This window comes from Symphodus melops, assembly GCF_947650265.1.
Source record: "Symphodus melops genome assembly, chromosome: 4".
In the NCBI taxonomy this organism is placed as follows: domain Eukaryota; kingdom Metazoa; phylum Chordata; class Actinopteri; order Labriformes; family Labridae; genus Symphodus; species Symphodus melops.
Genome location: NC_136694.1, coordinates 25332511 through 25475397, shown reverse-complemented (window position 1 = coordinate 25475397; position 142887 = coordinate 25332511). Strand labels below are relative to the sequence as shown.

Below are 142887 nucleotides of genomic sequence, written 5' to 3'. Positions count from 1 at the left end.
ATAAAACTAAGAATAAAACAATATAAAACACAGACGAAGCAGCAGGAGCAATAAGGGGTTCAGGACACGTCAACATGTGGCTGCAGGAGCTTGGGATCTAACCCCCAACCTTCCACTTGAGATAAAACTGTTCTACCACCTACACTCAGCATCCCCTGACTCCAACTAGAGATGAGGAGAAAAGTAAATTATAAATTAATAACTATATTAAATGAAAAAATCTGAGCTCATCATTTACGTTTGATCACAGATGTGACACACTGGCTTCTTTTGACAGTTTGAAACTTTACGACAACTTCCCTCTGACAAAACTGCTAAAGGAGATGTCATCTGTCAGTGGTCAGTCCTCAAGGTGCAACACAACCTCCCTCCACACACACACACACACACACACACACACACACCAAACACATTTACAACAACACACACACACACACACACACACACTGACTCCTCTGTCAACAAACACAAACAACAGAGAACAGATCCCTCCACCGGCCTCCCACAGTTGTAAACACAGATGTGTTGGGAATCGTGTCATTTAATAGAAACAGATGATGCTAAACAGGAAGTACAGTAGGGTCCATACAAACAATCGTCACTTCAGGGCTGTCGTTAAACCAGAAGTTAAACTTGCATACAACACTAGTGATGATACTATATAAAAAGTCCTACGCACCCGTCGGGAGTTTCTTAGTATTTGATGAACAAAAACTATCAGCAAAGTCCTTCACAGTGTCTAAATTACACAACTCCATCTGTAGCGTTATAATAGCTGTCTCCAAAAACAGGGTCAAGACCCATAATGTTTTAAATATTCCATTTTAATTATCACTCATAATCTAGCTGAGGCATGCAGTATGTAGCTCACAGCCAACAATGAAATCACAGCAACCAGGTGACACTGCCGTCACCTCCTCTGCTCTCTCTCTCTCTGCTTGTAAGAGAGATAAACATAACTTTTGCATCTTTGCATAACATTTTTAACTAGACAATTCCTGCAGAAATTGTGAGGGTGGTTGCCGTGTGTGCGTGAGAGTCTGTGTGTGCGTGCATGTGTGGGACAGCAGTAAGAACGGTGCCATCTATCAGCTGAGACAGAACTCTGTCACACTGAAACAATGATGTCATCACTCTTAACTCTGAACACCTGCTGCTCACTTGACATTCAGCTTTGATCTGCCAGAACATTCCATCAATGTATTTGAATGGGCGTACCACTGCTCGCAAAACCTCAAATATCTTGAAAACTAAACATGGTATCACCGATCCGTTTGGACTGTGAGCGACATAACAAATAGGCGCACGTTTTGATGTATTGTATTTTCATCTAGCATTCAGACTGTGACCACAGTGGCAATTTCAAAACATGAGTGAATACTGGGAAATTGTGGACATCACTTAGAGTGAGAGCCCAATGTGTGTGTATGTGGTGCGTGACTGTCAAACAAATGTCTCTCCTGGGAGACTGGAACATTTTATGTTTTTATTTTTTGCTTTATGAGTGAGAGGACACTCAGAGCTTTCTTTTGATGTATTTTGTTTATATATGCGAGCAACAATGACTTCAGGATGGCGATTTACAAATATGTTTCCAAAACTGAAGTTTTTGGCCGTTACACTCTAGGATTTCAAATTTTGCCATCTGCTTTGAATGGGGCAAATTTTGGCCATTTTTTTGTCACTTAAACTCGATTTGTGTCCAAACCGTGTGCCCGAGGTTTCCACAAAGTAATAGCACACTTTTTGGGGCCGAGACGCTCGTTTTGATACCTTTCTTGTGTGTGTGGTGCAAACGCTGTGGGAGGAGTAGCGCGGCCCGTTTTGAGGATATAATAAGAAGAATAACTAGACAATTCCAGCAGAAATTGTGAGGGTGGTTGCCGTCTGTGTATGTGTTTCTGAGTTATACTGCAGTAAAACTGTTTAACTGTAGTCAGCTAACAGCTAAGACAGAACTCTGTCCCACTGCTATGGTCCCACTCAAATGATGATGTCATCACTCTCTGAATACCTGCTGCTCACTGATTGATAGAATGTTCTGGCAGTTTGGCAGATCAAAGCTGAATGTCAACCAAAGTCTTTGAATGGGCTTACCACTGCTCGCAAAACCTCAAATATCTTGAAAACTAAACATGGTATCACAGATCCGTTTGGACTGTGAGCGACAGAACAAATAGGCGCACGTTTTGATATATTTTATGTGTATTTAACATTCAGATTGGGACCACAGTGGCAATTTTAAAACATGAGTGAAAACTATGAAATTCTGGACATCAGCTAGAGTGAGAGCCCAATGTGTGTGTATGTGGTGCGTGACTGTCAAACAAATTCCTCCCCTGAGAGACTGAAACATTTTATGTTTTTACTTTTTGCTTTATGAGTGAGAGGACACTCAGAGCTTTATTTTGATGTATTTTGTTTATATATGTGAGCAACAATGACTTCAGGATGGCGATTTACAAATATGTCTCCAAAACTTAAGTTTTTGGCCGTTACACTCTAGGATTTGAATTTTTGCCATTCATTTTCAATGGGGCAAATTTTTGTCGTTTAAACTCGATTTGTGTCCACATCGTGTGACCGAAGTTTCCACAAAGTAATAGCACCCATGTCATGACCGAGCCGGTCGTTTTGATACCTTTTTTGTGTGTGTGGCGCAAACGCTGTGGGAGGAGTAGCGCGCGTAAATTTGAGGATATAATAATAATAATAAGAATATTTACAATAGTAGTAGTGTGGTTTGCCTTTCAGGCAACCACCCTAATAATATTAACAATTGTAGTAGTGTGGTTTGCCTTTCAGGCAACCACCCTAATAATGGTGGTTGTATCATAAAAAAAAAATAATTGGATCGTAAAGCGTTTAAGTATTGAACATTTTGACAACCTTACTGCACACATTCAAGAAAAGGCACCTCCAGGAAAAAAACAACAACAACATAAAACCAAAAAAATTGCAACCACAAAACAAAGAAGCAGAGGGAGCAGCAAAGGATGAACAGTGATTGGAGAAACTCAACAAATTGACAAATAAGTTTAAATTGTTTGAATTCTTCTGTATTATAACGACACTGAACCCAAAGCAGAAATGTTCCTCTTTGTCAAGGACAACACGACCATTGTCCTCCAGAGCTGGGGAACCTTTTCCTGAAAGGCTATCTGCCTGGTGGCCCTGGACTAATCCAGACTGTGTGGAGTGGAGGTCAGAGGTCATATGCTCAGCCTGGTGTTTGCTGGTGGTCTGACAGAAAATCCTTAAAATCACTACCTCAGGTGCAGGAACGCAATTTGCTTGAGCTAATCTGACATGAGGTGGACAAATTCACACTGAACATTTAACCTATTCTAAAACATTGTTTGGCTACAGTCATATTTCAATCAATGTTTATTTTCAACATGACTTTAGTTCATTTCCACCTAAAAAAAAGGTGGATGCCGATTTGCTGCACTGAGTGGAAGGATGTTGACAGACGCCAATAAACTTTGACATTGAGTTTAATTCCATCAGTGCCCACTTTTAAGTGTGAACAGTGGCTATTTCAGTAGTTTATGTGTAACATTATTCTGTGACCAAGCAGAGGAGAATAAAGGTCCCCATAATCTACCAATCTGATTTGACGTTGGATCCTTATTGATGTGCAACATGTTTACCAAAGGTAAATCTGACAAAGAAAGAGGAGCTGCATATAGCTCCGCTGTGTCTATGCTGATCAAATCTGAATGTTTCATAGAATCGAGATTAAGCCCTTACTTCCTGCTCAGTTCCACGAAGTCAGCTGTCTCTTCAAACGCGGGTCCGGGTTGATGTGGCTGATGAGGGCCAGATGTGGATCTTTACAGCGGCGCGACGCACACGTTTTCTTTCTTCAGAGAATCTGAGAGTTACAGTGTTTCCTTACAAGAGGAACAGATCTGATATAGCATTCATGTCAGTGGTAGTTCAGATTGTAATAAGCAACACCTCCATTACGGTTTGGAAGGGAGGTGAAGGTTTTAATACCGCACAGACAACTTTTATTCCACTTCTGGTTTTAATTTTGTAACATGAGCTTAACTATCAAGTAAAGTAATCGTAAAGGCATGAGGGATGTTGTTACATCTTCTTCCAGCCCATTCTCATTTCCAAGCCATAAATACAGCATGTAGTATAAAGAGCACTAAAGATTGCTTGGGACGAGGCTCAGTGGCGAAGGATGGGTCCAACAAACATTCACTCAGAAGATTTGGTCTCAATAAGCATGTAACAAAAAATAAAGGCAGACTTCACTGAAGAAGAAGACTTTCACAGAAGTTTGGTGAAATACTGTACATGTTGCACATGTTAGTTAGGTAATGTTAGAAAGGGCAATGTAAAGAGGCAGAGTGCGGCACACTGATAAATGCCGCGGTGACATGATTTGGATATTTTACTTCTCAAGTGTTTTGCCACATTGATTCTATTCTTGCCCGTTATCTTTTCACTCCGTACCTGTTTTCAAACATGAAAGTGAATTCTCAATCAGCAAAATCTTCACTTGTCCCGTCATTCTGCAGGTACAGTCGCCAGGGCACTTCCCAAATACTGCCAAGGTGCCCTTGAGCAAGGCAACTGTAGCAGTGTATAGCTGCTCCACTCTGACATCTCTCCACGAATGCTTGTCCATAGGTCCTGTTTGTGCATGTCTCTCAATAACAGAGTGTAAAACTACTTGCAGTGAATTAATGGATACCTCCTGCACTTTACGTTTTTAGGGGCTTTTTTTCTGCACCAATATCAATTGTTTTTGAAACGCTGTTTTAAGTTATTGACATCATGGGCATCACATCACATATCGTATCATATAGAGTTACCCCGCAGCTCCCAGCATTAGCATAGTTACATTCCTATTACATTTTTTCACAATGCTGCAATCAAATCAGGCAAGTCAGACATTTTTGTATGAACAAATAAAAGATAGACATAAACATAATAGTGCTGAGGTTTGTTAAGATATTGTATTCTCACGGTCTCCTCAACTTCAATTTTACGATCAGCCTAGAGGTTCACTTCCTTTCACTTGGGAATCCATCATCTTCCCTTTGGAGGTACTGTAAACGTAAGCCGTGTAAGTGCACACATTGAATAAGTTATCCCTACTATCAAACACGGATTTTTTGCAGGGGTTCCCAACCATTTTTTTCCATTGAAGCCCCTCTCCTGTATCTTAGAAAATCTGAGGTGCAGCAGAAGAGGATTTTATTGGATTTTTTGAGGGTCAGCAGTGCGCTCTTCATGATAGAATATATCCCTTAGAAATACATGTACATTTGTTTCTTAGTCCTGCATTCATTTTATCATGAGCAGAGTTAATTGTTTTTCCCTATACAACCCTGTTAAATGACCTTAGTTGTTGTTTCCCACTAGCTGTAAGGAAGCAGCTTTTAGTTATCATCTGTTTTTCATATTTACATTCCTTCTTCTCTGCTGTTTGTCCATTAATGTCCGTTAACTTATTTGTCCGTTATTTTCAGCTGTCTATTTGTTCGTAGATAATTAGTCACGAGAGGGAACACTAGAGAAAAAAGCTTTTCACTGATTGGACTGACAAAGTCCAAATATCATTTCTGGGGCTATATTTTGGTCAGTTTTGACAACACACTCCAGGGGTTACGATAAAACGATCTGTGACACAACTTGAGTCACGGGTACTATCAGAAATCACACACTATACTCACTATAAAGTGCACGAAATAGTGAATATGTATTGTTTTGTATTGTTGTCCAATTTTTGAGTGAGCAATATCTAGCCCTTTTTTAATGTGCTCATTGTGTGCCACGATGCTTTGAGGAAAAAAAATAGTCCACCACTGATGGTCACAACCACGCTATATCAACCATCATGCATTGCAGTTCAAAGCTTTGCACAAGTGGAAAGTAACGTGATTAATCTCAGATGGATGAGGAGTGTGACAAGTGTAAATAGAGACACAAAAAAGGAATATTTTGTTAGAATTTTTACTGAAATCGAGAAGCTGTTTTGATAAATCATTTCTTAATTTTTTTTTTATTTTTTTATTTATTTATGTACAGTATATGTAATTTTTGTGTGAATATCTGAGCAGAACTACATTAGTTATTACTGAAACCCATGACATCATTGACTGCTTATTGATCCTCATTGGATTAAGTTACTTGTTTTAGTTTACTGAGCTGGAGAGCCAGATGTATCCGATTGAAAACTACTGTTTGATATTTGCAGTCTCTGCAGAGAACTTCCTGTAGGTTGTTCAAATGGACAGTAGATGGACTTTACAACCAAACTGTTCTTTTAAATACAGTAGCTGCTGCAGCAGGCGACAGATATGTATTCGCACATTACACTGATGATAAAGTAAAAATAAACAATATATTATTCTTTCTGACCTACAGAACAATCAGAAGCATGGTTACTGGAAAATGTAAGGTTCACTAATAGTTTTGGGTGAAGCGGGAATGTCCGTGTGCTACTGCCAAATTATATTTCAACACTGTTTTTGTTTACACAAGATGCAGCAATACCAAAACACACATTAAAATGGCATTCTCTGTCTTCCCCTCTATGCGCCTGTCATGTTGAGTATAAAAAGAGTCTTGAGTCTACAAGTCTAAACCCTGGAAACAAAAGCACTCTGTCTCCAAGAACAACCCTGTGTGACTTATGTTTCCACCTCAGATATTCCCGGTCATGTTTCCTCCCTTGTTACGTTAATTCCCGGCCATCGCTAAAGATGTCCAAAGTGTGTGATGAACAGCAGAGGAGTCTGGTCCAGCCTGAGAAGCTAAATGGGATCCTGCAAACAAGTTTTACAGGAGGTGAGCGGGAGGCCAGGTTTCAAATCCCAAAAGCCCTGCAGTGCCAAAGAAGGAAACATCCGACACTAACTTAGTGTCTGGTTTTTTCAGATTCTCCGGACAACTACACCAACCATTAATGGGTGGCACAGAGTTTAACCCATGATGTAGCATTGAACTGCTCCAAACAAGCTCAAAACTAGCAGGCAGCTTTTCAAAACACAGCAGAGAGCCACTCTTAAAAATACCAGCCGTGCCACGAAGAGTTCAGAGCAATAATCAAAGCCATGAGTGCAATCCTCGTGTAATATGGTAAGAACATTTTGCTTCCATGTGTTCTTATCAGGATCCAGATGTGTGAAACTGGTAGTGACATTACACAAACACATTGAAGTCCTTATTTAAAAAAATATTTCAGCTATTATCTAATTTATAAGGAAAGGTAAAAAAATAAAAAAAAAGCAGACTATCCAGTGACCTTGTGTTAGAGATGAGATGAGAGAGAAAGAACGCACACATCCATACGCCAAACACTTTTCCACACCTGGATTAGTTTATGCTGTCTCACCTTAAAGCTCCAATCTCTTCCTGAACCATTAACACGATTCACCCTCAGTGCTTCAAATACCAACACACTCTACTCTGTAACTCTATCCTGAGTACCAGTGTCGACAATTACGTAAGTTCAAATACAAAAGCTGGACAATTCCAGCAATTTTGGGGGAATACAAACATCTGGAATAACTCTGAGGGAAAATGTCAGTGAATGTTGTCTTGCAAAAACAAATGAAAACAGAAGTTTTCGAGCACTTACTTGAATACTTTTGTATTGAAAAATCATTGGAAAATTCTCATCTGCAAAATTAATTGGTAAAAAAAGATGACCTCATAAACATCTGTCTCTGTGGAACATCTGCTTCTGCTTTTGACAAGAAAAAAAAACAACATTTGAATGAAATCAGGCAGGCTAATCACTTGAAATAAAAACACTTACGGGAAATTGAACAGTAAAAGAGACAACCATTTGCTTTCAGGGTGTTTTTTTAACTTATTAAGACAGAGGCCGCATGTGTTCCAGAGTTGGATAATAGCACACAAACATTTTAAATTATCTTTAGTTCAGTTCTAAGCGTCTTCAACTTGAAAAAAAATGTGTTCCTTCTTTAAACACAAAAAGTTTAAACTTTTGTGCAAAAGCTTCTCAGCATGGTGAAACAATTGAATAATCTACTATATAATTAATTTAGTATTCCGAGACAGTATAGTAAAAAAAAACAAAAAACTGTGGAGAAGGGAAAATAATAATAGTTTGATGGTACTGTGAGCAAACTGTTCACAGAGCTGCAGCATAGTGAGGCGTCGGCGGCCTCGCTCTGTGTGCGACCCGTGTGTGGTCCTCTGAGCGTGCAGCCGGGTTTGAATCCTACTCTCTCTCTATCTGATGGTATGTTGCTTGATGAGTGACACTACTTTTCACAAAACAGTGGGATATAATTAATCCACTACAAAGGGTATGATGATGCTCACTCAGAATTTGTATAGTTGTGAACTTCATAGTGGGGAGTGTGGGAATTTGGACAGAGCCGACTGTCTACATCCATCCTTGAAGCTTTGTGAGCTCTGAGGTGTTTTTAGCTAAATGCACATGTTAGCATTTATGATGCTGGAAGACAACACATTCTCGTACTAATAATTAGAATGCTTTGAACAATACTTGATACATTAAATACTTGTTCAGCACTAAAATAGTGGATCAACTCACAAATTGCTATTCCTTTAGCCAAAGAGCTATAGCATTAATTAAAATGGTAAAAATGTGAGTTCCCAGAAGTGAATGATCTTAAATTGGGAGAAAAAATTGGGCGGGCATTCCATCAAAGAAATACTTGGAGGCAAAGTTACAGTAGCATAGTTGCTAGTGCACGTAACCCATGTAGCCTATGGAGGCTCTAGTTCTCCAAGCAGGCAACCCAGGTTCAGATCTGTGGCTTCGCATCATTGCCCACTCTCGCTCTGATTTCTGACTCTATCCACTGCCCAATCTGTACATAACAGCATAAAAAAGCCTCAAAATAATAATAAAAAAAAAACAAATCTTTTTCATAGAAAACACATCTGTGAGCACTCACACAGCTGCAGCAGCATGGAAACTTATCTGAACACGAACTGTACTTGGAGAAGTTACCATGTAACTTATCCAAGTTTGCCGTGGAGTTGTAGTGCGACAGGCACTAGGACCTGCAGCCCTCTGCAGTCTGAAAGTGTCTGCAGCCTCTGGGACGCTTCTCTCTTACTTTCTGAACAGTTTTCAAACAAGTGCAAGACTCAGTAAGGACTGTTTGGGATAATTTACAAAGAATTTGTTTTCCTCCTCCCTGGCATCTTGTGGAATTGGAGTATTTATCACTGATCCTCAGGAGTCTTACGTCAGTGGAGAAAAGAGAGAGCTTGTGTATAGAGGTTTGTCTTCACTTCACTAACACTGCATGAATCTAATCTATATTAACTGACCGATTGTATAAAAAGCTAAGCAAAAAAGTAGAGAAACATTGTTTGCAATGCATTCAACTCATTTCTGTATAAAGGGAACATGCTGTAGTTTTAGTTACAGTTTAAACTGCTGTTCATGTTAATTGTCACATGCAGCCCTTTAACATTTTAACATCTTCAGTCTGTGTATGTCATAAAAGTTAGCTGCTGATTTGATGGCAACTTCTGTGGTTTGAAAACAGATCATTAGAGGGGTTCAGGGTCGAAGATAAGCCACAACAGTGAACTGATCATCTCTTCCATCCACTCACAAACTGTCGAAGCTTGGCCTCAGGGCTCATCAGGTTACAATAGCACCCATCAGACCTGCACCCGTCTCCCTGGGCTAGCTTATATTCTCAAAGCATTCCTGCAGAGTTGGGGTTTTTTTGTATTCATATGTATGGCATGTTGGGTTGGCAACAAGGAGCTCGCTGCAGGGAAACTCTCTCAAATGATGTGTGCCAAACAGTAAAAACAAATTATTGCATTCTTGACATAATGGCAGGCGATTACACTCAAGAACACTCACTGAGTTCTTTTAATAAAGAGGTGCTTTATGTTGGTTATTTAGGAACAGGAAGTAAAACACACCTTTAAAATATATGAATTTTCATTTGGACACTTGATTTTGTCTGAGTGTAATTGGCACACTTTTACGTTCTCACTTTTTTACATTTCACATTTCCAAGTATGAAGAGAATTTGCAGACAGAACGCGGGTCTGCATTTGAGCTACATGGTCTCATTTATAAACTGGACCATATGGCTGTTATCACCTGGCATGAAAAATGCTGCACTATCAATAGAGAGGCTTCTCTGCACTCAAACAAAAGAGGCAGTGGTCGGTTTACAATGACAAAGAGAGTGATGAAGTCAAAGTGATGAAATCGGCTGGGGGTGGGCTCAAGGTCGGATGTTGGTCTTCATGTTTAAATAAAGCTACTTTTAAGCAAGAAAAGGAAATACTGGTTTAACTTCTTTCCGCCATCTGTGGTTGGTCAAAAGTTCTTCCACATCCAGAGAAGCTTTAGTTCAAGAATGTTTCGTCCTCTGCAATGAGGCACAGACTTTGTCATAGATAGTTAATATAGATGTACCTTATTTCTCCCAAAGTAAGGAACTGGGAAATTGTTGGAAAATTGTCCTCCAGCGTTTTGAGGCATCTTTGAAGTGGCCCTTCTTCTGAGTGGATGACTCTCTACGCTGCCTTCAAAGTGAACACAGCACAGTTTGGCAGTCGTGGTTTGACTCTCACTACTGGCAGCTGAAAAACTAAACCCTGACTTCATCATGTGTTTTTGAATTTCTCATTATTTTTACATTAAAAGGGAAATTACTATCAAGAAAGCTCATTGCCCTGCAGACTGCTTTGGGAAAACAGTGTCTCCAAAACATGTTGCAAAGCAAACGGGTGAGTGAAGCAAGTTTGCAGCATAAGGATTGTATTTCTAAACAGAGTAAACAAAAGAACAGATAATGAAATAAAATACTAACTCCAGGAGTTTAAGTTTTGCGAAGGGCCAGATTTGAAACATGATATTCAGAACACTATGTTAAGTATGTCAAGCATGTGAATTTTGAAAATAAGACTTTTTTTTTTTTTCATTTCAGCTGTACACTTTACTTCATGCTTGATTTATGCACGACGGCTACTGAGCCACACATGCATGCTTCTGTATGATTAGACTGTGATATTGAATTTGAGTATATAGTTGTTATAAGTATATCTGAAGCTCCCAAGCTAAGGCGCTCATTAAAGAGGTGGATGCTGTTGTTTGAAGGTGTTTTCCCAACACTCGTCCTCAGCTGTCTTACTGAAACTTCGACCGTTTGAAAACAAAGTCATAAAGTTGAGTGATTTCACGCAGCCTATAAATATAAGGACAACAGCTCGCCAATTTGATTCACATTATATCCACTTTTTCTCCCACAGTTCCTATCATATCTAATGAAGAGTCATCCCAAAACAACCAAAATCTTTAAAAAAAAAAAACAGGATAATGATACATCATCCCTGTTTTAATTAAATCTGTATCTCAAATGAATATCTACCTGATCAGAATGGTTATCTGCTCTTCATTAATTTGTCCTGCTATCACGCATTCATTCTTTAGTCGTAAAGAGCAGCTAAGTGATATAAAAAGCCATGCGTCCACCTGTCAGCTTCAACCCAGCAGGACGAGGAGTCACGGTATGTCAGTTTCAGTTGCAGTAGAGTTTGAATGTTGTTTTCTTTTTGTCAACAAAGGATAATAAGAACAGTGTGCGTATGTTGTAACCTTCAAATCCCTTTTTATTTCATCATTGGTTACTTAAGATTACCTTTTGGAAAGCATGAGACAGCAACTTCATTTCCAGACAACAAGGGGCAAGGGGTTTATACATTGCTACCGAGTAGTACTTTTTTTAAATCACCATGAGCCAAAGAGAGAGAGAGAAAGTACTTTCTAAATTGCACAAATATGTTGGCAATGTTTTGTCATCAAACATTTGACACCGCTTATTCGAACATCAGTAATTAAGTAAGTAATTTCCCCATATGGTGTGCCCAGGACTTGTATTGTTGTTGCTGTGGTTTCAAAACAAAAGTATTGTACTAATGTACAACATGTTGGTCTCTTGACAACCCTAATTTTTATATAGTTGGTCCAACTAACATTTTACATAACAGAGGTGAAGTTTTAGTGATCTAAACAAAGAAAAAAAACCATTATGTATCGCCATTTTCTACTTCATCTAGTTTCTAAGAACAAAGACAAACAATGAATTCAACCCTGTGTGCAGCCTTTTGTGCACTGCATAATACAGTCTACTTTACATACATTTTACTTTCATGTTTGTTCCATGCATTTAAAAATCTTAATACTGGGATCTGACAGAAATCCTAAAGACATCCAAATGCGGGAAAGTGTCCAGAGGAAATCATGCTTCACTGCCAGTTCTCTGTCCACAAAATGTGACATTTCTGTCTTACTCGACTCGAACATCGTTGTTGTTTTTTTTCATGAACAAATGATTTTGTATTCAATAATAGACTCTGTTAGAAGGCCTTTAGGGGGAAAACTTTCTTCTGTCCCTCTGGTCATTCTCTATGTTTCCTCTGGTAGGCAGAGCAGAAATGCACACAAGGGGAGCTTCCCTATAGCCGTAGCATTCCTCACTGTTGAACAATCTGTTCCACAGGTGGATGAACTGAGTCTGCAGACCAGGAACATTAGACAGGTTACAGATGCTCTACGGTCAATCTGATAAGAAGCAGAGTGTGCCCACATCATCCCTCACTGCACCTTGCTCTAACCAAGCAGAGCAAAATGAAGTAAGGTGTCAAATATAGAGGCATGATGCTTTCTCTCCCCAATTTCCTAACCTGTTCACTATCCTAAACAAATGTAGACAAGAAGACCAAAAATAAAATTTGAAAAAAAGAAAGCAATCAAGGAACTAATATCTAGTGAACATTGTGCAGTGTGGTTTTTTTTTTGCTCGCTGTTTTTGTCCATCAAGCCCGAACGCCAATTTTTATATCAAATTCATAAGTTTTATCAATTACATCTTGCACCTGTTATGTGGACATTTTCCAATCTGTTCTCACCCTCCTTACCAGCTGGACATACCCTGTACAAGCTCAGCATATTTAGAATATAAGCTTTTCTCTGCATCTTCAAGGTGTAAGCCAGGGGATTGTTAGACGGCTCAAGAAATGAACACATGGGCTGAATTTTTTTTTTAATGAAGTTGAACGTGGGCCAAATCCTGCAGGAAATTCTGATTTGTCATGTAGTCTGGCCCTCTCTGTTGGAAAAGATAGTTTTGCTCTGTTCAATGTCAAACTTGAGCTGTTGGTGTTGAAATCCTTTAATAGATCATTTAATCCTTTTGATCTTTGTATTAAATTCTATTTCTTGCCTGATTCCCAGAAATCATTAACACACAAAAAAGTGTGTGTCTAAATTGAGCCGTTGCTGAGCTGTTGCTCAGCTTACATGAAAGCATGAACAAGTGAAGAACATCAGAAAACAGCAGGGGTGTTACCTCAGGGATTTAGCCACAGTTTTGTTAGAGCACAAAAATGGTTCAATGACAGTACAGTAATTCCAAGAAGGAGCTAGTATGACTAGTATGACTAGCTCCTCCTTGTATCTTCCCCCTGACACATTTACAGTAAGCAGCTGATGAGAACAGCGGCACAAGTAGTTGCATGAGTGGAAGGCTGAAAAGACTAACCTACGTTCTGTCTGGATATCTTCCCTCTTCTCCTGCAGCCTGCGAAAACACAAGACTGTAACTGCCTTCATTTAAACAAGTTTGTTAATCCCTCCCTCACTGACATCAGACCGGATTAGACACCCTTCATATATAATTGCATCAGCATCTATCTTTCCACACAGACATGCAGACATGTCCCATCATCTCTTGCAGCCTCAGGCACAGTTCAAGGAACATGGTACCCACTTACAAATCATAGAGAGGAAAACAACGTTAAGAGGACGAGTCTGAAAAGATTACAAACTGTACACACACTCTCTCAATACCTCCCTCTCATATCGCAGTGGACATCAGTAAAGGCCATTAGGAGAAGATCAGAAAATACAGCTGACGAGAGTAGATTCAAACGGTGATTAGAAAGTGTAAGCAGCAGAGATACAACAAGCCTGTGCCTGCGATTGAGCTGTACTTTCTCTCCACTGAAGTGCAAGTAAGAGTACCTCATCATCTCCAGAGTGGGACAATCAGGCCACACACAAAGTGAACTGAGACTCAATCTCCTCCTCAAGCACGCCAACGACAACTCGACCCTGTTAACCTTCCCATCCCTTTGTAACTTCTCTCCTCAGATACAAGTCCCACACTACATTGACGCCATCACGAGAAGGCTTTTAAATCATGTAAATGACTGACTTTATTTCAGAATAGCTTTTCCTTTAAATATGTTTTTAAACCAGAAGCTAGTTTGACGGGTATAGTCAAACTAACTTGTCCAACATCCAAATGTGTCATCTAACCCAGCTTCTTCTAGCTTGTAATTAGACCGAGTCATCGCAATTTTAGAGCATAGACTATTGTTGTTTAAAGGAAACTTTGTTTTGATGCTGTAAACACAAATAAGGCAATGACCGCTTACTGTGACAGCATTCAAACAGCCAAGTCTTCTTGGAACAGAAGTGCACCACGTATGCATCTTGACGTACACAACAACACTTCTATGGCCTTTCATATAACAGCAGGGGTGACTTTATTTGGAGAAGGTGTAACCATAATGAGAGAAATGCCAGCGACAAAAACAAAAGCTGCTGTGAAAAAGAGCCGCAAAGGATGTCCAGGGGTACGTGAGCTGCTGTTTGATTGGTCATTAAAGTGATGATGTAATCACATGCTCAGAGCAACCAAAACCTTTAAAATAATCAATTTGGAAAGAGTTTGCCACAAAGTGTCAAAGCATAGATCAAAACAAAAAGCCAAAACATCGTCAAAGTTAAGACCAACTTTAGTCTGTATCGTAGTTACAGATGCCACTCAGCTATTTTGTTTAACAAGGAGGAAACACATTCATGTCTAAAGGTTGTACGCCAACTAATCAAGTTCCTGGTACATGTTTGTTTTCCACTATCTCTATTTCTCTTCAGAGTATGTTGTTGTCTGTTGAGCATTCTTACAAATGAAAACAAGAGGATGGTGATCATACACAATGTATGTAGTTCTCTCATTCAGATGAGAAGAGTGAAAAATAAATGGTATTTAATACAATTTCCACCAGTTACTGTTGAGAAATCTCCTTCACATGAATATGTGACGTCACATACTGTAGACCTGGATATTGAAAATCAAATCAGTTCATTGTTGTGTCCAGCAGGACGTGTGTGGAGAATTGAAGGATAGTCCCTCCAGGCAATCATGAGACATGACTTTGAAAAGACTGAGACAATGACTGAATGGAAGACTTTTAACTGTGGACTAACGCTTTGAAATCATGAGTTTTGGTTTAGGATGTGACGCTCAATAGGAGAAGACTCGTAGTATGGGAAGGAACTGTGTGGTCAAAGAGGGCCAACAGAATACTGATGGAGAAAGAGTTAATGTTGGCCATCTTGCCTCAGTTAATGTAAAACCTCAAAAGAGATTCTTGGTATAAGCCATAGACCAGAACATTTTTTAACATAGTTTGTGGACTACTGCTGTATTTTTTTGTTTCAAACAAAGACTCTTTTTATGAAAGATTTGATACCCACAGCATCTACTCTGTTTTGGTTTACTGGTTTCTATGGTGACGAGCTGTCAATCACAGGTAGGCACGCCCTAAAGCCAACCCTATTTTATCAAAAGATTTATTTTAAATGGGAATATTATTTGTAAAATAAACATTATGTAAACTCATCATCCAATCCTAAAGAACAAAGACAAACAATGAATTCCACCATGTGTGCGTTGTGTTTTTTTCCCATGCATTTAAACATCACAATGTTAAGATCTGAAAGAAATTCTGAAGACATCAAAACGCAGGAAAGTGTCCAGAGGAAATCATGTCTGACTGCCAGTTCTGTGTCGACAAAATGTGACATTTCTGTCTGGCTCAACTCGTAACTCGTTTTTTTTTTTTCATGAACAAATTATTTTGTATTCACGTTCTCTCCTCTCAGCGTTGGATGTCAGCAAGTAACAGCGACTTTAAGTGGGTGTGCTCGCTTACAGTGCGTCTCTGTTGGTCTGCCTGGGATTTAACATTATGAGTTATGTGCTGAAAGGTTTCTTTTAACTGATGACTCGCTTGTCTGCGTCCAGGATGATTACTCAAGAAGCTGGATACGGTTGTGACTTGTGATCAAGGGAGCGCCTGTAAATTCTGTAACTCCCTACATTGTTGAAGTGTTTAATGGTAATCATATTTTAAAACGTGCAGATTCTTTACAATAGAAGTCGAGTTATGATGTGGAAAAGCTCTGCAGAAATAGTTTACTGAAGTAACAAAAAAAGACAATAATTGAGAATTAGGGTCATTTATCATGTTGCTGAATCTAAACAGACTTCGTTTAGCAACTAGTCAAGTCGCCCTTTTTCTTGCCTTTAAAAAGAGTGCCAGTTTAAGGTGTTTCTGTATCGTATATTGTCTATTAAAGGGATGATACTGATTCTCTTCTTACATATGTGCTACTTTCACTCCCATAACCCGCTCAGACTGTTTTTCATTTATTGATTCTAAAAAAAAAAAGGAAAGCAGCATTAGAGACATCAACACAAAGAAGAGCCACCACAAACAAAACAGACCACAACTCAAATTACTGTGGATCTTTTTTTCAGTCTGGCGCCCTTCAGGACAGACACATCCAGCAGTAAAGTGCAAAGCCCAATTGTTCACTGAACTGGCTGAAGACTTTTAAACAGAGTGCCTATCTTAGATGTGACTGCTACTTATTTTTAAAGGATCTGCCGCATGATTTTGCACATGACAACAAAAGAGTAAGCACAGGCAAAGTCTGGAGACTCAAGGATTTAAAAAATAAGTCTGGCCAAATAATTTCCTGCCGACAAATCGAAGCAAATATTCTGTCCAGTTGTTGAAAGCCGTATCTGATCTGGAATCTGCTGCTGTAATGTCCTCCAATAGTTGAACTGGCTGTAATTCTCAAAAACAAACACCATTATCATCAGGAGGGTTTGAAACAGCTACAGTTCACAGAGGCTGCTCTTGAGCTCAACTCTGAAGTCGGCCAAATTTAATTCACATGTAGCCTTGAACCATTATAAAGAGTTCATCTCAGGAGACGGAGCTCTGCCAAGGTTTGATCACAACCTACACTTCCGCTATGTATTTGAGCATGTTGCACCGGATGATGAAAACAGAAAACATCACATACGCTTGAGCCCCTGGAGTCAGTGGTGGAAGAGTGTATTTAAGTGAAGGAGTACCCCAGCAGGGCCCGTTTCTCTGTTGTCTTTGGTTACAGTGTGTGCTGAGACTCAGGTCAGCTGTGTTTCCTCAGCGCTTTGAGACCAAACACAGGCATCAGTCAGTAATGAAACTGTCCTTGTAAAATATGCCGTTTACCATCCTCGTGTGGTTGTTTCTGTCACAGTCAGTGATTGTGTTTTGTGTCTCCGGGTTCGGGTAATATAAAGAAAGATGTCGAACGCTTTATGACACATTCCTTCTCTTGCTGCTTTCACTTATCCCTAAAATCGAACAGATTTTGTCTCATGTGTCAGGAAAGATGCGTGTAATCTTAGTGGTCAACAGGAATTGTTTTCTAAGTCCTCCGTTGGGAAATGTTTGGCTTGTAAACACTAAATCTCAACGACATGATATAAATTCTACATATCACAGTGCAGGAAACAAACAAAGGCTGCTATTGTCATCCAGATGTTGCAATCAAATTCTCTCCTTAGTGTGATATCTCTTAAGTTTCTAGCCATTACATCACTAAAAGCTTTCAAATTAAAAGTGTGGGTGTCTAGCACTGACAGACTGGACGTCCCTGATCTTCACTTTGGTTTCACTGAGTTTGGACCTGTTGTATACGCCAGGCAGACTTTCACACATCTGCGTTGAATCACAACTAGCTGCCAACAGAGGCCCCTTCTCAAATCCAAAGGTCATACTTTGTTGGGAAGACTGTTTCCCACATAGCTGTCTGATAACAGTCAAATAGAAAATTGCCTCAACTGGATGCCACAGGACAGCAGTCTGGAAAAAAGGGAAATTATCTACCATTATCCTTTTGAACGTGTTTCCTTTGACGAGATGCCAAAAGACAAAACAAAACATTTCACCTCCACCTGACTCTCTGACAAGCTGAGGCAGGTTGAGGCAAAGGCTAAAATCCTTTAAATGCAATCTTAAATGTGTTGCATGCTATGCCTTAAATATTGCAATATTTAATGTTTCCATCGACACGCTATTAGCACATGTTAAGGGTAAAAGTGTGTTTATCTACTGTAGGTTCGTTGTGTTACATAATGTCAGGGTGGTTTTGATTGTATCCATAGCAACATTCAAATACTGGCTCCCAAAGATAATCTCAATAATGATGTCTTTATTCATTCTGAATGATGAAAAACTAAAATCAGCTCCATTACTCCAGGATTGGCTGACAGTCAAGTGCCAATCAAAATGTTGAGGACATGACTTACAAAATGGACCACAACTGACACTTATTGACCACATCCAGTACCAAAACTGCAGTCTGTCACTGATACACTTCTGTTTTTTGGCTCACATTTCTCAGTTATATTTCTCAGTGGATGAAATTAACACATTCTTATTTACAATGTCTACAATGACTACTTATTTCACTCTAACTTACGTGTCATAACTTAAAAAGAAGTCCACCACCTAAAAGGTCAACATTTTTATTTATAAAACCAGCTTCCTTTTGTCGACTGTCAGACTTTAACACAACGTGGTAATCGTAACTGTGGGAACACCAGATGTTATGTCGAAGAAATGCAACATATGGAAGCAGGTAATGCAAACTAAATGTTGCTGTATGCTGCTGTGATAAAAATGAAAGGAGAAGGATTTTCCAGTCAGCCTATCTAAATGTCAAAGTAGTAAAGTTCTGTCAAGGTTTTTGCTGTTTCTAGGAATTGAAGTTTGTGCTGCATTAAGGTTACAGTAGGCTTGAACGATATGAGTAACCGCAGACATTGCGATCTTTTCTTTCTGTAATATATATTGTTGTGTGAAAAATATTGAAAATCCAATCAGATAAACACTGTGTTTTCGTTGTACATATTAGGCCTGCTTGACACGATATGTTTTGGGGAGCACAGATCTTTGTCAAACAGACTCTTATCTGAACAAAAAGGACTGCCTGACGCTAGATCAGAGTTCAGCCAGAACAGCATTCCTCCAATGGGAGTATGAAGGAGAACTGATCATTTTACACGTTTACTTCCTGTCTATCTCTCCTCTGCGGTACTCCTAAAAACAAAAAGGCTCAGGGAGGAACATATCTCTACAGTTGCTATGGCAACAAAATAATGCCTTTCGACTGAAAACAGTTTTGAAGTTGGAGATGTTTTAGGTCTGTCATTCACACATCTGTCTGCTTGTCTGTGTGCATCTACAAAATCATCACAGCAGAGGAGAGCTGTCCCATTATCCGAGTTCATGGTACGTTACTGATGTGTATGTCATTGAAAGCAGATTACAAAGAGGAGAACAAAAATATGAGGTTATTATCATCATCAGTGTAAGGATGATGATATATTGCAGCCTCTACGCGTGGCTGCTACTGCAGGAACCTAAATTGGAAGGGCTCAAATTCAGCACAAAGCTAAACTTCAGTTTTGCACCAATGACCTCCGCAGTGTAATGAGCAGCATGTCATTCAAAGCGCATTGGTGGCTTTCAGATAAAGTCACCTGCACCTCCCTTTCTCTCTGAATGAGAGCCAGGCCTGTCGGTGGATCAGGTTACCAGAGCAGCCTGAGTGACTTTTACCATATCAATGAACAAGCTGCCAGTTTGTTTGTGGTCTGCAGACTGGATGGTGTGCCAGCACAGGCTGCTTGTCAGTCATCCCAGACAGGGCTCATTAAACTGACTCCATTACAGCTAATGAGTTGTAGGTCAGGTACTGGGTGGCCTCTCCTTTCAGGACTAACAGACCACATAACTGGATTGTGTGCAGATTTATTTAATCCACAACGACAAGGGAACAACTATTTTGTCTACGTTCAATGCACCTTGCGAACCTCAAACACAACAGGTCAAACAACTTTCAAGAGCTGTAAAATCCTTTATCTTCATATTTTGAATTTACGCCCTGAGCTCAACACAACTTAGACTGGTAGAGTGACAATGTAAAAAAACTGCCTAATGGATGCTGCACGTGGAGCTGAAATGCATACGAGCAGCAGTAACAAGGAGCAGAGTTTTCAAACGAGCAGACACACAGAAGGATACAGTATCAGATAAAAAGAGAAGTGAAGTCTTTTTAATTCAATCAAAATATTGAGGTCTGATATTATTGTTTGTATCAGAGAACAAAAAGATAAAACAATTCAGTTGCATTTCAGAGAATGTAAAAAAAGTTGGCCAATCCATATGTGCATGTCTGGCCAAACCACCAGTTTACTTGGAAACCATAAATCTTTACACATGAGAAGCTGGGGCCAAGAATTTTCTGGCATGAGAACGTGAAAACAAAAAAAAAATGCTGCTTAATTTTCTGACAATCAATTGTTGGCAGCTCGAGTACTTGTTTCAGACTACTTGTTAGTGTTTGTTAAGTAAACACAATATGGCCAGAATTGCAATAGGAACATAGAAGGAACAACAAGAACAATACATTTAGAGATATTTATTATTCAATTATACAACCCCTGATGAATATATCTTTAGGTTAGCTTCAGTCTGCTAGCTTCAAGGCCGATAATAACAAATATGAGCAAACATCAAAACAGCCTTGTAATAGACTGTAAATATCTCATCAAAGCACACCAACAACGACTAGAAATACATCAAGTGACCATAAAGCTGTTAGCAACAGCAGCACAGACGCACCTATCTTATTGGCGTTTAGTAGTTGTCATGGCAATAAGTTCTCCAGGAAGTCCAAAATAAACAATACCCTGTGGCGATGTTTGAACGATATGATCCCAGAAGATGTTGGCAGGTGAACTGGTTTGTTGATGCGTTATATTGAAGCCTGTAGATGTATTGTTTGTGAATGAGTAAATCAGTGAGCAGGACAGAGACTGTTTGAATAAACCGCTGAACCGAACACGGCTGCATTCAAGAAGTAACTTGTTTCGAAGTGTGCTGTAGTTCGAAATAGCAAATTTCTTCATTTCTTGAACAAAGAAAAAAACCTTTTTACGGTCCACGACAGTCTGCTACTAAAAGTTTACTTGGCTTCCGGTTTTACTCACTTTTAATTGGTCTTTGAAAAATTCATAGTAGGACGTCTGCAGGTTTTAAAGATACTACAGCACCCATGAGCCTTCGCTGTCGTTGCTATGGAAATTGAGCCTATATCACAGTATTAGCTAATTTTGTGCACTTTATCTGTAAAAAGAGTGTGAGAGAAGAGTGATATAATAATTTTCTTATGTAAAAATAATGGTGTTATAGCCTACACTCTGAAATATTGCATTTAAAGTTTTGACATGAAGGTCTAACCAAAGTCATATCAAGAAATGCAAGCTGACTTAAAGTGTGTAAAAGTTTGCGATAGGCCCATTATTTTGTCAGACTAGATCCTGTAAGTGTCGTGCAGCATAATTATTGATATTTAAATTTGAGAGGTCACTGCTTTAATAGGCACAGCTGGTAAAGGTGGTGATTTTAAGTTAAGTTAATACAGGCTTCTTTTTATTGGTCAAACAGCAGCATTATATTTTTAATAAAGATCTCAGCAGGATTACCAGAATTGTATAAAAACAATAGAATAATAGACTTTTCAAACTATGTGATGCATAAACATGTTAAATAATAGATTGGTCCATTTAAGCTGAACATAAATAATTAAGACCCAATACATGTGTCCGTGTGCAGAGAATGGGATACAAAAATACAGATGGACATATCAAGGAGCAAAGGCTGGAACAACCGGAGTCCTTCTTGTTGTTGGGTTTTCACCAGGCTCTTGTTCATGCTTTGTAATTTGTCAGTGCTGTTAGTTAACATGTTTTGCTTCACATTCCCTGTTCAACATCTTCCCAGTGTTTTTTTTTTAAATTGGGCTCAGTATAGGTACGAGGCTAAAAGCATCAATATAGAGAGACATTTAAGGTGTGCACTTTCCTCACTGTTTCACCATCCATCCCCGTTATCTAACCTAGCCATTTCCACCACTCTGTCATCAGGTGGTCGTGTGCTGCTGCAGCCCATCTGCTTCAAGGCTCAATGAGTAGTAGGCTCTATGTGAGATGCCTCGGTGCACACTAATGTTGTACAGCGCTGTTATGTGCATATTTGTAGCCCACCTAGTAGCTTGAATGAATGATGCTATTTTCCCCTCACCGCAGGACGAGACTGCTGACTGCACGTGTCTAAACCACTGAGTGTGCAAGTTTATGTACAGCTGTGTTAAGGGAAAAAAAAACTGGATCTCGGATATAACTAAGACATTTGTTGTAAAATAACCAGTTATAATTGGTATTACTCATTGTGCTACTGTAATGTAATCCATCTCTGATGTAATTACTTTTTTAAGGATCATTTTAATTTAGTTTGGTTAACCTCAGCTGCTCTAGGTAACTAGCAGGTCTGGCAGTCTAAATGACTGAGTTATTTTCAGACGGTAAAGGTGCACAGTTTAGATAAAGTTTAGGTTTACAATGGAAAGTTAACACTAAAAGCAGGTATTTTTTTGCTAATTGTTTATTCATGTCTGATATTTACTGAAACTGTAGATTCTTTGTTTTTCTTGCACATTTTGTGTTAAAACAAAGAAAAAAAAATCTCAGAGGTAACAGTAATACCAAAAGACCGAGGACTCACAAATCCTTACATTTTCCTAACTGATGCACACAAAACCAATATCGAGCCTGACACTTTTTAAAATGCCCTTGAGCATGTTAGACCGGTATAATGATTGAAATGAGGCAATGAATGTGAATAGAAAATGTGTGAATTGTCAGCCCAGGTTTGATTTAATAAATACATTGCCTCTGGCTAGGGCGACATATTGTAAAAGCCAATGAGAGGAGACTGTTCAAGGTCCACTTGAATGCTTCACTCAGCTTTCAACCACTTCAAAGAGTGCAAAGAGTTAGCTCACTTGTTGTGTAGAAGTGTCTGTTGACATGCATGCTGAGGAGCTGTTACAATTTCATCCATCACACTTTAAGGACTCCTCCTGCGGGACAGATGACCTTAAATTGCTTCTGATGTTGCATGTCAACAAGTCCATCTCCATGACAACAGTGAAAGCTCCATCACTGAGGAAGATATAGTTCGCATTTTTTTTTGAAAAGCCAGAAAGTTAACTTTAGGTTGTTAATGTGTTGTCAGAAAAGATTGTAAAGTTGAAAAAAAGGAAAATGTTTATTTTGACTTACTGACTGTACAGTAATGAATATATTTAGCCCTAAATGTACATATTTTTCAAACATCCTTGTTGTTGTTGTTGTTTTTTTCATGGAGCCTCTGAGCAAAAATATTTAACTTAATTGACATGAATTACAAATAACAGTTTCAAGGCTGAATGTTTGAATGCATTTCGACACATTTTCACCAAAACTTTAGACAGATCTTTTTTTCTGCCATCCCAAATAAAACATGCTGTGTTGAGTTGCAATGAGCCAATTTGTGAACCTGTATGTTAGATTCAAGAACATTTACAGAAGGAAAGTAAGGGAGTGGTAACATTTGGATGACAGGACCGGTGTACTTGTCATACACATAATCAGGCCACTGCACCAACAGCATGTTGTTCTAGGCTCTTTAGTTTAGACAGGATATTTGACCAACAACTGTCATTATAGTGTCTTAAATGCTTCGCTCACCATCTTGGGTAAACATTTTATAACATGTCCTGTCTCCTAAGACAGAAATGAAGCACCCTGTACAACTTCACGCTGTGAGGGACCAGTGTGTATAACAACCTTGGAAGAGGGACCACCACTGTTGAGGTGCCATAAAGCAAGGATCTCTTCCTGTGCCATGAGCCTTTACAGGAGAAGTCTGGGCTTGTGTAGATTTACAGCCCATTTACTTCTATTTATATCCTACATTCCTTTCATTATTTAAGCAAACTATGACCTACTCATTCACTTTCTGATACTTTATCGACCAGGCTGCAAAGTCACAACATTCAAAGATATATTAGATTTAAAAATATATATATCATAAAATATTATTACATTTTCTCAGACAAGATGTGTTGGGGGATCATTTCTCAGCTTGAGAAGACTTTGTGCATCTGTGTAGATGTCAGGAGATTGACACTACAATAGGTGCACCGTAACACGTTGTCTGCTGACTCTCAACTCAAGCACACTTGAGGTCAGTGACAGATTGATGAAACAAAACGACAAAACAAAATCACCGCTTCTGCTTTACTGTGATGGATTATCGCTCTCAAATGTCGGCCGTGTTTCATCACTGAAAGAATCATGTGTACTCTGGATATAGAAAATCAATATAGGAAAATGTGACAAAGACAGACAAAACAGATCCACTGCCATATCCTGATAAGAAAATGTTACTACGTTGACATATTCTAACTGTGTTAATGAGGCATGTCACACAAAATTCCTGAATAATCGTTTAAGTCTAAATGTCTAGATCTGTCTTTAAAGATACTAGAGTGTTTGGTCTCAAAGACTTTCCACTCTAGATAATCTACATTATGCAGGTCTGCTTTTTTGTTTCGGTATGTTCAGTATGTGCGGATGTGGGAATAACACATTAACTCTCTCTTCCAGTATTGGCCTCACAAAGAATGTGTTTACAGCAGGTTTACGAGCCGGGTGAGACACTTTCTCTGCTTGTCTCTCAGCAGGATACGCAGCGGAGGCAGAGCAGGGCAGAGGGGTGCTGGATGGGAGCCACAGCCGGGCCTGATGGCAGGAGCCCAGACCTCAGAGAGCTCTAATCACGTCCTCTAATAGGAGCCGACGTGCTACAGTTCTCGTGGAGACACTGAAAAGGTAACAAGTTACTGTAGTTAGTAGGATTCAGTTACTAATAAACCAAAGCAAGAGCATATCGACCAGTCTTACAAACACTACAATGATAGCAGAAACAAAATCCACTGACCGGCTCAAAACATAAAGTCTCTGCTACAATCACCTGATTGATGATGGTATTCTTAAATAAACTAATATTAAGAATTGTGACTTGCATTGGAATAAATGCTAATTAAATACATTTATCAATCAATCAAACTTTATTTGTATAGCACTTTTCATACAAAGTGGCATCACAAAGTGCTTTACATCATAGTAAATCAAACAGCAACAACTCCACCCCACAATTCAAAAACTAAGGTAAAATGACTAGATTAAAAGAGGTACTGATGGACTGAGGAAACACTATCATTAATTCTTCAATGAGGAAACACTGGAGATTAAAAATGTAATACAACTAGTTGAGGTAAAATGAGATTCAGTTCAAAGCTTGACTAAAACGGTTGGTCTTGAGTTTGCTTTTAAAAGTGTTTCCATCGTGTTGTGCCCTCAGGTCTCCAGGTAAACTGTTCCACAGACGGGGACCGTTATAATAAAAAGATGCCTCATCGTAGGTTTTAGTTGAACATGTGGAACAACTAAAAGACCACTTCCAGAAGACCTGAGGGCTCTAGTGGGGTTATACGTTCAAAGCAGATGGGATAAATAAGTGGTAGACAGACCATTAAGAGCATTAAAACTTAAAACATATATCTTTTAATCAAATCCCATTTAGTGCCAAATAAAGGAATATGGCACAAATGAATGAAGGACGTGGAGGCAGCTAGTCTTTGTCTTAATCGAAATGGACTCTGTTTAACAAGCCGACCCAAAGAGAGAGAAGAGTTTTGACATGAAGTCAAATGTTCAGATTAAAGCTGTTTATTAAAAAAAACAGGGGCTGACCTTTCACCTGCTTAGGTTCGTCTTTTTATCACAGTCAACAAGTATAAGAGCAAACAGGAAACACACGTGTTTATGTTACCAAAACATGAAGAGTCTATTACATTAAGGTGTCACAGAGAGACATATTAGTCATGCAGCATTTGATTCATAACTCTAAATTAAAAGCCTTTACCTCCTTTTTCAAAATAGGAAGAGTCATCGGGGAGGTGCTGGGCTCGTGAACAGTCCTCTTCTTTTTCATCGTCTTTGTCTTACCCCTCTCATTTTTTTGCCCCTGCATCATTGTTTCCTGCCTCCCGCTGCACAGCAACCTTCCTGTGTGTCCTGAAGCGATACAAATTGGCACACACTGTAAATGAAAAGAAATACTTCAGTCTTCTATACTGTGGTCTTCTTATCTGTTTATAGCAATTAACATAATCATGTTGAAGTTCATCCAGTAGTGATTGTTTATTCTTGTTTAAATGTTTCAAGGAAAGTGTGTGAGCAGATGAGCAGGGTGTGAGGAGAGACGCTAATCAGAGTTGGACTGACCTCACAGGTGTTTTATTGCTGATGTTCTCTTGTATAGGCTATGATTTCACTGTTGATTTGTTGTGCCAACAGTTTGGATACACGAGCATTTTCCCTGCAACCTGAGGCCATCACAGCGTATAATAAAGTTACCTGACAGAGCATGCAAGCGGAGGGATCACAGGCGTTAACACGTCTGTGATTCCTGCTCTCCTCTGATAAACACAGAACGCAGCCTGTCGGTCTGCGAACGCCGCTGAGGACAGATGTTGTGTTGTGGTGTATAATGTGATTCGTGTTTTTTTCCAAGGATCAATGCAAAGATCTGTTCATGTATTTGATGTGCTTTAATGTTCCACAAAGATAACTCTGCTGTTTCTACAGAATTGCACCTTTTTCCCCTTCTCACAGAGAGACAGGATTCCCTTTTCATGTCTTCGAATAAAGTTTGAGGATTATATAAAGCTGTGTGCTTCGAGGAGCGCCTCTCAAATCTTTGAAATCAATCAGAAGAATTGTCTGATGGATATTCAAACTTCAATTTATTTCATCCAGAAAATCTGTTTCTCAAATTCCCTCCCTCATCTGACTTTTCATTAGATTAGAATAATCTACTGATTATAGGAAATTCAAATTCAAATATATTCATTAATTATATTTATAGGAAACAGTAGCAGTAGCAACAAGACATTGGTTGTATCCCCTGTAAAAAGACAGATAAAATGGGGTGCTGATGGAGCGGTTAGGCTGCACACTGGGAAGCTTTAGTGTGGAAGTGGGCGGTCCAGGTTTAAGTCCGACCTGTGTTTAAGGAGTCCTTTCTCTAATGTCTCTTTGTCTCTCTCTCTGATTTACTACGCTCTCCACTGTCCTATGGAATTTAAATCCCCAAAATAAATCTCTTAAAAAGAGAGAAGAGAAAATAATTAAAGCACCTATTTTCAACTTACCCTGCGGCAGTGGTTTGAGGCATTGTAAACCATGTGGCCAATCTTTATGCTGATGATTGTTTGTTTTGCTTTGTATGTCAAAAAGAAGCACCATAACTGTCAGAACCAGCTAAAACCTCCTTATTGGACCTCAAAGTCTGAATGTTGCACGGTGTAATGGACGCCTTTCTGCAGGCCCTCGGGCAGTTCTCTCTGTGACGTTCTGAGGCCACTAATTCACTGCTAACCTTATAACTAAAGAGATCAAGACTGAATCACTTCCTGTTTACGTGATTAAATATTAAATGGGAACTTTGTTCTCAACGTTTCATCTCACTTTCCTGCACCTCGATGAGTCATGAAAACCAAGCTGTCACTCTGTATTAGCCTTAAAGGTACAGCAAGGTGTGTGATCTGTTTGGGCTTACTAACATTTACATTCAAATTTGACCCGTGGCTCCATGAAGCCCAAGATAATAGAACATTTGTAGCCCTTGTGTCAAACTTACAAAACTGTTCAACAGCATTTTCTGGGTTCTGTACTTTAAAAAAAAAAAAAAAAAGAGTTTGTTATCATGACTCAATGTTAGGGGAGGTATGTTGTTCTCCTCTCCATGGAGGAGCTGTCGCATGAGTTCACCCTCCGAGATGATCTCACTGTTCAACGTGTTTCACCTTGACACTATGAGAGAAACATGGGAGTATCGTCATGCTGGATTAAAGCTTCTTTAATTGCATTGCATCGAAATGAAATGTCTGACTCAAACCCACACATGTCGACAACTTTGATCTAAATTACATTCATTAGATCCGTATTCAATAAATTGAATCTCTCAACATGTATCTGTGAACATTAAAAACGATGTCCCTTATTTTAAGGCCGGCCTTGGAACACAGAAAGAGTTGAGGAATTGCTAAGAAATAAGATGTTCTGATGAAAAGTCCTTCCAGTCCTGGTGGAAAATTGGATATACTGAGGCGTTCTGTTTAAAGGGAATAACAGGGGTGATTTTGTGCTTGTTGACCCCTCAGGTTGTGTGCCCATGAGGTCGTCCATGCTGGTCCTGCTCCTCCTCTTCAGTGCCCGGGCTGTGGCCGCTAACGGAGGAGACTCTTGTGCCGCCACGACGACCCGGCAGCAGGACTCAGGCAAGGACTCAAATTCCACCCCAACATTGGACCCCAAACTCTTCACAAAGCGACGCTACCTCTCACCCCGGGTGCTCTTCAGCGCGCAGCCTCCTGATGCAGACCCGGCGGGGCCGCAGGGTCACGGTAGGAGGGCCCGCAGGCGAGCAGGTCAACCTCAGCACCGAGGAGTGTACTCCGTGTGTGAGAGCATCAGCGTGTGGGTGGGCAACAAAACCAAAGCAACAGACATCTCAGGCAACGAGGTGACAGTGCTGCCAGATGTAAATATCAACAATGTCAACAAGAAGCAGTACTTCTTCGAAACGACGTGTCACAGTGCGCGCTCTGGCAGCTCTGGATGTTTGGGGATCGACGCCCGACACTGGAACTCCTACTGCACCAACTCACACACGTTTGTGCGGGCGCTGACCTCCTTTAAGAACCTGGTGGCCTGGAGGCTCATACGCATCAATGTGGCCTGTGTGTGTGTGCTGAGTCGCAAGTCGTGGCGGCAGTGAAGACTTTTAATCCACATCATACAATCTGTACAAACAAAGACACACTCACCACCCTCTGCACAACGTAAATTATTGGTATATGAAAAGGTATCAGGACTGCATGTAAAAACACCAGGCCTGGGTCAAATAGTATCAGCAGCTCGTAGCTATTTGAGAGCACGAAACACTGAGGGCCTAGCTTCTGGCTGTTTGTAACAGGAACTCCATCACTCTTACTCTTATGTTCACACGTCCTGGGGAGTGTTTCTGAGCTCGAGGGGAAGCTGCACATATCTGTTAACTGCCTGAAATGACGCCACTTGAGTCAGCATCAGTTGAAGTTAAAGATTTGAAAAGAAGTTTGAAAAGACCAAATCATGAGACGGTGAAATCGAAGTGAGCTTAGCAAACCCCCTGTAGCCTGATTCTCATCTGTGTTGTAGTGAGCATCATTTGCTGCCTGCATATCGACCAATTATTACATTTTGGGGTTTTGTTGTAAAAAGAAATGTTATAACCTTTTGGGTTTTTGTTACATTTCGGGCTCGGATAGACAGTTGGGAAAAACATCCCTGATACTGCTGTATCAATTTTGACAAAGATTATAGAAGTCAAAATCCTAAATGAGCACATTTTTCTGTAAGGAAAGCGCTGCAAATACAGCAAAAAAAAAAGAAGAAACAGAGATTTTTCTATCACAGCAAGAGGTAGAGGAGTAACTCTTCATTATTGGCATGTTTGATCACATCTGTGTTTAGAGCAAGGATCAAGGTTTTAACCTACAGTGAAATAATTGTTCTTCTTCTTTTTAAAGGGACACACAGCTTATTTGACTAACTCTAATCATAACTCGTGATCTCATTATTATTTATTATTATAAACATTTAGGTTCTGTAAATATGGATACAATTAACGTTATTTACTGCATGAAAGAACAATTCAGAGTTCAGTGAAGCCTTAAAAGGGTACACAATGACAACAAGTGATTGAAATTAAAAGTAGGAGACGGCTCACTTTATTGATCTCTGCGGGGAAATTCAATGATTTCACTCTGTTCAGAATCCGAATCAGCTTTATCGGCCAGGTATGTTCAACATACAAGGGATTTAACTTTGGGAGATTGTGCTGTCTTTGTACAAAGGTATAACGTTAAACATCAACAATAAACTCAAAAATAAACAAGTTATGTGTACAAGACTAAAAAAGATCAGATAATAGTGCGGTGGTGAATCATGCAGAAGTAAACATGAGGTAGTTATTTTTACAGTATCTACATTAAAGAGTGTACGTCGATGGTCATTTAAATAAAATTAAAGTAGTATATATTCTTACTAAATATTACTTCACCCATAAATAGGCCCTCAATAAAATAGCGTTACAGCCGATCAAATTCCCCATTAGGCCTACATGTTGCTTTAAATGACAAATAAATCATACAAACAATAAGAATGCCTACAACTAATAGACATGCTCAAGAGCCTTTTGTTGAATTTATGAAAAATGTTTGGTTTTATAACATCTTTTGGAAGCAAAATTAATTGCAAAATGATACCAAAAAAAAGAAAGAAAAAAAAAGAAGTTGTGACCATTAGGTGCCTCTATAGATTTGTTCTATATCTTTAACATAATGTCACTTCAGTCAGTCAATTCTTGTTTTTTTAGCACCATTTTTTTTTTTTACAAATACACTTTAGAAAAAAAGCAAGTCTAGACAGTTCTGTTTTATTCCGTCATCTTTAAGCCTTTATTCAGACCCAGGTTCAGCTGAGTCACAAAGATATATGATGAAATGACTCGCAAGGCCACATTTGATTGAGACTCTGAAAGTTGTTTGAGAATAGAGATAACTTTCCTTTTTAATTTAACCTTGTGAGCATATTTTATCATCTCTACTCAAGTGTCACATAACTTTGAATCTAGAAGTTTGACCTGGGGAAAGAAATGACTCTGAATGTGGATATGATAGCTCGTAGTTACATGCAGGTGACTCTTAGAGGACTCAGGAAGTGGATTTGTGCTGATCCTCAGGTGCAGCTTCTGACACTCATCGAAGCTGATTCAAATCTACACGACAGCACAAGTTAAACCCATCTCAAACCTTAAACTGCTGCTAAGCTACCGACAAAGCAACAACTCTTGAGAGCTCCAGCATCATGACACAATCCTGTTAATTATAGTGCTTTTCTTGTCTTCATTATATTTTCCTTTAGCACGGCCCTCTCTATAAGTAGACTGAAATACAGTTTGACTCAGGTCTGATATAAGCAAAACTTTTGTTAAAATGTCGTTATTGATCTTGTTATTTATTAAACACGTACATCCATGCAGTGTGTGTGTTTTTGTCTGGATTGTATTCCCGTTTTTCCTCCAGAAAAAACTTGTGAGTAACGTCTCTCGACATGAAAAGAAATTCATTTTTTTTTAATGTTTTGGTCGTGATGGAAATCTGAACACAGAACGCATATGGCTTCATTTTACTTCCAGTAATTTGGTGATTTGGCTTTGCTGTGTGTTTTTCAGACATAAACATAAATACGATTGCACACGCACAGGTTTCTCATGCTAACTCTGCCTCATAGTATCATAGCTTGCCTTTTTCTTTGTTTTCACAGTGACATTTAAGTATCATCAGAGCCTTTCCAGGATCTACTTGGGGCCTACCTAGAATCAGTAGTGATATTTGTAAGTCTGATTTTGTACCAGTGCTGACATTTAAGATGGGTTCAGAGAGCTCTGAGGTAAAGTGGAAACAGAAACTAAGCAGCTGCTCAAATGATGTTTCTCAAAATCCTCCCTTTCAAAACAAATGTATTTCCATTCTGCTGACTGTAAATACACCTGGATTATTTTACTTCATGGATGTCTACCTCAAACACAGGAAACACCGCGACACTGCCTCCAAATAAAGTACAGCAATGCCCTCCAGTGGTCAGAGGATGAAACATGCAGAGTCTGAATGGACTCGAGTTTAACGTTATAATATACTGTAAATTACATTTTATAGAAAAATGAAAACAACAGTAACATGCACACAGAGCTTACAGATGCAAAACCATCTTTAAACACAGAATGTGTTTCAGCATGAGAGAGGTGAATTTAACAGAATGATATGCAGGAAAGGAGCTAGAGGAGTAGACCCAACAGGCGTTAATAAAAAATGTTACATGTTACAAAAAGTTGAAAAAAACTATCAAAAAAGACATTGTCACACATTTTTGAGCACACCAGGAATTTATTCTTACACAACACAACCCTCTTGATTAATAAGGTGCTCGCTCATATCTTAGATACAAAATGAGATTATAATTTATATAATAATAATATGACAACAATAAGGAAAACAGGAAAATGGAAACATGGAACACGAATAATAGTAATAATATTTATAATAATAACAATACATTTTGACCAGCTACATCAAAGAAGGAAATTAATAGACATTGTAAATTAATTTAACATTATTCTATGAAATAGTTTGACAAAATTATTTGATGATCAATAAAACATTTTTTTTTTTTACAAATTTCCCTTTTGGGACAATAAAGGAAAATAACTTTGACCTTTGACCCTGAGCTTTGATCAAAAACAAATACACTATTATATGACATGTGAAGAGATAAGCAGGTAAGACAAAATTAATATGCATTACATATAACATATACTGTTGAAATGATATGGTTTACAGTATTGTATAGAATGAATCCAGGAACTCGTTATCACGCTTTATAAAACAAAGCACTGGACAGATTGTGTTTGCACTTCCCAGTCTGTCCACAAGATGGCGACATCGAGACGACAAGCAATACAGTCACCTGTATGTGACCACGTACAATTTACAGTGAGTGTTAATGACACAAACTCATTTATGATACACTACCTTTACTCTTGGTGAATGAACACTGTACAGACACTGAAAGGAGTTTGAATCAACTAGTTACAGGCCGTTTGTTTCATGACTCTTGCGCTTTACTAATGATTTATGATTGATTGGTTGTTTGTTTGATTGATTGATTGATTGATTGATTGATTGATTGATTGATTAACATGGCCTTGACACAGACCCGTCGCCAGACCTTATTCTTAGGGGGGGCATATGAAATGCATGGGGTGGGGGGCAATATGACCGTTACTCTAATAAATGATTCTGTAGTCATGTACATTTAACTTAATATATCTGATAAAATGTATTCAATATAAATGCGTCATTGATTTTGTGGCAATTATTTAAGTAACTTTCAAACAAAAATGTTTAAGATAGTATCTGATTATTTTGGTTGCATTAAATATAATCTTTATGTTTATGTAATTCTAAATTAAGAGAATAATTAATTAATCAAATTCAACAGAATTAGCCAGTTTTTAGTTGACGAGCACTTCATGTTATTTTGCACCTTTTTCTGCTTTTGAATTCAGCAGCTATCGTCTGGTCACAAGATATAAAGAAAGTGCAAATAATTTAACTCAACAATTTCATTTGGTTGACAAAGGAGAGTTTTTTTTTAAACTGTACTGTTAATGACAACTTGTGGGTGTATGCTGTGCGTAATATTAACAGTCTATGATGCTAAATTACAAGACAAAATTAGCAAGCAAAGTAATCCAGAGAGACAGAGACACTGTTGAGGTAAATTAGGCATGTTATGTTAATGCAGGCTGTAGTGTGATGGTATTGCACCACGATATCAGAAAGATATCACCAGTATTTGCACTAAGAAAACAATAAGCTTTATTTGAAAGTTACATTGAAAGCAATTGCTGTTAATCTACGGCCAATTTTCAACACTAAAATCAATTTAAACAGGTTATTCTTTAGCAAGTGATTTGAGTTACATTAACTCAACTTTTAACAAGGTTAGATGTAATTAATAAAAGTGTGTGCAATCTGCTGGCTCAATTTTATTGAGTAGTTAATGTGTATCTCTTTTTACAGTGTAGCCTATAGCCTACACCACATAAGCAATGTTATGATGAATATCCATAACACACTTGACTATACAACATATGAGACGTAATACCAGAAGCATCTCTCAAACATTGCATTTTAAAGCAGTCAACAGAGGGATATGCATTGACAAGGCCCAAGCTGAATCAGCTGGGCCTTGTATCCGAGCAGCATACTGCCTCGATGCTCTGAGAAGACGCTTTGGAGCGTGGAAAATGAGTTTTCACACATGACTGTAGAAGCTCCTAAAGTTAGGGCAAAGGTGTGTGCTGTGTGAACAGTCGGCATAGCCTGGATTTATACGGATATCCATGGCGAAATTAAGTGAGTAAGCTGGCAAAAACTCATCCAGCTTTCAAAAATCTGCGGTAACGTTGAGTGGCTACAGTGACGTAGGCAAGCATTTATGCTAGCGGGCCCGGCCCCCTATGGCCGGCCGATAGCGACGGGTGTGCCTTGACTCAAAAGATCGTTATTTAAATAAAAAAAAACATTTCTTGGTATCAGCACAATATTTCTTCACGTCTTCAACTGGATCGATCACAAGAATCAGTCACAGTTGACCACATGTAGATCAACAATATTTACATATTGAGCAAAGAGGAGAAGATGATTGAGGAGAGGAGAGAGTGACTGTACTATCTATCTTTCTATCTATATATCTATAATGAATCCCTTTATCTTTTAACTGAGTCGGAGTTGTCATGGGATAAATAGAGTAGGTGGCCAGCTGTGAGATGTGTCCCATGATCCTAATAGAGACTCTGGCACACAAACAGGGGGGTCGCTGTTTCTCCTCCCACATGACAGCAACAAACAAAGGCAGCACAAACATGACAAGCCGACTGTCAGAGGGAGTGAACCCGTGCTGACCCTCTCCAGCCTGCAGAGGAGACACAGAGGAGCTTTGCTGTCAATCAAAGTGTGATCACGTTAGATTCAGTGTGCCAACCAATACTATCACTGGTATGTAGGCAAACATGCTCTACTTCTATAAATAGTTATTTAGCAAATTAGGCCACAAAAATAATGTAGGGAAGTTGAATTTCAAGCTGAACACATTGTTTGTACATGTTATTTATCTATATTAAAAATAATTAAATGTCTTATGCACGCCATCAAGATCCCTCTTGTGTGCTTTGAGGTAATTACTAACATCAGCATGCTAACCAGGTCCCAACATGGACTGTTTAAAGGAAGTGGAAGCCGTTTTAGCCGTTTGTATACTTTAGTTTAGAATTAAGGTCGTTACTGTCCTGAATTTTTTTTTTTTTAATCAGAAGTGTCCAAATCTAGATGACAAAGTTAATAGTAAAGTGGTGAAGTAGGCGTACTGTAACTCAGATTAGATAAATTGGCAGTGGGGTAGCCTCCCCAGTCATTGAAAGCAGTCATGTCTTTAAGATATAATGTGCTTCATTTAAGCTGAACTCGATGAACTGTAGAGGGACCTAAACAGTAGTATATATAACATGGACGTAGTATCACTGATGTCACCCATTGGTTTCTGAAGCCAGGCTTAGGCTTCATTTCAACACTGACTTGACGAAAATTGTTCGTTATAGCCAAGTTATATGGGGAGTTACTGCAGGTAGAAGTCTCAAGTGGCCACTTGAAGGAAATGATAGTTCCTGCAAACATTTCCGATTTAAAGAATAATTTTGGGGCTCCGAAAGAGTAGGCAATTTTCTCTCTACAAAGCGTTTCCCAACAGTGTGAAAACGCTCTGAAACTAAACATTGGTAACCTATAAGGTCCTGTGTCTGCCTAACATGTTTTTTTTTTCTGGGCATGAGCATCCTTTTATTTGTTTCCAATGGAGTAGAGAGCTTTTGCAGCAGCAGACGGGAACCCCGAGAGAAAAGCGCAGCAACTAGCCTTTTTTTTCTTTTGCAGGCGCTCCAAGCGCTCAAGTTAAAAGGCTTTTAACTTTTCAGAAAGGCGCTGTTGACATCAACGGCTTCTTCACCCTGCGGTGGTTAAACATTCTCACGATTAAACGAAATACAGTGTCTGTCATACAGCGGCCATTGTTAACAGACTGTTGTCATCGAGACAGGGTGGATGCGAAAAAATGTTAGGTTGGACCGAAGTATTTCTTTAAGGTTTAAAATAATTACTACATACAGACCCTGGAGCCTCTTGGAGATCATGGTGAAAGTCATGTCTCACCTTTCTAAAATCTACAACTTCCTTAAACTGTGCCACTAAGCCATCTTATCTCAGGTCACTGTGTTTCAGGTGCACACTGAACACATGTTCTCTTATTTCCATAACAAACGCTGATATATCAGTGGACAGCTGCAGGAGCACTACCACTGAGTCCATGAACTTACTTTGAGGAAAATCATGGTGCTACAAGTGATGAAAGTGAATGGTGGTTTAATCAGGCTGAAGTCTTTTGAATGTATTTCTTCAGTGCAGGATCCCAAAGACCGTGTGTGTGTGTATGTGTGTGTGTGTGTGTGTGTGTGTGTGTGTGTGTGTGGTGGACATCCTCTGCATACTGAACAGTTTGAATTCATTTTATCTGCTCAAAACAAAAAAGAAAAAAAGCGACAGCAGACAGATAGCACTTCTGTTTCTCATCACCTTCCCACATCGCTAGTTATATAATCAATTCTTGTTTCGTGTATAAATGAAGGACAATATGTTTAATTGATCTTTTTCTGGGAGAGTTATTTCCTTTACCTACATTTTTTCTTCTTTATCACCAGAACCAGAACCAAAAATGTGATATTAAGCACTGAGTGTACGCCTTATGCTGTTAGGGGATCTGTGGGAGTCTTCCTCAGGGGTCCCAAATCGTCCCCGGTGTACCTTTATACCTCAGACACGCACACGCACACACACGTAGGACTCACACACTTAGTGGGCGGGGCTATAGCCGCGTGCAGGCTGCCGTCTCTTGCAGCTTGTGCGCATGTTTGAATGTAGCGTTGCAGGACAGCATCATTGCATGGTTGATGTCCAGCTGGAAGGCGCGAAGAAAGGGCGAATTAGCAAAATAAATCAAAAAGCCTTCTAGTCGGAATTCGTGACGGATCGGGAGGCATCATGAGTAAAGTGCAGGGAGGCATGAAATGCGTGAAATATCTGCTGTTCGTTTTCAACTTCATCTTCTGGGTGAGTCCGATGCAGAAGCAATAGGCTAATTATAAATCTGCTCTTTCAAATTCATCATGATCATTCTTTGCATCCACATCCCCCTGTGTTATTTGCATCTGGGTTTGATTCATGCAGTCATTTAAACCATGCCAAGCTCTGTTTGCATGACAAAAAGCTGACAGTGCTCCGCCTAGTTGTGTTGTTTACATGTCCTGTACACTGCAGGCTCCCAGTCTGTCACATCATCTTGTTAAATATGCTTTTAATAAGCTACTTTCATTGTGCACTTGAGTTTTGTTGAGTCTGTCTCTCTACACCTGCTCCTGCAAACTCTCAAGAGTGCATCTGACATCCCAAACCAAACCCCATGCACTTTGTCCAGGATTTAATCACGAGGATGCCCATTAGTTGATGCCAAAGACCAGCGACTGTAAATCTTATATATTTTCATTTTAATCCATTATGAAGCCCTAATAGCTAATTACTGCCCATAAAGAGTGCTCTATCTATAAAAACCATGTTAATAATTGATGTATAAATCAAACTACAGCCTGTAAACCACCCACACATTAACACTCATGGTTATTGTTGGGCTGTGAGGCTGCAGGTCTCTCAGTGTGTACAGTGTGTGTGTGTGTGTGTGTGTGTGTAGGTGTGTGTGTGTGTGTGTGTGTGTGTCTTAAAATAGGTTTATCTGTTTTGGGCATATCATGGATATGAGGATGAGGTTTGTGTTGTGTCTTTTCGCAGCATTAGATCTGCTCAGATTCACCTGTGTGACTCACCTTTATGGATGCACTTCTGATTTCATGATCAGACTTTGTCACATCTTTTTTTTAAATCTCAACGGTTTATGGAAAACTTTTTTTTTTTTTTTTTCAAAATAAATGTTAGGAACCATGAACTGCATGTAGTCCCTTGTAACAGGTTGCAGCCTTATCAGTTTAAAAGTAAACGTTCTCGTCCTTTCTTAAGGCACGAAGCTATCCTCCCGTTCATTTAATTATCTCACGCCCCTGCAGATCAGATATTATTTTTCGGGCTTCCAGCTCCTTTGGTTGAGAAGCACATAAGAGTGAAAGTCATTTATTTCTGCTCCAGCTTTAGATTGCACAGTCTGCATATCTATTGTATGAATTGCTCCCCTGTGTTAATTCAGCCATTGTTTGGAGCTGTGGCTCATTTTATAATCGGCCGTGGATTAAAGTCTATTCATTCTCGTTCTGTAGATGGAACCAGTACATGCAAAGGCTGCAACCTTTAAATACTTTCATAAGTGTATCACATCAAAATAAGTTCTCAATCTTTGAGTAATAATAACTGCGCGTCACTGTTATGGTGATGTGTGAATGTGGTGTTTTGTCTGAAAAAAAGAAAAACTAAAATGCTCTCATCTGGAACAAACTAACGCCTCACAACCACATCACAGACTCGCTGCAGCTTTGTCATGTTTGAGAATGTCTATAATAGACTGCTGTTCTTGTCATGAATTGATCCTCGTGTTTTACAGCGTAATGATACAGTGAGCATGTACTTTGACGGCGCCGTTGGCTCTTCTGTGCTCCGTAAGACGATCTCTTGTGTCACCAAAGTGACAGCGGCCTCTTTGTTCAGAGTTTTGAAGGGAAAGGGAAAGCAGAGCTGTTGTGGTCGCAGCCAAAAGAGGCGTAATGACCGAACGGCCGCTGTCATTTTGGGGTGCGGAGCCAATAACACTGTGACTTACATCACCCGGCTCTGTGAGGCTGGCACCGCCTGAGGCTGAAATGCACCATGGGAGATGGGATGCTGACGTTAAGCTATGATATTCTAGCTGTTCCTTTAGCATTTTTATTTTTTTTATTTTATTTTAAACTGTATCAAATGTTCTCAGGAAGGAAATCACTCTTCACTAAACCGATAGTTTGTCAGGATATTTCACCCATTTTTCACGTTTTCTTCAAAAAAGTTCTTCAGTTAAGGTTTTTTTTTTCATCTATAAGTTCATAATCAGATGCAATAACAGATAAAAGCATAAAAAAACACATTACACATATTTGCCATCTCATGATCCTCCTGTTATTGTAAAGACAAAAATTGTACTTGAGACCAAATAAAGCCAAGGTCAGAAGGGTTCCCTCTCTCAGGGTGACTCCTGCTTTCCATCGACTATCTCCATCGATCAGTTTATTTCTGGTAAAGCTCGCCATGGGAGCACTGATGTCACCTCAGTGTTGTGACAAACGACGGATATCCTTTTTTAACTTACACTAACGTGTCTTATACGGAGAAGAAATCGGTCCTCTTCTTTTGGCTTCAGTTTGGGATCCAACACTCAGTTTTAAAAGTCGAAGCGAGTCTGAAACCGGCATTAACATTTCTGGCAGAAGTTTGGTGAGAACTAACAGATGACAAAACAGACAGCGAGCGACAAGAGGCTCTTTACTGTTCGGACAAAGACGAGCATCACCTGCAGAATCCTAATCACAAGAACCAGAGAAAAAGTAAACCATCATAATGGGCGTCATTGCTGAAGTGATTTCTTCTTCACCATTGTTCTTCTCTATAAAAAAAAGTGACTATGATGTGAATATCAATGGTTTGGTTTCTCCCCACTCAGCTGTCAGGCCTGCTGGTTCTGGCTGTGGGACTTTGGCTCAGGTTTGATCCCGAGACGGCGGAGCTCCTGACAGGTGATGGAGCCCCGGACACCTTCTTCATCGGTACGTCACGATTTCTACAACTTTCAATAATACTCAGTATTAATTTACCTTGTTTTTAATGAAATTTAAATTGCATCTCAATGTATTTACTTGTGATAAATACGTCTGACTGATTTGTTCTGTTGAAGTAATGTCACTATCTCTAAATACAGCAGCTTAATAAACAGCTCCGGACCAGAAGTGAAGCTCCTGTAAGAAACGTACAGGTTGAATAAAGCAGGAGCATTTATTTCTTAATGATCTCATCCTCTTATCCTGTAAGTAGTGTTGTCGCACCTGATAGCCTCGCAGTTATATTGTGTAGAGGCTGTAGTCCTCATCGCATCAGCATGAACGTCAGTCCATCAGAAAACTAACCAGTGCATGGGCGATGAATCCATTTTCAATTCTGAACACGATTTCAACTTTCCACCATCATAAAAACAAGACAATCAAATTCTAACGATTACTCTGCTGCACGGCGTTCTCTGCTCCTTTTGTCCAAAAGGTTTTATCTCTTGTGCTAAATTTTGGCTACAAGAGCACATTTTTCATTTTCACCCTCTAAAAGTTAATTATTTTTAAACACTGATTATGTTCACTTATTTTCTTTTCAGTGTTTCAAGTTGTTCTGAATGTTGAAGTTTGAGACGTGTATGTGGTCCAGATGTTGTAAAGTCAACGAGTAATAGTTTAATATTCCTGATCTCAACAATATCGATCACAATCTTTGTGATTTTTTTTAAATTTTTGTGTCACTAGCTTTCAAAAAGTCCCGTCTTAAAGCAAAGCAGCTTAAGCTCACAGTGCAGCAGCATTTTTCCTGCTTGATGATGACATCAGTTTTATGGTGCACTCACTGCGATAAGCGTTTAACAAACCTTTGTTAACTTCCCGGGGGGATTCCCAAGCAGCAGTTTAACCGCAGCAGCTCTCCGAGGCAGCAGGTGTTAGCGAGCAGTAATGAACGCTTAACGCTTCATACGACTCTGAAAGCACTGTGAGCTTTCATAACTACTTCCTCCGCAAAGTGGCGTTACCCATCCCTTTCATCCTCCACCTATTACAGGCCCATTTCTTATCCTGAAAGTGGTGAGCCACGTGACGAACAGCGCTGCGTGCTGAGAGGAAGTGCGGAGGACATTAGTGAAAGGCGCTGTTGATGGAAACACTTTGGTTTATGGGTTGTGTAAATTACGTTCACAAAAATCAATGTGATTTTTCCTTTAACTACTAATGGATCAATCAATGTGAGAGAGAGAACCACAACCGTGAGTGACGAACATGAAACTCTCCGTTCTCAATTAACTCTAAAAGGTCTTGTTCTCTTTCTTTAGTTTGAGAAAGTTTTGGTATTTGGAAACATGATATATATTTCATGATTCAGGTACTTGTGACATGATCTGAGGCGACATGTTTTTGGATCATGGTGTCAGGTAAGAGGGGAGTGGGAAACGGGTGCACCAGTGTTTTAAAGTTATTCCAGAATGATAACCAAGAGATGGATTAGAGGAGAAAAAAACTAAACTAAATAAATCACTGACAAGGAACTAAAGCACTGCTGCCGAGCAGCTGATTTGAACGTACATTTTCCCAAAGACCAAAAAAAATACCTAAAAGCAAAGGCTGCCAGGGACGACTTAATAATTCATGCAAAAAGGATCAGAAACCAAACTACACATAACCCCAAATTACACTCTGAGAGACAGCCAGAGAGTGCAAACACACACAAAGGCTTTGTTTCTGTTCGAGACCAGCGGAAACAAAGGGAGCAGCTCTCACTACCTCTGAAGGTGAGATAATGAGCCAACACCGAGCATGTGAGACCCCGAGTATATGTAAGCTCCCCACACCTGGGCTGAATCCAGGCCCATCAGTCACTCACACACCTGGGCTGAATCCAGGCCCATCAGTCACTCACACACCTGGGCTGAATCCAGGCCAATCAGTCACTCACACACCTGAGTGCAGTGAGTCGATTCTCTCACCAGTCTCACTAATTAGAAATGGAAGCAGATTTAAGTTCTTAAATCAATGTGTGATGAAGCATCAAATCATCCTCAAATAAAACTGAACTAAAACAGTATCGATAATCTTCGAACGAAAACAATGAGCTGCTCAAATTTGAGTGAATTAAATGTTACACTGAAACAAGAGAATTGTGAAAAAAATCTGTGTTGATTCAGAGTAGAACAATAAAACATTGAGCTGTATAAAAGAAAAAAGAGAAAAGACTGTGCAGTACATCACTGCAACAATAAATAAACAAACGACTTATTGTGAGAGGACAAAAAAAATCTAACAGAGCAATGAAGGTAAAACTAACCGTCATCCAGACATTTATCTGGACTTGTGAAGAGAAGCTGTGATAGTTCCCACAGTGACAACACAAAGTGTACTTGTATGATATTATTTAGACCTGGTCTCCCAATAATAAAAGAATGAAGATACATAACACAGATGTCGTTCAGCTGCTTGGTTCTCTGAGAAGCAGTAGAACAACATCGACACAGCTTTGATTATTGAGTGAGCCGTTCCCTCCACCATTTCACAGATTTTCCAAATACAGCTGCAATATTGAATCTTTTGAATGCTTTCCGAGCGTTCTGTGACGTCCCACAGATGGATCTGTTTCCCACAGGAAGCAGTCTGTCGGCTTTTTAACTTGTGGGGAACTTGTTGTCCTCTTGCAGAGATCTGAATTTAACACACAGCAGGTGATTAAAGTGAATAGTAGGAAAGACAAACAGGCCTCAGTTTGGAGCAGGACTCCATACAATAGGCCCTCTCTCTCTCTCTTTCTCTCTGTCTTTCTCTCTCTCTCTCCCTCTCTGTCTCTCGCCCTGCGTAGGAGGAGATGATGAGAATGAAGCCTATTCTTGTTGCTCTGGTTAGACCATGACCTAAAATGGTGACTTCACTTCATCAGCTCTCTACTGAGCTTCCATGGAACTGACTCCCCCCCCCCCCCCCCCCCCCCCCCCCCCCCCGACAGCAAGGTTGGGTGGGGCAGGTGAAAGCAGCAGCAATGATACCGACGCAGACCATTGTAGCATGAAGGATCCGCTAAGACAGAGATCTCTGCAACAATACAAGTGCAAGCAGCGTAACATGTGCGCATGTTTAAAAATATATATATATTATGTTTTAGTAAAAAACAAATGTCTGTATTTCCTTTCAGCAGCTCAGTCTCTACAGCTCAGTCATAAAGACAGACTTCTCTTATGATCTGAAGTGTCAGGGAGCTGAAACATACTGAATGTTCTCACAGCTGTGTGTTTATGCAAAGAGCTGCAGGTGAGATAACCTTCATCAGTTCAGTTCATTTGAGATGCAAATATCATCGAGCTCATGTGAAGTTCCGACTGAAACAGGAAATTAAAAACCTCTCTGTACGCATTGAATGTTCCTGCTGATTCAGCATCAAATAATGTGCCTCTAGCTCCTCGTTAATTATCATCCAAAGCAGTGGTTCTCAACTCTTCAAGCCTTGGGAGCCACCAGCAACTCCCCTGTGAAAGATTGTGGCCCGGATTTCTGAACTCTCGTCATTGAAGCAAGAACAAAATGAACAAATCAAACGTGTTTAAATAGCGCTTCATAGACTTTTGACACAAAAGGCAAACTTTCGCGACCCGCTAAAAATGACTCCACGACCCGCCTCTGGGCCCCGACCCACCAGCTGAGCACCACTGATCTAAAGGATACCTTTGAAGAGGGAGATTATATAGACAGATATCTGTCTTTAAACATCATTAAATCCGTATGAAACGATATTTAAAGCGTGTCTAACTGCCGTGTCGTGATGTATTTCCATCTGAAACGGGATAGAATGAATCCCAAAATAGAAGGCGGGACACAATGATGGGATGAATTAGGTTGGATCATTAACTTAGACAAAGGTTTTTGTTCAGTCGTAAAAAAAAAAAATTCTGAGTGCAGGATGAGTCATCGGACATTTGAAACGCTTTTAAGGAAGAGAGGAAGGAAGGGAATTATTTTGATGAAAAACCCTTTAGATGATACTTTATTGAAATGTATTTGGCAGATAAATCTTCATCTTAATTGAACTGATGATATTTTACAAGAAAAAAAAAAAAAAAGCTATCAGAACTTCTGACGCGTGAGAGTCGCCCGGCCCTGCAGCAGTTCTTGTTGTTAGGCAACAACAGCCTGCAGCAGATGACCGAACGCAACAGCCTCACTTCTTCTCAATGTGTGAGAGCTACTGCAGAGGATCGATGATGGTCTCACAGAGGAGCCTTAGCAACAAAACAAGCATGAACTCAAGCCCCCTGAGCAGAACGATGGAGCTGCCTACATGCACGGCAAGCAGCACGGGGACCGAGCACAGAGAGAGAGCGTCAGCACTCCCTACAGATTCATTACTTTCCATCCTGTCACCTTTGTTCCTTGTAAACAGTTTTATGTACAAAGATAAGCTCGATAAAGAGAGAACTTTTAGTGAGATTTTCTCCGCTGCCGTCCTGCACGTGGAGCAAGTCTAGTATGCAGCTAGATGTCTGCTTGATGTCAACACTTTAACTACCAGGAGATGCTTTAGTGAAACAGTAAAGTCCCTGAATAAGAGAAGGAAAACATCACTCGACAAGTGTAGCTCTGTGTCGACACTTTGTATATACGCTCGTAGCTTTTTGTTGGCCTGTTACATTTTCCGTTTCAAACCAAGACACGGCTTTGACGCACGGCATCCTTCGCTTCCAGCAGCTCCTTCTTTTACCTCCGCTTCTGCTCAGCAGCAGGAAAACAACAGCTTGCACCCCCCCCTCCCCCCCCATGTGGATTAATTAAGTTGCTCTACTGGTTGCTGTCTCTGTCACTGATTAGACCCTTAGCATGGACCTGGGGGAGATCTGCAGTGTTGGGTTACAGTGTAAGGGGCTTTGTAGTAGTGAGGGAGGGGAGCAGACAGCAGGGAAGGTGATGACATCGAAGCTCGTAGGGACGTAAGCAGATGATGGGACGGGGGGAGGATGTAGTCTTGTTCTGCAGCAATTAAGCAAGCTCCTGAAAATGAAATTTGTTCTCAGCAGACAGATGGCGCGTGTTATACAGTTTGACCCTGCAGGAACATGGAGTCTGTCAGATTGGCTGAACGATCAGTTTGTGCAAAAAATAGCAAGAAGAGCTCAGAGTTAAGACACTTCTGTGTGTGTGGGGCGGGGGGGGGGCTGATCCACACTTTTGGAATCTCTGCATTTATGCTTTAACTGATTTCTTTATTTAAAAGGTCAGAAGTTTAAAATAAAAAAAATAAAAACTTTTTTTGGTTGAAATGATGCGTTGACATTTAGTCATGATGTTTGCTATCGTTTGCATAACACGTGAACAAACTCTTATGGTTTATAAATAAATAAAATATAAGACTAAATCATAAAGTATTGCAAGATAAATCTATGTTGGACATGTGGAGATGGGTGGGTTTGTGCAGCTCCAGGAAACAAGTATCCAGCTTGAGACTAGATGAATAGACCACTGACAACCACACGAGGACAACGTTTGTACAATTTTCCTCTGACAGATACAACAGAGAAGTGTTGCACAAGACAATCAGGCGAGGTTTCTTTAAATTACGTAAGAAAAGCTATTTTTATGTCAAAGTACGGAGGTTGAGTGTAAGACACTGAGAAGCTGCTCTGTACTCTGCGACTGCCGCAGTAGATATTTCTGTATCTCTTACCAGATGGCAGGTGATGGTAGATATTGTCCTTCAGTTTATGTTTGGCTGTATGCAGGCACCTGAACTCATTTGTTCTTTCATCGTTCATTCATAGACTGAGCGGAGGCAAAGAGACAACGGAGAGCTATTTCAGAACAACCAAGAAAAAGTGCCAATAGTTTGTGTCAGAGATTCTCTTTGTGCTCAGACGTCTCTCATCTCGACTCAAAGCTTTAAAATTCACAAATATCTGCAGTGAAAGGAGGACGCTGGGAATCAGAGTGAATTGTGGGAGTGAACTGAGTTTCGGGCCAGTCGAGGAGTTTCCACCTACACTTTTCTGCATGCAGTCAAACACAACAACAACAAGAACCTTTTTCAGAACGAAGGACATGAGAAGAAAACACAAGGAGTGGGATCATGCTGCCACCCTCAGGAGGAGCTGAGAACTACAGTCATGTGACAGCTCCATGACTTGATTCTTGTCTTAATGGTCCATATAGGCCATTAATAATGCAACAAATAACATTAAATAACATTTAATAATGAACATTACTGGACTGGTGTATAGCTCAGTCGCTGTTTCACTTCTACAGTGGGACACAGTGTAAAGTGTTCATCTTTTCTCCACTCAGCGGTGTACATCCTCCTCGGGGCCGGAGGGCTGATGATGATCGTCGGGTTCTTCGGCTGTTTCGGAGCCGTACGAGAGTCTCAGTGTCTTCTCTCATCGGTGGGTACCTCCATGTGCTGCAGACGACATCATTCAGTCGTCTCGGTTTTGTGTTTTATTAGATTCCTTCGAAAGCTTTTTTCTATTTGGTACGAATTGTGAAGACAAAAAGAGTTTGATTGGTGCACTCTCTGTGACGTCTTTATGTTTACTTTGATTAATGTTGAGCTTTTGTCTCCTTCAAGGACACTTTCCATGTAGGAGGTCAAACATTATAAACATGTTACCGGGAAGAATGATCAGGAAATTGTTCACAAAATTAATTGCTTGGTCACTTGCTGTTTCCCTGCAGTCACACAGACACTTTCAGACTCAATTTAAAGGTTGAGCAAGAAGTGACTATAACCTCTTAGCTTCCTATCCCCCAAACAAGGAGACTATAACATTCGTACATGTTTTCTCTTGCCTAGTTCTTCGCCTGCCTCCTGATCATCTTTGGAGCAGAAATCGCAGCTGGCGTGTTTGGATTCATCAACAAGGAACAGGTACAACTCTGAAGTGATTCATTTTCTAATCATATTTAAACATTCCCTCTTAATCTACGAGAGAGATCTTCGAAATGGCAGATTTGTTTGACACCTTTTCTTCGCATACAGATTGTTGAGGAAGTCCAAAAGTTTTACAGCAGCTCCATCTCTGACGTCTCCAACGCCAATGGCACCGCGATAGCTCTCCTTTACCACAAAACTGTAAGAACAACTCAGTTCAGTTTGTTCATGATTTCAAATGTGCTGTCATCATATCATCGTTTTGTTCTCGCTCTTTTTTTTTTTTTCATGACAGCTGAACTGCTGCGGAGGATCCATGTCAGAAACATCTACCGCACTGTGTGCAGACTCTAACCCAGAGGACACAAAGGTAACGACACAGGCGAAACGTGTGCCTGCTATTACACATCATGCCCACATGGTGGCAGTGTGGTGCTATGTTAAGATTCAAAGATTTGCTGCAGTTCAGAGTTGAATCGGTCCAGAATATTTAATGATTTTTCATATGAAATATTTCACAGCAGGGTGTCGTGAATCCTTGAATGTCTAATGAAAGCTTACCTGCTGTGTTTCAGGACTGCCTCACTGCTATAACCGACTTCTTCAATGAAAAGCTGCACATCATCGGATACATTGGGATTGGTGTCGCGGGAGTTATGGTGAGAATCGACATAAGTTAACATTTAAATCACGGTCATTCTGTTGAGCATGTGATGCTGGTCTGACTCAACTCTAACATGTTTTTAAATGGTGTCTGCTTTCAGATCGTTGGCATGTTCCTCAGCATGTTTCTGTGTTGTGCCATCAGGAACAACAGGGAGGTTATATAGCTGAATAGTGTCCCCCAAAGCCAGTAAGCCCACCACACCCTCCTACATCCCTTCAAAATCAACCCCCCGTCTGCAAGAGAAGGGACACGCCAAAGTCACGTTCACTTTCATTTCTCACAGTCCAGACTGAGCTGGTGGAAGAATTTCCTTAAAAAGAAAAAAGTTTTCATCCGTCCACGGGCCAAATTCAACACGATACGCTGGATCGTTTTTTTTTCTCCTCCTCCACTCCACCAGCCCCGAAACGTTAACCTTCTGATCTTTTTCAAAACATTCGCTCTGCTTTCGACACAACTCTGTTACATTCCTCCGTTACAAAAACATCTTTCTGTTCACTGTTCTTGCACTCCAACTCCAACACGACTCAGAACGTGAAGCCGTCTTTGACACAGAAATGTTGTGATTGAGGAACAACGCTGTAAATACAGATACCTTTGTTATGCGCCTGCTCTTAACATTATTTATCAGTATCTTCTGACGTCAGTTATTGGCCTCACCTTGTGTGCTTTAATGTTTGGAGGACTAGTCAACCTTTGCAGAGTGAATTTCCATTATGTGCCTACTGTATATTTATTCACAACAATAAGCCTCCAGCTTCATTTTCCTGCTGATCTTAATATGTACATATCGCCTGTGCTCAGTCCGCAGCCACCACTCTCGAGTATTTTTTTTTTTTTTTAAAGCACAATACAGGAAGTGTAGGCCCGGTTTGAACCCAAAGGGGAAGAAAATGTCTGATGATAAACTGCCGCTCTTTGAATCCCTAAATAAAGGTCACGAGTAACACGACGTGTTGAGCTCTGCTGGAGAGCATGTGTGAACTGTAACAGTGAGATAGTTTGCCTTTTTGTGTGAATTATTTTGATGTAAATTTTGTTGGTGTGCCAATAAGAATAATATAGTTTATGTCATACTCTTAACCTTAATAAAAAACAAACGTGTTTTTGTGTGCTTTTACTGAATTGCTTGGCTGTCCTTTTTTTCGTTGTTGTTCCCCATCTATGATGAGTCACACTCAGAGAGGGACTTCCTGATAGGAGGTACACTGAAACGGTAAATGCAAATTTTGTGGTCTGTGAGGTTTATGAACACATACGCACTCCGTGTACATTCATCAACTTGAAATGGCTGCCATCCAGGGCAAGGCAAGCAGCTTAGTCTATATAGCACATTTCACACAGAGGTGTAACGTTTACAAGCGGAGAGAAACGTCTGAATGACGTCCAAAACACACAATTACTAAAGTGTCTTTCGTAAAAAAACAAACTTGGAGGTAAACTCCTGCACACTGGCATCATTCAGATTCTAGACCTACATCAGGCTAACAGTTTGCTTTGTTATGTGGACATTTATATTAAAGTTGAAATGGACAAATTGCTCTCCTTAGCAACTTTCTAAAGAAAGTGATGTGCACAGGATAGAATAAAGTGTCAAAATGTAAGTACAAAAATATTTTTTTTATAAATTTAAGAACAAAAGAGAAGGTATAAGTGGACGTCAATCTAAAGATTTCTGACCTGTTTACAGCTTTTAAGCTCTGGAATCAAGGCGGGCCAACTATGACTGAAAACTTTTATTTAGGCAGACTATGTCTAAAGGCGGAGGAGGATCACATGAGTTGAGAAAAATTGAGACTATGACAGAATGGACCAAAGACTGGGACTTCTTCACTTTATCACAGCCTCGACTAACTCCTCTGAACGAAAAGCCCTCTGACCTACTTTAAGCTACACAGAGAACCTGAACTCACTGAGGCCACCGGATGTGGTTCAAACCTTCACAAACACAGTGTATGTGGTAGTGGGTTTTTTAGCTGCTGTTATAGTTCCAATGACTTTCAAACTGACAGCTTTAGTTCCTCAAACCACTGTCCTTCATTGTGGTTTAACTAGTTTTAGGACAGATTAAAAAGCATTGTACTTTACTCAGAACTACATTCATGTTTAATATTTCACACCCAGATTCTATTTAGTGAACACATCTTTTTTATCACCACTCTGCAGTTTAGAGAAAAACGGGAGTGAATATCATACGTGCTGGTCTACGTATGAGACTGAATACGCCGTCTTCATTATAGTCAAGTTGTTAAAAACAAACAAACACAAAATGGACTTTGTAAGTTTTTAATGCATATATATCGTATGTACAAAAAGCCATGACAAATACAAAATTGGGTAACAGTCATCTTTCACAGTCACAGTAATAATGCCAAACAGAAATGTCAACGTCTGCTTTTTTGAAGGAATAGACCAAGAATATTTGAGTCATCGATATAAGCAGATAAGTTGAAATGTCCAAAGAGGTAATGTGCATAAATACATACATGTGTTATGTGAATGAATGCATATTCAGTTCAGAGATCAGTTAACAACAGGAGGGTTAATATCAAGTATCAAACAGGACACTGCTGATGGTTTGGAAAATGTGTGTGGTCCTGCGTTACTGGTCAGTCAAATTAAACATGTATACTAAGTTATTGATGTAAGGTTGCCAGAAGTGTCTCCAATTTGAGGTCACATGAATGTAAGGCAAATTAAAAAAACAAAACAAAAAACTAATAGAAGAGTACTGCATTTTAGCAAATTGAAAATAGAATGGCATTCACATAAAAAAAAAAATTATTCACGTAAACACAGATAAAGGTCCGTCATTGATGGAGTGAGCTCCCCTCCCTCACAGAGGGAAACACAGTAGGACTGTTTCAGGGATAGTGAAAGAATAAAACTGTAACTCTGGGCCCCACAGCTCATCAAGTCTAACAGTTTTAAGTGCAAACATGGGCCACGGCCTACTGGATAAGTCACAAAGTGTTCAAGTGCAACACAACCGTCAGACCGTACAGAGATGTCACTGCAGGTCTTCACACCCTGAAGCCTTTCTGAGCGTATCAGACAAGGCTGCATGCGTTTGCTGTAAACTGGTGGTATGTAGCTGCCAGCTTTTCAACATTCTTCGCTCTTCAGAGGTTCTGCTCATATCCAGCTAACGCGTAGATGATCATGGGGACAGGAGGCTTAGAGGCGAGTTATCAACGATGTACTCGCCAATGCCAACAAAGTACATAACCTGTGCGATGCCGAACAGAGGAGCTATGACGAGAGCTCGACAGCCGGCACCCTTCAGGAAGGCAGAGGGTCCCTCCTTCCTCATTATTTTACTGCAGAGGAAGCAAAAGGAAAAGGTTGTATTTGTAAGCATGTTTTAAGGCAGACAAAAAGAGTCATAATACAACAACTAAAACTTCAATTGTTTTACCTCACACAATCCAGGATTCCACTGTACGTCTCCTCAGTGGACCCTTTGTTCAGTGACTGCAGTCTGGTCTTCACAACTGAGAAAAAGAAAGAAAACGTAAGAAAACATTGCAGAACTATTCCAGTCATGGAATTTATAATCAGAAAAAAAAAAAAAAAAAAAAAAAGCTCAAGGCTTGTATAACTCACCATCACAGGGGTTAACAGCCACAGCAGCAGTAGATCCGGCAGCACAGCCTGAGAGGAAAGCCCAGTAGAAGGGAGACGCTTCCTCAGGACTCGGTTTGCCGAGCAGGTTCAGGTTTGCAAACAAGGGGAAGTACACGACAGAGAAAGGAACATCCCTGAAAGAAATGAGGCAAAACGTTGAATAAGAGTGAAAACCCGAAAACAAGTGTAACTTGTCTCACGGGTTGACGAGTATTACCTCATCAGTGTGGCCCCGAGACCCTTGTAGAGCCCCTGGATGCCCTGAGTGTGGAGTAGTTCTTTAGCAATCTGTGTGGCAGAAACCGCTCGTGGTGCTGAGACCACCGTGCCAGAGATGTATGAGCGACTGAGCATGGTGTTGGTTACCACCAGCTTGGTGGGAGACATCATGACTGGTTTTTGCTGCTGGGCCGCTGCTAATAAAAGACAAAAGAAAGAAATAAACACAAATTTGTGGGAGTTTCTTTAAGCTTAGTAAAAGCAAACTAAGTGAAACGTCAACACTGGAAATGTTAGGTATTAACTGCAATTCTTCTCACCTAGTCTGCCTGCATCCTGTAACTGTATCTTGAGCATTTCCATTGGGGTGGTGACAATGACCTGGCACATGCCTGCACCGCAACCTGCCAGCATCTCTTTGAACACCGTGAGTCCCTTTCTGTTAACACGCAGAGAAAAGTCTCAGTAAGGAAGAAAAAAAAAAAAAAAAAAACAAAAAAAAAAAAACAAGCAGCAGTATTTTTTAATCTTTAGATGATTTTATGAGACAATCTGTCGTACCCATTCTTAGCGAGGTGTTGCCTGAAGAAGTCGTTGGCAGCGAGCTTGATTGCCTTCTCCGGGGTGACCAGCGTCAAATTAACAGCAGCACCTGAGGAGAAAAATGAACACATTTAATTCTCCTGTCACGATAAACATCTTTTGTTCAGCACATAGAAGAAAAAAAAAAACATTCCCCGCCACTATCATTACAGCATTTAAAATGTACAAGTCAATGTTCAATTTACAGTAGCTTCAGTGATGATGATGAGGGGGATCAATATAAAAACAAACAAGACATTCAGAGAGAATATGAGAAACTATTCAAACAGACATGACGAGAAAAGACAAAAGGAGAAAACATCCAGAGTCTATGAAGTACAGTGAGTCAGTTCATGAAAAAAGAGCCCTCTATATGTAGAGAGAACTTAGAGAAGAGGAGGTCTGTGAGTCTATAGGAAGACTACAAGTCAGTAAGAGAACATTAGAGAGAAATGAAGGGATGTTAGTGAATGGACACACAGAGGGATTTGACCATGTACTGTGTACGTAGACTTTAGGTAATCTTACAGACTGATCAGTGAGAATGTTGAAACTAAAAATTATTTACATCACAGATTCATTTAAGATCAACTCAAGTCCACAAAGACACAATTCAAAGTCTAGAAAGTGATTTAGACACGTTGACGGGACAGTAAAGAGACAGACATGAGGTTATGAAGAAGAAGTCAAAATACAGGACGAATAGATGGCAAAACAAAAACGTGTGCCTATAGTTTTAAATAGAGCAATATTGTAAGAACCATTTAATGATTTGCCTCCAGCGTGGCTGCGCCTTATCGGCTAGCCTTCAATATCCCAGGGGGACCCAAGTCTGTAATATGAAAAACACAGATGCAAACAAACAGCTTTCCTCACACAAGCAGAGACTCAGACTAAAGGTCTCAGTTTACCTCACATTTCAATGACAACCACAAGATAAAATAAACTCAAGGGTTTTCTACTCAATTACATGAATGCTATCAAAACACCTGAGCTTAAAGATGAAAATCCACTTGGCATGAAAACAACTATTGCCACTGTATCCCAATCCCAATTATTATAACCATTTGTTACATGTTTAAGTAATCAAGCAGCCAATGCATTCAGAATAAACTGCGGCTGAACCATTAGGACTATCAACCTAGTTGTAATTCATGTTAAACCATACAAAGATTTTACCAATCCTCATATTTAACCCTTTGCTACTCATCAAACCTAATGATTAGTAATATAGTGAGAGGTGCATAAATCTTACCTCTGTACATTCCAAAGTAACCCTCTGATCGGACTGTTTTGACAAGGCAGTCAATCCTACAGGAGAAAAAAGGTTAAATAAAGTTAATAAAACACAAACAATTCATTATTTTCCTTTAGCTAAATTTAAAGAGCCCATGTATTAAAATCACTGATAATTCAATCTTAATTATTGATTCACAGCTGCTTTGAGGTCACATCAATGCTGAGTGAGGAAATGGAGCAGTAACTTTCCATCCTTCACATGCACGCGAAAGCATCCCTCCAGCTCACTGCATAGGAATGCGAGCTATAACTTGTTATCACGGTGCATAAAGGGAGGGATTCACCCAAGACTACACTTCTGCACTTGGTCCTGGGGCCATGTGGGATTAGCAGGAATAGTACTGGATTACAAGCGGAGGTAGTAGGCGTAATGCCATGAGATTTGAGAAACTAGAGTGACGTCATTACAGACAGAAGTAAAAATACTTACATGTTTCTGTAGACCTGGTGGCCTTGTCTCTGATTCTGTAACCTGGTCTTGGCCAAGTCAATGGGGAAGACACAGGTTACCCCAACAATGCCAGCTATACCTCCATTAATGAGCTTGGCGGGGAGGCTGAAAGACAACAACAGGGACAAAAAAAATTAATATTGTCTTAAACTGTTTGATATGTGATGTGCAATCTCACAAGTAAAAAAAGATCATTATTTATGTAAAGCTAATTAATTCTGAAGGTTTTCTATGACCCCTTTCTCTTTACTTTCATTTTAAATTAAAAAAAATCTTCAGAGAATAGGACAATACACAAGTACAGTTATCTATATGGGAAACAAAAGTGAATATGTGACACTCACCTGATCTGCTGCTGAGACATGATGACTTTGAATCAAGTTTAAATATTAGTATGAAGGTAGAAATGTAGATTCAAGTTTTCCTCAATCAATGAATGGATTCCTAGAAAGACAACATTGAATGAGTTTAGTATCACTGAACAGACGGACAGATTCCAGAGAACTTGCTCTATTTACACAGAGCTTTATCTCCCTGACAAGGGGAGGATTTGACGTATCGCGGTGCCTCAGACTCACGAGATCACGATGCAGGAGCTCTGTTGTAATTTGAGTCGTACTCGTAGTGGGCGTGGTCTATCTGGCTCCCATACCGGAACACCATATAAGGCCATTACCGCCTTTCATACATTCTTGACACTTTTCTATCCTTGCAGCTGACATTTAACGCAACTTAAAAAGCATTATCTTTAAATAAAACTGATTTCATTGTAAGCTTCGTTTAATGCATTTTAATGAAATAACGTCAATGTACGTCTCTTCTTTCTGAACAAGTGTGAACACTGAAAGTATTTTTAAATAATGGTTCTGCACAGACCTTTGTAAATGTTCTTTACGAAGTCTTATTTTATTTACGTTTCTGTCTCTAATATTACGAGCTGTAATTCTCGTTTTTTTAGGCACAGTCGGCTTGGTTAGCAGGCAAAACTTGCTCAGTCAGTTACCCATTCAAACCAAAAACCGATTCTAAAAGAGAACAATGTGGCTACCACGACCTAATGAATGACTTAAAAACACACAAATGAATAAAAAAAACACAATGTAAAATGTTTAACTTACCGAGAGTTTGTCTTGTGGTGGTTCTTGTAAGATAGTTTCACGCCGTGTGTCTGGTATGATCTCAGTCAACTACCGGAGTCACTTCTGCTATTATACTACCGAGAGGAGAGAGTGGAAATTTCCATTGAGTCTCAAACTTGGGGGGCGTGTTCTCAACCTTACTACGACGGCCTGACAACCAATCACCGTTAGGAAAATGTGAACACTCGAAATGATTTGCTGAACTGAACCCTCCCCTTGTTTCATTGGACACTAGACCAGTCAATCAAAGTGGTCCACCAATCATCTTACTACCAAATTTAACACGGATGGGTGTTGAGTGAAACCATTGTTTGAGGATTACGTTTATTAATCTGTGAATTAAAATTAAAATATGTCAATAAACGCGTGTTAATATCGGTTTATTTGTTTTTTTTAAGGTTAGGATAGCATTCTCTTTTAATTAAGGTGATTTTGGCCGATTGAAAGTTACTGGGTTAAGTCGATAATGGTTTTAGGATCACTCAGTTAAACTTGTGAGTTTGTTTGTGGGATGAGATCATTCTGTATTATTCTAGATCTTTCCATTCACGTGCTATTTGTCTGTGTCATGGTGAAAAGCTACCACCTATATAATTAGACTTAATTACCGTTTCGAAGAAATTATTTAACCTGACAGCAATAGTTACTGGTTACATGAAAGAAAAAGTTTGATCACAGGTGGGAGGTTTTTTGTTTTTAATTAAATGTGAGTCATAATAAAAGATTTATTAGCCAATATGTATCCTTGTTGCATATTTTCTGGTTTGATGTGTTACAACACTGCTGGTTATATGTGAATGGATCTTTCAAGAATTTCCCCCTCAAGGATGAATAAAAGGTTATGCAATAACACATTTAAAAAATAAAAGAAGGAATAATGTATGATATGAAAACAACTTTTTTTTTTTAAGTCAATGTTCTTGCATTGTCAGAAGGACTTTAGCTGTGGTAATTTACAAATGATTAAAGGCAGACAGGAGTATCATCAGGAGTTTCTTTTTTAAGTAAGCCCTCCTGGTCTTTGTTCCTTCATGCTGTCATTCAGCTGGAGAAATGTGACTGGGGGAGGAGAGGAATTCAACCCCTCCCTTTTTTCCTTCTGTTTAGGCGTCCAACTAAACCCCCTTTGATAAATAGAGGAAAGAGGGAACAGACAAACACGACGTATCTCTTGTTAAAGTGAAACAAAAACAAAAGAAATCCCACTGAATTACTCCAAGGTACTTTTCCTGTGTATTTCACACTTAAATGTTAATAGCAGGTACTCACAGTGCCAAATAGCTGCATGATTACAGGGTGGATACCACATACAAGAGGCCTCTTGTTTGGATTGAAACTGGTTCACCTGAGATGTGGTCATTCCTAGCCAATAGGTTCATGTCTTTTAATGCAAATAAATGACAGGCTTAAAATTGTGCAACAGGGGTTGGTGCACTTACAAGTTATGCAGATATGGCATTGCCATCACACTTAAATAGCAAATAGATTTTAGTCTTCTCTTTTCTGGATTTGTCTAATCTATTCTGTGTGACTCAATGTGAACACCTAGTTGACCTATTTAGATCTTTATCTTTGGTATTTCAGTAAGAGCCTATCTCATATCAGGACTATCTCGAAATTCAGGGTTCAGGTTAGAACAGGAATCAGATATTTAGGTCGAACACACTGTTCACATCAAAGCAGGAGAAATACCTCACAGTAATAACCCAGGGGTAGGGCCGACTTAATAAATGTTTGAAATCATGATCCAAGCTGCATACTATGCAACAACAATGTTTATAGCAACATATCAAGTTGAAGCATGAAACCACTGCTTCAATTGCAACATATGTACGAGCCAACTCCTAAAAATTTACTACAGCAAACATCAATCTCTCGTACATAAATATACATAGTAACCTCATCCAACATTCGTACCAGAAGAAGACCCCAGTGGGATTGAGTTGTTGCGGGTGGTGACAATTAAACATTATTTATGTGCTGTGGAGTTATATTTGCCAAAGTACGGGACAATATGAAGCTGATGGAAAAGTGTAAATTCCCCCACTAACAGTACGATTCTTAGAAGTAGCTGACTGCTAACATAAGCTGTTGTCTAAAGTTAGATGATTGTTTTTCACATGATTCCAGTTTAGTTGAGAAGGGATGACACAATTTGTTAGCTTCCTATATTTATATAACTGTTACAGTGGCACATCATTATCTTTTTTTTAAAAAAATGGCTGCTGCTTGAAATGTGTGAATTTACATTTTGTTAAAACAATCAGTCACAGGGTCCTGTCGTATTGAACCATGCTTCCTTGCAGCTTTGTTTATATGTACTGAGTCACAGTGGCTCCAATGCTAACTCATATGATGTTAGAGTGTTAGTCTGCTATGAGTGTGAAATATTTATTAATTAGTGGTGATCTAATGAAATACAACTGTTGATGTTGTGAGCACCATTTGTTTTGCAAAAGTCTTGGACAAACTTGGAGATGTTACAAGGGAAGTCAAAAAAGGTACAAATGCACACATGGGAATAATGAATCTGTTACAGTATTCATTACAATCCATCAAACAGTTGCATCAAATAAAACAATAAAACATCCCCCTGCTGTTGAAAACAAAGAAAACAATCAATCAGAGGAGATTGAAAGTCATAACTTGCTCCATAGTTGTTGATAAATGGAGGTGTAAACCATACAGTCTAGACTAGACTGGTGCCCGGATTAACCAAATGCCAGACCGTCATTGTCTGCCTGTGCGGCTCACATGACAAAACATTTCTCCCATTTTTCTAGTTGAATAAACACAACACAAACAAAACTGTACAGTTTGTGTGAATGAGTGGTCGGTATGTGGACGGCAGAGCTGCTTCTCTTGGACTGCTGAGGGGAGCAAATTCCCTTTCATCTCGTGCCTTATCCAATAGCGTTTTCAAAACAACAGCACAGGGAATTGGGGCCAGGTATTTCAAACTATTGTGCCATATCAGTCAGATGATTTTAAAGTCACTTCAGGTCAACCGTTAGCATTATGAATTCAGCATAATAAACCCTAAACTTCAGAGCATTCGGATTAAAACAAGGCCTCGACCATATCAAATTGTAATCTTTTTTAACCATAAAAATATAGTTCAGTAAATCAAATCAAATGCATTAAAGAAGCAGTTATTCTTGAATGGAAACAGCTTTATAGAGAGGTGGTTAATATTCACTGATTATTTTTTTCCTGTAAAGAAAGCTTGACATGTCTGTCTGATAAAAAAAATGATATCTTCACTGTTGTCCAATATTGGTCACAGGACAAGAAGCACTACTCAACTTGATAACACTACCAAAGACAGAGAGAGCCAACAGACGACAAACACCAAGGTGGAAAAGTACTGCACCATTGTGTTAGCTGTCTGTCTGCAAGGTTAAACAGAGTAGGGTTGCTGTGTTTATAGTGGCGCAGCATTTTAGCAAACAGTTTTCTGCTCCTCCCTCTGTCAGCTTGACCTCCTTCAGTTTGTTGCCAGACCTCAATGTTGCTTCAAGCGGACTTATTATGATTATTTTCAGTTACTGAATGAGTGATGCAGGCATATTGTGAGTACTGCAGACGTAGATCAGCTGTTTGCTGATAAAAGTTACACTAACTATTCCATTTTCCTCACTTTTGTTTGATCCCTTTAAATCTGATGTTCTGTAGGTCATCTCTTCGACAGGGCTTTAAAAACTTTTTTTATTTATATTTTGGCTGTATTCATATAATAAATTATTATGAGCTGCAGCATTAAGAACAACAACAACCTTAGAGAATAGTTACTGACAAAAGAAAGCTGAAACGTCACAGACATCCACATGATGGATCTGTCACACATTCCCTCCCTCTGACCCTACGAGCTAATAATAAGCATCAGCTGTCCTCCAGAATTCCCCATTGTGACGGGAAACTAAACATGAAGTACTCGAGATGAGACGAATCACCCTGCAGTTACCAAACTCACTGTGTGATTTTGGCGTTTGGTAACTGCTGTGTGGTGGATCGTGATGCGTCAACACTCCTATACTAGGATGTCTAAAATTACAAGGAGTGTCAAGTCTCACGTGCACTCAGATGACCGCTGAGGCAAATATAGTGCACTGAGCTGACATTGTGGGCTGTCATGGTGTTTGTTGTGTTGTAAACAGAGAGCAGAATGGATTGGCACAGGATGTGATTAAGTCCAGCACAGCTTAGACAGAGAGCTATTTCGAGATTTGAGCTGTAATTGTGGTGTATTCAGAGTATCCCTAACAGTGTATAAGAAATCCACGAGTCTCACATCCACAAGTTCACAGGAAGGTTATTCATTAAGGTTAGCGAAACACACAAAAGGATTAACACCTGCATTGTAAACTGAGAAGCAGAACTCCAGCACAAACAGGTTTGGGGACAAAGGCACAATGAAACAGATTGTTTACAATAGGCAACAGAACAGAACATGAAGCAATTCATTCATCTGTCAAAAGGCAATGGGTCACGTTTTCCTTTTTCTCCATGTTCATGAATCATGCAGCTTACGATGTGTAATGTGAAAAATGAATCAGGAAGGGGTCAGGTAGTTGCTCTGGCCAGGATACGGGTAAAGACGTCTGACTGGTTTGGTGCACCGAGCTCCAAGTGTGCCGGCTCTGTGTGCACAGTCGTCAGTTTCAGTCCTACAGTAATCACACTTGCAGCTGAGAGCCACGGGGTAGGTGAAGACGGGGTTGGTCTTGATGGGACAGCCGGGCAGAGCGGCGGTTCGATGTTCCACTTTGTCGTAGGTGCATCCTCTCTGTTTGAGGAAGGGTAGGCTGTGTTGGCCCTTTACGACACTGTCCTGTATACATCACACACACAAAAAACACAACATTATATTTAGAAAGTAGGAATTTTTGAAATGATGAAAAATAATTGGAATTTACTTAAAATAATCTCAGCCCAAACACAGAGACTTGAGCATCATAACTAATGTGTAATATTTTCAATACATATTTCACAAATACATTCAATCAATTATGTTGTGTATGAATGGAATGCTATGGTTGAATTTCAGTTCAAGCAGTTCTCAGAGAGGCCTGGCATACTTGGGAGAACATGCGAGCTCCTCACAGAGGCTCCCGTCGGACGGGGATTGGAAACAGGAATCTCCACACTGTGAGGCAACAGTGCTAGCCAACTCTAGAGTGATCTTGTGTATGTTTTGCTCCTTTAAATTCATTTACTCTGTGAGAGATTCATTTGGTTGAACTTTATTTTTCTGGAAAGCCAAAAACACCTGCTGATGAGAACCAGCCTTTGGGCACACTCACACTCTGAGGTTGATGAACGTCTCCCAATGTCAAATAAAAATAGTTTTCTAAAAATTGAATGATGTTTTTTTTTTTTTTTTTTTGATTGAGGCGTTTGTCTTATCAATCAAAAGATATGAATGATAATCTGTATTTCACCACAAAGAAGGTACTTACCCATGATTGGCAGAACCCCATACAGATGGTGGTGTTGATGGCCACACAGAAGTCACACTCGGGTCTCTCTACGTGCAGGGTGAAGTCAGAGGGTATACACATGGGAACAGCTGGGCTGAACAGCAGAAAAAGGAGCCAGCAGCTGAACACTGCAGTCTCCATGTTAGACGGTGCAGTTTTCTTTCCTTTTTTACTTGGAACCTGTATGAACAAGGAGGAGAATGTGAAAACCTGACCACCAGAAAAACAGAATCAGAAGTATAACCTTTTAGTTTCTCTCACCTCAGGAGCTTGCAGGTCTGTTGATTCTGTGAGGCTGAGCATCCCAGCTGAACAGTATTTATGAGAACGTTTTATATTCCATGTGAGCCATTATCCTCGATCTATGACGAAAAGGAACTGTACTCACAGTCCATTATGTGAATGACATGAATAAATGGTTTCTTTCATGATCAATATTCATTCAGCAGTCCAAGAAAATGACGCATTGGATTCTGTACAAGAAAAGCCTTTGTATCACCACCTGTCCACTAGATGTCAGAAAATCCCTAAAAGATGCATTTCTGGCTCAAAGAATAATAAACACGAGGTGTACCTCATTACTCACTCATCAAATGTAGAATGTAACTGATGTTGTCTTTCATTCAAATAAAACTGAGCGCAAGGAAAACCTTGTTTTCCACTATACAAACTATTTTAGATTTGGATTTCCACATATTGCTTCTTGCGTTGCTGTTTGCAAGAATTGGCACCAGTCAGCAATGTGCAGAACTGAACTCAGAAGAAGTCACAGTCCAGACAATGTTGAACACTGGTAGATGTAGAGAGCAGGTTTATCTAATCTGCTCACATAGTGAGTAAAATCAAAGTTACACAATGTACTTCAAATACAGACTGCAGAAACTGAGAGGAGCTGTCAGGACATCGGGCTCATTCCTCCCAACGCTGTCAGACTACAGAGACTTTCTTATCTCTGCTTTTATTGAATGAGAGTGATAGCCAACACCTGTCTGATAGTCATCACTTTTCCATTTGAATTTGTTTTTAATACAATTGTTGAGATTTTCCTCAAACAAACTAACAGTTTACTTACATTTCCTTCACTGGTCATAAATTAACATCTCACAAAAAAAGCATTAGCGAAACAGATTTGTTCTTCTTCTATTTGGTTCACAGTTGTTGTTTCTGAAGTCTGTGTCTTATAAGAGTCTTTGTTGACAGTGCACGTGGCCAATGGGCTGACGTGCTTTCATTCAGTAGTGTTCAGTAAATCTGTCAGTGAACATTACAATAGAGTGAAAACATCAACAGAAAAGTGGTCAATGTCCATTTAGCAGCTTGTTTCTTCCCCCGGCTCTGACTTAACCTTTACAAACATTAACAGTAAGTGCCATTTTTCATTAACTCCCTGAGACTTGATGGATCTGATCGCTCTCATTAGGAGGGACTAAACTGAATTCACTCATCCAATAGGTTAGTAATATTACAATGCTTCACACATAAAACTTTGTGTTCAGTCGAAGGCCCCCTTGTCAACAGTTCAAACCTCCCTTCTTTGCAATTACTTTGCAGATGTCAGCATGTTTTTGACTTTTAAATGACATGCGTCTCTATGCATGACTGTAGTGATAACCAAAGATATAGTTAAGCTAAGAAAAACTACAGTAATCATTCATGACACATAGAAAAGATGTCACGGCAGCAGTAATCATCCAACCCGCCCTGCCTCCTGATATTCCTCAGAACTCCAGTAACCACTGAGTAACCCGGACGTGAACACTATAAAGACCCCTGTTGTCTCAGTTCATTTCCTCATGGAACTGGAACTACCTGATAACACAGGTCTCGTTTAGTTTTAGAATAATGGCCCAACCTCAACATACCACAGCATCCTGACCTTTGACAGTCCATTGGCTGACTTCAGTATGTCCTTGATGGATTATTAACTAAGTGAACTAATCTTTATAGACTCCTGAAAGCATCACAGTCGACAAGATTCCTACCGGTTGCAGGAGCTGTCGTTAAGTATCTTATTGTTCTCCTATCAGGCCGACATGGAGCGCCGCGGATCGCTGATTGGAAAAATAGAATAAAAACAGAGCCTGAACCCTACACTCTTTGGATTTAAAAAAATGACACATTGGTAATGGTCCATTTATAAGTGGACCTGAGAAGAGTTTGAGGATAATTTATACCTAAGAACGATAATACATCAAACAGAAGCTCCTCTGCCGACAGAACCATGGTTGGTACAGGTGGTCCAGTGGCCACTTTCTCTGTCTGGGATTATGTTGTGTTTGCTGGAACTATTTTGGGGGCATCTGGCATTGGCCTCTTCCAGGCCATCAGAGGCCGTAAAGAGTCCAGCAGCGCAGAGTTCTTGCTGGGTGGGAGGCAAATGACAGCTGTGCCTGTTGCCATGTCACTTACTGCTAGCTTCATGTCTGGCATCACAGTTATTGGCACACCTGCCGAGGCTTACCGGTTCGGGACAGCCTTCTGGCTCTTTGGCTTTTCCTATACCATCATGTCTGCCATCACTGCTGAGCTCTTTGTCCCGCTTTTCTACAGACTGGGGATCACCAGCGCATATGAGGTAGGGAATGTCACAAACTCTTACTTGCTGTATTTTTTTTACCAATGCTGGATGGCAGGTGATGGAAGAAACATTCATTAAGCAAAAACCAATAAAGCCAGCATACTTTATTGGAAGGCTGCAGACAACATGATGATCTTTAAATAAATGGACAAAGGTAAATGATTATCAAAGGTTGTATACAGTCCAACTGCAATCAAAAAGTGTTGTAAATGTAAATGGGAGTTAAAGTACAAAACAAATAGCTTTAATGATTTGTTCTTCCTGTTTTGTGTAAATCAATTTACAATTTTCACAATGTCTTACTGTCAAGGTTTCCTTTCCATTTCTAGTACCTGGAGCTGCGCTTCAGCCAGCCCATTCGAATAATTGGAACATCAATGTACATTGTACAGACGGTAACTAAAACAGGCTTTTAAAACTGAGGAATAATCAGTCCTTTTTGTACTTAGATAATGGAAAAAGAAATGTATAAAACCATTCATAATGGAGAGAAAAATCCATATTTAACGTGGAAAAAATACCTTAATCCTTTATGACTCTATCTAATCAACTAATGGCCACATCTTCTCTCAGGCCCTGTACACCGGTCTGGTCATCTACGCTCCAGCTCTTGCACTGAATCAAAGTAAGTTCATATGTGGTTTGTTCTGGATACAGTCATGAAACATGAACTCTTGTGTGATGATCATCTTTCATAGGTGGATTTACCACGTGTTCATTCCGACTACCTCTTTTGACAATAGTTTTGTGACACGCGAGGTCAGATAGGGATGTCAATCTAAGCTTTAACTGTAACTTTGTCAACTGCTTCTCAGTGATACAGTGCTCTGCTTCATCTTTTTACATACCACTTCTTTGTCCTGATAACAGAGTTTATAAACTACCGAGTGAGTGATTAAGGACTCCTCTTAAGATATGTCATTGAAGTTCAAGATCATTTGACTTCAAGTTACCAAAATGTCACATTACTACGTCTCAACAGGCTTGAAACTTGAATCATTATGGATTATTTCTGTGTGTTACTCAGTCACAGGACTGGATCTATGGGGAGTGTTGGTGGCTACGGGAGCAGTCTGCATCCTCTACTGCACTTTGGTTTGTACTGTATATGCTGTTGATAATTCATAGTCTGAGATCAAAACACTTTATATGATGAGTGCAATCTGATAGATCAGTCATGTGTTACACTCAAAGTAATGTGGTTCCTAATAGTGTTTATAACACACTTTGTAATCAATCTATTTCAGTTAGGGATAAATAATCCAGTCTTATCTCAGCCCACACTGGCACTAAATTAGGAAGACTTTACAATAGTACTTGGAATTGATAAGCTCTACTACCATGGATTTGGTTTTCAGGGCGGCCTGAAAGCAGTAATCTGGACAGACGTGCTGCAGATGGTGATCATGCTGGTGGGCTTTGTGGCTGTCATTGCGAGAGGAGCCGTGCTACAGGGAGGCCTGACGAAGATATGGGAAGACGCGGGCCAAGGAGGCCGCTTAGAGGCGTTCGAGTAAGTGTACACAAGCAGATTTGTGATGGCGAGTGTCTCATGGTGGCTGTTTTAAAATGATACAAGTCCTCTGAGTCAGGGCAATTAGTTTGTAGCAAGAAAACCAACTTCAACAGTATGCCTCCATCCTTTCTTCTCATCATATTGAGCTGCCATTTTCTTTTTATGTCAGACTCAAGGTGGAAAGCTCGAGTGTTGTTGTTTTGCCACAATATGCTACAATATTTAAGATTGTAAGTCATGTAAATGAGGAAAATCAGACCAATCTTATCATTCAGATACTTCCAAATTAATTAACAGCTAAAAGGACACTAAGTAGCATTTAGCTCATTTTAACTAACATAACTGTAAGCTACTGCAGGGCCTTAGTTATCATAATGTGTAACACTATCAAATACTTCTGTTTACATTTTGCCAGCTCGTAGCTTATATTATTTATTAGCCAGGCAATGGATGAATGCCAACATTCGATGTTGTCCAATGGTTGCTAATGGGTGATCATATGTGTTGAATTACCTCGATAAAAGCCTAAAGTCATGTGAGATTTTCACCAATCATTGTTTTTGTGATGGTTAATCTTTAACTTTAAAACCAACAACATTTAAGAGATTCTTGCATCGTGCATTTTTCGCTCATGTTTATGAGTGATTTTCAATAAGCCATGTCATTGGATGCTTTAATAAATGGCTCATACTGCATGTCCCTGATCATTCCCAGGAAGGTGTAAGCCTCCAACCCTGCCGACATTTTCTTTCACATTTGACCACAAAAGAAAATCAGAGATTGTCCAACAGATCACTTCATTTGTAAATTTAAAAAAACCAAAAAACCAAAACATAATCACCAGCTAGGTATACTTTGCTTGCCAGAAACAATTAGACATCAGCTGCTGACATCAGCACTTTATTTGCTGAGTGGGTGTTTCTCAACAGGGGCAATACGAAGGTTGTACTTGTGAATGGCTGCATGCTGTATTTATATAACTATCTTTGAGCAGAGTATGAAGACATCATGAAACAGTCAAGCTGTCACACAATGTCATGTGATGTGATGTGAGATGAAAATGGCTCCTGCTGAAAACGTGATACCTTTTTGATAGCCTTTATGCATATAGTGTCCTGAGAAGGACACTTCCCTGGAAAGGATTCTTTAGGCAATTAAACAGAAAACTTCCTCATGTCTTCAAGGTGACCTCACGCTTCACACAAATTTAAACTGCTGATGCTTTCCCTTTAACATTTCTCTTTTTTTTTGCTGGCTCTCTTCACAGTTTTGACCCAGATCCCCTGAAGCGACATACTTTTTGGACTATCGTAGTCGGCGGCAGCATCATGTGGGTGTCTATCTACTCAATCAACCAATCCCAGGTGCAGCGCTACATCTCTTGCAAAACTCTGGGACACGCCAAGATGTGAGATTTTCTGCACAGCAACGCAAACAGTGATCAATGGCGGTGAGATAAGGCTCATGCCCTGACACCTCTTCTTTCACCTCGCAGGTCTTTGTACGTCAACATGGTTGGCTTGTGGGTAACTGTGAGTCTGGCTATGTTTTCTGGCCTCACCATGTACTCCGTTTACAAGAACTGTGACCCGCTTACAAACGGTGATATAGGCACCCCTGACCAGGTAAGTGCAGCTGCAACTTGTACAACACAAACATTTCACAGCTCTGGATAAGACTTAATTACAGTAAAGAGTGTTATAATGGTACATATTTGTGACCCAGCTGCTGCCCTACCTGGTCATGGATATTCTGGAAGACTTTCCTGGAATCCCTGGATTATTTGTGGCGGCCGCATACAGTGGTACTCTGAGGTGAGGAGGTGGTAGACAAAGTTATGTTAAGTTGATAGGGAAAAGCTCAGGTAGATAAGATGCAATGATAAGGACATACTGAGCTGGAATTACCTGGGTTGTTTCCTCCTTGAAATATTCCCCGTTGTTGATAAACTGATGGTGGGGCGAGTTAATCTTTCATTTCATTTTATAGTCATTTTGTTAACACATTGTACAAGTCGCTACCATCTGATGCTACTGGACACTAATCTTTATTCTAAAAAGCCCTTTAAATACATGAGCCTTTATGTGTATTTTTCTTAAGTAACTTTGCTGCTTCATATTTTTTCAGCACAGTGTCTTCCAGCATTAATGCTCTGGTTGCTGTCACAGTGGAAGACTTTATTTTTCCGGTGTGTAAAAACCTCACACAGAGACAGACGACCTGGATGAACATGGGCCTGAGTAAGTTGTGTAAATAATACTTCTGCAATCGCCAAACAGTGAGCCAGTGTTTTATCAGATCAAAAGGTTAAGAGGCTTTAGTTCTGCTGGGAAGAACACTTTTTCATTTAAGTCTTCCTGTAAACTCATTATTTCTTTCAAGGCATCTCGTATAACTTGAGAAAAACCCCAAAACAGAAAAGGGAAGGATCCTTGTTCCTACATTGATCATAAAGTTAACAACCTATAATATGACTCCTGTGATGGAAAGCTTTTCTGTTTTACTGAACAAGTCCTGACATGATGGAGATAGACATTTATTATCTCTTTCACATAGTATTAAACAATAAAGTAAGTGAACGTTCACATGAGGTGAATTCACTGAGAAGAGAAGCACACAAGTGGAAACTTGTAGGCAATCTGACCTTTTTGGCAAGGAGAGAAGGTGTGGCCCCTTTCTCAGGTTCTGTTACAGTAATGCAGCAAACACAACGTTATACATTCCTTCATTTACTATTGATTACATTTGAGTTTGACTCTGCATGCTGTTTGCAAAGAAAGCCACTATCTCCTTTTCATTAAAGTTCAGTTAAACAAAGCGAACACTGTAAGAAAGAAGAAACTAAGAGGACATTTCACACTTTGTTTTCTTCACTATAATGAAGAGTAAAATGCAAAACTAGTGAGTGTGCCAAACTATTATTAGAATGTTGCAAAGTATATAACAGTAATAATGATGTTATATGAGATTAAATGAGCATGAACATGGCCCAGATAAATGGATCAAACACTACAATTCCTAATGTAGTTCGAGTGATTCATCTGTGTAATTAATATCACAGTAAGCTGAGATCATTTAAAACTGAAGGTGCGATATCTGCTATTGGTCTGATGAGGTTGCTTCTTAAATTAAATAACATGCTGCATGCTAAACCTTCTACTTCTGGTTTATAGATATGTAATGTTATTTCAAAGTTGGTAATATGATACAGAGTAAAAGAAAAGAATAAAAAGTTGATTCTATTCAGAAGCACCAATGATAATGATTCTCATTTTAAAACCTCCCAGGTGTATTTTTCGGGTTCTTGTGTATTGGGATGGCTGGAGTGGCTTCATTGATGGGAAGCGTTTTGCAGGTAACACCAGTTTGCTCCTCAACTGCAGCCATACATTACTCTACAGCACCACCTAGAGCTCAACATTAGGAACTCCTGATGATTTTCTGTTTCCAGGCAGCCTTGTCCATATTTGGCATGATCAGCGGGCCTCTTCTTGGTCTTTACCTATTGGGCATGTTTTTCCGCACAACAAATTCAGTCGTGAGTATTTCCTGTTTACAGAACATTCAATAAAATCACAATCTCATAACAGAAAGAAATGCAGACAAGTGTGACATATACAGGACGTTTTTGATCAGCTGCATATGATTTCCAGGGAGGACTTGTAGGAATGATCATCGGTCTAGTTTTGACTCTATGGGTGGGGATCGGAGGCCAGATGTATCCACCAACCACTGACAAGACAAACCCTCTCCCACTGAGCACTATAGGCTGCAACAACACAATGGGCCACAACTTCACAACAGCAGCGCCCTGGACCAGCCCAGTGCCAACACAGCCTGAGTGAGTCACGTGACATAAACAAAGGTCCATCCGCTGTTACTCAAGCATGTAACATGATCATGGTGAAAAGGGAGACTCAATGACCTCTCAGTGTAAACAAAGCAGAAAAACATGTCTAAAAAAGGATGTGCTTTAGAGTATTTATCAGAACAAAGAGTAATTTGAGTACAGATGAGCTCCAAGTATCTCCTTAGATGTCGTACTGATGAAACAAGTGCAGGTTAATAAAAGTAATGCCTTCCTTTGTGTGTCAGTGTCAGGCCTGCTCTGGCAGACTCCTGGTACTCTCTGTCCTATGTCTACTTCTCCCTCTTGGGTACACTGACAACAATGGTGTCTGGCCTGCTGGTGAGCATGATCACAGGTGAGACTTTTTTTCCCTGCTGATGCAGGGCACACCCATACCTGCATGCCAATAAACTATGATTAGCCTGCAATTCACAGGAACACTTTAGAGACGTGTGTGTTTTATGATTAGGTGGATGCAAGCAAGAAAAGAGGAACCCCGATCTGTTTGTTAAGAAGAGTGACCTGTTCTGCTTCAGCTGGTGCAGTAAATCAGAGGTAAGAGTCCCTGGCTCTTTTGTTCGATTAAGTAAAGACATGATAATCAAGCCTTAGTTTAGTCATCTTACTCATAGATGTCTTCTTTTTCTCAACTTGTTGCAGGAATCAGAGGTCAAGGAAAATGGTCTAAAAGATTTTAAAATGGGAGCTGCCAACGTGTCAGTCAAACACGCCGACATGATGACTACAGACGTCGAAAAATTCACCAAACTCTGAAGCTGCTACAGTCTACTATCAACCAGTCCATTTCTTCGAGACGCCTCGATGTACATACACATAAATAACAAGCCAATATATTTTCTGCTGCTACACTCCAAGAACAACTTATTACTCAACAACTCCACTAAGTGTCCTTACATTTGAGGTAAAAGGTATTTTCGATGTTTTATTTAGTAAAGCCCATGTGGATAAATGTTAATATTGATTTAGTGCTGTACTTGCTGTGTCTGTAGCAGTTTGGGTTTTACAGGATTGAGTTGCTAATCCCACGATCAACCTTCCACCATCTAGCTTCTGGTGTGTTAGTGTTACTGCTTGTAACTAAACTTTACTTAATCAAATTCATATTCCATATTCAAGCTAGCTGAGTTGCTTTAAACTCAGTCAAAAAAAAAACATACAGTGTGAAAATGTGCTGCAGCACGTGGTGCCTTTCTGTGGAGTTACCACATGTCCAGTGTTGTGTATTCCCCTGAACAATAGAGAAAAAGACAGGTAACATGAACGCAAGGTTGCCACACATTTGGCTCTGCACTGATTGACTGCGTCCTGTTAAGCAGTAACATAGCATGATTGCCCTTTGTTAAATTGTTCTCTCTGATAGTGGCAGCTAGCTCTTTATTCTCTACTTCACCTTCTGCTAACACAGGACAGGCACAGCACACTAGATTCCTCATTGTTATTGTACAACATGTAAGACGCCATTACTGTATTCAAAGAACAATGGACGTTTTTTGTTAAGTATTTGTTTGTGACTTGATTATTTTTATATGTAAATTGTGCTCTCCTTACCTGTATGAAGTAGTCACTACTACTACCGGTACTTGTTAATAAATGTTTTGTACAAAGTTTCACTGTGTTGACTGGAAACAAGCTGACACAAGCACCAGGACGTTTCAAGTTTCCTAAGAAGACGAGGAACTTCAGTGAGCGTATGACCTTGGTTATGTACTGTATGTGAGACAGAGTACATTGATGCAGATAATAAAAGTACATTTACTGCGTAGATTGTTCTTTTGCAACAAGGCTTCTCGTAACCTCAGGGCAGTGCGTTTGGATCAGAGCGAGGGCGGGACAGATAAGAGAGGAACTGAGCTTTGGTGTCGTAAATAACAGAGTCCTTAGTCTCCGTGGTAACATACACAAGAGGAAGTTTGCAAAGCGCTGGCCTGCCCACTTTTACCTGCCAGTTTGCCAGCTAACTGAACCCGAAGCTGTGTGAGTATACAGGAAGTGTGTTGTTTACTGGAACATGGAGGCGCTCTCAATACCAGGAACTGAGATAGTGTTTCACTGATAGTAACAAAGGTGAGCATGTGTCGTTCTTTTCGGCTGTCTAATGAAATTATGTTCTGCATCAGTTGTTTCTTTATCTTTCTCATGAGAGGGAATCATTAAGTGTCCACTGAGCTGACTGCAAAAGATTAGCATGTGTTAGCAGGTGTTATTAGCTTACACTGCTGTGTTTTAGAGTCTGAAGTTATTTCCTGCAGCACAAATGTGAATGTCATGTTTGAAAACTTTGAAATTGAAAGAACTTTCAAAAGGTCATAGACTATTTAAAATCTTAAGTGTTTACGTCTAACAATATCCAGAGCAAAGACCAAAGACTAGTCAGAATATAACTATGGTAAACACAATAACAGATGTTACAGTTTTCATTGTTTACACATCTATTTTAGTCCGTCTTTTCTTTCACAGTAGAGGACCTCGTAACCATGGACACCAAGTTTGCTGCATTGGCTTTCTGCCTTTTGGCGTTTCATTTTGCTGTGGCTCAAACAGATAAGGGGAATCTGACAGTCACGCCTACATTATCAACTAGCTTTGACCAAACTAACACAACTATGATGCCAAATACAGCAAACTCCACACCATCACATGTGACTGTTATCTCTAACTTGACTCAGAACACGACTCCTTTTGATAGCACGACTCAGAACAATGAAGCATTCACCGAAACTATTCCAGCAACTGAGAGCACAATCACCAGCACCACTCCTCTGACAAGTCACACACCACCGACAACTGGAACACCTGGCACCAACACGCTGACTTTTACTGCACCAACAACAGTACAGCAAACTACAGCTGACATAACTTCACCTGACACTTCAGTTACTACAGCTAATTCTTCTCACACCGTCAACACAACGTCAGATTTAATGGACATAACAACACAAGGTAGGCATCTGACTTGATGTCATTGTTTTTAGATTTATCATTTAAATGCTTATCAGTGTTATTGTTTCTGTATTTTAAGGTTTTGGCTTAAACAAGTCAGAAATAAATCTGACTATTCTCTTCAGCGTTGTCCTCGGAGTGTTTGCCATGGCACTGCTTGTGTTTATGTTTCACAAATGCAAACACAATATCCAATACTTGCATCGACCTTTAACCAACACTGATGCAACAGGTAAGGAACCCTCCTTCATCACACGATAAAACACAAACCACCGTATTCATCACTTGTATTTTAAACACCTGTTACACCTCCTACAGATACCTATGTAGCAGATGAGGACACACTTGTCATTTCTGGAGGACTTTATGATGGCCATCCAATATACGACAATGTGCCGACACCATCAGAAGAGCAATCTCAGTTCCGTCTGGAGTTCCTTCATTAATGTGAACAGATTCCCTACAGTGACATTTCACCGTTGGCGCTTGACTGACATGGCGAATACTGAACACAAGACTGAAATGTCCCTACTTAAACTTGAAGGCCAGTTGAAGAGAGGATGAGAAGTTGCTTATTTGCAGAGCATTCATTCAAAGACAAAGCTGATTGATCTTAATATCACTTTTAATGTAAACAATGCCAATACAAAGATTCAAAAATAAATTGGATATACTAAGTTAGAAATACTGAACAATCCCCTTTTCCCATAACTACAAGGTAAACCTGTGCTAAAACAAGCTACACTTAAACACCAACAAAGACTTCTAGTTAGTAAAACACCAAACAGAACTTGAACACAAATCAAACAACTACAACTAAAAACACAAATGGTGAAACTTAAATTGTAATGAAGAACAAGGAGCTCGAGTTGTAGGAATATCCGCCAATAAAACTTTCAACTGTGAATAATATTGTTACTAGTTCATAGAGTTCATTTTTAATGCATCCTGTGAAATTCATTTGCCTGTTATTGACCATTCTTATTTTAAAATGTTATCATATATACGATGAAAGATGGAATATGAACTCCTACACCTGTCAAAAACTGTGTTACTGTTTCTGTTATCTAACCTGTCACGGGACTATTTACGCAAAGATCTTCTCATTGGTCTTCTTTTTTTTGTTACAGCCAGTAACAGCCGTCCAGCCGGCATCTCTCATCCTTTTCATTGCAGCTAACTTTAAGGAGTTCCCTGGTGATTTATGAGGGGCTGGACTCTGGATCTGATTGAATGAAAATGCCACAAAATTACAACTTCATTTAACTCTTTAAATAGCATTGCTGGACTCTGAATAAATTACCTTTTTGAAGAGGTTTCGTTCACAGGATGGAGCAGAAAAGTTGGATGGCGGTGCACATGCAAATGTCTTTCAGAAAGAGGAACCAGAATCATCCTCTCCAGCAACACAACACAAATCATCACATACAATTCATAATACAAAAAGTTGTATCAAACTTACCAGGAGATCACCGAGATCCGAGCTGTCTGACTTGAGGTCAAGCTCAATTTTTTTCTTCCAGCATGCAGCCTTTTCAGTCGAAGGGGGTGTCCTTATTCTGTAGGACTGTAAGAGGAATTCAAGCAGAAAATGTCAGCAGACGTGATGAATATTTTTTATTCATTTTGGGAATTGTCAAAATGAAACTGAATTCAATTACTTTAATCTTTGAGGTTCCTCCAACTCTTCTTGGAACACTCTGAGGGGTTTTCAGGTCTCCCTTTTGAGTGTCCTATGACGCGAAATCAATGTCAGTGTTCAGGATTATGAAAGTAACAACAGTTAATGTAATCATAAACTGAATGAATACCTTAATACCAGTCTAATCACATTCACTCAGTAATGCATCAAACGGTCATCTACCTGGGTCTTTTGTGATGTTCCACATGGTGTTCTGATGGATTCAGCATCAGAGTCTTTGTTCTGTAAAGACGACTAAGAATGTAAGCAGTCACATTTATAGGTGCACATTTTGGTTAAAGAATACAGTGACTGATGACGTTAACATGAGGACACAGTTTTAATCACACACATACAGTGCATGCACAGTTGATAGACTAATCCCCACCAAAACACCTATTTCTTTTCTTCACACACAATAAGAAAGATTGAAGAGGATATCTGAATAACAAAGGCATGAAAATACAGTTAAAAGGTAAGAAGGTAGCACTTTTAATGGGATGAGGCTCTGAATGGAAACATTAAGTATAATTGGATAGGAATGCAAAAGAATTTAAATCTTAATGATTTCATATCCATCTCACTTACACAATCTCAAATAACGCTTTGACTAAGTGAACAAACTCGGATTAAACTCACGTCATCATTCATCGTGACTTTACTTTGGAAGGGAGTGTTTCTGCTCTCGGAGAAGTCAAACGCGCGTCTTGTTGCAAAACAGTCCTTTGGAGTATCTGAACATTTACCTTGTGTAGGTCTTAATGCAGGAGACTAGAAATGTGAGATGAAATCTTGGTTAGATACATGTGATAAACAATAGCAATTAGTGGCTTCACATTGCTCGTATGCAGGTTTGCACCTGCTTGTTTCCTGATCCTGAAAGCTGTGATGTGATTTTCATTGACGTCATTTCTTTCTTCAAATCAGAAAGCTCCTTCTGCAGGTTTGCCTAAAGGCAATTAAAAGTGTTTGTCAGAGAATGAAGTGTCTCTTATAAAACAAAGTACATCTTGCTCCAGTTCGGAGCCAAAAATAAACCGATTCAAACACAGATTTCATGTACCCTCCTCGACACTTCTGTCTTCAGCTGTTGCTTCAGCTTATCGTTGTCTGTTTTATTCTTCAAAAGATCCAACTCCTGGTTAAAAAGAAGGTTTAGGATGTTAAATGCTGAATTCCAATTAGCCGTTTCTCATTGAATAACTGATGTGTGACATTGCAGTATCGTACCAGTGACTTCTTATGGGAAACGGCCTCCATCTCTCTCTTTTTGTTCTCGCCCAGCTCTGCATCCTTTTCTTCAACCATCCGGTCATACTGGCTCTAGTAATGACAAGTCACATTCCATAAAAAATGTTTTTGGATCACCAATGCTGCTGGAAGAGTTCTTTTTCATATGGCACTTTTCGTAATGATGAGCGTACTTTGTGTTTCTCCATTAGTGCGACCATATCCGCTATCTTCTGTTGACATTTGAGTTCTGCCTCGTCCTTGCTCTTGACGGCCTCTGCTGTTGTTGTTCTGAGCTTTTGTACCTTCAAGACAACGTGTTTGTGACTCCTCTTATTTAGACTAAAGGGCTGGAAATGGGAACATAACACTGTTGTAAAAATTACCTCGTTTTCAAGCTCGGTTGCGGATGTTGATTTGGACTCAAGACTGTTTAGTAATTTCTGATGGTCTTCCACACTCATTTGTTTAAGGTCGTGGGACTCCGCATAAAGATTGTTGATCTATGGGCAAACAAACATCTTCATTACACAGGGCTATACTTACTAGTTTACTAGTTGAAGATAAATCTGAATAAAGACACTTCACCATACCACAGTTTCAAGATCACTGGATTTTGCCATCTCCTTTGCTATTTGTTTCTTCAGCATTTTATTCTGAAAAAAGAGACGCAACACGTGAACTGAATAAACAAAAGCATTGGTTTTTTTGGTCATATTTGCAATTTTCACTTTCTTTACAAACCTCACTCTGGAATTCATCACTTGCTCGAAGTCGGATTTCAAACTTTCTTCTAAGATTGAAAAGCTGAAAAAACCCCCAAAACTCCATTTTAGTTACTTTCTGACAGAGGTCAACAGCAACAACAGTTCATCTAGAGTACTATGATCACCTTTGTTTCCATAGATTTGATTTGTTTGTCCTTCTCTGTGATTTCCTCCTGCAAATGTTCACCCTATGCACATAAAAATAATTTCCCATTTTACAACCTAAAATCTTTCTGGACATTTCGGTTTGTTTAATGAGTGGTTTGATGGCACACTTACTTTTTCTTCAATTTGCTTCTGTAGAGTCTCAGTGTCCTGATAAGTCCCTTGAATTCTGTTTTCACATGAGTTTATTTTCTCTCTGTTTAATTTAGAAAATGTTTGTTTCAATCTTGAAAACTATTCAAAAATCTGTCGACATAGGAGTAAACTTACCGTAAACGCTGGTTTTCTTCCTCCAGTCTTTGAATCTCTCTTGTAAGCTTTACAGCCTTCTCCTCACTCACCTGAACAATCAAGTGTGTCATTTATAAGAAGCATAAAGCAATAAAAAAACAAACATAAAACCAAATGTATACAGACGCTGTACACCTGGAAATGATCTTTTAAAATTGATTAGGAAAATTCCGACCTTAATATTCGCCTCAATAGCTTTCACATTGGAAGATCCACTCTCAAACTGCTCTTCGATGGCCTCCTTCTCACGCTGCAGCCCATTAAAGTTGGATAATAGCTTTTCGTACTTTTCTCTTAAAAAGGACACAAATCCTACATTAGACATTCAAACCACAACATGCTAGTGTGCATGCTAATATTATGGTGTGGTGTGTAATAATCAATCACTCATGCTGTGCGATGTCTTTCTTCAACTGATCCATCTCACAGGCGTTTTCTTTATTTTTCTCGATTTCAGAAAACAACTGGAGCTCCAGCTTCTGCACTTTGATCTGAGGGTATATTCAAAAACATTCTGCTGTGAAGATAGCACCTGTATCAGAATCAGTGTTGTCGTACTTGAGTCCAGAGCTTGGACTTGGGTCCAACTCAAGTCCCGATATACAGGACTCGTTACTCGACCCAGTTGAGCACTGGGCACTCGAGACGACAGCAGACTCGAGGTTCGGCAACTCAACAACACTGATATGGATTAAAAGTATCACTGCATGTGTTTTCATAATCTCTACAAAATGTATAAACACATTGACGGCAGAAAGAGGATGAATTTATTTGGACTGGGACACGATCTTTGAATAGTTATTAATTTACTTTTTTTTGATTCCATTCAACTTTGATCTATTCTTGAAATAAATATAAACGATATAAAAACCTCTGTTTCTCCTGATTTCTCCTTTAAATCTTTGCGTTCCTTTTCAGCAGCTTCACACATCTTCTTCAGCATATCATTTTCAGCAGAGGCAACATCTGCTTCATTCTGCATCAATAGGAGAATGTACATAAGGCATACAGTTATAGGTACGAGTATTAGCCAATGGAACAAACGTCACATTCCCTTCTTTACATTACCTTCAATAGCTGTGCTACTTTGTTCTTCCTTAAAAGCTCAGCTTCAAGCTCCTTCACTTTGATTTCAGTCATGTCCATCTTACTCTGCATGGACTCAACAGACTTTGTTTTTAAGTCCTAAGAACAAAGACGCTTCGTTTGAGTGTTTAATGTAAGGGGTTTTGTATTCGACACAATACAATGATTGGTGTAGTCACATAGTAGTCACATAGAATACACTCAATGCAATAAAACAAAATAATGGAAAAGTAATTACCAGTTCATCCAGTAGCTCTCTGATCTGTCCAGCTTTCATTGCACTCTGCTCCATGCTCTCTCCTATTGGATAAACATTTTGTGTCAGTGTTATAGGACAGCAAAAATAAATGTAAAAATGATATCGATATATATCCATCAGCAAGTTACCTAAAAGAGTGTTTTTCCTTTCAAGTTCCCCCATGTTTGCATTGAGTTTATCCTCAAGTTCTTTGGCCCTTAAAATGAGTGGTGAAAACAACATTACACCATGACATATAACTTTGTTTTGAACTCTGCAGTGATTTTTCAGGAGCGAGTTATACTTCAGTGTCTCTGAGGCTAGAGAATTCTGCAGCTCCTGCATCGTCGTCTCAATCTGCTCCTGCTTCTCTGCTTGTTGAGTTTTAACTCTGCTGAGCTCCTGCAAGCTGTAATCTCTGCTTTGAATCGTCTCTGCACACGCTTCTTTACTTTCTTTAAGCAACGCAGCAATGGCTTCACATTGTTCCTAAGAAAAATAAAATCTTTTTCACGCCGATGCACAGAGCCCAATGAGTGCCAGGTTTACCGACGATGACTTGATTCCTAACACACTCACTTCGCTTTCTTTCAAGCACTGCTCCACACTCTGCAGTTTATGAAGAAGGGATTCCTTTTCAGTTTCTGAGTGTTTCAGAAGTTCATGTTGTTCGTCTGAAAAGAAAGAAGACATTTCAAAAATTCTGTGTGCTTCTGTAGTTCAAATTAACAAAATATACTTACACTGCTTACGTTTAAATGTAAATAAAATAAAGAAAAATACATGTTATTTACCATAAGTATACTGAGTGAGACACTATCATATCAATAATACAGATAATACTTCTGTTCTGATCATTTTCTGGTCAAATCATTTTCAAAATGCTCAATAAGAAAATAAATGAAGTTTTTAGTTAACAAAATGTCACAAATGTTCCTTTTTTGCTAAATGGTGAAAAAAAACCAACAAAAAAAACCGCTGTGATCACTTCATCTTGAAGTCTAATAATGAACGTACTTGTAGCTTCTTGAAGCTGTTTGCAGTGCTGCTGGGTTTCATGGAAGTCCAGTAGAATCTTTTGTAGTTCATTTTCCTGTGCCTTCAGATCTGTTTGAAGAACTGCCACCTGTGAATGCAGTGAAACTCCTCAAGCTGTTTGTTTGAAAAAAACATAACGTTTACACTGCTTTCCAAAACAAAATATTACTAACCTCCTTCTCTTTCATGTCATATTCTTCTTTAAATTTCTCTTTCAGAATCTCAAATTGCTGTAAGCCCTCTTTGACTGGGAAATAAGATGAATAGGTTATTATTTCTGATGCAGGTGTTTTCAATTTATTCACAAAATGATACAAAGTCATTCATAAGAGATTATATTCTGTTATTTCTGACCTATTATGACAAGTTGGAGTACCCACTGAGAAAAGCCAAATAGTAATATATCTTAATATCTTAAAAGCCAACCTTTCTGCATCTCCTGCTGATCAGATTCTGCTTGAATGCGGAGGCTTTCAAATGCTGCAATCAGTTTCTACAGAAAAAGAGTTTCTCTTTAACTGTCCATCAAATTTCTGTTTGGAAAATTAGCATCTATTTCAAAATATGTCATCATATGTTGATCATGAGGTATTGTACCTGAATACTCCCACTATTTTCCATAAAGATGTGATGGGTTTCTTCTCGTTCAGATTCGACTGAAAAATGTAAACATGGGCCACAGTTTATCCATAAACGTCTCTCTGTTCAGATGAAAGACACTCTCAAACATATTCTACTTACATAAATGCATTTTCTCAGCCGACCGCTCAAAAGTATCTTTGAGTAGATTGCACAGGTTCCTCGTTGCGTTGTGTCTGTATTTAGATTAGGTATTTGATATAAAGAAGACATTTCACGCAGACAAATGATCAAAATATAAATATCTGATTGTTGTTCTATATCTAAGCAGTGGACTTCAACGTTTGATACAGCACGCCTTTCTTTTGCTATTAGTTGTCTTTGAAAGTCCTGAGTCTTTTTTAGGCTCTGTGCATGATTCTTGACAGACATATGACTTTTTATAGCTGCACAAAATTGAGCAATTTCAGGCTGCCAACTTACATAATGAAAGGCAAATAGAGCATATTATGATGAAAGGGTTGTGCTTCCCAAACCTCGTCTCTGAGCATAACAACCTCAAAGCAGATTAGGTGTTAGGCATGGTTTAGCTGAACAATTGATCCACGTTAAAAAGAGAAAATCCTTTATGACATTGAAGTCTTTGGCTTCAGTCCAAGTTTTTGTTAGTCCATTAATCTTACTTCTTAACACACTTTTCTGGTTTATCTGACGTCATTTAAAAACATATTAAGCTGTACTTGTTCCTCAGATCCTCAATTTCGCTGATCCGTTCCTCCAGCTTTATGGTAAGACTTTCATTTCCAAGCTGTAAGGACAGAACACAAACAATAGATGCCAGCATAGATTAGAAAGGGTGTTAGGGTATGCTGTATCTCCATCATCAATAACTTTGTATTGAAACATGAACACTGTCCAAAGGTGATTTAGGTGGTTTAAATATTTCTTTTCTCTGTGGCACACACCTGCAATTCTTGAATAGCTTTTCGTTGAGTTTCAATTGTTCTTTTGTTTTCTTGGAGTCTACTTTCCTTCTGCACCGTGTCAGAGTCCGCTTTGATCTTCCAGCACTTTATTCTCTCCACTTCATCAAACAGCTTGGTATAAAGCTTTCCAGGATTACAATTATTCCGAGCAACATAACAACAATAGAGCTTTCAGACTTCGAAATGAGTGTTGTAAAGGCCAATCAGGTGCTATTCTACCATTATAATATTAACTTTACCTCATCTTTTTCCATTGGTGGCACAACTTTCATCTTGGAGAAATCTCAAGAGGAAGACAAACACCAATTCATTATAAGATAAACAGCATTTGCAAATATTTTTAAATTCAATAAAGCGGGCAGCGTTGTTTTAGAGAAAATACCTTCTCTAGTTGGTCCCACCACGCTTGTCTTGACAAAATGCATACTCTGCTCTTTGTCAAAGCATTTACTGTATCCCTAAGTGAAAACATTAATAATGCTTTGTCAGCATGGGTATTAATGAATACATCCCAACAGCTACCTTCAAACAATACTGCTTCTAGCTGACAATAAGTAAAACAATGGCTGAAATGTTGGCTAATAATTACTGTACAGTATGAAAGTGGTAGTGCTAAGAAAGCATTTACATGTTTGGCATTACTATATTTATTAATTTACCCTCAGTAACCTATTAGCTGTAAATACGTACCTGCTCTAATGTTTTCATGAAATCACCACAGTTTTCAGGTATTTCTTGAGGTCTAACAGCAGACACCTGTCCTTTATTGACCCTGGGAGGTACCAACAGTTTGAAGTTAAAACCTCGCTCTCTCTCCATCCTGTAACCACAAAGATACATGAAAAAGCTTCAGATATCAAATGTAAGGCATAACTTTAGCTTCAGAAGCTTCAACTTTTGACATCTCACCTTTGAAGTTAAGTATAATTATTACCGTAATAACAATTAAAAAAAAATCTAAATTCAAGATTAAACTCGTAACTAAGATGGTCCGAATACTCTGTTGTAAAATAAAAACTTTTGACATTCTTTGCGATCCATGACTTCAATAAACTCGAACATTTACGAGACCAGCCTGCGAGAAAATGATGAAAAGAGAAAACTTAAAGCCTTTTCCTCTGCAGAGAGAGGAAAATGCAGTTTGACCCAAGTCAGTGTGGGTCCTTCTTCAGAAAAGACAGTTTCTTGCAGTATCTTTTCAGGGTCCTCCTGATATGTAAGGACAATGTGATGATGTGCCAAAAGTATGTGTAGTTTCACATCTGCACAAGTAAAGCCCCAACACAACGAATGTTATTATTTTGTCAAACTGTATTTTCAAACTATACAAGGAAGAAGCCTATTTCCGTACTTGTAAAACCTTTACTTGAGTACAACTAGTATAACTCCTCCTTTGTCTTTTTTCTAACCAGTAACTGTTGCTCTTCTGATGTGGACTTAAATAGCGACTTGAATTTCTATGTAAATGTATGATTATTGGTGATGATTTTGTTTGATAACAATTTGATTATCCTGATAACAGCTTTGAATCAAAGCTGTCAGCACACGAGTTACCTTTGGGATTTAAGGCTGCACTTCCTGGCACTGTTTCCTCTTTTCTAGATCCTGGATACTTGTGTTTTGCTTACTCTCTGATGTCTCGATTTTGGACAAAAGCTTTTTCTAAGTAAATTGTTGAATTGTATGATTTTATTCTAGTAACTTTATATGGAAATTCTCATGAATATAGGATTTTTTACGAGTTTAATCTCGAAATAGTTGATTGTTTTTCTTTAAGAGGCCCTAATCCTCCTTGTATTATTTAATTTCACCTCTGTGCATATCAAATAAACTTTATCTAAAGGTTTGTAACTACACAGCCGACTAGCTCATTTAGCTAGTTAGCTAACATTTACTTGACTCACGAAATAAATTCAATGTCATGACATTTAAAATTTAACAAAATAACAAGCACTAAACAGTAAGCTCTGACCTTTTCGTGGTAAACAACAACCGGGTTATTACTTACCTTTGGTTGTTTTTATTAAATATTAAGAAATTAACTTAGCAGCAGCCAAGAAAAAAAAGTTAACTGTTACATTAACGGTTTCTCCAAAGACCAACGGCTGTGCGTGCGTGAGCGCGCGAGCGAGAATTCTGTGCCACGTGACGTTACCATGGCTGGACGTAACTTGCTCATAGTAATTTCACAATATAAATTAATAATGTTTAAAATGCAGTATGTTGTTATTTATACATTATGGAAACGTTATTTTTTCCATGTTATTTATGTTTATGTTATGGTTATGACATCACTGCGTAGTTACAGCTTTGATGGAGATAATGTGATTAATCCATTTGGAGTCCGTGCGTAAAACTGTGCGTAAGACCTGTAATTTAGCCTACGTAATTTTGCCAGTAAACCCTTTCAAATACTGAGTTACCTTGTTGACTCAAACGTGAGGGGTACGAAGAAAGAGACGGAGTGCCACCACCAGCAATCCTGAAAACCATTATGTATAAAAAATGTAGTTTGAGACTTTTGTGTTGTTGTCTAAATACGTTTTATTTGATTTTATAACATGTGATCCAAATACAACTTGCAGTCATTGGCACATTTTTCTATTATATGAACACACAAAGCTATTAAAAGCAGGTCTAATGCCCTAAATAGTATTCGTTATTCCCTCTTCAAGAAATGGACTGTCATTCAAAGAAACATTAAGTAAAGTTATGATATATATTTGTGGAATATAAAGAAGATGAAAAACGTTGGCCCCAAATATGTTTCCAAAACAACACAGTCACTGTGAAAAGGATCAAATCCTTTAAATACAAGTGTTGAGAAGAAAATAAAAAATAAGTTGAATGCTATAATTACACACTTTCATATCACGTGTTTGCAATTGGTTTTGAAAAATACAGCACTGCACTTTGAATGCTCCATATTGAATAATCTCTTTAATTATTTTGGTACATTGTGTAGGGTTTTTGCACAAATAACAACTTATCATAAGGTTATAGACATACCATCTGAGATTGAAAAGGCGTTATAATAATATCTTCATTATGTCAGTGACATAAACGGCTATGCAGACTTTAATAGTCTATCAAACACAAATAACAGTTGATGTGAGAATATCAGAGGTATTTATGTGGATTATTCATCAGGTTTTAAGGGCTTTTATATATGTTTATATTCTTCACATGGATTTACTCGTGAAGTACTGAACATTTTTATGCTCTTTAAAACAAAAAGTAATAAAGAAACCAAAGATTGTTCACTGCCATTTCCTTTAACTCATGCATCCATCATATATAAGCTCTAGAAAACAACACTGAACAAAAATGTAGCTCAACATGGTTTGGCATAGAGTCTATTAGACAGTGTCTTCTGTGTTCCTAGCCTCTGCTACCTCCTTGGCAGCATTGTCCCTGTTGGACTTTTGTTCTCTCCCTACCCCCCTGACCCTCCTCTCCTCCTCTTTCTTCTCCTTTGCCAGCAGTCGATAGTTGAGCCCCATCCCTGCAAAAAGGAAGATGCTGGAGACGACAAGGAGGATCCCGCAGCCCTGGTACGTGTACTTGTAATCATGATAGATGTCTTTAAACTTCCCTGTGAAGAAAACAAGAGCAACATTTTATAGTTTCAGTCAACTTGAAGCTTCGCCAAAGTAAAGACGAGTACATTAAAATTAGTTGCTGTGAATTTGGGGACTTATATAGAGCAGTTTACTCACCAAGCAAAGGGGGCCCTAACAATACGGGACCACACTCCACTATAGTGACCAGGCCCACAGCACTGGAGAAGCGTTGTGCTCCAACAAGGTCCATCAGGGTCTCAAACAGCACTGAGCTCAGCCAGCCAAAAGCAGACCCAAAGAAGATAGCATAAATCACAAAGCCTGTGTAGTCCACTGATATTGGTGCCAGGATGTGACAAACACCGTTGTAGAGCACAGAGGCAGCGAAGAAGTACTGGATTCTAGGCCGGATCCATTTAGTGTTTGCCACAATGCCCATGGAGGGCCTGGCAACCATGTCGACAAAAGCCAGTATGGACAGTAAGAAAGCTGCCTTTTCTTTGGGGATATCTTTACTTTTTGCAAAATTACTGAGGAACACCAGGGGGGCAAATAAGCCAAAAAACATGATAATATTGCCCAGGATATAGAGCAAAAAGCCACGGTGTTTAAACAAAGACAGGTCAATGAAACTGTTAATTGTCTGCAGTACAGTCCTCCTCTGTGTGCTCTTCTCCACAGGTTTGGGTTTTGGTCCTATGGGCCGCATGAGGGAACCAGCGACACAGCAATTAAAAAGCAGGCCGCCCAGGATCAGGAAGCTTCCTCTCCAGCCGAACTTGTCGAAGAGCCAAGTGTTCAGAGGAGCCAGGGTGGAAAGAAACACGGGGCTGCCAGCCATCGCTATTCCATTGGCAATAGGTCGTTTGTTGTAGAAGTACTTTCCGATCATAGTAAGAGCAGGGTTCAGGTTAAAGGCCAATCCTAAACCTGAAAGAAATGGAAAAAAAGTGTGAAAGAGCTTTAAAAAACTAAATAAATAAAAAATCTTTGTTGAAGCTAAAAAAGTGGTTGGGGTAAACTGAGTATTGCATAAGTTTACTGTTATTTTTTCATCATTCTTGTTATGTTTATAAATCCACAATCATTTTCTTATCTGCTCAAAGTAAAACATTTACAGCAATTAATGAATTAATCAAGGATCTGAGCATTTAATGAGTTTTGCAATTTTAAGTATTTTTTTGGTGGTTTTATCCTTTAAGAACACTTGATGGCGCCAGAGTGCAAATAAACAAAAAGTGAGTCATGACTTAACTTAAAAATACAGAAAGTTAAACTTAGGTACCTCCAATCACACCAATACAAAAATACAGAGCTTCAATAGTTTTGCAGAAAGAGGCAGCAACAAGGCCCATCCCAGACAGGCATCCACCGGCAATCATAACAGGACGACTCCCATATTTATTCACTAGGATGCTGCTGATAGGACCTATATGGTAAGAGAAAGAAACATATGGACACAGCATAAGGATGGAGATTTACAAATAAAATCGAATTAGCAATGCACAGCCACCAGGGGTCTCTAGTGCCACAGATTTGGCTTGGAAAATTCAAACATCTTCTGCAATCATTTCTGTCAGTGCTGCAGTGCAGTAGTAGATCTGTTCTCATGCCATTTATAATGCCATGTGTCAGAAAAACCATGAAGGCTGTAATGAAATAAACATTTATTTGGCTCAGGGGTTCATTAAAATTGATAGAAAAGTATTGTTTGTTGATTCTTAAAGGGGTCTAAAATGCTTATTAAATCATTATATGAAGTACCTCAGTTCAGATAAGTGGGTGGGTGTTATCAGTGTGCTTGTTCGGGACAGATAAAAGCTATATTAAGAACATTTTCTGCAACTTACAAAGAAAGCTTGTCAGAACAGAACAAAGATAAGTCAACATGTATTACCTTTAAATTAAGATTAATAATAATAATAATAAAAAAAATCACCATTACATTTTAACAAATGACTCAAATGTGTGGAGTGTTCAGGTCCCAAAACAACATCTACATCAATGTTCTATAACAACCAGCATAAATGAGCATGAGGACCCAGATTAAAGATACTGCTGCCTTTCTGCCAAACTCCAGCACTGTCCAATGAGACTAAATAGAAACTGACAGTTTTTGTTTAGAGGTTGTCCACACTCATTTGCCACCACAGTGCAAGACAAAGGGTTTTATAAATTGTAATGCAGCCAGTCTCCACACTAACAATGAGTTCTTTCCTTCTGCCATGCAGGGAGAACTGCTCGGGATAAAAAGGTTGGAGACACACCAATGTAGAATATTATGAACGTAATGAAAGAAAAATTGGAGGAGTACAGGGGTACGCAACAGTAGGTTGTTAATGAACTTCTCCTGCTGATGTGCTCTGAATGTTTACCAGAGGGTAACAGACTCAGCTGTCATCCACTCACAGCGCTGACAAACATTTCCTCACTTACTTTCAATTACCATGCATAGCAGGCTTTTGTCTGTGCATATTTACATCTATATTGTGTTGCATGACTTAACAATGTAACACCTAAATGTTGAGTTAACAGCTCATAACTTGTTCAGACAGTTGTACATCTTACTCACCGTGATACTGTAGAAGGCTTCAACTGAAGGGATATTTTAAATACCAGACTGCAAAGTGAAAGGCTTAAGACTATTCACATGTTTCATGAGCGTAACTGAGGAACCTCTAACCCCAACAGGAATGTGTTTCTTAGGTCTCAGAACTTTGTATGCCTTCATTGGAAGAGGGTACCTTCACTGTGCAGTAATGAGGCTTTAACATGGAGGTTATATTTTGCTCTCCTAGACATGTCTGCCTAAGTTTAATTACCATATACTCGCATAGTGATCATATTCTGCTGATGTCATGTTTCCGGTGAACGGCTAAAATGCTGCAATATTGTCAAGGAATTTGGCAAATCTTAACAATCGTTGTAATAAAAAAATAAAAAAAAAAGGTATATCCAGCCAATGTACAACATCATATTTGATAAGCCTACTGTAAGACTATAGCATGCATAATCAACAACATTTAAGCCTACATTGCCATTAGCTAGGAAATTACACCCTTGCTATCAAAACATCCAACAAAAGGAAAAATTAGACTTCTTAGCGGATCAGCAGGAAACTTTGAAATAGTGTGAAAGATAAGATAAGAAAGGAAAGGGTTCAATTCATGGCTAAAGGTAATTTTAGCTCTAGCCATTAGTAGCTATGTTAGCTACAGGTTTGTTGAATGAAGGTTAGCCTTTCCAAAGCCTATAAATAAATAAAATAAAATATTACTCAGTCACTTATGGATGAAAAGTGTTCAGATTTTCTGCCTTTCTTTACAACTTGTGAACAAAAAAACAACATTACAACATTATAGCAACATTCAAGCTTCTTTACCTCAAATGCCTGAGGATGTGTAAAACACAAACCTTAGGAATGACTTAAATAGACTAAATTACACAAGTGGTCCCCAATCTTTTTCCTTGAAGCCTCCTTAACTTATATCGAGAGGAACGGAATACATTGCTTTAAAAATGTTGTAAAAATTGTGCTGTAGGTTTGACTGACTATGAAGCCTGATAGTTTTGAATGCATGAGAAAAATCAAAGTATGCATGTCATCCGTGGAATACTATCAAGAAAATACTAAGTCCACTTCTATTGCTTTAAGATCCTGCATTAATGATACATTCAGGGCAGAACAGAGCATTTGATAGAAATAAGTAATATATGCTACAATAATTCCTCTTCAGTCAGTTTAGCACACTAAAGCAACTTTCCTGAAACTTTCCTGAGATTAAAAAAAGATGCTTAAGTCATCATTTCCCCAGTTTATCACACGTTGGAGTAAAGAGAACTGCTGTGTTTTGATTTCAGAGTAGACGGTCTTGAGGGACGAGGAGAGCTCCTTTGAACTCTGTTCTCTCCGTGTTGAATATCACGAACATGAATAGACCCTTATCACCACTTGCCCGGCTGGACCTGTGTGACATCACCAAGCATTCATCTCGTCAGTGCAGGAACACAACAAAAGTCTTCTGTGGTCCTCCCCTCTCAAAGCGCAGGGGAAAACAATACGTGGGTAAAAACCCATTCATGTGCTCCAGAGACAGATAATGTTGCACCTTTATAAACAGAACTTCAATAGAGGAGTTACTGTATTGTTTTACCTCAGTATGAGAGACTTGATTATATAGCTGCATTATAATTCTGAGAATCTGTGGACAAACTGAGGCTAAAAGGCTTCAATACAAGGGTGTTGTCAACAAGCAATGGGTTAGCTTTAACTAAACAACACAGGAATAAATCTTACACCGTTTTTATAAGGGTCAGAACTAGATTCAATCTATAGTATGTATTTAGGTGCTGATGTTGGGTGTTAGGGTATGCAGGTTGTATTTAGCTTACCTCCACCGTACATGCACGCTAACATGATAGAGGAGATCCAGGACACCTGACTGCTGGTCACATCAAAGATCACCTCAATCTCCTTAAAGAAAACAGTGATTGACTTTGGAAATGCGTATGAGAAGCCGATAGAGATGAAGGCTCCAACGACCACCATCCATCCCCAGCCACCTTCAGGTGGTGTGTAGCCGACAGGACCACCGACGGCAGGTGCCATTTTCTCTCTTCAGTTTCAGCAAGTTTTACAGATGTGAGGACCTGTTTAGGAGAGAGAAAAACATGAGGGAAAAGTACTTGATCTGTGTTTATTTGCAGAACATGTTTTTAAGATTCATGTTCGTGATTTATGTTCAACTGTTTAATAAATCGGTGGATGGCTAATAGAAAACATAAGACAAAACAAAATGTACAAATGGTGACTTGAGTTTCATGTTTTGTGTTTAGCTTTGAATAACTGAAGAGAGTTAACTTTGAACATGGATAAAAAAAAATACCATTTACTCACGACCGACTGGCTGGCTAATAAAAAGTTGAATTAAATAGAAAATAAATTATCCACTACACACTTATTGCAGTGATGTCATTGTTTAGCCTGACGCTTCCTCGGGTTGATTAAACAGACTGAACATGTAAGCAACCTTCATAATTTTTTAACATGGACTCAAAGTTTGCTCCCCATTTGGTATTCTGTTTCATGACAGTGCCCTATACCTTTTCTGTAACAGAACCTTGCTAAAATATTTGCTATAGTTTACTTTGGGATATAACGGAGCCCTTATGGCTATCAAGTTCATTTTTTGGTGGAGGATTCAGCACACATATGAGTTACTGAAGGTTTGAGTTTTTTTGATTTACTATGAAGTTCACGGCTACATGCTCACCCTTAAACTTCCCAGTAAGATGGTTGAAATGAATCACAGCTTTTGGTATTCATGATATTTTCAGCATTTTAAAATGACCCTGGAAGTGGAAATAAGATTCATTACAGTTTCACTGTAATTTCAGATTTTTCTTCACAAATCTGACAAAACTTTTCTTGAGGGTCAATACTCGGGACTCAAAGCTGACATTCCTAAACAAACTCTGAAAACAGACTACAAAATACCAGATGTGTAACCATGGATCTCAGAGTAACGCCATGTTTTAACTCTTCCCTCAATGCTTTTCACCTCTTCTGAACTTCTTCAATTCGATTTTTCCTCCCACATTGAAGATACCTGTATTTATTGCTGTCTGACAGAATTGATCTTTGTCCATTTCCATCCGCCTCCTGACCTCTGACCTCTCTTTTCCCTCATGCATCTCATCTTCAGTTTATCGACCAAATCCGCCTTCTTACTCTCTGATGGCAGGTCATCTCTTTATTGAGTCACTGTATTAATTCCCCATCAACATGTTAAACATCCACTACATGCTCTTCAAACAGACCTATGAGGACTAACTCTGCATTACAGATACCACCTGTGTATTTGTAGAGATCAAATTTGTCCAAAAAAAAGTAACCAACAAAAAAAATCTGAAGAATAAGATGCTGTTTTAGGCTTTTCTCTGCTTTGAATTTATTTCTGCATGTATTTCCTAAACCCCTCCAGCTGGTCTCCTTAGAGTTGATAAATAAGAGTCCACCTGCAGAGTCAAAGAACTTACTGTATTGTTTACACAGGGGAGACTATCCAGAGAAAGCGTTGATCAGGTGAATACAGGTTGAATTCACATTGCTCAATAGCTCAGGGCTCGCTCAAGAGCAGGTGATGATGTAGTGTTTTTCAGCAGAGGAGGACTTGATGTGGTTGATGAATTGGTTTAGTACTCGGGAAAACGTATTGGATAGGGCAGCGAGTAGTGAATATTTAATGCGAAATTTTGTTATTGAGCTGGGACCTTAGCTGCTGCTATACAGCTGTAAATGTGTCTCCTGCTTTTTTCTACTGATGCAATAGGTGGTCTAATGGAGAGAGATGAGAGGTTTTAAAATTTACTCATACAAGGAGACATTATGGGTCAGTGAGGATAATTTGATTTGAAATATATGTGTAAAAAAAAAAAAAGAAATGCGTCATAGATCACTTATTATTCAAAAATATTTTAGCAGAAATTGCTGTTTGTTGCACAACTGATGTTCTAGGATTTGTCAATATGTGAACAGAGGTATGTTTGCTAAGCTGAGAGGAGATGGGGCTGTTTGGCTAATAGATGAAACTTTGAAACCTATTTGGAGCTTTGGAGCTCCTATTTGGAGCCCTCTAAACTGGAAAGCAAGGATTGACATCGATGATTATGTTCACAGTGGCGGCTGTGCCTCAGTTGGTAGAATCGGTTGTCTCTCACTCAGAGGGTCGGGGGATGTATCCTTGGACAAGACATTTTATTGCACTGAGTTGTTCCCGCTGCTTCTTCAGTGTTAAATTCTGCTGGTCACTTTATGTAGCAACCTCTGCAATCAGTGAATTAACATGTCACCTTCGATGGATTTAAATGTTGAAGTTGTTTATTAAAATTACGATAATAATAGATGTAATCTATATAGTGCTTTTCATGGATCTAGGGACGCTTTACATGGTGGAGGGACAAGTGGTATTGACGGTAGGCCAGTGTCCGAGTACAGGAGGTTTCAGGATGTGGCGTGTGGGAGGTCGGAGAGGTACTAAGGGCATGGAGGGATATATAAGTGATGAGGAGAATTTTGTATTTGACTCAGGATCTAATTAGGATTCAGTGGAGGTGAATGAGGGTTTGGGTGATGTGCTGCCAGGACTAGGTGCAGGTGAGGACTCTGGCAGCAAAGTTTTGGACATATTGGAACATGTCCATGGCTTTGCTGGTGACCCCAGACAGGACTCCATTATATAGTCCAGATGGGTGGTTATGAAGGCATGGATGACCTTCACAATGCAATGTCCCCAGCCTGAAGACTGAAGGTCTGCACAAAAACAAGATAAATCTGTTGAAAGATTTTAACAGACTGATAACAGTCGTTTCAAATCCACCATCTCATATCTGAAATAGGACAGTATGTGGGGGGAAATGTACTTTATTGGAAGCACAGAGAGAGTTTCTGTTTTATGTGGAATGAAAAATTCAGTGGTTGACATCAGATGATGAATGGCAGAACAACTTCAGACAGATGGGACTCCAGATAAACTGGCAAAAGCATCAAAATAATGAATAAAACAGATAATTTCACACTAAGGATTGATCGCTCCTCTCTGAAGTTGAGAGAAAAGTTACAAAGAGTTCAGTGAAACTGCAGAGTTCATCCTTTTAAGCTATGTCGGAGGATAATATAAGTAGACATATAGGCAGAAGTATCAACGCTACCTCCTTCATAAAGGTCTAAATAAAGCAGTTAAAGTGGGTGGCCTAAAAGTGCCACTTGACATACACACACGTAGCAGCACAGAGCAGGGTGGGATCTGCAGAGGACAGGGGTTTGATGTCTCTCTTTTAAAGACACAAGACTTTGTTCCTCCTTTAGAGGTTATTTAAAAAACACGTTACATGCAGCACTGTTGGGACCTGAGGCCTGGTATGTGAAGTAATGAAACCCTTTTGTTGGACTTGACCTACATCAGCAGGAGGGCAACTTAAGCAAAGCCCACCCCTCCTTATAGAAATCCTCCACATGCTGCATTCAGGGACCCCACCTTGACATGTTCCCTCTTTAAGAAGGCTTCAGGGAAATAATCCCGCTCTCTACTTTGTTGAATGTGTTTGTTTTGATGTATTTCGAGTCACCCTCAATATAAATAGGCAAACAATATATTAGAGAGTTTGGTTCATAACAAAAGTAGAAAAATGCTGTATGTTTTATGAATTTAGCAAAAGTGTTGTCATTCTTCGTTTTTGCAGGAAAAATGTGTGTTACTCCAACAAAATCTTTTGTTAATACTTCATTTAATGATTAAAATCATGTAATTTTCTAAAGAATTTTATTTTCATATATAGCAATATAGCTTCACCAAATATAATTGTGTGTTCACCATTTGGCCATATTTTTTTAATAAGTAACCCAAAAACATATAGTACATGCTTCTGCTTTTTTAATGTAAGACAGACAACATCCATTAATCACAAAAACAGAAAAATGAACTTCATTATCTAATTGAACTTTATTATCTATCATTACTTACAGCAGGCTGTAAAGAATAATTTTCCATTTGGGACAAGAGTCTTAGTCTTAGTCTAATCTAACTTTAATGGTAGCAAGATGTTAAAATATGAAAATACAGTCCTGTTAAGTTTGAGAGTTGTATACTTATATTGTTGCTCTGCTGCCACCACCTCACCCTGGATCACACAGGGTGCTGGGGGCCTCATCTGAAAATCAATAAACATTACTTTGGCGTTGCCACATTCTTCCAAATACACAAGGCCAAGACTAAAGAAATGTTTATTGATTTTCAGAAGAGGCCCCTGAACCCTGTATGTGATAAAGGGTGAGGTGGTGGCAGCAGAGCAGCAATGTAAGTAGTTTGATGACTCTTTGTAGACGAGAAGCTTGAAAGCAGACTGACGAGGATTTACCTAAAAACAATGTATGCCCCTGTAATCCCCCTCAATGATCACTTCCAACCCACTAAACGTGTGGCATTGTCTATTTCTGTAGAGATGCTTTCTGTCTACTTTTAAAAATGTTTTTGTATTACTTTGTTCGTTTTCATTGTTAAGATGTGGTGTGTTGTCCCCAGCTAATAACATAAACGGTAGTGCATCTATTTGACCAATGCGCGCACGCACACACAAAACAACATAATAGAAGGAAGGATGGAGCGTGGCTTCAACTGGATTCACATAAAATCCAGCATCTTCCCACGAGGCAGTGTGGAGATGTGTTTACTTGTGTTTTAAACATCAACGCTGTGAATCATCAGAAAATGTGATTTTGCTTTTAGATATTTTTATTCCTGCTGACGTTGCTCCATGTCTTTTTTTTTTCTTTTTTTTTCGCTCTGATAATTTCTCTTTGTTTTCTACTTTTACTTACTCTCTTGCTTACTGACCTGGGGAGGAGGGGCCACATTGAGTTTTGTTCACAAACTGCAACAGAAAAATCCTTATTCTGCCTTTATTTTCAACACCAACACACAATGCTGTATGTAGAAAGGCAAGCCTATACTTCCTATTTTAAAGGCAGTTTTGATGTTTTAATGTGTGTCGCTGATTAAAAAAAAATCAAATAAAAATAAAAACGTTTTGAAGTGTACCTCAAGTGGACACTAGAAGAACTGTAATTTTTTGCACTTCTTCCCTGGTGTAACTGAGTATGCCAGTCAGTCAAAGGTTTTGATACCATAATGGATCAGCCCCCCAAAAACCAACTTGTTTTAGGTAAATTATCATGCCAGCAGAAAGTGGTGCTTTAAAAGTTAAATTTGGCCTTTCTTTTGTTTTTATTACACTGTCTTTGACAGTTTGATTAGCATTGTCTAATACTAAAGTCTAAGTATTGGTATTGGAAATAGGTACAGATGTAGGACCATGTGTACTTTTTAGAAAGAGAGCCAAACTAAAAAAAAAACATTAAGTTACTTTAAAAAATTTCAGGTTGTTCTAGTGATGACCTTCGGCACCCCTTTGAAGTTGGTGCAGACTCTTGTTTTGGTCCCTAAACATCACTCACATGTTAAGTTCCAGATGTTTCCATCAGTGCACAGGTTTTATTTCCCCAAAGGTGGCTCTAATAGAGGCAGATTGTCCTTTGTTCCATCTGCTATTGGTTTTTTAAACATATTATAACCCCGGATGTCCTCTTGTCTGTTCTTTTTTTTTTTAAATCATTTAAAATGAGTGGGGACAATAAAGCAGAAATGGCTCCTGTGCTGTGTTTGAGTATGTGTTTATATTTCTGTTTGACAACTGCCTGTCATGCAAATTGCCCCTTAGCAACATAAAACTTAAACTCATCTTATTTCATGCAATGAATTTGTCTGATTAATTATAGATGAGAATCACACGCTAAATATTTGCTCGGTGAAATTGCACACTCCTGTAATAAGTATTGTTTTAATACTGAGAAAGCAATCCATCTTTAATGTATAACCGGATGGAAATAGACTACTTATGCAAGTAATTATTTTTAAAGTGATGTCTGGCAATTGTTGAATGTGCATAGTGTGTGTTTCAAGCATCTTACCTTGACAGCAGCTCTTGAACAGGGCCAGATGAGCTCTGCAGATAAACAGCAGTCTCTGAGGCACGTTAACACACTACAGACTTCATTGAATAGGACTTAGAGTCTCTGAATATGTATGACGTAAAAAAAAAAAAAAAAGAAGTCACTGCAAATGTTTCACAGACAGTCCTGGAGTTATCTGCCTATATCCACTGTGACAGTCCAAAAGTTGCCAGCAGCACCTTGGCCCCACACTATCCAAGCTGCAAAGTTGAGTTCATTTAGAGCCCAGATCAAACAATGGGACGATGTGGACACTATGGTGCTAAATGGGGAGGTCAGTCAACTTCTTATTGGCTGTGGGAGGCTTAGTGCCATGCCCCTACACTGCTTTCTCCACCCCTCTGTCATGTGCCAAGCTTACACACAAGGTTAAAGTAATTCACTACAAGGAGGCCTTTAGTGTGTGACCCGAGGGGATATCAAAAAACGTCTGCGCTCTAACAGATAAAATGCTCACTGAGACTTTCCTGCATTAGCAGATTTATAAACCCTTTCGGACACTGCAACTATACCAAATCCATCGAACTTAAACAACAGACATTGTTACCTAAAGTACCTGAAAGAAAGATTTCTGAACACTTCAGGGGTCAGACATGGTTGAGCCTTTCTCCTAAACTCCCCGAGGAACTATTAATGAGTCTGTATTAAGGGCTGAGAAAGGAAAAGCCCGAGTGCAGGAGGTTATTCAAACAGCATGTTCTACAAAGTGACTTCAAATTCTTGACACTCTTGAAACATTGTTTCTCTTTTTATTGTTTTGTGTTGTTTCCCTCATTTTTCCCACTCCAGTAATGACTTATATTACTTTTCAAACAGAGGACACATTACAGTACAACATACAATACCCTGTGTTCTCCTGGACTGGTATTTGATCACAAGCACAGTGTGGATAATTGAAGTGGATATAGGAGCCAAGCGAAAGCACACCTTCACTTAGGAAACACACATGCTTACACAAATGAATTGGTGTCATCTCTTTATTTTGGCAGACTCTCAACACCTGCTTCTGAACCATTTTGCCAAAACACTTTTTTGGTTTCTCTCTTCAAAGGTCTACTTTCTTACAAGATGTTTGTTGCATTGGTCAAAGTTGTTCCATCACTCACACTCAATGACATTTCTAAAAAATTTCTTAACAGATCAGTGGAAATCTTGTACAGACCTTCATGGTCCCATAATGACAAATGCTAGGAATGATGGGGATACTGTGACTTTCCCTGTGGGTGTAAACAGCAAGTTATTTATGATGTATCGTGATATGAATGGATAACTCTTGGACTGATTGTCATTCAATTTGCTTATATATTAAAGGTCCCCGGAGAGGGATCACATCCACACAGCATCCAGCTGATCGACAAGCTCTGATGATACAGTATGAACTTGGCTGGCACTCAACTAATTGAACTTGCTACATGAAGTTGTTTACATGTAATAATGGATGCTTTAATTATGCTTTATATGTGAAATGTCTCAACATCTTCTGTTCAAATAATTAGGCTGACACAGTTCTATCATGCTTTATAGATTACAAATGATAGAATAATTTATAGAAAAATTATACAATAATTTGAAATTTAGCTCGTACAGGTGGAGAAGCTAGCAGCAGATAGCAGAAGTCCTGGGATAGCTGGTTAGCATCAGATAGTAGACAGACAACAAGGATTACCATACCACACTTCTATTCTACAATACGTAACACTGTCCACACAATGCCAGGTCTCCATGGTGATGTATTCACTAATCGTACAAGACCAGCGAAAATATCCTGCAACAACTCGTCACAGAGGTTGAGAGTCCGCTCGCAGCCTCACTGTCACGCACCCACGCTGTCTTTCTGTAACATAAAACATAACACAGGCACCACCTTGTGGTGCTATTTAGTATTACATTAATCTTTTGACTGTTAAACATTGTAGATTTGTTCTAAAATGTAGTTATATTCAATCTTTTTTAAACCGTGTATTTATGCAGAACTGTGTCTGGAGTGAGAAAGTATGTGTGCTCTGGTCTTTTGCCCTGCAGAGAGTGTTCTACAATACTCTCAGCATTACAATACTCTCAGCATTGTCTGCAGTATATGAAACAGATAGCACAGCTGAAACATATAATGGTCCACACAGGAATTGGCTGAAATGTACAATAATGTTGAAGATTGTTTCGCAATTGAATTAAAAACAATAAAAACGGTCTTTAGAGTGACTTTGCATGTTCACATTGGTGCAAAAACAGCACACAAGCACTTCAGCTGACAACAAAGAAAAGATCTTTATTCATTTTGAGCACAAACATTGACTGTAATGTTTGATCAATAAAACTTTCCCAATATAATCAGAATCATAAAACTGCAAAAATGCCACATTGGTCACGTTTTAGAAATGTTAATACTCTTGTGACCTCCTAGCCTTTCTTTGATAGCAACCATAGATGTTCAAACTAGTTATAGACATCATGCAAAGCTTCAACTCTGCCTCTGTTGCACTTTGTGTTTAGTGCTAATTAGCAAGAATTAGCATTCTAACAGACTAAACAACATTTGACAGCTGCTTAACCACACCATGTTAACTTTGTGATTGAGAGCGTCTTAGCATTCAGCTCAAAGAGCCCACTGTGTTTAAATAAAACCTCCTTCGACAACACTAGCTGTATACACCCTTAGTCCTGTTTACTCATATGAGCTAAAAATAAGGAAGGCTGGACACAGATGGATTTAGTACATGGGTGATGACGGACTAAAATCAGTATCTGCTTGTTGTGAGCATGACAGGGACTACAAAACAAAAAAGGAGCATAATGATAAAGAATTTCCTTTACACTTTTTAGGAATCATATTTTTTTCTCTATCTGTTAGTATATGATCGGAGCTCTGGTTTATTCTGCAGTATGGCAGTTAGGAACCTCTGCTTCAAATGACCTTATAGCTTTGTCAGAGGGATTAAAATTGATTAGCTCAGCTACGTGAAACACAGCTCCTATAGAGTATAATAAGCTGCAGTAAAACAGCTATATGTACTCAATCAAAGTAGGACATTCTCAGTCAACACACAGCACCAGTGCTCCTGCTTCATTACTGTGACTGATTTTCCAAGAGGCTGCACCATTCTCTAAAAAACAGAAAAAAAAACAATTCCTCCCTGTACTGTATACCCCACCTCATTAAGTGTAAACCATGTACCTCTCTGTTTACACAGATATTACAGAATAAATCCTTTCTGCCACATAACAAGAGCAAGAGGTGTCTCATCAAGTTGGTTATTTTACAAAAACAACACCAGCAGTGCAACCAGGAAGCAAATAAACGGCACACCACCTCCAGAGTCGACTGCACTGGATGTAATTGCACTGTGGCACAAAGAATTGACACTCACAGGTCAAAGATCAGTTGCAATTACCTTTTTGCCAAGGCAAGGTGGTACGAATGAAGACGAAGTAAATCCCAGCTCCCTGGACCGAGACAGAGCTCAGTCTCCATGAGGGTCAGGGCGAGGGCAGGATGATGCAAAAGCTAATTAACTCTCACATACGAGTAGGAAAACGTCTATTCCACATAGAGGCAGCAAAAACAAGACGTTTTCACACAGTGCAATGGCTCAAAAAGGCTCAAAACCTGATCCAAATTCACATGAACTCTTTGTGTGTTCCTCTCAGTACAGATAAGCGGTTTTTGGCAGAACTGTCCCCCCTGGGACCGGGCCAGACAGCAGACTCACTGACACTGAGTGACTGAAAGTGACTGGAGCTCTGTCCATCGCAGGCTTCGACGGCAGCACCTCATCTGTTCAGGAGAGCAGTTCAGGGGACATTATTCTACTGAATGGCTCACTAAAGGATATTATGCACTTATTAGATCCTTGAGACTGGAAGGATTACACTCCAGGATGTGATGCACCTTTTAGACCATAATGATGAAGTTTACTTGATGAAGTTTAACTTTTGGTACTGGAGCTAGAGTGATTATAGTGTGAGTGAGAATCCAGTGTGAAGTGAATATCAAACCATCTTAAAATTTAAAGCTCAAGAATCTTTGATTTTTGTTGATTTGGCACCCCCGGTGGACAAAGTGATACCTCTTGTCCCTTAACTGATCCTGATCTCTACCTAAGTTGTAAGTTGTATTTTCTGGTAAAAAAATAATAATAAAAAAATCATGTTCTCTCTTAAAAGCTCAAATTATCACTCACTGTTAATCTTTGATGGGGAGACTGAAAACAAAGGCTGTTTCTGTCTGAATTATGTTGTGTATGGCAGTGTTTACAGGCAATACAAACAATAAGCATACTGTGCTTTTCTTTTGATGGTCATAGAGTTACTGTAAAAAACAAAAATCTAATCTTGTAACAATTTACTTTACATCAGATTGGAGACAAGCATGTTCCATGAGCGGAAAAAAACTAAATTCAATGGGAACCAGGTGCCCATAAACAAGCAGGATGTGGGTTTATATTCTTATCTGTGCCATTTTAGGTCTTTAATATGAAGATGTTTGTAGATAAATTGTTTAGAGATGTATAATTGATCCTTTAATGAGTGCAAGTTCAGGAATTCAACTTATTTCACACATTTGAGTTGCTGCTAACTTTGTGATACAACACCGAGCAAAGCAGAGCTGGAAAATAGCAGCAATACTATATATATATATATATATATATATATATTGTTTTACTATGACAGAGCCTCCCATCACATATACACACAATTTGATCTTTTTTTTAATAAAACCATTTTGTTATAAAAACAAGTGAAGTAAACAAACAAGTAAACAAACAAAAAACAAACAAACAATAGTAGAAAAAGCTTAAGGAGGCTTGTGCTGCTTTCCCATATATACAGTGCAACGTAAACATGAACAAACAGCCACAATTATACAATGCAACTTAAATGCTAATATACCTAAAAGTAAGGCACAAACACATGTACTTGATGTTCAGACACCTAATTATTTATTGTCATCTTTGCCCCCTAAATGAGAAACATGGTGTCCATGGTCATTCACAGGTGATCTGATTATGTATAACAGCATAACTTCAAAACAATTAGTTGAGGGTGCATCCTGATAGTGACTGCAGCGACGACATCACTTTCTTATTTTCCTGATACACCTGAGTGCATTCATGACACAATCTATCCTCCTAATTTGTCTTGTGTGGTGTTGTTAAGCACAAGCGTGCATTCTAATACAATCGGCAACCTGTGCCAGCTTCAGCATCCTTCCCTGAGCTATTCAAGATTTCACAAAGAATATTTTGGCTCTATTTTATGCTTTGTAATATTTCACAGCACATTTCAGTGTAATCACACAGATTTGCGACACACAGGCAACGATACACACGGCTGGTTGCCACAAAAGGTGACCTTTGAAAGGATCGGAAACCACAGGTCAAGAGTTTTCTGATAAATACCTCGATCGCACGAGCTTTGGTTTGATCTTTTGTTTGTCTACGAGCCCTCTACCCTTTTCTCAAACACACACGTACACACACATACACGTACAGAAAGCCTTTTCTCATTCTTATAGCGCACTTCAAGCTCTTCTTTGTGTTGTTAGATATCTGGCTACACAACACTTCCTGCCATAAAGCCTTTGACTCTGGCCCACTACAAGCGGTGCTACATAGACGCATGTGCACTCCTGTATAGGAGTTATTTTCTTCCCACTTCTCTAAACTGGCCCGTACATCGACCTTGTGTTTTTTGGGGGCCAGCTCATTTTGAGGGTTTTGGTTTTTTTGCCTTTATTTTATAGACAGGACAGTGGACAGAGTCAGAGATTGGGGGAGAGACAGATTGGGGAATGACATGCAGGAAAGGAGCCAGAGCGGGGTGTGCAAACTAATCAAAAGGCACAATCAGTTCAGCAAAATGTCTTAGTATATGTTTACCATGTTTTATTCAATCTTTAGATGTCATATACTAACATGTCTTTTCATCTGGTTACTATAATTGTCTGTAACCTGTTAATAATACTTCCTGCAGCATCGATCTATCCCCTCGATGGCTCAAGGTTGTTAAAAGGAAGAAAAGAAGGGCTCTACTCACAGACTCTGCAAAAGTTACTGTAATCTTATCAACCTGCAGAAAGAAGTCCAGTTAATGTGATACTGGTCTTTTTACTGTGGGAAAGAAGAGTATAACAACCAAGGAAAAGCTGTTGTGAAACTCTACCCATGTGGGAAAGAAATCAACATCACTAAATATAGCATATGAAGTAAACACATTACTGACTGCTGAATGGGAAAAAAAATATGATCAGACCGAACATGTTGAGGCAGAAAAAAACAGAAGGTGCCCTGACTTATGTAGATCTGTTTAACTTGTCTCACTTTCACCATCGAGAGAAATGTTCTAATGTGAGTAATAACAGCTAGTGGGCTCATTTTAATACATTTTCAGTTTATTACTAAATATTTATTATTAGATACTTGTTTACTTTGATTGAAAAGAATGATTTCTGAAGTAAGTTGTTGTGCAATAGGCAGGATAATGTATAGAGTTTGTTATCTCAGTGCAGCCGCTGAAGGGTGAGAAGGACCCACCTCTGTTTTATAACTGCCTTTGCGGGGTTAACGCACAAACGTATACTGTATATGCATATCTATCTATCTACAGAACGAAGATAGAGATAAGAAAGATATCCTCCAATATATTGGGTTTGGATTTTTTCTCTCCTTTCTGATTTAAGCATTTGTATTGGCCCCCAAAATGCCCTGTCGGTCAGGCCCTGGTACAATGTTCTAACAGTGGTACTGTTCTAAGTATTAATATACTTAAGATTAATAAAAAAAATGTTGAATTTGTGTAGCAGAAATTTGATGTGATCACAAAGAAGGACTTCCCTCAGCAACACTAACTTCTGTATGACTCACAAGCAACGCCCTGTTTACAGCAAACGTCAGGAACAATGATCATGTTGAGGGCATGTAAGACAAATTGACTTGAATTAAATATAGATTTACACTTCGTAAACATGCAGTTTTCTGTGTGTAAAAAAAACATATTCAGAAGAGCTTTGGCAGCTCATCTGTGTTTGTTACGCTAATACAAGACAGTGTCTGGTGCATGCAATTTTAAAGCTGTTAGCATTTAGCATGAACATTTAACTGGCTTTGACACCTTATAATGAGGAACTGTGTGACAGTGTGTAGGATTATTTGAAAATGTACTGTCAGGAGAAGAGCATGTTTCTAATTAAGAATTTTTTGAAACCTGAAAAGGACTTGGCTGTCAGAGGTCATGAAAATTAATTCCTAAATCAAAGCTAATCACCATAAAAAGAAATGTATTCAGTACTTGAATCTGCAACAAAGACCATGTATCTGTGTTTACTTTTATTTTCCCCGTGTTTCAGTTCTTCTGTTGGGGTTATTGCAGCACTATCTTCAATATTCTGTGTCCGTGCTTCAGCCTTATCTGCAACTGATTTCCTGCAGCTCCAAAAGCCCAACTTTCCTTTGGGGGTCATTACAGATACATCTAATCTGAGAAAGAAAATCTAATCTTATCCTTACACATGTCCCACACAAAGGCGATAAAATAAAAACTTGAGATGAGTTAGAACAAGTGTATCTCACGTCTTTCTTCTTCTGCAGCATACACACAGATTTGTCGCACATCAAACACTCAGCAGTGTAAGTTTCTGTATAAACAGATAAAAAACCTATGGCGGGGCATGTTCCGTCACAGCGGGGGTCCTATTGTTTGATGAAAAAGCAGTTTAGGAAACGATGTGAGGACCCCCACAACACATGGCATATGGTGTAGATTGAACAAGTGGGGAAAAGGTAACAAAGTCCCCTTTGAGTCGTGTTTCCTGCTCCTTTTAAAGTGCACTGAAATTCAGCTTTTGTCTCCAAACAATAACACCAACACATTCCAGCTTCACCATAAATCATTTGAAAGAGAGGGTTTGTGAAACGCTTCAAAACAAAACGTTAGTTTAAAACTCACTTTTGTTTAATTCTTTTCTTTACTTTTTTCTACTGAACACCACTTTGTTATTGAACACTGTTAGCTGTCATTTAAAAATGAACACCTTCTGCAAAGAGGATTTTTTTTAACTTGTTCAAAAACATTAAACCTCCAATAGTCCACTCATGTTTTCACTTTATCAGAACTTTTGATACTTATTTTTGCACTTATTAACCTGTTATGATTGCAGACTTCAGCTTGAGAATCTCTTTACTCTAAATGGATGGTAAACAACCAGTGTAGGAAAATCAGTCAGTACATTTGCATGCAGAGTCCTCCAAGCACCAGGGGACCTGGTTCGAATCCGACCCACAGCTCCTTTCCTGCATGCCATTCCTGACCCTCGCTCCCCCCGATTTCTCACTCTGTCTCTGAAATAAAGGTATTATAAGCCCAAAAATAAAACTAAATAAAGAGCCAATTTCTCTTGATCTCTTGATTTCTATTACTTGTCTAGCTGGGTACCTCACTGTTAATCCTAAGAAGCAATGTTGTTGTACCATGATGCCGTTCAAAGTGTGCACAGGTGGGAGGCTGCAGTGGACCTGTCACTGTACAAAGCAGTAACAGTAAGACGAGCACTGGTAAACAAGGGAAGTGGACAATTATCTCTTTTTTAATTAACACAATCCATTGACCAACAGGGGTACAGAAGTCTTTGACTTCGACCTGAAACAATAAGTCGATTAATCAATAAGTTTAGTGTCAGAAAATCAAGCAGCACCGCTTGATGACCAGAAAATACATCAAATCATTCGTCAAGCATTTCCTGATTCCTGACTTAGATAAACAAAACCACATTTCTTTTACTAAACCACTGAGGGGTCAGCTGGGGAACTATGGACACATCTTCTGGTCAGAGCAACAAATGATGTCAAATGCACTCATCGATGTGGATACAATCCATTGATTTACAATTCCCTCTTTGCAAGCATTGTATTCATCCATGCAAAAGGCAACATAAGGCTGATTATTAAAGATAAGGCCCGCTGCACTCTGACACACTGGGGGTTAGAGTTGGATTAGGGATTGTTTGGCTTTGAATCACACACCTGGTTAAAATTACCTGGCTTTATGCTCACTTTAAACCAAGGTGTCCCCCACTGTTCTGTGTCAAAGTCACATACAATAGAAATGAGTTGGGTTTATTTGCAGAGAAGACGTAGAAAACGTGTTTATGTTGGACTAGTGTGAATTTAAAAAATACTTTTTTTCAGCTTAAATGTACAGAAGCCCTGAAGTGACATGCTTACATTTGATTTAATTTGTTATTATTGAGCTAAGTTAAGCCACATCTTGGCTTTGTACTTTTGCAACTCTCTCTCTCTCTCGTTCTACAGAAAATCAGTGTGAAAAACTCAATATCTCAGGGGAAAAATGTTATACAGAACTCATGGATGCAAGTAAACTTAGGGCCTCAGTAAAATGATCAGAATAACCGTGATAAATTGGCTGGCCTTTTAAAACTCAGGGCAGGTCATTCCAAACATACTGTATACTTTTTCTTTTAACAGATCTTTAGGCTCTAATAATGATTATAAAGCCTGTTCCTCTTTCATTTGGAGCCATTAGGAGTCACATAGGTCGTCTTCCCCTCTAACCCCATGTGGAGGTGGAAGGTGGCTGTAATCATCAACGTATATGAAATATGATTGGAGCGTCAGGGTGGAGGGCTTCAGAGTGGATGTAACAGGAGGCGGTAACAGGAGAGCTGTTCTGCTACTTTGTCCAACAGCACGGAGCGCTGACCTTGAGGGGGGGAAATTGACAGTAAGAGGGGAGGGGGGTGTGTGTGTGGTGGAAGCGGTAACAAGGGCCAGCTATATATCAGGGAGGCAATTTGGAGCGGTTTATCCGATGAGGGTCAATTCCTGCTGCAGCACCATAGATCAGAGTTTTCAAGCCCGAGCCTGACGAGAGGTTAGGATGGATCCATTTTTTGAACGAGTGAGCCGCTGATCAGGCCTCGGCGAATCATTCACACAAAACGCAGGAGAGGGGTAATCATGAGGATTTGTGATGCGGGGAAAACGTGCATCAGCAGATTTATCTCCGGCTATTTGTGGCCCTTTGGCTCTGGTCCAAATCAAATCTCCCTTAAGGGGCAATTTCACAACGTTCGTTTCAATTATTTTACATACCAAGGACACAGAACAGGTTATTATCTCGATGATACAGGCATTAATGTTATTATCATTACCAGCCATAAAAATGAACACCCTCATTTGGGACTCAAGCACATAGAAAAGACATTAAAGATCTGCACCAAATCTGTCACTGTGGTTTACGCTGCCATGCCAAGAGAGAGTTATCCTACAGATGCCTTTACGATGTGTCTGACCTTTTCTATTGCTGCTTCTATTTTGGATCTGTGTCTCCCTGCACCTATGAGACTGGCCAGATGGCAGCTCTATTGAGTGATAAAATTTGAGAGACAAGAGCACTGTTGCACCAAAAGACTGTTTGGCTCTGGCCACAGCTTCAGTGAAGCCTGGAATGAGCTCGTAACTCCAGAACAACATTTGAATCCCCGGTCATTATTATCTTCTCCTTCTGTGCAGCCAACAGACTGAGCACAGTTCATATGCTCTGCAGTTTTTACACAGCGGTACATCAATATAATGAAGATTGGGAGTTATGTTAGACTTGTGCATGCACATTTTTCCAAACAGAGATACTGTAGGAAAAGACATCCAAATTATGACACTAATAAACTATGTATATATATGAAGATGTAGGGCCACCTTGTGGACAAAGTTAATATTTGCATACACATTGGTGCTCTAAACACAAAACTGGAGGCTTTGAAAGGTATATGAATGAAGACACAAATCAATATTAAATTGTAAGCCATTGACTGACTCATTTAAAAAAAATTGTTTTTTAAAGGGTAGATGATGCTTGTTTTTAAATCTCTCCCTCTTTTAACAAAAATATAAAAACAAACAGCTAAATGAGTAGTGTCAAATCTTCAGATTTACGTCAGAATATAAACCTTAAATGAATAATAATCCAGTCCTATCATATAAAAGGTATTGATTCATACAAGATAGATGTCAGTTAGCATTAACCATAAATATATTCAGAAATTAAAGCTCCTGTGAAGAGTTTTTAACTGCTTATGAAACAGATTTGAATTAACAGTGATTCCTCTTTATGACTTACTGAAGCAAGCAATACCTTCAGTGATAAGACGTATTATTTCTTTATTGTAATTTTTAATGCCTGAATCAGCTGCCACAGGGTAGGTGTCAGATCAGATCATAACTGAACACTGAAGAGACAGCCTTTTCTCTGTGGTTCTTATTTCTACCTCTTGCTTAGTATAGTTCTGTGTTGTGTATTAATGCTCATGTAATTGACATTTCATATGTCTTCCTTATGTCTTGCACGCTTATATTCTGTTATTCTGTTTTGTAAAGCCCCCCCGTTAAGTATTTCTTTATGGTTACTTCAAAGTACTGCAACTTGAACACAAACTGATTCTTGGGTGGACTACCAAGCTTACAGACAGTATGGAAATATTTTAAGGTGATAAAGATGCAAAGTACATTATTAGATTCCTTTTATTGTAGGTAAATGAATCCATTGCTGTGCTGTAAAATGTCAGAGCAGGAAAAACTAGCCAAAAAACGATACAAAAACAAGTTCTTTGTTAGTAGGTCTGTTTTGGTATGCAATGGCTAAAGTTTAGGGTTAGGGTCAGAGTTAGCTGTGAAGATTATTGACATCTGTGGACCCTTTCAGAAAGATCTAAAAACAAACCTTACAATTCAAACAACTACAATCAATAAACAAAAATTAACAAAGGCACCAGCCTTTGCCAAAGCGAGCCCATCTGTATCTCAGGGCACTGCTCCAGCACCCACAGGGCAATGCAGTGACGTCCTGTGCTATTACATTTGCAACATGATGGCCTTTCAATCGAGCCCTGAGAGGTTGGTGTAGGAGACTTATTATCTTGGCAGTAGTCAGAGCTGGTCCTGACCTCCTCAGGGCCCCGAGCAGAATTCTGCCCAGGGGCCCTTCTGACCTGTACGCCATGTAGACCATTTGCCACACAATCACACCTGATACCCCAGTGCTCCAACAAAACCCCAGTTTTCTCCATCTGCCATATAGATAAGGGACTACTATAAATAGAACCATTACTTTCAACTGTCGACAATGACACATTTTATGACTTTTCAAAATATAAATGGCAAAGTTAAGTAAGAGTTTTCACTGACAGTGATGTCTATGTATTGATCAGCGTCATTTTGCATTTGATCAATAATTGATTTACAGTTAAAATATGAGACTAGATGATCATTATCCTTTTTGATGAAGGAGGTTCTCTTAGAAGAGCCTGCAGTGTTTCAGAGGAGCGTAGTGAATTTAATTTAAGTGTGTATGATTGTATGTTTGCAGGGTTATCAATCATTAGCAGAAATGTATAAACAATTTAATTGTTGGCTTTCATCAAACCGAATGATTCATTATGATTAGCTAATTAATGGTGGGTGATTAGGTCAACCACAAGTATTTACTGATGTCAGGAAAATTACTTTTTAATTTCTCTGCATAATTATTTTACAAGTGTTGTATTAATTCATATTTTTCTATGTTAATTCACCATGTTACTGTCTGCACCCAAACCAGTTGTGAACAAACATTTATAGAGGACATTTATTACTGGAAAGGCTCTTCTGAGCGTGTAATGTAACACACAAAAAGTGGTATAAAAGCAGCACAGCGAGTATTTGTGCTGATCCTGCAGCTAATTATTATCAGCATTCTTCCATGACAATACTAACAAGCTGGTGTTTAACAGATATAAAGCTTTGAAACGTTTGAAACTCAAAGTTATTTTTGTTTTTCTGATGAAAAGATGAAGCGTATGTTTTGGTTTTGTAAAGCAGGATGACCTTGTGTATGAAGCTGTTTTAGTCAAGGACAAGAGAAAAGAAGAATAACATAACCTACTCGCTGTTTAATTGGATGTCACGTAGGTGTCTTTAGATCATGGTCGTTCCGTGTCAATCTACGTGCAATATGAGTTAACCAAAGTGTGCTAACATTAGCCTGCTAACACAACAATGCAGGCCACAGGCAATTGCGATCTTATTCACAACTCGAGGAGAGCGGAGGCTTCAGAATAGTAACTTTAAAACTTTACAATCAATACACTTAGCTGGGAAATAATTTACAGACTGGGAGAAACTACATCTACTATTATTGAAGATCAAGGGTTGCCAAATTTATTGGAAATCCCCAAATGAAAACCTAAAGTCTTAGTGTCAAATTTCATGGCAGTGAAAGGGTTCCTTGGAGAAAAAAAATCTAACCAAAGATAATTTTGTCAAAACAAAGTAATATGTGTCACATTTTTAAGCTGTTATTTGAGTTAAGAAGTGTCTATCTCAGCATTACTATTTTAAACTCCTTAAAATCTCATCATTGTGTGACTGCTCAGGTCAATGACTCATTCATTCAGTGAGGTGTTTGTGCTAACTGCTTCCATTAGTTTCTCTCTTTAATGCCGGGGCTGCATCACAAGCATTTATCCTGAGCTTAAATAATCCCTTTATCCATGAATTCAAAACTATACAGCTTTGTCAGCGTGAAGACTGAAGTTTATGTGCTGGCTAATACCTAATGAAAGCACAACGGAGCCAGATATGGTCGAATGAGCCGGATACATTAGCATGGAGATCATGGCAGGATATTTATGCAACATGATTGGGGTTGCAGTCGGCTCCCTGCTTGGAGTCGACAGGATTTTTTACTGTACGCCATCATACAGCAGGATATACTACACAGCCCACAACGCACCTCTGCATCTTATCTCTGCTCTGCTCATTTTCCGCTTCAGGAAGTTAGGAAAATTGACTCTAGAATTGCTCCATGCGACGTAGCCGCAATCTCCGCTCACATGGTTAGACACGGGGCATCAGGGTGTGGAGCAGGTATGTGCATGGTTCTGAACAACGCAAGAGACCTGCAGCAAATAAATACTAACAGCACTTATGCTCTCATCAATGAACTGATGTGTGCAGATGAATTTGAGGATGCAGTGTGTTTCCCATAGCGATGCATAAAAATGCTGTGTGTGTGAGAGTTAAATAATGGATTATTCATCCAAAACGCTGTCTCTGATACACAATTTGTTGTCAATTTAGAAAGCAAGACAAAGGTTACCTTGTCTTGTGCATGTAGGGGTTTACTTACGTGATATAAACATGCAACAATCTCTTCAGTTGAACCTCATTGAGCAGCCCACTCTTTACATAATGCACTGCAGCAGCCAGCACAGGGATTTGATTTAAATCTTGACTACATCAACACGACGAATATACAGATAGGTATGTATAGGTTTTCTGGTTCTGGATGTTTTCTTCCTCCTTTTCTCAAGGAAGACAGTGTGCAACACTGCCACATCCATCACAATAATTTCACCTTTTTCCATGAATAAAAATGCTAATTTGAAGACAAACACAGGGTAAACAAAGTTCCGCAGAAGTGAAGAAGCCTGTAATGCAATATCATTTGCATTTCATACATCTGTTTCTATGACAGGTACATACATTCCTTTATTCCTTCCCTACAGAACTTTCTCTAAATGCTAATTCTTCCTTGCCATCAGAAGCTTTGTCAGAAAAGGCACGGTCTGAAAAGCTCCTAATGAATAATTAATTGGTGGCACTGCAGTTAGGGCATAATTTACCTCACCATTTCACAGTGATTTTATTAAGTACTGTGGCGGGCTGGCTACTCAAGTAAGGATCATGCAATATTCATCAGACGAAAAAAAGATGCATGGGACAACGGCTCATAGCCCTAGGATTTATTTAGAAAAAACAACAATGACATCTACAAATCCAGCCCTCTTGTAGAAGCCCGGCATGCTTCACGGCTCCTCCAGTCTGCACACGAGCGGATTTGTGGCAACCTTTCTGGAGGAAGCCAAATGGCTCGAGAGGAGCTGTTTTCATAGCTCATAATGCTCCTGAGGGCCCTCAGGGAATAAGGCAGCAGAATGGAAGTGAAGGGCAGGGGAGCAGCGAATGCACCACCAGACTGTCCTGGATGTGAAGTATATACAGTATGAGCTAAAAAAAAGTTATATATTAAGCTATTTGAACAAAGTCGGGACTGGAATGATTCCAAAGCTGCTAAAAGGTGTGCGAAACTATTCTGAGCATCTATGGAGGAAAACATTTTTTCTGTCTCGGAAACTTTATTTTCCATTTCACACAGCAAATAATCTGGGCAGAAATTCATAGCTGCGTTTATCTGCAGCTATCAATATTAAGTCAACAATATTGTGCTTCCTATTCACTTTGGTTGTTTCAAGATCTTGACTATTTTTCTCGTTATCTCAGGATAACAACGCTCATTTTCCCATAATAACAGATTAGTTTAGGTCATTATCTCAAGATTACAAAGCTTGTTTGCTCATAAAGGGATCATTTACTGGCTACAGTAGGCTGGTCACTGTAATAGGCCAGACCATGAAAGGTAATGCTGCCATTCCCCGCCTTTATGAGGCAAGTAATTAAATAATGTCTAAGATAAGATTCAAAGGCAAAACAGAGCCATCTACACAAGCAAAGGAAGTAAGTTAGGCCTATTTCTGTTTTCTGTACTTTTGTAATTATGAATAAGGATATAGAAGTCCAGATTCAAGAAGTCAAGAATACAAGTGGAAATGTTTGTTGTCACAAGAAAACAGAGGGCAAACATGTGTGGGTGCATGTCTGCTAAGGGCTTGATGCATTTTATCATCCACAACAATGCATACAGTTAAACTTTATTTAAGACATGTTCATGTTTCACTCAATTGTGTTTTTTTTTTATACGGTCAAACGTCTATAACTTAGCTGCACAACCATCAAAAAGTTGCACAATCCAAGTAGGACAAACACTGCAGATCTATGCTGCCACAAAGTGGAGGTGTGGGAATAATTGAAGTTGATGATCCTATTTGATGAAGTATTAAATTGGAACTCTGATGTGTTTAATATCCAATTTCCTTTTGTTCAATTCAAACAAAAGACCATCCAGAACTTTATATCTGAGTAAAATAAAAGGCCCAAAAGCAGCTTTGTGACAGACCTGCTCCAATGAGCACCAACCCCTCTGCTCAGGAAGCACCAGGAGGCTGGACAGGGTTTTAATGTGGAGAACATCTGTATGCAGGAAGGAGACGCTCCACAGGCAGGAGGGATGAAATATTCATCAGCTGCTGTCTTTTGACAATGAAGCTACATGACAATGGTCTCACTTTCAAATGTCTGAGGTGCACAAATCCAAAAGGGAACTTACCTTACATAATTTCTGCTTGTTTCATTCAGCGCTCAAGTGCAAAAGCAAAGTAGACACTCAAAATTCACCCACACAATTAAATGAGAGGCTAGTGTATCACCGTTATAAAAAAGCGCCCTTGAAAATGTGTCACCTCCACACAAAACACACACATTGTATGTAAATATGAGGAAGCAGCCCATGAATATTTAATTTTCTGAAGATGTAGCACAAAAGATAAAAATAATGCTTCCTTCAAGTGAGGCCCACTTTAGGAAATAGGGTAAAAGCTATTCTGTGTTATCAGATTTTCCATGAAGCCTAGTGTTTCTTTTGAATGGTATCATCTTTTATTTAAATGTCAGAGGTCTGGCTTTCTGCTGCCGGTGTTAGATGATGACTCCAGCTTTTCACAGCTTGCTGAGATCAGGTAGAGACGCACAACTGGATTGGATTGAACTTAGAATACAAAAGGTCATTTTGAAAAGCACAGATTTGACACATTCTCTATATTGTAGATTTTCATCCTCTTAGATTAAGGACTGTTCCCTGGAAAAAATAAACATGACATTCAGTACTTAAATCCATAAATTCCAAATACTACACTGACCTTAAATCCATTCAATATCTGATGTCAACAAACAAAAGGATGGATCTAAATCTGGACATAATCTCTTGTCTGGATGTCTAAAAACAACAGCTTTGACTGATAGTCTGATGTCAAACAATAAACATGAGCAAAACTTTGTAGGCAAGTATTTTTCAAGGGAAATAATCCACATGGCTCGTTAGCCTTGCTGCTAACATTACGTTTCTCTCAATACTGATCTAACATCATCAACAACAACATATCATAGTTTCATCAACAGATTGAGTTATTTTTTTTAAGTTGACAGATGATCGTTTGAGTTAATTCAGAGCACTTTTAAGACACCCTGACAAATGATGCATACAATTAATTCTAACTTAAATAATTGTAACTACTCTGTTGTCTCTGTGAGTTGCAGTCGGCACACGTTTGAAATGTCTGATGGATTTTCAGATCAGTCAATACATCACAGTTTAATTTAAAGAGAGAGAGAGAGAAAAGAAAACCCCACAGGATTTTTTTAATAAATAGTTTCTGCCTCAGCTGTATTACCTCCTCAGATAGGGGATGTTGTTATTAGAAATGCTCTTTCTGACACCTACATTTTCTTTTTAATTGTCTTTGAAAGTTTTCTTGAGTAAACTGAGTATGACTCCAGTCTTTATGCCCTTCCTCAATATGTTTAAGCTCTGATCTTTGCAAAAAAAAAAAGGTCTGTTGCTTTTGTGAGAACACTGCATATGAGCCTCCTGTGATATACATTCAAAATGATCCAGGCAGTTTTTCTATTCATGGCTTTTGTTTAAGGAGCATAGAAGCTTAAATATGAAAAAGGTCATGTGCTGCTGGCCGAAGATGTCAGTGATGATGTAAAACTTGCACGTCGTCATGCAACTGCAGTTCCCATGAGTCTGGTGCCAACAGCGCTAGTGGAGCACACGCTCTCGGTTCTACTAGAAAGTTATCTTGTCGCAAATCACAAACATTGACAAGCATTACAGCTTTGTGTAATAAGGATGACAGGCAGGAGGTTTTAACAAGTATTTTATAGACCACAGCGACACATTTTGTAAGCGTTCAGCAAACACAGAGACCAATTTGTCACTTTGAAATCCTGATTTTCAGGATGAATAAAAAATATATTCTTCATTAAAATGGATAGATGTATCCAGACACTTGTGTGGCTTTGCCCTCTTGTGGGACTTGTGGCTTTTTTCTTTTGCTAATTATAAACCCCTCTCAGGCACTTTTGTGATCTTAAGCTGTATGAAAAAAAAATTAGCTATGCTTATAATAAAAGATAAATTAATAAAAAAAAAAGGTTGGCAATATCAGTTGATTTGTATTTGATTGAATAAAAAGTGAAGCTATTTAAAAAAGGTTGACTATTGTGGTAACCATTTTGCAAATGTTCTTAACCAATCACAATGACATTTTGATTTTTTTTGCTGCCCTACTTATCATACAGAAAATGTGTGAGGTTTGTATGAGAACATCTCGTCTGAAGTGTTAACTCCCATTTATCTCAAGTTTAAAAAAAAAAACAGTGATGTGCGGCAAAGGAAGTAATAAGAGCAAAGCTTATTAAAGTAGAGTAATACTCTTGCAGCAAGTTGTGGATCGTTAGTGAATTCATGACAAGCTTGTTTTGAACAGTTCAGTGCATTCAAGTAAGATTGATTGAACATATAGCTATTCTACTTTTTCCTAAAACCAGACATGTGCATACTAGGTCCACAGGTTGAGTATCAATGGACTCAAAAAGGCTAAAATGGTGTTCAAAATATCAAAAGGTTGTAATAAATGTACAACAGAAATTTGCAAAAGGAAAGTTAAAATTACAGTTGAAAAATGTGGGATTCTGTGTTTTTTGTCACACAGTGTCTTCATGGACTGTCAGACAGGACTTTCTGAAGAGATGTGTGTGACTGAGATACAGCACAACCCGGCCTGCCACAGCTCCTTTGCTCTGGTGAGTTTATAAGACATGTTTCCAACAGATAGAGATTGATGATAGCATCTGATGCAATTTACTTCATGTCCTCGGTTTAATGGTGAAAGTACAGGTTGCTGAGAAAATCTCCTGTGAATCTGTCAGCTGGAATTGAACTCTGGGCTTCAAAAGCAAAGCCTCTTGATATGGATTTTTTGTTTATCTATAAATGCAGATGGGAGAATTCACAGGATTTGTGCATCACGTGTAAATGACAAACATACAAGGCTATTCAAAAAGCGTGGCTTCCAGGTTAGAAAACAGCCAAATTGATAAAATGCCATAAATATATATTTGCATGTGACTTACACTGTAGGATTTGTTGAAATAATATTGCAAAGTGGACGCTAGATCAACAACAGGAACTATTTCAATACAATCGATGTTGCCAGCTCCCCGATTTAGAAGGAGTGTCCACAGACAGGACTTTGTTGAGGAAATGAATCGTTAAAATCTGAAAAATCACCGTGTTAACTGGATTAGGCAGGGCAACTTATCAAGTAATCTCTTGATAGGGCGTTTGAACACTGTGATGGATTGTGTGCTGTCTTCCCCCCCACCAAAATTCATTCTTAATTGGTTGTTGCAATTACGTATGAACACAGAAAAGACATATTAGTCGGTGTTTTGTTTCCCCACAGATATTTGAATTTCAATGTGTTTTAGGTCCCCAGCAGAGAGACTTCTCTTTATATACATATTAAATGCAGTATATTCACATCTTTGACTTCCAACGGTTACCACATACAGCCTGAAAATGTAGGTTCTTTGAAAAACGTCAATGCATAAAATTAAATCTTTTCTTTAATTGCACATAGAGTCCTTTTGTTATAACAGCAAGAATAATAAAGCAGCAACCGGAGGACCGGAGCAAATATCAAACAATTCATGTGAATCCAAACAGTGAAATTTCTGAAACCACCTTGACCTCTAGTCTCGAAGTATTCAAATCATACAGCTGAAAAGAAGACAGAGAGAGATGTAGTGAATGACTTTAAATTATCTTTAGTTTATTGTAACTATAGTGCAAGTTCACTGTTCTCATCTAAATAGTGTGACAAAGACGTGATCACAATTCAAAGTCATTTAAGTCTACGTGTATGTTGGCCATTTTATTGATGAAAAAATAAATCAAAAGATTCAGAAGGGTGGTCCTGTAGGATTTTTCTGACCTTAGATCATCTGCATTTCTAATCTTTGGACCAAACTTGTTGAATTATTAATGACAACTTCTCTGGATCATAACATTTAAATTTTCATGACAAGTCAAGACAATGAGCTGAAACTATTCATCTCAGTGTGCAAATGTATTTCCTGAGATGTGTCCTCCTTCCATTTGTTTAAATTTAAAAGTGCTCAACTCAGATCAGAATCAGATCTTCTTTATTGTTCCATGAGGGGAAATGTGTTTTGCAGAAGGGGCGCACAGAATGAAACAGTACACAGGGATAACATCAACATTAAAATAAGAGCCAGTTACAAACAGATCCGACATCAGCGTGTGCAAATGATAGAAACTTCAAGTTCAACTTTGGAGCTTCAATAAACATTTGAAGGTAAAAAAGGATAAACCTTTTTTTAGGGCCTTTTTTCACGTATGCATTCCTGAACATTTCTAGAAAATTGCAGGCAGGCTCCTCTGAAATCTTCCTGACTTGGTTGTTCACACGTGCACATCACATCATGGAGGCAGGCTGGGGCTGGGGGAGCAAGAACATGACTGGGAGTGGTGGAGTCAGATGCTATGATGACATATTTTGCCTTTATATCAAAGTTTATCAGTCCTCCGTGTATATGCATAGTATCAACCAAAGAGGAAAGTAGCACCGGACGCAAACACACTCCACGGTCATACCTCTGTCTCAGGACGTAAGTGTCATCAACCTTTGCTCTCACTTGCCCACAGTGAAATTTCTTAAATATTTGTTGCTGCATTCTCCAAAGGGCTCACCCCAACTTCTCACAGAAAATGTTCGAGGGGCCGGCAGAAAATTCAGCAATAAAGTCATGGTGGAAAACTTGCTCGTTTGCATTCACACATGCAGCTCATGTTAAGAGGTTTTATGCAAGTGTAAAAGCACCAAAGCTCTAATTGGAGTGAAGTAGGACGATAAAAACAAGGGTCTTTTTTTTCCCTCCTTCCTTGACTCAGGACAGTGTAAATCCAGCCTGCCCACATCCCGACACTCTGCACTGTTGATTTTACTATAAGACATATTTTCTAAGAGGATGCATGTACAGCCTCTTTCCTGCGATTGACTGTTTGGTAAAAAAGCCTGTCACTGAAATACACATTTAACACCTTTACAGTTAAATCCTGAGACTCATGTCAGCCGGTAAAGAAGCTCTGCATGGCACTGAACAAAACTAGAAAAATCTAAATATAGCTAATTGAAGAAAAGACCCAAACAACTGCAGTGATACTTCTGTAAGAATCCCTCACATCCTTAATTCATCTTCATGTAGCTCCAGGTGGGTTATCTCTACTCTCTGGACTGGATTAAGACTGACCCTGATTTGCATTCAGCCTGGGGGAAACAAAGATGGATTGCAATCAGGTTTGGGATCAGGACAACCGAGACTCATATACAGAATGTTTTCAGGAAGGTAAAGTGCAGGAAATGTACAAAGGAATAAAAGAAACTTCAAATGACAGATTTGAATGCTGCTCTGGTAACGATGTGTCTTTGTGCCTTCATTTGACAGATGGGTGTACAGTATGTCCCATACAGTGTTATCAGTGTGTTTTTCCTTTTTGAACCTTCACATATCCACAGTATATCTGGACTGGCTTGAGATATCAAGAATAACAGAAGCTAAAGTTTGCATGATGTCTGACTTTTTCAGACAACTTCCTATATTGAATCTGTCCCTTGCTGGAGATTGCATTTATTTCAAAAGTGAAAGGTCGTAACTGCAGCCAAGAGATTTGATTTTAGAACGAAACAAGTAGAGAATCAAGTAAGCTGTCCCCCAAAGACCCCGTCCATGTGTTGACACGTGTGTGAGACAGATCGGATCTTTGTTCTGAGGAGAAATTAGATTTCAATGACAAGTGAACACAAGAGAACTAAAGAGCTAGACAGGAAGTGTGTGTAGGGATTGTATGAGACGATATGAAGGCACTTAGCCGTGTGTGTGTGTGTGTGTGTGTGTGTGTGTGTGTGTGTGTGTGTGTGTGTGTGTGTGTGTGCGTGCCTCTGTATGCGTAAGACTCTGCTGCTTAAATGCCACTTATTTTAGCTGCATTAATTTAATGTCAGTCCTAGTTTCTCAAAATGAGAATGAATTACACTGACCTCCTCCTAAGTGGATTAACATGGTTGATTGTGGATGTAATTGCTAATTAGCATGACTCGCTGGTTCTACGGTCTCACAGGTGGACCCTTTTCTCTCTCTCAGGGGTTTTCAAAGCGAGGAAACCTCATGAACAATGGCCATTAGATTAATACCAACTCTCCTTAAATGTGAAAGCCGCCGTCCCTCTTTTTTTGGAGATAACTTCTTTTCAATGAAATGAAAAATGACTTGTGATGTAACGCCGTGCCTGGAAGTATAGTAAGTCTGCACCAGACAGGGCAAAAGATTCAATTCCTATCATAAAAGGTTAAGGGAATCATTTTTCTTTTGACGTTGCGGCTTGCAGGCCCATTTTTCTTCATATTTGGCAGCACACACCATCTCCCCGGCGTATCAGACACTTCAGAGACAATATCATAATGGGAGAAACAAACAACCCTCTTGCCCTTTGCCCTCGTAATCCCATAAAAAGCCAAAAGCCAAATCTCTAATGCTCTTACAGTCACTCTCTTCTGTTGGTTGAAATAGGTGAGAACCTTTGTTTACTTAAATCAAAATCCAATACCCTGCCCTGGCAGTTTCTCTGCTGTTTTCTGCTTCCACAGCACTCAACTGTGGCACGGCTCAAACTGATGCCCTTGACTTTTCATCAGGTTATTAACCTTTCGGGAGGTGAGCTATGATTCAGGGGTGGGCATGGACTCCCTGGGGGCTCTGCTATAACACAACCAGATGACTCAGGGAAAGAGAACAGAGGGGCTGAGAGAGGGAGGCAGGGAGGGAGGAGATAAAGGTGGATGAGAGGGGAGCAGGTAGGGCAGGTGTTCTTGACAAATAGAGAACAACAGATGTTTAAAAAGTCTTGTTGTGTTGAGTCCCTGAATCACAGCCTGAATGCTGAACGCTTTCAACTATTGCTCACAGAGGAATGCAACACACAACAAATGTTGTTTTTTTTTGTCTGGACAGATATTAGTGTCGTAGATTACAGGTTGGATATCAGTCTTGTGTTGAAGCTGCAGTCAGGCTTTTTGAGTAGAAAGGAGCCTCTAACCTTTAACTGGATAGTTCTGCTTTGCAGGTATTTAAAGAAAACTTCTGTGACAATTAGTGGATGTTTCAGTCAAAGAAAAAAGTCAATGTTGTTTATTATCAAAGTCATTTCTCCTTACAAACGCTCTGTACCCTTTCTAAAATCAAAATCAAATTAATTCATACTAAAGACATCCATCTCTGAAATAATTATGAACTGGCATTTGACACAAGGCTATAATGAAAACGCTAGCTGCGGGGGCGGTAGTAGCTCAGTCCATAGGGACGGGTCGCCCATTCAAATCCCGGTGCGAATCTGGAAATTGGTCAGGTCGTTGGAGAGGTGCCAGACCACTTCCTGAGCACTGCCAAGGTGCCCTTGAGCAAGGCACCAACCTCCCCCTCCAATGAGCTCAGGAGCTCCTGCCGGGGGCCGCTCCCTCCCTCTGACATCTCTTCATCCTGTTTGTGCATGTGTACTGTATTTATCAGCCTGTGTGTGTGTGTGTGTGTGTGTGTGTGTGTGTGTGTGTCTGTGTGTGTGTGTGTGTGTGTGTGTGTGTGTGTTGCGTTGCACGATTTTACAGAGTGTAAAAACAGAATTTTCCCCTTAGGGATTCAATAAATCTTCCAGCTGTAGTTTGACTCCATCACAATATTAATGAAGGTGCAGAGAAGAACATACTGGCAATCAGAAAACATAATAAAGCAATTTCTTTACTTACACAGAGATCGCAGCAGTCACGTTTATACAGTCTGTGGTCATTTACTGTTCGAAGGATCTAAACTTCACCCTCCCCCCCTCCTGCTCGCACTGATTTTACTGAGTATTTCTGATTGTTGTCTCACATCAGTCGACTTCATTCGGAAACCTTTCAAGGAGTCTTGAAGTCTTTGTGAAACATTTGGCTTTTTGTGTTCACACATGCAACTCATTTCTAAAACTTCAGGAGGTTTATAGCACATGTGAACGCCACGGGACAGTGTTAGGGAATAAAAGAGCTCCATGGAACAGAGCAAGCTGAGGATGCTCTGATTTCACACTTCATATTCATCATCATCCACAACCACCTGACAACACCTCCTTCATGTTCATCGTTGTCAAGGAAACACCAGATGTTACATCAAAAACATCTGTAGCGCTAGCCGCTACTGAAAGCTGGTACAAGGCACAACTTCATACTTTTATAATTTTAAGTACACTTTATATAAATCTATTATTCATAGGTAAAAGCTTTGTAAGCAACACCCAAGCGTGTGAATTTAAAACAGGTAACATGCAAGCAGCCATCTTGAAGAAGCCGTATCCACTACTCAGTGATTTGACTGAGGCACTACAATTCCAACTAAAGGTACCAGGTACCCCCGAGAGACATAACACCTATTAAATCTGTATAATGGAAAACACATGGGATCTGTTTGCAGGTAGATGGGAAAAACCACATGCCACATATTGTGCATGTGTATCTGATGATATGAACCAATCATACCCCAAGGTGTCTTTGTCAAACCTGAAGGAAAAGAATGAATTCCAAACACAGCCTGAAGTCACAAGAAAAGGTTGCTTAACACATTCAGCATGCGATGACAAACAATAGTGAAAGCCAGCAGTGATCCATAAATCCATAACAAAAGACTATTCACAATCATTTAACCTTCATGCCCGGTTTCATGCATATATAAAAAAGAACTTGACTCTTTTCTTTTGACTCTACACCTGTACTACGTGCACAGCGGCTCCCGCAGAGCTTCAGGGAGCAACAAAGGAGAGTTCCACATTAAATAAAAAATGAGCAAAGCGAGGGAAGTTTCATTATTCATCTCACACTGGCATGCCCAACTCCCCAGCTTCCTGAAGGGAACACTATGAAATTTCAATTGGCATCATTCTATGTGTTGAGTTTTAATGTCAATATCGCAGACAGCCTCGCAGCCTCCCTTCTGACTCCAACAAGACACTTCAAAGGAGCACTTCTCTGAATCCCTCAGTCTTGCATCAAAAATGTTAACCTTGGAGACATGCTAACTACCCGTCCGTGTGTGTTCCCGAATTCCAATGAAGATTTGGATCATCCAAGACCAGGAAGAAAAGAGGAGTCAGCCGCGCCCTTTGCCTTTTCCATCTGACCATCGGTGTGCTTCAATCTCCATTTTGTCAGTTTGTTCCTTTCTCATGAAAATGCGGAATTAAAGGCAGCTCTAAAACAGTCAAAACATGTCTGACATTTACTGTAAGAAAATCAGCAGACGGATACAAAGCATTTCTTTCTGCAGCACTCATGTTTACACACAGTGACACATGTGAGCTAAATATTGGAATACCTGGAATAAGAAAGAAGCCCTCATTGGATGCAGTCCGCAGGCAAAAAAAATAAAAAAAAATACGAGCAGAAACAACACCATACAGTGAAGCTGAGTCTGCTCTTTTGGGGGTTTTGTGTGACTGCTGCTCACTTAGCCTCAGGTGTGGAGCTCTAATGGTTGGCAAAGAGGACTCCACCAGTGTGCCAGTGTGTGCGTAATGTTGCCAGAGCTTTGGAGGTGGAATCAGAGATGCACTGGCAGGAATATGTGTGCAGGTGCTGAAGCTACACTTTGGTGTATTACATGGTGAGTGACATGTTATCCTCAAGCAAAAATCTTGTGGCAAGATATGAAATCTCGAAAGAGAGAAAGAAAACTTTTTCATAAATTTTGAAACTTTAGTATATGTTTTCAAAAAATCCCAGATATTTCATTTCAAAGTACTCTCCAATAATAACTTCTATATTGTTCCTTAGAAGTAAGCAATCATCTGTGGGTAGCAAATGGTTTTACACTTGTCATGTGAAATTGTCTTGCTAAAAGCATTCACAGTAAGGACAATAAATAAAATCTTCAAGAAAAATGAAACTTCAATTTCCAATATGATCACTGTACAGACAGCTTTCCAGGATCTAATTATTACTATGATGCCCTCAGGGTTTTGAAAACCTTAATAGTAAGATGTACAGCGATGAATTATTCATCACTTAAAAATACAGTCAAAATGTTACATTCAAGGACAAAAAAGAAATTGTAATGACTATACAACAGTGGAATGCAATGGTTCGAGAAAAGCTGACAGTGTGAAAAAGTTCAGCTCTGTTGCAGGAGTAGCAGCATTTTAAAGATATTTCGGGATATGCTCGAAGCCAAATTTCACCTTTTTTTTTTTTTTAAGTAGTTTTCTCTGCAGAGACCTACATGGTCCTGACAGACTCTGCCCCATCTGCTTCAGCTGATGAAGGGCCCAGTAGTTGTAAATAACAATCTGTGGAGATGTCAGTCAGCCTTCATTTTATTTGAATTAGACTCCAAGAAAGCTTGAGAATATAACTCATCCACTCTCCCTCTTGCCCTCGCTTCATATATATGGGCTCTAATAATCCTTATAAAGTTCATCTCATGCAGGCGAGGCGGGAATCTGAGAAAAAGCGTTTATACATAATGCCGTATGAGCTGTCCTTCTGATAGACCTGTAAGAAATAGATAGTCATCATCACATTTGGAACACCCACGCGCTCTCTGGATCGTCTCATTTAAAGAGGGCATGAATGGGAAGGAAAATGTCATTAGTGAGATAGGTAATCTGTTTCTGGAGAGGAATCAAAGATCATAATTGGATTCTCTTCAAGGCTGCTCAAAGCTTTTCAGAGTCTCGGCCCACTATCATATTAATGATTGGAAGGTGACTGAGCTGGAGAGGGGAAAATGGACACTTCCACAGGTACCACCCGCCTGTAACTTCAGTCAGCCGACAGTGCTTTCAAAGAAGACACTCCCATGTTATGTAACAGTTTGAATGGATTCAAAGGATGTACACTGAGTGTTGTCTGCAAGGGACAAAGAGGAGGGAAGGGGAAGAGGAGGAGCACAATTATCCTGCATCAAAGAGAAAACGTTATGACAAATTGTACTCATTTCTTTATTCTACTTCAAAACCTTATTGATCCTTCAGTTACCAGATTATTCCACCACACGTTGACAAACGTAACCAGCGTAGGCTGAACATTTCTCCACAGGAGATAAGAGTAGAAAAAAAGTTATAGCTTTTAAAAATGATGTTACCAAGAAAATTGGCCCTGCCAGTCTGGTCTTGCTGTGTATCCCAGCACAGCGTGCAGTACAAAATGAATGGGCATTTTATTCTGGTATAGTCGTACCGGTATACAGGAAGCAGCCAACATAAAGATAAAATAATAGGTATTGCAACTGGATCTTATGGTACCTTGTAGCCTTTATAGACTTCAATAACTTAAGTAGGAGCTTTTCTTATATTAGCATGTTGGTATGTTTGTAACTCATTTAGGAGGCCTTTCATTGAATTATCTTTTAAAGAAGAGTCAGCAGGAAACACTTAACACAGTGTGAGATTTTACACCACTCATGGAGCTCATTATCTGGCTAGCAGATGAAAGCTGTTAGCAATGCCTCTTTTGAAAATAGGAAGCAGTAACGAAAAACTTGGAGGAAAGACTGGGAACAATAATGGAGCAGAAATTAAAATCCTCTACTATCATGATTTCTGACAATGACATTTGTACATCGGTATTTTTAGACGTCATTAATCACTGCATTTTGAAAATGTGGTTTGTTTCTTTCTCAATAAAAAGATTTAATAAATGAATAATGACAGAACATTTTGTAATCACTCTGTCCAAAAAATAAATTCAATTTAATTAAAAAATATATATATATATTATTCATTATGAATAAAGAATAGGAAGAAGTACAATTTCCATTTTCTGAAATTGGCCATCTAGATGAATAAGGAATTTAAGTCATTTGGCAAGAAGGGGATCCATTCTGAGTGGGGGGAGGCTCCTCCTCTGTCCTAATGGAAATCTAGCACGTTTTAATTGTTACTGCATCATGATTGATGCTGGAATGAAAAACTTTGTGTAGGTGTCACAACAGTAATTAAAGAAGGTGTAACTCAGCAAAGTGCTACATGCAGTTAGAAGAACACTAATAATATGGATGTGACAGAATATGAAGATGCTTTAATTCAACATTGGTGTAACTGTGAAGTTAACACCTATAGTGTATAGGAAACTGACACTTCACATCCCTCCTCCTCAGAACATCCGGCTAATGAGCTCCACTTTACGTCGAACATGTGTTGAAAGGCTCCCAGCTGGAGCCGCTCACAAAACATCCTCGTTTACTAGAAAGAATAATTTAGTGACCTGGTTCCATGCTGTGACCGGCAGCCATTTCAATCAAGCTGCTGGATCACATGAACATGAGATGTGCTGATGTTAAGAGAAACATCTTTCTAACACATGCAGATCCATCATGTTTTTTTATTCTAAGTTTCGTGTTCTTTGATGAACACCTCACCCCAAACAAATAAGATTAATTAGTCGTTTTAGGATTTCTCTTGCTGGGCAGTGGGGTTGGGTGGAAGAGGTGGAGAGAGAGCAGTCTGTATTTTCTGCAATTGTATTTATGTATGTTAAGTAATGTATACTTGTCTGGTGCTTTGTATCCCCTTGAAAATGAGATTTTGAATCTCAAGGTGCTAATTGAAATTCTTGAATTTAACAGCGGTAAATCACACTTTTTGATAGTTTTGCGTTTTAAACGTTTTCATTTCAATATTTTTGATTTATAACTGTCCAATAAAATGTATTTAGTTTGACAAATACAGGAACATATGAAGGGCTTTCTTTTAGTTAAGTCAAGTCTGTCACCTAACAGTAAAGAAATAATCATTCATTTTGCTGACGGTTTTATTTAAGTTCCTAACAAGGCAATAGGAGTTTCTCAGTTTTCCACCACATTGATGGCGATTCAGCCGGTTATATTTCAATGTATAAATTACAAATTTCAGTCCAAAAGTGTTTTTTTAATGGTCCTGTAGCTGTGAATGTTGAGTGAAGAGTGTGTTTGAAGCTGTGTGGTATCTTTGCCAAAGTCTGCTGATGTCTGAGCAGATGGTGCTTCTGCAGTTATGAAAGAAGGTAGCTATAATCTGAAGTGCTACCGATCTAAAGTGCTTTGAAAATTGCTGTAATGGCGCATCACATGGAGCATTTTACCAGCGATTTTGCTTCTCGCACAGTTGTGGTCTCTCAAACTTGTCTTTTATAACAATTATAATCGGAGCCTCTTCACTCAGAGACAGAAGCAGAGGTGTGAATTTAAAAGAAAAGGGTCCACAGACATATCAAGCATACATCTGCCACAGGGATAACATGTTTTCTTCTTTGGTTTCTCCTTCTGAATAAAACTTGAAAAGAAGGAAAGTGGAGAAGTTGGACTTCTGGAAATCTGTGTGGGAAGTTGTTAAATATGACTTTTCTTCCAGTTCATTGTCTTTTTCTCACACTTGAGCCGAACTCCCATTGGCTTTTGGCAGGATGGCTCTTTGAATCTTGGACAGCTTCACCTTACGCAAGCCTGCATTTTCAGACTGGACCTGACATATCAAACCTGTCTGAAAAGTTTTACTCACAGAGGTGTAAAGCCATCTGTGACAGGGGAGAAGAAGAGTCATTTTTAAAAGAGGTTTGTAAGACGATTCAACACGTGGTCAAACGTTTAAAGGTCAAACTGGGGCATCTCTCTAGTCTGTTGTCTTATGATATTTAAGTCTTATACATGGAAATAAATGCAAAAAAAATGAGAAAAAATACAAATTGAGATGAACTATCTGTTCTGTTTATACATTCTGCTGCAAACATTCAAATGAGAGTGACCCATGGCTTTCGAAACAATTAGGGAACACACCGCTTTTTGAAAAATTACAAGATAAGAACATAAAAAACACAACATCAGACAATGTTGGGAAGGATCATGATTGTAACACGATGGAAAACCACTAGCTAAAAAGTTTGATGGAGCCAGTGGCTGAACATTGAGGGGAGCTTAGAATAAAAAGAGATTAGAGCAAGCCCGACCCTTTTAGCTGAAAAAGAAAACCAACATGACTAAACTCAGTCAGATGATGATTGAGCAGCATTACTTTTGTATTAGTCTATACTTTATTTTTTACAACAAAGCTACTGACTACCTTTACAACTTCACATATCGATTGAGTTAAATGTTTTTCTTTTATTCAAAACCATCCTTTAAACTTAACTCATTTAACCATGGATCCATCAGCAGAGTGGAAATAAACAGTCTAACGGCCTTAAGCTCGAGTCTCCCCCACAGCTGGTGTGAAAAGGCCACAGGGAGCAGCCGGCAGACTTTAATACCTCTGAGGGATTTCTCTGTCAGGTTGCGTTTTTGTTGCATCATGTATCTCTTCCCCCTCCAGTGATAAGGCCGCTGGTGCTGACCCATCCCCACCACTGCACTACAACTCAATAAAAAGAAGTTGTTAACACTTTCAAAGCCAATGAAGTCTGAGGAGACATTAAAAAACCTTGTTTTCTCTGATGGGCTCTGCGTCAATGTGAATACTGAGGTGTGTGCTGCTACCCCAGAGAGTATGGTCACTGAGCCTTTACACAGGAAGTGTTTAACACTGTTATACTTTAAGGGTGGACTCCTACATTCATATCTAATGCCATCCTTTATTTCCAATGTAGGAAGTCTTGATTCCTCAAAGAAGTTAAGGAGATATAAGAACTGTGTGATGTCCCCTGCTTGTTCTCTCATTATTAGTTTTCCATTATTTGTTAGTATGAAAATGAAATATGTTTTACATTACATTGAGACCAGCACAAATTGTCTTGGCACGCAGAGGACACTCACCTTTTTTCCACCTGATGCATGTTGTTCTTATTATATCAGCGCTCGCAATGTTTAAATAGCAAGGGAACTTACTCCCCTCCTTAGTTTCTATCTTAGGCAGAAACAACGACGCATGAGACCAGCCTGGTCTAAAGTCTTGTTTGTTTCCTCCTTGTGCTTGATGTACAAAATATTGCTCATTAGACAAGTTGTCCAATCATAAAAAAAGGTCAAAGTAATGTTTCATAGCTTGAACGGTAGTATGACTCGTTACTTTCCTTAAAACATTCTGAGTGAATGACTGAAAGCTCATTTCAGACGTGTGGCTCCAAGATCTTTAACTAATTATTTCTCCACAGATATTTATAGATAAAAGTCCATCCCTGCATCCCATTAACTTAGAATATTGAATTAATTATAAGGATTTATTTACATTAATACATAAAGTATACATCAAATGTAAGCACTTTTTGCTGAAATAAATAATAATTGTAAATATGGGGGGGAAAGGTGGAGGAATCTGTTTCCAGCCAACAAAATGAAGCATAAACTAGGTAATAAAACTAAGAGCTGCATGGCCTTAACCATGTTGGGTAAAGGTTGGGAGAAATGGCATTTGTTGCACAAGCAGCAGTTGCAATATTATTGAAGAAAGGAGGAATCTCAGATACACTATGTTGGATGTACTGCTGGTTTTTTCAGATTTGTGAAGTATTGATGTATTTATCTTTTTCTGAGAAAAAAAAAGCACAATTGACGCGCTGAGCCACCAAGGCTGACTTCTGCTAGTGTTTTCAAGTGTTTGCTCTGCTGCCAGAAGTTTCACAAGGAGCATTGGCAATTTCTCGATGGAAAGCCCAGGGCAGCAGTACAGCTGAGATTTCAAACCTCGTATTCCTCTAAGAATGCCATGTTCTGGCTGCTGTATTCACACATAGGTAAGAAGCTAATTCCTATTCTAAAATCTCAAACAGAGCAGCGTTAACTTTGGTTTTTAATCACATCCAGGTAGACAGAGTCACCTGTAGTGGTGGATTTTTCTGTGCCATTTATATTCAAGGTTGATTACTCATAGGGTGTCATTTGCATTATCAGAGACTCAGCACTAATGAGGCTCCTGGTCTTGGGCCTTAATTGGATTGCTTCACCACAGTCCCTTATTGATATTTGCATGCCACAGTTCATCATGATAAGTAATGAGAAGATTATTCACTGGGGGTGTCCAATTGCAAACTCCATCTGTGAAGTAGAGAGAGGACTGTCCACTCTGGCGTTCCCATGGGGGCTGAAGGGGCATAATGTGCAAAAAAAAAAAAAAAAGAGACACAAACATGGTAACACATGGGCAACAGAATAAATACAGAGCTGTGTGTTCCTGTCGACCCACCTTTAAACCTTGTATCAGCTCATGTTTATTATTTCACTAAGAAGCAGTTGTTGTTTACCTCCTTTGCACTAATAAGGATTTTTACAAGAAATAAATCACAGCCGTGCAAGCACAAATTAAGCAAACACCTGCCAGGGAGCAAGGTAAGGGGATTAAAAAGAATGTAGCTACCTTAGAGGAACATAATCCGAAAAAGCATTTGCAAAAGAAAAGCACTGGGATTGGAAAGGCTGGGGTTCATATACAGCTAATTTCCTTTTCTTTATGATAACAAACCCCTCCACACCACAACCGGAAAACACTCACAAAGCCGTCAGTCACACTCACAGTAGGCTTGGTGTAATTATAATATTTCCCACTACAGAACAGATCCATCAACGCGCTAAAAAACATGTCAATAAAGCTGTGGGGACCCAAAACCTTTGACTCATTTAGGCAGATAATGAAACGAAACCTGCTCATCAAGAACACATTTGTCCCAAAAATGAAAATGGCAAAATGTTTATGGAACGTGCCGCAGATGGTGCTGCTCCTGTGGGCATCGGAGTGTGGAAGCTCTTTGGCTCGAATTCAGAGAAATAACTTTCTATCATTATAACTCGTCAATTAGCTTGGAAATGGCAGCGCATATGCGTAACAAACGTTGTTTTTCAACATTATCATATTGTGCCTTTTATATGTGCCGTGATGCATTTCTCCCAGACATATTATTCGTTATCCATTTTTCATAAACTTAGCAGAAAAAAAACAAGAAGGAAGGGGAAGCTTTTTGCATTTTCTACATTATTTCATTCTTGCTTTTAAGCATTTCTGCACAAAGGAAAATCTTCACTTTTCATTCCTTCCTGCGCATGAGATGCAGGAATAGGCGATGAACGATGGTTGAAGAATTCTGAGGCAGAGCCGACTGCCATCCTCAACTCTAAACCCTTCATTAAGTTCAGTAGAAGGTACAGGGAACTATTTCAGAGGTAAAGTTGGTTTCAATTTATGTAGAGTTAGAACAACAATACTAAAAGGAAGCTGAATTTCCTTGTATAAGTGGACCTGGCATTTGTCCTGCCTTTGTGTTGTTTTCCAAAAAATACAATTTCTGTCATTATTGATTTTTCAAAAATCTTTGTGGGGCAAAAGCAAAATATACAGAAAGATACAACTTTTCTGTTTTATAATTTGCGTTCATCCTTCCTATTTTTTACGTACAATCTACAACCTGAGAAATGATGAATTTCCTTTCAGAAGTAGAGCTGACATTATTTGGTGCTTTTTACATGCGTTGTGATACTCCTCTACCAGAAATATTTTCTAACCTCCTCGTCCATTTTGTGCAAACCTTTGCAGAGAGATGTAACAGAAGAAGAACTTTAGTGCACTGAGTAATAAAAGGTATTCTGTCATCTTTTGTCTTTAATCTGCTCTTTGTGTTTTGTTTTGTTTTTTACATTTTATAGTTTTTATCCGGTCTATTGCTGCTGGGCTGCTTGTCACCAATGAATGTCCAATGACTATAATTCATCTAAACTTTTTTGTTTTCCATCCTGCATTCTTACTTTTCTTAAATTAGCTTCTTTTCTTTTCTCTCTCTGCACATGAGATGCAGCACTTTTGGATGAATGAAGGTCAAAGCCCTCCAATGGAGAGCTGGTTGCCAAGCTAACCTTTAATAAATCTCAGTAAAAGGTAACAAGAATTTTTCAGAGATCATTTATTTTATCCAATATCAAAGCTACGAAGTGAAAAGGAAGCTGGATTTCTTATTCGTAGTTGACCTAATATTTGATTGTGCCATTTACATGTGCCTGGATAGATTTTTTTCCTCCAAAAAAATAGTATTTCTCTTATTCATGTTATTAATCATTCAGAAAAAGCCAAATAAAAGAAGCTTTTTCATTTGTATGTTTTATTCTTCCCTTTCCTTTGAGTTTCTTTTCTTACCTTGTCATTTCTATCTGCACATCAGAGGCACGATTTTTGGATGATTTGTGGCTGAAGGTTTTTAGAGGTGAGCTTTAAGTTTATCAGCTTTTATGAATGCAGTAAATAAAAAACCCTGTATATTTCAGAGATACATTTGGTTTAATTTGAAAAATGTAAGAGACCCTTTAAAAGTAAGCTGAATTTCTTCATAGATGTTGAAGCTACACATGATGTAGATATTGTATTCAACCTTGTTATCCAATTTTCAAAGATTTATAGACGAAGCTTTACAAAGACTTTCTATTTTCTGTTCTTGCTCTAACTCTAATAAGCTTCATGTCTTTTCATCGGCGTTTGCTCTTGATATGCAGCACTTTTACATACATGTGGGTTTGACACGTTCCCTGCAGCTACAGTCATGTGTCTATCTTTAAGGTAGGAGCTGAATCTGGTTTATATGGAAGAGAGGAATCCTGGGAGTGCTGCCTTATCCCTGCTATCATGAATCCCTGGAGCTTCCACTGTGAACTACACCTCCCAGGTCCTCGACTGCAGGCTTGGTGCAGAGTGAATTGCATTAAAAAAAAAAAGTCAGCTATGCACCTCTCACTGTTGTTGTTTTCACAGATGTTCACCATTTCCCCAAATGCATTTGAGCACCTGGGGGTTTTATTTAACGGATGGAGAGACAACATGATCGAAATGGATTCATATGCATACAAAATATCTCCAATTTCCAAATTATGTTGCATCTCTTTAAGAAATGTCTGTTTGTGTTTGGAAATGCCTCACTGTTTTGCTGCAGCGTTTTCAAACCTGGCTGTCATGTCAGACATGATGCGGCTACATCTGCAGCCATTGAAGCATCGGTCTCTTCTGACCTGAACCGGGAGATGGGAATACGCCCAGAGCAGTATTTGACACCTCAGTGAATCTCATTTCCATAAAGCAGGGTACAGAAAAAGGCACACTTACGCAGCATGAAATATATAACAGTGTCCCCCCAGCCAGCTGTGCTGTCATAGCTCACGGTTGAGGCATGACAAGTGCCACAAATGAGCAGAAATATTTTGGTTTTGGTGCATTAATCAGCTCTGAAAATGTTGACATGAATAAACACAGCCTGCTTGCAGTGTTTATTCGGTTTTTAAAAGGTGCTGTGAATGAATAAAAGCAGCCACAGCCTCCTGCCGTGTTCGCCGACGTGATGTCGGTCTCAGAGTGGTCAGTGCAGCAGAAACTTGGCTCCAGCTCCCACTGCTTGGCCTCTCCTGCTTTATCTAATCACTCAGACATGGCTGGGCCTCAGGCATGCTGCCCTAACTCCACACTGGCTCCGGGCAAGGTTGAAGCAGAGGGTGCACTGGCTAAGAGTACATCCGCAATCATATCCCTGAGATAATCTACAGAAACCGCCACACATCCTCTCTGAAACTCTCATCTCTTCTATTTATCTCACTCAGGTTTGTTTCATGCAAGCACATTTGATGTTTTTGTTGCACAGTAAAATCTCATTGAATGAAATATGAATTATGTGAGTCGAACAGCTGATTAAAGGTTCATAATACATTCAGTATATAACTGTGCTCAGTCATGAGCACAGTTATGGCAGAAAAGGCATGTAAAAAAGGCAGAAAAGAGCACAAATTATAGTCTTGAAAATCTTACTGACTGCAGGGATGTTACATTATTTGAGGGAAAATTAAGTCTATAGTAGTTTAAATATTTTAGCCTCTCAATACTTCACCTGTGCAAGATTTAATTCTCTTTGAATGTGCAATGATTCAGCCAATAAAACAGACGAAAAGGTCACTCATAATTTTCATCACAGAATAAAAAACCTCTGAACACTTCTACGGATGTTGACGAGTGATTAAACTTCTTGTGTGAAACTTCTTCATGGGATCGAGTGACTCACTCTCCTCTCGTAGTCTAAGGATTCTTATTCAGGTATAAACTCAGAAGTCTTTGCATCAGTAATCTCTCCACCACTCTTTGTGTCTTATTGGCCGCAGGTTTAATGAAGCATCAAAGCAGTGAGGGATCTCAGAGAGGAGAGTCCTCCTCTGCACGCTCCCTCTGAAGGTCTGGCAGGTGCAGCTCTTTGAAAGCAAAAAGAAGAGGATGAACGATGGACCAAGGCTTCACAAGAAAAGCTGGCTGCCAGCACTAACTTTCTCTCCTTGGAGGCACTTCAGCCAAAGTAATGGAGCTTCTCCCTGTCAGGTTTTGGAGTGAGGTTCTGTTGCTTCTTGCCGAGAAAGTTGAGTCACTCCCTGCAAAGTGCAAAGGCTAGCTCTTTAATTCAGTAGAATGCCAAATAGAGCAACAAAAAATTACATCCTGAAGTATGTACTACACATAAATATACTTTGAATCCAGAATCATTTGGAATTGAAAATCGATTCTGAATCGAATCAAGACCCCAAGATAAAATATTGAAGTGAATCGTGAGACACCCAAGGATTCCAAGCCCATGGTATTCAGATATGTTCAAAAGTGGTGTCTTATATAAGAAGTAGAGTTTGACCCTTTATGTTTAAGTAACTGTTACTTCCTGTTTTATTTTGAAAAAGCTACAATGGTAATGCAATGTGTGCTTTTTTCACAGGCTGAATAACTTTTTTTTTTTTTTTTTACGAGCTCCAGACTAATTTTGAAGTGGGTTGGATTCACCCCTCAGAGTTTATCACAGAATGACCCCTGGGAATGTCTAATTTATCTATATTATATTATTATAATATATATATAATATTATATTTGTTACCAAAAATTAACATACAGTGTGGCTAAGAAACCACAGGGAGGCAAAATAGTTTTTTAGAATAGAAGCTCTAACAGTGTTTTAGATACTAATAGCCAAGGTGGCTGGAGGTCATCTCACCAACACAAAAGAGTCAGATGTTGGATTACTTAAAATGGCATATTTGTGACTGCATGTTAATTCTTACTGCTTCAAGTTTTAACTTGAAGTCTTTTTTCCTACAGACTGCCAACATTGTTTTCAGGAGACCAAACACACAAAAATCTGTCATTAACCCTGAAAGGGGGGGGGGGGGGGGGGGGGGGTGTTAGACAGCTGAAGACAGACAAGAATATGCTGGGAGGGGAGAGTGGGGAACGACTTGCCACAAAGTGCTAGGCCATAAGGGCCCAATAAGCTGTTTTGGTCAGCATCAAGAAGTTTCAGTAAGTTTGCACAGAAATATGAAGCTGCAAGCCTCATTATTCCAGCACCCAAAGCAGCAGCTGTAATTAAACCCACACTGAAATATTTCTATCATTTCTGGTCAGGACAGAAGAGAATCCTTTTGGCAAAATTGTGTTCTGCAGAATCCAGCGCGTGGGGTCAGTCTCTCAGGCGTGTTTAGCTGGGCCGCCTTATCCCCTGTTCAATCTCGCCTTTTGTTTTCCTTCATGAAAATAAATGAAACAGTGCAGTCATCTGCAGAGGCGAGCAGAGCCCTCTTGACTGAGGAGGCCTTCGGGCTTCGTCAGGCTGCTGCAGCACGTTGTCATGGCAGTTCAGAGAGAGTGAGGGGGAACATTTCAGCCCGGCGCTGCTGCAGAATGACAATAGGGCAGGGGATAGGGAGGGGATTGCTAATGCAGAATGCCAATCATAGCAATGTTGTTCTAATGTGCAGGATGAAAGACAGGTAATGGAGGCCTGAGACCATCATCCTCCTCAAGGACAAAGAAGTTATTAGTAGAGAAGAGGCTGATGAAGGTGGAGGGAGGAACTGAGAACATGTTTAAAAAAAAAACTAAAGTAATGAATGTTCTTTAGTAAAACCTGTTTAAATGTGTCATTGCATACAAGTAGTTCAGTTTAGTTAAGTTGTTTCACACTAGGCTACAAAGATACAAACTTTTTGCATCCAAAATGATAAAAGCCCCTGTGTGGTCGAAAGCAGTCAGTCGTTTATATAAAACCACATCTGTAGGACATATTTATAAAGTCTTTCTCAGGCGTAGACTACAAGGAGTAACTAGTTAATATGACCACCAAAAATGGTTAATTTTCTATCCGTATCAGGTCATCATCTTTGTCTTATAAACTAATAGCTGACCTCACCTTTCTCTCAACCACACGTAACAATCGCAGGTTCTGCCTCCACACAGGCTAAGCTGGTAATCAAAGATACAGACACGTCTGTTTGACAGTCCTCCTGTGAATACATCGTATTCGCACAGTCGCTTGAGGTGTGATGTCTTAAGTTCAAATCTAAAACCTCCTTAAGCTTAATTTTAAACAGAAGCACTAGAATTTACATTGAAGTTTCTGAACTTGATGCTAACAAAAAAATTCCTTTACCAAATGCAGTAATTTTGGTTATTATTTTTCACTAAAACTGGTTGTTTTTTAAGGTTATAATAATAACGCAATATAATATCGCAAAAGTCTGTAACACTAAAGTCTCTAACAGTATACATGTAGTATTACATCTGCAGTATTACCTACTTTTATAAAGTTCCCCATTGCTCGCTAAAGGGCAGAAATGATTTCCCAATTCTAATATAACAGAGTTTACTGAAACATTTTAGGACTGCTGGGGTAACCGCTCAAATAAATTACCGCTGTATTAACAAGCCAAGCATCATATTTAAAACCAAAGTGGGGAACTTTATAAAAGTAGGTAATACTGCAGATGTAATACTACATGTATACTGTTAGAGTTACATTTCATACAGTCCTCAACAGCTGCAGTAATAGACATACTTCAGTGCCTGTAATTAAAAACCAACCATGAGCAATTATTTCCTGTCTGACTGTTAATCTACACTCACAGAATGGGAGTAACCCATCTGATTACAGATCAGAACAATGGCTGTAATGAGGATTAATGACGTAGTTCAAACGCGCTGCCCTCCAGTTGAATTCAAGCTGTTAGATCAGAAAGTTTCACAGAGTTTGCGGGTGTCTTATATTTCAACCCTCTTATATGGCTTTATCTGCTCAAAGGCTGCAAGTTTAGGAGGGATGAGGAAGCGACCCAGGAGGGAGCGCTGAGGTCTTAATGAGTTACGTAACTTCCCCAGCACATCCTCTGATGTAGCACCAGCACAAGATTTGGGAGGACTTAAATCTAATCCACAGATGGGGGGAGATTTGCAGGTAGACAGGCTGGAATTCTTATTTGATGGCTTTCTTTTTCCAGGCAGACAGAGATGTCAGCAGCTCCCTCTGCACAGTGATGGAGTGTGCTCTCCTTACTTTGCGCACTTTCTAAAGCTGCAACTACGATATAAACTAAGACAGATCAAAAAGGTGTCAGTAAATGATCTGCAAATTGTTTTCAGGTTTCTTCAATCAATTATTAGTAGTCCCTGTTTAGGCTAGAAAGTAACTTAAGCTGGGGAAGGATAGCCTAGCAGTTATGATCGGTGTCCCATGTGCAGGGGCTGCAGTCCTTGATGGGGGTTTAAATCTAACCTCGGCAATTTGCTACCTGTTATCTCCCAATCCCACCACCCAATATTTCCTCTCTCTATTTAGTTGTCATGTCCAGAAATAGAAAAAAAACAACTTTATTTTGGCTTTTACAGTCAACGGTATTGTCATCATCATCTAAAGTATGTGCAAATGATGCATCACCAAAGACTTTCTGAAACACACAAAAAAAAAAACACATCATATGTAAACATTGACATTGAACCTTCTCCTAATCAGATGGAGTCCTTGATACCTGTGCCTGGATACCTATTGATTTAATCCATTTGGCCGAGTATGCTGCTGGCCTTGGAAGCAAACAGCTACCCTGAGATGTGTATGGATTCCTGTTAACTACTTTCACCATCAAACCTTCAGTGCGTACACACAATCTTAAAGCCATAAAACAAAGCACTCATGTAATTATCCCTTAAAACTTTCCATCACACGTTTTAATGTCTTATTGTTGCTTCTTTAAAAAACCGTCTGAGGTTTCCGGTAATGGATACCCACTCGGGAAATGTTCATTTTATATATGATTATAGATTAACCTGGAAATGAGCTGAGATTATTCCATCCCCAGTAGAGTCACATAAATCTGAGTATCCTTAAAATAACCTTCACGCCCGTACACACTCGTGCACACACCTACACACACACACACACACACACCTACACACACACACACACACACACACACACACACATACACATATACAGTTCAGATCCTCTCCCACACAGCAGCTTCACAGCAGGTGACGGGATTGGCACACTTCCTCTATATGCAATATCCTGACATATGATTTCTGTGAAAATTGAATCCCATTTTATACTCAGAGGTCTGTATCGTGGAATAAAAAAATAAAGACTTCAGGATAAGCGTGGTGTTAAGATAATTTTAGGTTTTTACAGAAGGATCACATTAATAGAGCTTAAAATGAACCCCCCCCCCCCGTGCCCTGGAGAACAGCATGTGGAAGTTTGTGTGCTGCTATTCAGGATGCCATTAAAGCACAAAGTGTTTATTTTTTCATTCACAAAAGGTGTTGCAGGATGGCCATCATCAGGCTAAATAAATCATATGCTTTCAGAGAATATTCATACAGGTGCGCGGTGTTAATGGAGGAGATGGAGAGTCTATCTGAGGTGGAGTAGGACACCGAGCTGCTGCATGCACCGCACGTTGAGCCTGCCAGGGAAAATAAAGTTCACCAGATCACAGTTCAGTCCGGCCCTGTGTGTAATCAGTCAGTGGTGGGGCCTGTCTGTCAGCCCCCTGACAGCTGCCTGTGCCGGTAAATGTGCACAGATCAGTGGTCGTCAGAGCCCGTCGTGTGACAGCCTCTAAACGAGGACTTTAAATTAGTTCCATGGGTGGTGGAGCATTTCGCTTGACATTAGCCCTCTCTCTCTCTCTCTCTCTCTCTCCCCCCCCCCCTCTCTCTTTCTCTCTCTCTCTCTCTCTCTATCTCTCTCCCTCTCTCTCCCTCTCTCTTTTCACACACACATACACACTCCAAAAACCTCCATTTCCATCACCACCTCCTGCTCCTCTGCAAACCAGACTCTGTGATTACATATCATTAATGGCTCTCTCCACCTGATCATCCAGTCTGTCTGTCACACACTCCTCCTTTCCCACTGTGAACACACAAACACAGAGCTCATAGGAGATCCACAACTACATTATACCTAATCCAGTTTTTTAAAAGAAAAGAGTTCTTCATAATCAGGGTCGTGGCTGATCTGACTGCCGGGCAAAACATGTCACATACATCAATCAGTGTGCATCTTAGTAGGATATGCTCACTCATAATCACTAACTCAACTTATTGTTATGAACCGGTGATTGAATGTTTTATGACACCTTGATCATGTTCAGGTGCCAAACTGATGCTGCAGGGGAAACTTTCGACAACAGCTGCTAAAGTTACACTTTCATTACAATGACAGTTCTTCTTGACTGATCTGAGTCGATGAATTAGAGTCCATCACTTTATTGTCCAGCTTTTTTAATGTCATTAATATGATTAATTCATCTTGCTATCATGGGAATTTGTAAAGTGTAGAAGTTTGTAATGGTTTAGTATTGATTTAGTCTCTGTTTTGTTAATTTTATGTTGATTGTCTAACCTTTTGTCTGTTCTTGTATATATTTACCTGGTTGTGTGACTGTGAGTGTTTGGGATCTTAGTATTCATGAGAAGGGTTTCATGTTTAACTAATGAAAGGCAACGTAAGCAGTGACGAAATAAGATAAAAGTATTTAGGAAAAGCCAATAAAAGGAAGATATGAGATCCGCTTCTGTTGCCCTGGTTTGGAAACATAATTCACTCGTGACAGAAAGGAGGACGAGATCCAAAAACAGCATCTTTCTCTGTGACAAACCAGAGAGGCAATCTTAAGAATGGATGCCCCCCTTCTCCATTAATCCTGTGCAAATTTCCTTAAAATCTAACCCCAAGTGGTCTCCATAATCTCGGATTACATCGGGTAGAGAAGGAAAAAGAGGCGATCAATCTTCTTTAAAGGTTTTAATCCTTTATGAAATAGACTGGATTATTTCCTTGGGTTAGGCTTTATGACCAGGATTTAATTCCCTCGGAGTTTCAGTGGCAGCTCTGTGCATTCCCCTCTCTCTGCCAGGCTCCCTCTCGCTATCCGCCGGGGGATCCTTGATTTATAGATATCATTTGACCTGTTAAGGCAACAGTCTGCCAAAAGTCCAAGATTAAGTGCCAATGTCTGGGCTGACAGGGGTTCCTGCTGCTAATTTTACATGATCAATGGGGCTTATACCTGCTCTCCATCCAGTCCTTCACATTCTGTAGGGGGTCAGAGAGAAACTGCCTATACTTCAAACCATCAAGCACTTATTAGAGCCCGATTTGGCACGCGGCTTGAAAAAACCTAGAAAGAGATTTTTTTAGTCGATGTTACAGATGTCTTCTAAGACTTTCCAGGTGTACCCCCTCCTCTACAGTTTTCCAAGTGTCTCTTATCTGAACTGTCCTCATGCAGTATGTCTAAGCACTTCTACATGGTACATATCTGGGTCCAATTAAAGAGCTGCCTCCCCTAAAGTCAACATAATAACACAAAATATGCTTCCATAGGTTGACAGGGTTGTCCCATTTAAAACTGTCCTTAAAATTTGGTTAAGGCATGCTGCCAATCTGTGGCATAAATGACCCTCAACTGCATGTCACATGTTTAGTAGAGGGTCCGGTGGTTTGCGCCCCATGTACAGAGGCTTGAGTCCTCCAAATGGGATACAAATAAATATTTGTATTCTCATCACATCCTTGAAGCCTGTATTGTTGAAACTGAATCTAAATTAGAATGACTTGAATTTGAATTCATTAGTTTGAAACTGAGTTCCAATTCACTTGGATGAAAGTCACTGACGAACACTTTGCTTGAAAAATTGACGTGGCAATATATCATATGCTCCTTGGAAATAGATCATATGCTCTGCAGATGTTACAGAAACGATATGGCTGTAAAGCTGTGAAAACCTTTTGGTGCAATAACACCTTAGCCATAGGATCACTATACCTCTGATGTTCTTCTCAACAATAAAGAACAGCTGTTATAGCAGGACATGGTCATGATTTAAAATAAATAGATATCACCATATATATTGTATCTTAGCATCTGTATCGTGATACCGACTGTATCGTAAGGCTTATATTATACCCAGCCTATAGTAGCCAACTTAAGCATCATATTTCAAAAGTAATTTTTTGGCTTTTTTGCCTTATTAGGACAGCTGAAGACAGATTTGTCACATACTAAGACGGATGTGCAGTGAAAAGTAAAGAGACAGGAAATGCTAAGGAGAGAGTGAGAGGATGACATGTAACAAAGGGCCGAAGTTGGGTTCAAAATTACGGCTACTGCGAAGAGGACTCCGTACATGGGGTGCACGACATAACCACTCGGCTAATGTCGCTCCACTTACTATTGTTACCATGACTCTTCTCCTCAGACGAGTCTTATTTCAAATAAATCAGAGCATTTTGCTCTAATCCTTTGTCAAATAATAAAAAAAAACATTCATGATGCCATCAGCGTATAACAATTCTACCAAATCAAATAAAGATCCTCTATTTTTACAAAGTGATTCATCGGATTAAAAATGTCAGTCTTTAAAGAATGACGAGGATTAGTTGATGTTTTTAACCATCAATCCCCTTCAATCATACAGACAGAATGTCTGCTATTCTAATATTTACTTTAATTAACTTTTTATTTTTTTTCGATGAAAAGCCAGACAAAAAACTGTGACCAGGCAATGTAACATGCTCGCTTCTTTCTTAAGTCCCATCATTTGTTTCATGCTTTTACAGAGTGAAGTGCAGTGACTGAGTGAGAGGGAGATCATCTGCAAAACAACTTATTGTTGTATGTATTTTACATTTTTCGTATTATTACTATTTCTATTTCAGATTCAGATTTATCTATCAGGTATTTTGAAGGCAGCTGCAAATCATTTCATCCTTCAGTTTAGTTAGTGCATGAACTGAAACGTGTTGTCTCATTTAGACGAAGAAAGGAAAAAACAAAAGCCATAAACTTGACTGCAGCTCTAAGAACGAGGTCTCCATGACTGAGCATTTGCTTAACTAACTATTTGAGCAGCTGCACTTACATCTGTATTAAATATGTTTTAAATTAACTCCTTGGTACTCAATCATCATGGTAATAAGCACATTTTATGTGCACGCATGCACACCACAAGACACAGAGGAACCAGAAGAGCTCTAATACTGTAATCAGAGCAAACGAACATTTAAAGACCTAAATTAGATAAATTCTCTAAAAAAAAAAAAAGTCAAAGGGTTAGAAGCAGAAGCAGATGAGAGGATTTTCTTTCCAACCAGACTTCTGAGGCACATGGAGGTGATTAGCATTCACCCTCATTATACATGTACTGTATGTAGTGGATCATTCTGCCTGCTGCATTAAACTCAACCAAGCTGCAGAATCACAGAGGAATGAAGAAAAAGTATGGAATTATAAAAAAACCACATGTAATCTTTTCCTTTTGTCTAATCTCTGGAGATATTACTCACGCCTACATCTCAAACTCTGCTGCAGTAATCGCCCAACAAATTGCCCAGGTTAAACATCAAAAGAAAACTTGGAGAAATTATTTGCATAATACTTTTACTTGTTAACAACTTCCTCTGTTGCTGTGGGCCGCTACATAACCTTTACAAGGCGAGTGGGCAGACTGAAAGAAGTAAACATCATTCTTCTACATGCTTGATATCTTTATCTACAGGAGAAAATATCTTCTCCGGCTCAGTCCCGCTTAAATAACTGTATTCTTTTCTTTTTTTAATGATGCATCCACATCCGCTCTCAAAACAAGGCTAACAAATGACTATTTTTAAACTCCAGATAGCCTCAAATACAGAGCAAATACCTTAAGGAATTTTTCATTCTATTTAATTAAATTCAACAAACAACCATTTGAGTTAATGCTCAATTTATTGGTGCCTAAGGATTACAGGGGTATAGAATAATGCAAATTAATGAGGAATTTAGTTTGAATTATGCACAAGCCTTGCACAAGTAATCTATCAATGCGTTGATGAAATGAGCAATCCTGAATTCATTTGACCTGTCACGAAAGAGCTTAATCATCAGAAAAACGAGAAAAAGAAACATTCAAACAGTGTGTTACATCTTTTTACCACCACTTTACAGAGAGACAAATATCTACATCATTTATGCCTACATGACAAAAGCACCCTAAATTACCCTGACGGCCAGCGTAAATGAGTTGACTGCTCTAAATCCATTAAAATCTTTTCAAAACAACTGGGCTCCCTTTTAAAAAAAAAGCACAGTGCTCCTATCTCTCAAGAACATATTGGAGAAACACTGTCAAACAGAGAGACCACAGGGAGCGGGTGCACTGTTTAAATAGCTCTCTATTATGCTGTCGAATCCAATTTATGAACATGCCTATAGAGCAGCAGATCCATCTCTGCCACAACGATTCCCCTCAGTCAGCTCACGCAGAAAAACACATGTAGTTTTCTTTACACAACCAAACAAAGATCATCTGATGGCAGATATCTCACATGAGATGAAAACACAAACTTTCAACTTTAATTTAAGGGTGTTCACATCAAGTTTGAACTCAATTTTAGCTTATAGGACAGGAGGATCGTACTGTATGTTTTCTGGAGCAGGTTCAACAAATGTATCCTACCTTCTAATGGAGGTCTTGAACTAGACACCCTTTTTTTAAAACTTGTTTAGAGTATTGATATTGACATTTTATAGGCTGATCTCTATCGCTGTTCATGTATATTCAACACAATACAATACAATACAATACTTTATTGGACTTTATTCCAATTTATTGGTACACAGATATACATATACAATGACAGCACATGGAGAAAACTTAAAAAACAAGAAGAAACACAAAGACAATGAAATAGGTAGTCAGCAAGGACACATATTTTGAGCTTCAATAGCTGAGGGAACAAAGCTCTTTTTAAAGCATGTCCTCATCCAGGTCAGAGTCCTGTATCTCTGACCTGATGGTAAGATTAATACGTGTATATTTAACTGTAATATAATATATTACAGTTTCTGTTCTTGGTCCAAACCACTTAAATTCAGACAGCTTGTAGAGAATTGAAAATGCCTGAAGGATTATTAAAAACAAATTATGTAATAAAGGCATGTCTGAAACCTTTGATAATGTGATAATAAGTAAAACAACATTAAAATCAAGCCTAAAAAAAATAAAATCTAGGCAAATTAGGGTTTGTTTAAATTGGGATATTTTCCTTCTGTCTTGTGCCAGCAGGGTTCTGAAGTAAAACTAAAGTTTGAGACCTGAATAATACCCAGACTTGTGACTTCTGATTTAACATGTAGAGAAACATTGAAAGTAGTTTGCATTTTCTTAATGGAATGACTAAGAAAATGTCTTTTTGTGTTTTTTCCAAAGCAAAACACAAGAAAGTGTGTCTGTATCTGCCTGTTTAGTTGTTACATGGCAGAGAGCTGGTCAGCATTCGAGTCATGAGAAGAAAACAGTTGTGTTTCATCAGCATAACTAGATATTATGCGTCACTATTTTCTTGGAGTATTGAGTTGTTACTGAGCAACGACAGCAATATTCAAACAGAACTATTTAGATTTTCATTAAAAGTTAACTGAGCAGAAATCAAGCTTTGGTGTTAACCACAAAAGCGCTGTCAAAGCTCGCTATTACAAATGGTATAGTGGGTTGTAGATAACAGGAGAAACAGATGTCAGAAGATGGTAATGGGACTGTCTGACTGTTCTATGTATTAGAGAAAGCAAGCCCTGGAAAATTATAGCCTTGCCACATTTTCAAATAAATTTAAAAGAAAAAGTTTCAGGCTTGCAAAAAAAGTTGTAAAAATAAACTTGATGTCAGAGATTTGTTTTAAATAAAAAATGTCCTAAACTGGCCGAGAAATGAAGGATTTAAGAAGAAAAAGAACAACTTGTGATATGAGACATATTAGGCTATCAGTCAAAGTTATTGGAACTGGCCACATAGACTGCCAGAGGAACCAGTACTTCAGTGGTCACTGATCACTAATGGGTGTTGTTGGCAGGAGCAGAAACAAAAGCCAAAGAAATTTTAGATTGTTTTAGAGCCAAACAGAGAAATATTATCTGAGGAAAATTAAATCAGTCACCTGAAAAAGAGACCAGATTAAAAGCAAACCACCTGAAATAAACAATAGATGGTTTCATTGTGGGCCTGTTGGAGAACCACTACATAACATGGCCAAGATAAATCACATAAAGGGATTTTCAGTAAAAACCAGAGTGACATCTACTTCACAGCATATGAGGTTCAAATTTTAACAACGTAACGAGTCATGAAACAGTCCCAATGTGATACTGATGTACAGTATATGTGAGAGACCATTACCTTAAATATGAACATTCATGTTTAATGCACGTCTTCCTTCCCCCAAGGTAAGATTCAAACAACACAATTTTCAGCATCCAGAGCGCAGGATTTTACTTTTTTCACTGTCAAACATTTCGAGCTGATTTATGGTCGGGAAAAAAGTGAGCAGGACAAGAAATCTTCAGAAACATATGGATTAGTGAATCGAAACTTGATTTGACTTTAATTTGTACTCTGGAGCTTGAAAACTTGTACAAAGTAATTGTAAAAACTTCCCTGTTTTAGCAACTTCACTCCACAGTCTGATGGGTTATAATGTTAACAGAGTGGATGCTAGTTCTTATAGAGAAAGCACAGCGTGTGAGAGAGGATGAAAAGCCCAACTCGCCTGCTCGTGGACCAAATATCTCTGCAATGGAGACAGATTTCAGCACAATATCCAGATTGAGCCTCACTGGCTGGGGATGCCTTTGATATGAGAACAGGGCTAATCCCTCCAGTTCTGCCTGCTGCCATGTCTTCATCCTCCCAACCAGGTGCCCTTTCATTAACCTTTGACTCGCTCTGGCACTGTGTTTGAAGAGGCTGGTATTAAACTGGCTTATCCAAGATTGCTGCCACGGCAACATGAGAGGACTTGTTCAGATTCTCACAGGTCTTTTAAGGTGCTGAATAGTCCAACAGTAACATTATGTAACTGTTAGTTACCCACTCAATCTGCCTGTTCTTCATTGCACCATCTGTGGCAGGGAAACAAACTGGTTAACTAAAACAAGCTTCAGGTAGGAAAAGACAGTCAAGTTTAGGGTTACCACTTTTAAGACCCTGGCTGGTTTATTCTATATCCTTCGAGGCCCAACTTGATCCCCAATCCACTCCAAAGTCTTTATTTTACAATACTGTCCTGGGATGCTCTTCATCTTAAAATCCTTTCCAAGGATCGAAAAGAGATAAAAACATAAAATGTTGCCCATGCTTTGTATCATTCAAAACTAAATTTGTATTCCATGACTGAAACTCGGAATACTAATATTACCGATCTTATTATTCTAAGATCTGTGTATTTTTGGCTTCTATTTCTAAATCAGGAAATAGCTCCCATGGCGAACACTTTTGTCTTCGACCATAAAGCACTGTGAAAGGTGAGGAAAATGTTTGGGACATCATGTGATCACAATTGGTAAACACCAGGATTCTTTTGTTTTTTTCTGAAGACCAATCTGATAATAAAGTACGTCAGTAGTGCTGATCAGACCCACAGATTAACTCTTACTATCCTCATATAAGTATACAGCAACAGTATTTGTTTTGTATTGATAACTGAAGTGCTTTGATAATTCCAATAAAAAGCACATTATTTTTTTCAAGTGAAACATTTGTTTGTTTTGAGACTGTGACTATTGACTTACAACCCAAACACACACAAAAAATACGAAGATCCCTATCATTACAGACCGAAATAATGTTGATACTTCCGTATCATTTAAAGTATTGTTTTTTTCATTAAGGCTGTTCGCAGCCAGCTGATCTCCCAGTTGATTAAAACTACATTTAAATTCAGTTTAACCAATTAGTCTTAAGACAATAAATCAGACAATTAAGCACATTTTTGTTTAAATGGCTGCCAGTAAACTACATTATATGATATGCGGAATGTAGCTAATGTTAGTAGCGCTAGTATTACCAGCCTTCAGTCTTTCCTGCAGCTTAACATCCCCATGCCAGTGTTAAATATGATCACACATAGCTCTGGTCAAAGTGCCAGTTTAACCTGACACGGCCTACATCCAACTTTATCTCTTTTATTTTTACATCAAAAACTGTCAAACAACGCTGCTCCTATGAGATGCAATCTGTTCCCTGTGCTTTGTTACATCTGTGTAGAGCAGGAAGAGCAGGCACAAGCAAGAATGATGGCGTTTCGCCGTTTATTTGTCTAAATGCACACGTACATGATCTCCAACATGCATTGCATTTAGACTCAAATTAAAGATGTAGTTGTTTCTTCGGATTTGAAAAACTAATTACTCCAGAGATTTCTTTTTTCTTTTTTTGATAACCCTAGATGTTTGGTGAAAATGACTCATAAATGGGATTTTTAATGTTGCCGTATCATCAACTGGGTTTTGCTTTCCATCTTAAGGGCAAGGCAAGGCAAGGCAAGTTTATTTATATAGCACTGTTCAGACACAAGGCAATTCACAGTGCTTTACAGACATAAGAACAGAAAAACATTAAAACAGAGC

The 142887-nt window shown here is 39.1% G+C and overlaps 8 protein-coding genes and 1 long non-coding RNA gene across 19 annotated transcripts; 5 read left to right on the top strand and 4 right to left on the bottom strand.

The window, feature by feature from the left end:
* Positions 1 to 9161: 9161 nt before the first annotated feature.
* On the top strand, positions 9162 to 29463 carry ngfb (nerve growth factor b (beta polypeptide)). Of its 3 annotated transcripts, none has more exons than XM_079340926.1 (3): positions 9162 to 9252; positions 24770 to 24920; positions 28319 to 29463. In XM_079340926.1, the coding sequence occupies exon 3, from the start codon at positions 28330 to 28332 to the stop codon at positions 28933 to 28935; it is 606 nt and encodes a 201-aa protein (XP_079197052.1). In that variant the 5' UTR covers positions 9162 to 9252; positions 24770 to 24920; positions 28319 to 28329; the 3' UTR covers positions 28936 to 29463. The 3 variants fall into 3 exon arrangements, with proteins under 3 accessions (XP_079197052.1, XP_079197050.1, XP_079197051.1); XM_079340924.1 differs by lacking the exon at positions 9162 to 9252 and adding an exon at positions 24571 to 24625; XM_079340925.1 differs by lacking the exon at positions 9162 to 9252 and adding an exon at positions 24571 to 24643.
* A 7304-nt stretch (positions 29464 to 36767) lies between these two features.
* tspan2a (tetraspanin 2a) lies at positions 36768 to 48333 on the top strand. Its single transcript, XM_079341760.1, has 8 exons — positions 36768 to 36982; positions 39564 to 39666; positions 45961 to 46058; positions 46469 to 46543; positions 46655 to 46747; positions 46842 to 46916; positions 47122 to 47205; positions 47311 to 48333. The coding sequence occupies exons 1-8, from the start codon at positions 36914 to 36916 to the stop codon at positions 47374 to 47376; spliced, it is 663 nt and encodes a 220-aa protein (XP_079197886.1). The 5' UTR covers positions 36768 to 36913; the 3' UTR covers positions 47377 to 48333.
* A 1150-nt stretch (positions 48334 to 49483) lies between these two features.
* On the bottom strand, positions 49484 to 54692 carry slc25a55a (solute carrier family 25 member 55a). 2 transcript variants are annotated; one of them, XM_079340442.1, is made up of 10 exons: positions 54510 to 54692; positions 53736 to 53835; positions 53371 to 53496; positions 52897 to 52952; positions 51621 to 51711; positions 51380 to 51498; positions 51058 to 51253; positions 50820 to 50974; positions 50632 to 50707; positions 49484 to 50533 (listed from the first exon to the last, which is right to left on the bottom strand). In XM_079340442.1, exons 2-10 carry the CDS (start codon positions 53753 to 53755, stop codon positions 50374 to 50376), a joined length of 999 nt encoding a protein of 332 aa, XP_079196568.1. In that variant the 5' UTR covers positions 53756 to 53835; positions 54510 to 54692; the 3' UTR covers positions 49484 to 50373. The 2 variants fall into 2 exon arrangements, with proteins under 2 accessions (XP_079196568.1, XP_079196567.1); XM_079340441.1 differs by having other exon boundaries at positions 51058 to 51256; positions 54510 to 54684.
* A 2366-nt stretch (positions 54693 to 57058) lies between these two features.
* tshba (thyroid stimulating hormone subunit beta a) lies at positions 57059 to 65919 on the bottom strand. 3 transcript variants are annotated; one of them, XM_079341801.1, is made up of 5 exons: positions 65842 to 65912; positions 60597 to 60626; positions 60272 to 60388; positions 59990 to 60190; positions 57059 to 59361 (listed from the first exon to the last, which is right to left on the bottom strand). In XM_079341801.1, exons 3-5 carry the CDS (start codon positions 60311 to 60313, stop codon positions 59083 to 59085), a joined length of 522 nt encoding a protein of 173 aa, XP_079197927.1. In that variant the 5' UTR covers positions 60314 to 60388; positions 60597 to 60626; positions 65842 to 65912; the 3' UTR covers positions 57059 to 59082. The 3 variants fall into 3 exon arrangements, with proteins under 3 accessions (XP_079197927.1, XP_079197929.1, XP_079197928.1); XM_079341803.1 differs by having other exon boundaries at positions 60272 to 60372; XM_079341802.1 differs by lacking the exon at positions 60597 to 60626 and having other exon boundaries at positions 65842 to 65919.
* slc5a8l (solute carrier family 5 member 8, like) lies at positions 60630 to 69582 on the top strand. 2 transcript variants are annotated; one of them, XM_079341794.1, is made up of 15 exons: positions 60630 to 62585; positions 62918 to 62983; positions 63162 to 63213; positions 63616 to 63683; positions 63947 to 64101; positions 65372 to 65512; positions 65600 to 65729; positions 65830 to 65918; positions 66232 to 66344; positions 67392 to 67459; positions 67556 to 67642; positions 67758 to 67945; positions 68200 to 68309; positions 68424 to 68509; positions 68615 to 69582. In XM_079341794.1, the coding sequence occupies exons 1-15, from the start codon at positions 62232 to 62234 to the stop codon at positions 68726 to 68728; spliced, it is 1821 nt and encodes a 606-aa protein (XP_079197920.1). In that variant the 5' UTR covers positions 60630 to 62231; the 3' UTR covers positions 68729 to 69582. The 2 variants fall into 2 exon arrangements, with proteins under 2 accessions (XP_079197920.1, XP_079197921.1); XM_079341795.1 differs by lacking the exons at positions 68424 to 68509; positions 68615 to 69582 and having other exon boundaries at positions 67758 to 67969; positions 68200 to 68271.
* Positions 69583 to 69709: 127 nt separating this feature from the next.
* On the top strand, positions 69710 to 71600 carry LOC306822656 (uncharacterized protein). 2 transcript variants are annotated; one of them, XM_079341800.1, is made up of 4 exons: positions 69710 to 70039; positions 70436 to 70915; positions 70995 to 71147; positions 71234 to 71600. In XM_079341800.1, the coding sequence occupies exons 2-4, from the start codon at positions 70450 to 70452 to the stop codon at positions 71359 to 71361; spliced, it is 747 nt and encodes a 248-aa protein (XP_079197926.1). In that variant the 5' UTR covers positions 69710 to 70039; positions 70436 to 70449; the 3' UTR covers positions 71362 to 71600. The 2 variants fall into 2 exon arrangements, with proteins under 2 accessions (XP_079197926.1, XP_079197925.1); XM_079341799.1 differs by having other exon boundaries at positions 70433 to 70915.
* sycp1 (synaptonemal complex protein 1) lies at positions 71523 to 81089 on the bottom strand. Of its 3 annotated transcripts, none has more exons than XM_079341791.1 (35): positions 80985 to 81089; positions 79667 to 79796; positions 79359 to 79434; positions 79216 to 79259; positions 78956 to 79099; positions 78731 to 78798; positions 78153 to 78226; positions 78009 to 78067; positions 77838 to 77904; positions 77585 to 77658; positions 77391 to 77499; positions 76953 to 77047; positions 76678 to 76862; positions 76523 to 76590; positions 76374 to 76435; positions 76118 to 76234; positions 75921 to 76025; positions 75437 to 75540; positions 75225 to 75342; positions 75029 to 75099; positions 74873 to 74954; positions 74719 to 74781; positions 74571 to 74633; positions 74420 to 74482; positions 74213 to 74329; positions 74021 to 74131; positions 73827 to 73919; positions 73660 to 73734; positions 73456 to 73545; positions 73236 to 73367; positions 72780 to 72839; positions 72577 to 72636; positions 72378 to 72482; positions 72219 to 72284; positions 71523 to 72134 (listed from the first exon to the last, which is right to left on the bottom strand). In XM_079341791.1, the coding sequence occupies exons 2-35, from the start codon at positions 79793 to 79795 to the stop codon at positions 72003 to 72005; spliced, it is 3081 nt and encodes a 1026-aa protein (XP_079197917.1). In that variant the 5' UTR covers position 79796; positions 80985 to 81089; the 3' UTR covers positions 71523 to 72002. The 3 variants fall into 3 exon arrangements, with proteins under 3 accessions (XP_079197917.1, XP_079197919.1, XP_079197918.1); XM_079341793.1 differs by having other exon boundaries at positions 74873 to 74927; XM_079341792.1 differs by lacking the exon at positions 80985 to 81089 and adding an exon at positions 79886 to 80065.
* On the top strand, positions 79819 to 83306 carry LOC306822658. Its single transcript, XR_013778914.1, has 3 exons — positions 79819 to 79892; positions 82459 to 82530; positions 83221 to 83306. It is a non-coding gene; the product is annotated as an uncharacterized lncRNA (long non-coding RNA).
* On the bottom strand, positions 81395 to 93342 carry slc16a1a (solute carrier family 16 member 1a). Of its 2 annotated transcripts, none has more exons than XM_079341797.1 (5): positions 93065 to 93342; positions 86932 to 87189; positions 83825 to 83968; positions 82696 to 83469; positions 81395 to 82571 (listed from the first exon to the last, which is right to left on the bottom strand). In XM_079341797.1, exons 2-5 carry the CDS (start codon positions 87146 to 87148, stop codon positions 82336 to 82338), a joined length of 1371 nt encoding a protein of 456 aa, XP_079197923.1. In that variant the 5' UTR covers positions 87149 to 87189; positions 93065 to 93342; the 3' UTR covers positions 81395 to 82335. The 2 variants fall into 2 exon arrangements, with proteins under 2 accessions (XP_079197923.1, XP_079197924.1); XM_079341798.1 differs by lacking the exon at positions 93065 to 93342 and adding an exon at positions 88579 to 88615.
* Positions 93343 to 142887: the final 49545 nt, after the last annotated feature.

Coding starts and splice junctions, on each gene's coding strand:
- ngfb (XM_079340926.1), top strand. CDS start 28,330: ATGAGGTCGTCCATGCTGGTCCTGCTCCTCCTCTTCAGTGCCCGGGCT.
- tspan2a (XM_079341760.1), top strand. CDS start 36,914: ATGAGTAAAGTGCAGGGAGGCATGAAATGCGTGAAATATCTGCTGTTC. Junction 36,983..39,563: donor TTTTCAACTTCATCTTCTGG/GTGAGTCCGATG, acceptor CTCCCCACTCAG/CTGTCAGGCCTGCTGGTTCT. Junction 46,917..47,121: donor CTAACCCAGAGGACACAAAG/GTAACGACACAG, acceptor GCTGTGTTTCAG/GACTGCCTCACTGCTATAAC.
- slc25a55a (XM_079340441.1), bottom strand. CDS start 53,755: ATGTCTCAGCAGCAGATCAG. Junction 51,499..51,620: donor CAACACCTCGCTAAGAATGG/GTACGACAGATT, acceptor GCGTGTTAACAG/AAAGGGACTCACGGTGTTCA. Junction 51,257..51,379: donor ACAGGATGCAGGCAGACTAG/GTGAGAAGAATT, acceptor GTCTTTTATTAG/CAGCGGCCCAGCAGCAAAAA.
- tshba (XM_079341802.1), bottom strand. CDS start 60,313: ATGCTCAGCCTCACAGAATCAACAGACCTGCAAGCTCCTGAG. Junction 60,191..60,271: donor CAGACCTGCAAGCTCCTGAG/GTGAGAGAAACT, acceptor TTGTTCATACAG/GTTCCAAGTAAAAAAGGAAA. Junction 59,362..59,989: donor TGGGGTTCTGCCAATCATGG/GTAAGTACCTTC, acceptor TGATGTATACAG/GACAGTGTCGTAAAGGGCCA.
- slc5a8l (XM_079341794.1), top strand. CDS start 62,232: ATGGTTGGTACAGGTGGTCCAGTGGCCACTTTCTCTGTCTGGGATTAT. Junction 64,102..65,371: donor GGCCGCTTAGAGGCGTTCGA/GTAAGTGTACAC, acceptor CTCTCTTCACAG/TTTTGACCCAGATCCCCTGA. Junction 67,946..68,199: donor CCAGTGCCAACACAGCCTGA/GTGAGTCACGTG, acceptor TTTGTGTGTCAG/TGTCAGGCCTGCTCTGGCAG.
- LOC306822656 (XM_079341800.1), top strand. CDS start 70,450: ATGGACACCAAGTTTGCTGCATTGGCTTTCTGCCTTTTGGCGTTTCAT. Junction 70,916..70,994: donor AATGGACATAACAACACAAG/GTAGGCATCTGA, acceptor CTGTATTTTAAG/GTTTTGGCTTAAACAAGTCA. Junction 71,148..71,233: donor AACCAACACTGATGCAACAG/GTAAGGAACCCT, acceptor CACCTCCTACAG/ATACCTATGTAGCAGATGAG.
- sycp1 (XM_079341791.1), bottom strand. CDS start 79,795: ATGGAGAGAGAGCGAGGTTTTAACTTCAAACTGTTGGTACCTCCCAGG. Junction 74,330..74,419: donor CCAGTGATCTTGAAACTGTG/GTATGGTGAAGT, acceptor GTTTGCCCATAG/ATCAACAATCTTTATGCGGA. Junction 73,546..73,659: donor AGACAGAAGTGTCGAGGAGG/GTACATGAAATC, acceptor AATTGCCTTTAG/GCAAACCTGCAGAAGGAGCT.
- slc16a1a (XM_079341797.1), bottom strand. CDS start 87,148: ATGGCACCTGCCGTCGGTGGTCCTGTCGGCTACACACCACCTGAAGGT. Junction 83,969..86,931: donor AGCGTGCATGTACGGTGGAG/GTAAGCTAAATA, acceptor CTTACCATATAG/GTCCTATCAGCAGCATCCTA. Junction 83,470..83,824: donor TTGTATTGGTGTGATTGGAG/GTACCTAAGTTT, acceptor CATTTCTTTCAG/GTTTAGGATTGGCCTTTAAC.